This window comes from Hyla sarda, chromosome 2, assembly GCF_029499605.1.
Source record: "Hyla sarda isolate aHylSar1 chromosome 2, aHylSar1.hap1, whole genome shotgun sequence".
NCBI classification, from domain to species: Eukaryota; Metazoa; Chordata; class Amphibia; order Anura; family Hylidae; genus Hyla; species Hyla sarda.
The window spans coordinates 102,213,267-102,357,445 of NC_079190.1; the positions used below are offsets into that span (position 1 = coordinate 102,213,267).

Here is a 144,179-nt window from a genome sequence, read left to right on the forward strand (position 1 = left end):
GTATGTCTGTGTACTGCCCCCCACAGTGTTCCGGGGTCACAATCTACTGCTATGGCCTATGGACCATAGCAGCAGTCCCGGGACCAGAGGAGCGGTGATCGGAACACTGTAGATGACGCGCTGCCGGTCACTCACCAGGCCCCGGCCGCGCTCGTCCTCCTCCGGTCCTCCTGCGCCTCTATGGTTATACGCACGGGACGTCACTGACGTCCGTGCGTACAACCATAGAGCGGTGGAGAAGCGCAGAAGGACCGGAGGAAGACCGCAGGAGGACCGGAGGAGGACGCGCGGCTGGCGGGGAATGGTAAGTGACCTGCGGACATCCTTATGTCCCGAAAAGATTTTTCGGGACACGGGGATGTCCGGCATAGGAATACTTACGATTATCGTGCCGGCTCCTGTGTGCGGCTGCAGGCGGGGGCCGGCCAGAGCATGTAAAAACTAATTCATGAATACTAAAAACCAGGGTGCCTCCAGCTGTTGTGAAACTACAACTACCAGCATGCCCGGACAGCCTTTGCCGGTCCGGGCATGCTGGGAGTTGTAGTTTCACAACAGCTGGAGGCACCCTGGTTTTTAAGTATACTGTACAGTTATTAGTTTGTACATGCTCTGGCCGGCCCCCGCCTGCAGCCGCACACAGGAGCCGGCACGATAATCATAAGTATTCCTATGCCGGACCCCAATACCCGGCGTATAAGACGACCCCCGACTTTTCAGAAGAAAATTCGGGGTTAAAAAGTCGTCTTATACGCCGGGATATACGGTATGTTTTTGCCTCTTCATCTAGAAAAGCATTTGTAAGGTCAGACACTGATGCTGGACAAAAATATATGGCTTGCAATCTCCTTTCTAGTTCATCCTAAATGTGTTTGATGGGGTTGAGGTCAGAGCTCTGTGTGTACAAGCCAAGTTCTTCTACATCAAAGCCACCCATTACTAGGGCAAAGCCATGCCGAAAAAGAAGGACCGACCCCAAGTTGTTCCGTAAAATTTGGAAGTGTACAATAGTCCAAAATGTCTTAGTATGCAGAAGCATTAAGATTATACTTTACTGGAATTAAGGAGCCTAAGTCAACCTCTGAAAAAAACCCCGTAGTATTATCCCCCCGCCATCAAATGTAACAGTTAGGACAAAGCAGTCAGACAGGTAATGTTCTTCTATTATTCGCCAGACTTATCCATCAGACTACCTGAGAGAAGTACGAGTTATCACCCCACGAAACCACATTTATACCAATCCACCTGACACAGGGCATTGTGCTGGAGATGTAAGGCTAGTATGCAGCTGTTAAACCATGGAAACTAATGCCATGAATCTCCTGATGCAAAGTTTTTATTCCCAGAATGAGGTTTGGAACTCTGTAATTGTTTAGTCAGCAAAACATTGGGAAATTTTATGCATTATAGACCTCAGGATTTGGCGACCCACTGTAACTTTACATGGTCTCTTCTTCATGGCTGATGTGCTTCCTAAACACTTCCATTTTTCAGTTATACCACTAGGAGGATCTAGAAGGGAAGACATTTCATGAACAGACTTTATACAGTGGCAGCCTATTAAAGCACTATATTAGAATTCAGTGAGCTCTATAGAAAAATCCATTCTGTCACAAATGTTAGTAAAGACAGACTGTATTAGTAGATGTTTGATTTTATACACCTGAGGCAATAGGACTGAATGAGCCATCTAAGTCAATGATTAAAGGCCGGGACCCAATACCTTGGTCTGTATAGTGTATTGTGAAAGCCAGATATGCCATGGTGTTCCTGATCCTGATTAAGGGCCCTCCCAAAGAATAACACATCTCAAATACCTAAAACAGCATGAAATGATTTACCCTAGAAATGAAAAAAAAAAAAAATGGGGCAGACTAGGTTAAAAGAATAAGGATTACTAACCTCACTGAGTCTTTGTAGTTTCAACACTCACAGGGTTTCCTCTGATCACTGCATTGGCGTATGCAAGCACTGGGTACGGGTATTGTTCATGGCTGATACTTTACTACATTGTGACAATCTTTTTCCTTGCAGGTAAAGTATATTTATATATCCATGCTTATAGTACATATCTTGACATGTCTTATGCCAACTAGCCATCCATCATTATGTAAGGCATTATCTATTTACCTACCCAAGTAAACCTTTTCTTGTGGGTGTTTGGTGCCATTATCTGTATAGTCTTATAATTTTTTAACATTATGCATTTGCAATAAAGTCATATTTTCTAATATTTTGCTATATATTGGTGTCATTGTTTTGTTTGGAGGTTTATTGCCCGCATTTATTAGCAGTCCCATCTACAATGCCCCATATAGAAGCAGGCCATATGGCAAAACACCACTAACCTCTTCATCATTCCCCCATAGCTCTTTTTCCCATGGTTTCACTTCTTTCTGAGCTTCCTGTGCAGGCAGCTTCATACAAAGATGTTACCCACACAGAAAACATTCTCTAGAGTCATAGGACGAAGCTGCTGGTTTCGTCCTGTCATGACCACAGTGTGCGTTATCTCTTCATGCCCCTTAAATACGCACACACAGTTAAAAATCTGTATTTGCTTGGGGTCCCGGATGTCATCCAATGTTCACTCTAGGCCAGCGCCTTCCACGCCTATACATGACACTGGTCCTGTCTGTATCTCTCATTCGCATTGATAGTTATTGCATGTGCACTAATTAGATGCCAGAAAGGCATACTCTGCACCACCATTGTCAAAATCACCAGCCAAGTCTTTATTTAAAAAATGATTTTGGTAACTTTTTTTTTTTTTTTTTTTCTCCATGTCATTACAGCCAGAATAAGGTTCATGTTCAAATGCAATATTTTATTCTGCCCAAAAAAATACCTGCCTTTTTTTTAATGCCAAAAAACCCTAAATTATACATTATATCTGCCATTTGGTCTGTTTTTATGAAAAAAAAAAGTTGGGATCATACCATTCACAATAGGCAATAGTTACAGCTTTCCTCCCCCCCCCATCACTCTTCAATAACTTATGCACAGGTCACATATGTAACGGGTCATGGCAGGTGGTGGATCCTCTGGGCCTGTGTGGATGATGGCATGAGCCGTGCTAGGGTTCGGAGTCTAAGGTGCCACTGGTTTTCACCAGAGCCCGCCGCAAAGCGGGATGGTCTTGCTGTGGCTGGCGGCACCCTGGTCGCTACCACTGGCACGACTCGTCCACACAGGTAGCTGGGAGGTGGCATGGCACAGAAGGAAACTGGCAGGATATGGCAAGATGGCAGTAGGTCAGGGCAGGTAACACAGGTGCAGGGTAGGTAAGGTAGCAAGGAACAGATACACGGAGGTAAGGTAGCAAAGAACAAGTACAGGGTAACAGGAACACAGACTTTCACTATGGCACAAGGTAACCAAAGATCCGGCAGGGAAACAAGAGAGGAGCTGATATTTAAGGACAGGGGACAGGTGTAGACACTGTGAAAAGTGAAAGAAGAAGGGGGCACGTGTGCCAGGCTGCGAGGACACGGAGAGGCGGAAGAAGAGGGAGGTGAGTGAAGGGCATGGATTCGCATGCGGGCGCGTTCCGCGATGCGAATCCCAGCCCCGCTGACAGCGGGGACATAAGCAGAGAGCACTCACGGCCGGCGTGTCTGGCCGGAGCGCAGGTGTTACAGTACCCCCCCTTTGTTCTCCCCTCTTCGTTGGAATTCAAAGAGTTCCCCACTACAAGAGACCAGGGGGTTTCTGGAATGGTCAAAGGCTGAAAGGAACTTGCAGGCTTCTGTCGTGGAGTCTTCCATCTTCTAAGGTGACCAACTGGCAAGGAAGAATGTCCCCAATTCAAGACTTTACGTTTGAGTTTAATAGGCATAGAAGATATCACAGGGGTAACAAGACAGTGATCTTGGCAATATTGTCCCCAACAAGTGATTTCACCAGATTTCCAGTCAAGTTGTGGAGAATGACGTTGAAGCCAAGGAAGACCAAGAAGAAGCTCCGAAGTACAATGTGGTAGCACATAGAACTCAATCTTTTCCTCATGCAAATTTCCTACTTGCATGACGAGGGGTTCGGTGCAAAATTGCACCTTACAGTTCAGATTTTGTCCATTAACAGAAGAGATGTAGTAGGGCTTGGCAAGATGAGACACTGGTAGATGGTGTTTTTGGACCTGGGAGGCACTAATGAAGTTACCAGAGGAATCGGAGTCCAAAAGTGCAGAAGCGATGAAAGACGTCTTGGAAGAGGAAAATACTTGAACTGGGGTGGTCAAGCGAGGAGAGGTAATATTAACATCTAGGAAAGCCACTCCTACTTGTCCAAGTTCAGAGCGTTCTCCCGGATGCGGAGGACCTATAGAACAGTCTTTGAGAAAGTGCTCCGGACTGGCACAATATAGGCACAAATTCTAATTGCGTCGATGGGATTTTTCCTGCTGCGTTAAGTGAAAACGGTCCACTTCCATAGCCTCTTCAGCAAGAGGCAAAGTAGAGAGTAGGGGTGGATGTTGGAACACGGGGGCCAGACGAGGTAAATGCTGTGTTGGGGCAGGTTCTTTTTCCAATGGAAATTCCTCCTGCCTCTCAGCAAAACGCACATCAATTCCAGTGGCTAAATGCATAAGTTTGCTTAGGTTAGCTGGAGAGTCTCATGCAGCGAGAGCATCCTTGATTTGAGAGGAAAGTCCTTTTTTAAAGGTAGCACACAAGGCCTCGACATTCCACGAAAGTTCAGAGGCAAGAGTATGGAACTGAACGGCGTAGTCGCCAACGGAGGAGTTCCCTTGGTAGAGGTTCAGTAGAGGTTCAGTAGAGCTGTCTCGGCAGAGGAGGCTCGCGCGGGTACTTCAAATGCATTACAGAATTCTGCAAGGAAGGCTGACAGGTTCAAGGAGACCAGATCTCTACGATCCCAGAGAGGAGTAGCCCAGGCCAAAGCTTTTCCAGACAGTAGACTGAACACAAACGCCACTTTAGCACGCTCCGTTGGGAACTGATCCGCCATGAGTTCAAGATGGATAGTACACTGTGTCGCAAAGCCTCTACACAGCTTGGGATCTCCGTCATACTTTGAAGGTAAGGACAAACAAAGCTTGGTCCCGGAGGAAGCTGCAGACACAGGAGGAGGCTCAGGAACAGGTGGCTGCTGCTGTTGTTGCTGTGGAGCGACAAGGAGCTGTTGCACCATGGCTGAAAGTTGGTTCAGTTGTTGCGCCTGATGGGCTAACTGCTGCGATTGCTGAGCCACGATGGTGGGAAGATCTGAGACATTTGGCAAAGGCAATCCAGGGCGATCCATAGCGGGATCATACTGTAACAGGTCACGGCAGGTGGTGGAACCTCAGGGCCAGTGTGGATGATGGCATGAGCCGTGCTAGGGTTCGGAGTCTAAGGTGCCACTGGTTTTCACCAGAGCCCGACGCAAAGTGGGATGATCTTGCTACGGCTGGCAGCACCCAGGTCGCTACCCCTGGCACGACTCATCCACACAGGTAGCTGGGAGGTGGCATTGCACAGAAGGAGGCTGGCAAGATGTGGCAAGATGGCATAAGGTCAGGGCAGGTAACACAGGTGCAGGGGAGGTAAGGTAGCAAGGAACAGGTACACGGAGGTAAGGTAGCAAGGTACAGGTACACGGAGGTAAGGTAGCAAGGAACAGGTACAGGGTAATAGGGACACAGACTTTCCCTAAGAAACAAGGTAACCAAAGATCCGGCAGAGAAACAAGGGAGGAGCTTATATTTAAGGACAGGGGACAGGTGTAGACACTTGATTAATTGAGCACTGGTCCTTTAAGGGAAAGAGCTCCAGCGTGCGCCCTAGGAGACAGGGGCACGCACGCCGGGGCTGCGACAACACGAAAAGGTGGAAGATGAGGAAGGTGAGTGACAGGCTGGGATGCGCATGCGGGCACGTCCCACAATGCGAATCCCAGCCCTGCCGGCAGCGGGAACATAAGCAGAGAGCGCTCATGGCCGGCGTGTCCGGCCGGAGCACAGAGTATACTTAGAAAACTCTCCCATACAATTCAAGGACTCAGATATAGACTACAGGTTTGTGGACCATGTGACTGCTATAAAGTATATTTCTTAATATGGTTAAAAGCAGTTCAGAAAAGTTGGCTGTCCTCATAATCATGTACAGAATGTACCGTAGAATAAAAAAATCTGGGGGACACATTCCCCTTAGGACCTTTATGTCTCAAAAATGGGATAGAACAAGAGAGCAACTCCCCCTCAGTGTTCTACAATTACTGTATGCACACTTCAGATGTCAAATAGTCATAAGTATTAAATAAGCAAGATTCTCAGAATGTTCACAACAGAGTGAGTTTAATGTTCTGACCTTGTGAGATACAGAGACTTGTCTATTTGAGTTGTTATGATCCATGGACAAAGGCAGCACAAGACAAAAGTGGTAATGTGATAGGAGGTGATCAGGATCCATTGGAGAGCCACCGGCAGATTTACCTGCAGATTGTAACAAAGCAGATATAAAGCACAAAGAATCAGATCAATCTGTAGATACAAGTTCTGTAGATACAAGTTCTTCTATAGGCTTTCATGTCATCCCTGATTATGATGGGGTGTTAAAGGAAATAGCCTAGGATTGGGAATTGGAAATGTAAAAAAAAAAAAAGGAAAAAAATAAAGAGAAAGAGACCTCTTTTTCTAAACCATATTCTGTCCTCAGTGGAATGTAAATTTTTTCTCCCTTGTCTGAGTTATGTCACATCTGGTACAGACTGCCAGCAGCTCAGGTTAAAGACTGGCCTCACTTTTTTTTTCTCTCTGATAGACTAGAAGCCAGCATGTGAATGAGTGCCTTTGTTCAGTTACCTTCCCAAAGACTTGCCTTTTCATACCCCCACCTCCCAAGGGGGAGCCCAAAATACCCAGGCCGAGAACGAGGAAAAAGAAAACATATTGGAATATACACTCGCAGCTACTGCGGCACAGTAGGAACATAAACATGCTTTCTACTTCAGAGCATACTTTTATCATTACACTTATTAAATTAATGCATTTATAGGTCAAGAGAATGTGTTTATAAAGCCGCACAATCTTTAAGCTTACTATAAAGTACAAAAATATTAATCTTTCACATTACACTGCCTCTTATTAGTGTGTATGACAAATCCGTCCATACATCGGTGAGAGATCATCCTTTAAATATTGGACTGATTTTAGGGCGGCTTACTTTGCAGACTGACTTGTGTGGTAGTCATAACTCTATAATCACCTGTAATAGAACTTTACCTTAATAGAAGTGTCCCGCGGTTATATATATACTGCCGATGACAAGGCTAGATCCAGCCACTGATTAGAAACCCTATACTGACGCGATTAACAAAGGCACCGTTTTGTAACTGGAAAAAATCACCCAGCCAGGAATTTTAGCACATTCAGGAAATACCAATATAATTTAACAGAGTTCACAAATATTTGAGTCTAGTATTTACTGTCTTGCCATAATAAAATGCAGAACGGATCATCTGTAACTCTTGTTTTTCCAACTCCATCCAAAGGAAGTGAAAGTGTTTTAGTGCAAACAAATCTTTAGTGCGATATAAATTAATATTCAGATAAGTATGTATATGAAGTGAACTAATCATTGATGCTGTTCTAAATGTGTCAGATGTTAAATTTATCCCTTCTAAGGTTTGGAATTTCTTTAGTGCAGCACTATTATACAGAGCTAAAATTCCTCTCATGGTGCTTGGATGGCATTAGAGGGCGCTCTCTTACTTGTTGAGACGGGTGATATAATGCATCGCATTGATGTTGCAGATATCAAGAATACCCATGAGTATGCATATAAGAGAAAGCCTACATTGTACATTTCAGTTCAAGGTCACAGATGATTCTTTTCTTCTGATGATATCAGACTTTGTACAATATTTCCAAAAGGAAATAATCCAGAAACAAAATCATTTTGTGCGTATTTCCTTGCACGCCCGACTTTTCAGGAATCTCCACAACATTCCTGTACTAACACCCATATGCGGCCTCGCAGTCTTTGCATGTAAACATATGGGAGTTTATACCAGGGCTCAGGAGTGTTTTATATGGGCTTGATGACTCCATAATTCAAAGATGCTATCTATGCAAAACCAATAAAATATTCTGAGAAGATAACAAATGTTTTCTCTTTTTTGCATGCGCTTTAAAAATAAAAATAAATAATAGGATTCATAGGGCATTTTTGACTTTTGGGGAAATATTGGAGAAAAGAACATCTCACTTAATTTGCCAGTTGACGAGATTTGTCAATTGTATATTTGCTGTCTATAAAATGTTTGTCCTCAATTCCCCAAAAGAGGGGCTTAAATCTGGCAAAATTGTTTCACCCAATGCATCATAATGTATGTAGTAATAAGCTCATCTTTGCATAATAAATTCACCAGTGATACACTATTTTTATAATGATCACTAAATATGTTTCATTAGAAATATACAGGGATAACCTCAGCTGTTACGCCGAGCGCTCCGTGTTCCCGCTCCTCCCCGGAGCGCTCGCAGCGCTCTCCTGTTCGCAGCGCCCCGGTCAGACCCGCTGACCAGGAGCGCTGCGATAATGTCCTTAGCCGTGATGCGATCCGCGATGCGGGACGCGCCCGCTCGCGATTCGCATTCCGGCCCGCTTACCAGACTCGTTCCCCGTTTGTGCTGTCCCGGCGCGCGCGGCCCCGCTCCCTAGGGCGCGCGCGCGCCAGCTCTTTAAGATTTAAAGGGCCAGTGCACCAATGATTGGTGCCTGGCCCAATCAGTCTGATTAGCTTGCACCTGTTCCATGCTCATATAACCTCACTTCCCCTGCACTTCCTTGCCGGATCTTGTTGCCATTGTGCCTTGAGAAAGCTATTACTGTGTTTGCCATTTCTGTGTTCCTGACCTCTTGCCGTTGCCCCTCACTATGATCCTTGCTGCCTGCCCTGACCTTTTGCTACGTCCGACCTTGCTCTTGCCTTATCCCTTGTACCACGCCTATCTCAGCAGTCAGAGAGGTTGAGCCATTGCCGGTGGATACGATCTGGTTGCTACCGCCGCTGCAAGTCCATCCCGCTTTTCGGTGGGCTCTGGTGAAAACCAGTAGCAACTTAGAACCGGTCCGCCGACACGGTCCACGCCAATCCCTCTCTGACACAGTGGATCCACCTCCAGCCTGCTGAATCCTAACATCAGCGTTTCTGCAATAAATACACAGTGCCAGTGATCTCAATAAAGGGGTTACATGAGGACAACACCTGTTGACATCCCAGAGGGAAGCCCCTCTTTGAACTAGTTCAGACATAGGCAACCTTTGGCACTGCAGATAATTTGGACTACATTTTTCATGATGCCATTACAGCCAAAATGCTGCCAAAGCATCATGGGAGTTGTAGTTGAAAACATCTGCAGTGCTCATGGTTGCCTATGCAGGAACTTGAGGGTAGAGCCACTAATAAGCTGTGCCTTTTGATCTTACAGACTAAGATGGAGGGGGAATGGCGGGACATCACCAGGGGGCGTGGCGTGATATCATGTCTCCAGTCCTGGAAAGAAAGAGCTTTCTGAGACTGGAGACACAGCACCCGCATAGAATGCGGGTGCTGCACCGAGATCGTGGAGGTTCCATCGGCAGGCCCCCCACAATCAGACATCTTTTCACCCATCCTTTTGGATAGGGGATAAGATGTCTTTGCCCATATGACCCCTTTAACACCATGCCTTCAGCCTTGGCAGCTAGATCTGACAGAAGAAGTTCAAAACTGCCTGCTGCTGTATCCCTGCTGTACTCATGCTGTACCCGACTCAATTAAATGAGAAAAAATCAGCTAGTGTCTCTGGCTTTTGGCCAAAATGAAACCATGGTCTGCTGTATTTTTTTTTGTCCTCCCCAGAGGTCCACTAGCTGCTCTTCACTCAAAATAAAGTTCCAAACAGGAGACCCAGACCCCTTCTATGAACTCAGAATTCTATAATAGAGTATTTGAATATGGGGTTTCAAACCCAGACAGCCAATGACCATACATAGTCATCAGAAGTGTCTATTTAGACTGTCAGTGAACATAAAATAAATTACTTCTATTAAAAAATCTTAATCCTACCAGTAGTTATTAGCTGCTGAATACTAAAGAGGAAATTCTTTTCTTTTTGGAACACAGTGGTCTCTGCTGAATCACGAGCACAGTGCTCTCTGCTGACATCTCTGTCCATTTTAGGAACTGTTGAAAGCAGCATATGTTTGCTATGGGGATTTTCTCCTACTCTGGACAGTTCTTAAATTGACAGAGATGTCAGCAGAGAGCACTGTGCACGTGATGTCAGCAGAGAGCTGTGTTCCAAAAAGAAAAGAATTTCCTCTGTTGTATTCAGAAGCTAATAAGTACTGGAAGGATTAAGATATTCTAATAGAAGTAATTTACAAATCTAAAAAACAATTGAATAGTAAGCGCTGTATTATACACACAAGTTACAAACTGACCTGTAGATAGTACGGTTGCTGATAAAAATCGGTGGTTGCGGTGTAAGTGTAATGATCCCACAGCAATGCTGTTACAGCGCGATCGCTGTGAAGGAGGTACCGCTCTGCAGATACATGGGCTCCCTGAAGTGGTGTTCCAGAGGTTGCAAGTGGTTCCTACTGAATTGACTCCCAGATGTAGCGGGTTACTTCTTTTAATGTTGTTTCCCAGAGTGTTACTTCATGAAGGGTCCGGTCTCTAGGAAGGAGCGTGGATTGCAGTGGGAGCGCGCCCCGGCCGGTGGCGCCTCTACCAACTTGCACGCACGCCACGATCAGGTTAAGGTTCCGACTGAGTGTGTTGTGAGTGACGTCACTATGGTATCCTCAGCAGTCCACAAGGCTATCGCAGTACGTTTCGGAAGTCTCGACTTCCTTCGTCTGGATTGCCTTAATGGACTATTAGTTCTCTCTTATAGCTGTGCGCTCCTGGTGTTAACTCTTCCTTCCTTGTCAATGAACCTGATGTTAACTCCTTCCTCGTCAATGAACCTGATAACTCCTTCCTTGCCAGTTTTTTTCCCCCCACACATAGTTCAGATAGTTATATTCCTATAGGAATGCAAATAGTTTTAGTTCGGCATTCAAGCCGTGGGGAGTCAGGGAATTTAAATTAAAAATCCACTTAGTTTCACAGCGGGATAGTAATGGAATGTAGTTGCCTCCCCTCCAATGGGGGGCCACCATTTCTAATCTAGTGTTGAGCGGCATAGGCCATATTCGAATTCGCGAATATTCGCGAATATATGGACGAATATTCGTCATATATTCGCGAATATTCGCATATTCGTTATATCCTCGTTTTATTTTCGCATATGCGAAAATTCGCGTATACGAAAATTAACATATGTGAAAATTAGCATATACAAAATTAGCACATGCGAACATTCGCATATGTGAAAATTAGTATATGCTAATTTTCGCATATGCGAATTTTCGCACGCCAGTAGTATTACAGCCTTCTTTACACCACACAAGCTGGAAGCAGAGAGGGATGATCACTGTGATGTGTACTGTGAAGAAAAAATAAATAAATAAAACGAATATTCGTAATTACGAATATATAGCGCTATATTCGCGAAATTCGCGAATTCGCGAATGTGCGATATTCGTGAGCAACACTATTCTAATCCACAGAATGTCAAGGACTTCACAGATTGATGGTACATTGTTTTATAATGTAAGGATAGAGGATGACCCTCATATCCTCTCTGAATATTATATATATGTTCTTTAATGCGAGTACCTATTTGCCTTTTGGTGCGCCCCACATAGATCTTCTCACAGGGGCATATTATGACATAAATTACCCCTTGTGACTTACAGTGTATGTGGCTTTTTATTTTATATTCCGTTTGTTTTTACTGTCCATTATGCTCAATTTTGATTGTTTATTGTCCATAGCATTGCAAGCTTTATACCTTTTGCACGGATAGAAGCAATTTTTTTAATGTAAAAAATTATTAGCACTGTTTCCATTATTTTTATGCATGTCTGTTTTATTCTTTATGGTGGGTGCTATAATGTTCCCTATGTTTTGGGCCTTTTTGTACACAAAAGATGGTGCTCTCGGAATCATTTCTCCCAAAATATTGTCCTCCAATAAGATATCCCAGTGTTTTTTACAACTTTCAGGAATTTGAAGCTGTTTGTTATATTGGGTTATTATAGGAATTTTTATATATCCATCTGAATCTGTCCCTTCTTTTTCCTTAATTTTTTTGTCTTTGGTGGTTATTAATTTTTCTCTATCAGTGTGTAATATTTGTTGTTGGATAATGCTCAGATTTCCTTCATTATATCCTTTACTAGTAAATTTCTTCTTTAGTTCCTCCGACTCCTGGTTATATCTGGATTCCTCCGTGCAGTTCCTGCGGAGCCTTAGGAACTGGCTCCTGGGGATGTTCCTCAACCAGATGGGTAAGTGACAACTATCCATCTGTATGAATGAGTTGCTGTCAGTAGGTTTCGAATATGTATGGGTAGTTATTTGATTATCTACAATATTTATGGTGAGATCTAAAAAATGGACTGTAGTCTGACTACAAGACGCTGTAAAGGTTAAAAAGAATAGATTTTTATTAAGATCCGCTAAAAACATAGACAGACTATCAGGTCCTCCTTTCCATATAAATAAAATATCGTCAATGAACCTATGCCAGAGGATGAGATTTGCGCTCAAGCTACCCCCGGGAAAATGGCCTCCTCCTCCCATAATCCTACATATAGATTTGAATAGCTTGGCGCAAATCTCGTCCCCATAGCGGTTCCCCATTTCTGGTTAAAAAACGTGTTTTCATACTTAAAATAATTATGGTTTAATATAAAATTGATACATTCACCAATAAAATTAATTTGACTTGGTGGGTACCTCCTTCACTGCAATACACAGCGATCGCGCTGTAACAGCATTGCTGTGGGATCATTACACTTACACCGCAACCACCGATTTTTATCAGCAACCGTACTATCTACAGGTCAGTTTGTAACTTGTGTGTATAATACAGCGCTTACTATTCAATTATTTTTCAGTATATTACTTTCTACACAGTGTGCATCCATAGGGGAGCACATTTTTAGTAAAGCAGCAGTACAATCACACATCAAACCAGACCCATCCAGCGCTAGTGATCTTTTTTATTCTCTAATTTACAAATCTGTTTAACTTTCTGGCACCTGTTGATTTAAAAAGAAAAAGTTTTCCACCGGAGTACCCCTTTAAAGGGGTACTCCAGTGCTTAGACATCTTATCCCCTATCCCAAGGATAGGGGATAAGATGCCTGATCGCGGGAGTCCCGCCGCTGGGGACCCCCGGGATCTTGCACGCGGCACCCTGTTTGTAATCAGTCCCCGGATAGCTGTCACACTCCCTCCTGTAGGCTTGCATTGAGGGGCGGAGCGTGACGTCACACGCCGCCGGCTGTGTGGTCGCCGGTAATCAGACCCGGAGCGAACATGCTCCGGGGACTGATTACAAACGTGGTGCCCCGTGCAAGATCCCGGGGGGTTCCCAGCAGCGGGACTCCCACGATCAAGCATCTTATCCCCTATCCTTTGGATAGGGGATAAGATGTCTAAGCACCGGAGTACCCCTTTAAAGAAGCAAAAAGAAGGCATCAAGACCCATAAAGAACAAACTTGAGTAAACCAGGTACCAAAAACTTCTAAATAAAAATATCGGGATAACACTAAAACTTTCATTAAAAAAAATTGTTTGCAGGGCAACAAGTTGTGTGGCTAAGACTATTATTAACCATTTAGAAATTTTATTAGACTCTTGACCAAGTACTTGGATTAGAAGAACTGTAGTGCTGTTTTAAGTATACTTATAGTATTAAAAGAGATGTGGTATATTCAAATGGACTCAATGGAAGTTAGGCCCCTTTTTTGGCTATGATAAGCTCTACTGTTCTGGCCAGCTTTTATGTACAATATATTAAGTTTAAGCCCATTTTGACCCTAAGGACCAGGCCAATTTTATTTTAGCATTTTCGTTTTTTCCTCCTCGTCTTCTAAAAATTGTAACTCTTTTATATTTTCATCTACAGACTAGTATGAGGGCTTGTTTTTTGCGCGACCAGTTGTCCTACATAATGATATCACTCATTTTACCAAAAAATGTATGGTGCACTCAAAAAAATACTATTTGTGTGGGGAAATTAAAAAGAAAACCACAAATTTTGGAAGGTTTTGTTTTCAAGCTGTTCAGTTTATGGTAAAAATGAAAGGTGTTCTTTATTCTGTGGGTCAATACGATTAAAACGATACCCATGATTACATACTTTTTAACCAAATTAGGTTTAAAATCCTTCTATTTTGACGACCTATAATTTTTAAAGTTTTCCATATAAGCGGTGGTATGAGGGCTATTTTTTTGCGCTTTTAATAATTTTTTTAATACAATTTTTTAAATAAAATGTGACAAAAAAGCTGCAATTTTGCACTTTTTTTTTTTTTTTTTTTAACGTTCACACCATTCACCGTGCAGAATAAATAAAATGTTATTTTAATACTTGGGACATTTATGCAAGTGGCAACACCAAATATGTGTATTTTTTTTTACACTTTATGGGGGGGTAAAATGGGAAAAAAAGGACATTTTACATTTTAATTCGAGGAGGGGATTTTTCTAATTTTTTTTCTACTTTTTTTAAACTTTTATTTTAACACTTTAATAGTCCCCATAGGGGTCTATTTATAGCAATCCTTTGATTGCTAATACTGTTCAGTGCTATGCATAGGGCATAGCACTGATCAGTATTATTGTTCATCTTCTGCTATGGTCTGCTCGATCTCAGACCAGAGCCGAAGACCCGTGTAAGGCAGCGGAGGCAGGTGACCTCCGTGTGCCATTCTGGATGATTGGATCGCCGCGGCAGCGCTGCAGCCGATCTGATCATCCATATTTCTGACCATACTCCCGCAGATGCCGTCATCTGTATTGATCATGGCATCTGAGGGGTTAATGGCAGACATCCGCGTGATTACGGATGTCGGCCATTATCGGCGGGTCCCTGGCTGCGTTCAGTAGCCGGGACCAGCTGCGCATAATCCGAGCATCGCTCCGATACTCGCGGTCATGTATAAGATGTAAATATATGTCCTGGTGCGCTAAGTACCGCATCACCAGCATGTAAATTTACGTCCTTGGCCGTTAAGGGGTTAATACCCACTCAGCCAAAAGTGCTCTTGTGAAGTTAGGCGCTAACATTTGAAGGGAACATCTGACTCACAATCACCATAACAAATCATCCCATAGGATTGGGCTTGAGTCCAGGTCTTTGTGTAAGCTACTCGAGTTTCATGACCTATGAAGACATTGCTTTACAGGGGCAGGGTCATGCTCAAACAGGAAAAGTCCTTCTTCAAATTATAACTGATAAAATTGGGAACATTTCATTGTCTAAAGTGTCTTTCTATGTTGAAGTATTAACATTACCCTTCACCAGAAATCAGGGGATTAGTCCACATCAATTTTTCTTCTGCTATTACCCCTTGCTCCCCCGATGGTCGTCACACTGCTGTGTCCTAATGGCAGTGTGAAAGAAGCCTTACTCTTACTGGGGCACCCTGATTACAGACCCTGGCCTACAATTTATTTGATGGGCCATCATGTAATGGTAAATTTCTCCTGTAGACAACCCCTCTTTTTCTGAGACTGAACCAATAGGGATCAGCTAATTGGTTGCCAGGGAGATAAATAAAAAGGTATAGGGTTTTAGCCTCATTGGGTCCCAATCAACACATTATATATTGGTAAACATTCCTTTTGATGTGTAGGAATACAATAAAAGAAATCTTGACTTCAATGACTAGAAGTTTGCACTCAATTCTTACTCAAGTTCAGCTATTTCTTTTACTAATAGCAACTTATTTCTTGCCTTATTTCTAGTTTATTTGCAAAGATTTTATTAGAACATATTTCATTGCACACACTACAACTTTTTACTGGGAGTCACATCTATATATATGAAACTCAACGTGTGTGTGTATGCATGGGTATGTGTATGTGTGTGTGTGTATGTTCCTGCATCACTTCCAAAACGCTAAAGATTACTTATATGTCGAAAAAAATATATATAATAGTTAAATTAACCCCTAACCTGCCCCCATATGTGAAGGATGGGGTTTTTGTTTCAAGTCCCATGCAAGTATATAGGACTTCTGGTGCCTTACTCCACAAGCTCCGCTCTGCTTCTCCTGATGAATGCATCAGCCCGGCTGGTAAGCCACACCCCATCTCACAAAGACATGCCCACCTTTTAAGCCACACCTCTTTTATTTTCATCTTGCAATATCTTTATCACAACGCAGCCCCACCTGAGGACGGGATATGAGGATTAGAAATGAGGATTAGCTATGAGGACGGGATACGAGGATGGGATACGAGGTTGGGATACGAGGACGGGATATGGGGACCGGATATGGGGTCGAGATATGAGTTTGGGATATCGGGACGGATATAGGGATGGGATATGAGGATGGGATATGAGGATGGGATATGAGGACAGGATAAAGGAAAGGCATATGAGGACAGGATATGGGGACGGGATATGGGGTCGAGATATAAGAACAAAACATGAGGGCAGGATATGAGGTCAGAATATGAGGAGGGGATATGGGGTCAGGATTTATGGACGGGATATGAGGACAAAAGCTTCCTCCTTTGTTGCTTTTCCTCCCCCATAAGGATAAGGTAGGAAAAACCGGGCAGCACCGGGTACTCAGCTAGTAGACACATAAAGAAGAATTGTTCTTCATTCAAGAATTAACAGTAGTAGTAGTAGTGGAATAACTACAGGAAAATGAAAACCATGTGGGTTCTTTGCGTTGGTGCTTGTGTTTTCTTTAGAGCATACATTCATGCATACCCTGAACTTTAATTCAGAATTGAGTCTTTCTTCTCCTTGGATTCTTTATGATTATAGAACTAACATATTCCGGAAAACAGTAACATAAATCTCTGCACATCTGTATAGTGGGAACAGATGTGTGTAGACTATTGATAATAGTCTTCTCAGCTACCAGCACCCTCTAAGTAATGTATCAAGTAGGTATTGTCTTTAGGGTTCAGCTCCTCATTGAATCATATTCTTAAACCAGTATATACTGTATATGTTTTTGTTTTACTAACCTCTAAACCAAAAGGAAATACAGTGATGTGTATTAACTAAGCTATAAAAGTAACATCACTATAATATTCAAACTCAGGGTTTTCATTACAGGTTGGCACCTAATTAAGGTTGTTCTAACAAGGAAACCTGTCAGAATCTATTGATCGTTGCAGGTCTGATTTCTGAAAACCCAGTGATCAGTGGGGAGTGAAGTATTGTATGGTGACAAATTTTAATAAGTTGTCATACATAAATAAATCCCTCCGAGCAAGAGCTCTTGACTAGAGATGAGCGAATCAAAGTTGACGAACCCGAATTTGTTACGAATTTCATGAAAAATTAGATTCGCAACTAATACGAATATCGCCATCGCTATCGCCAACGGGAGCCGGGTGCAGAAGGGGCTTAATCATCATCAGGAGAAGAGAGTTGCAGGTTGCCCTTGAGTTAGCAAGGTGGTAGCACGGTTGGCAGTCAGCGTGGTGTGGCATTAGTGGAAATTCAGGAGACAAACGTGCCCGGTGGAGACCACCTGCTTCGAGGCAGCTTACCTTTCAGAGAGGTAGTGGGTTACCCGCACCTGTCGGTGAAAGATAGAGACACGCTAATCTGTTCAGTGGAGCGCTAGTGCGGCCCAGACATCTGAGGCAATAACACACCTGTTATTGCTCGATCTCGCAATTGATTGTGCAATGTAAGGGGTTATGAAAGCCTCTTGGGTACTGCTGAGGTCTACTCCTGACTGTTCCTGGGGCAATGTATGGGGTAATTAAACACTCTTGGGTGGTGTTATTTTTAAATTTACTGATAACTTTATCAGTAATAAAATTGAATTTTGCAGAATGCTAACCGTTACAAAACGGAACGCTTGTTGCGTGTGATTTTTTAATGAAAAAAAAAAAAATACGGAGAGGGATTAACTCTGCTTAATCATTTTTGGCGAAAAAACTCCTTTGGTGATCTGATCTTTTGGAGACAGATGCGCTTACACATATATGTCATAATTTTTTTATTTTTTATTTCAAACATTGTGTGGTTTATTATTTTTGAGAAGAAAGTCTTTGGGTGGTCCACCGTCCTGCATTATAGAGTCCTCTGAACAGTTGGATATGCGCTTATTTTTACACAAAGGTATACATTTTTTTTTTAATTATACAATTTTGTTGATTTTGGGGGGGGGGGGGATTGTGGAGCCCTGTGTGTACTGGTGCATCAGCCAACTCCAGGCTGTGTCCTTGAGCCAATATATGGGTTACTGATGCCCCTGTGGTGGGGCCTGGGTCTGGTAATTTCAAATTTTCTCATAGGTAGCACCCGCTATCCAAATTCTTTTTCAAAAATTTCGAAAATTGTGGTGTTTTCTGGGGAGTATTGTGAAGCCCTGGTGTGTACTCGTGCATCAAGCAACTCCAGGCTGTGTCATTCAGGCAATATATGGGTTACTGATGCCGCTGTTGGGCCTGGGTCTGGGAATTCCAAAATTTCTCATAGGTAGCACCCGCTATCCAAAATCTTCGGTTTAAATTTCTTAATTCATCTTTTAAACTTAGGGATTGTGAAGGCCTAGTGCCTACTCATGCTGCTGGCAACTCCGGGCTGTGCCATTCATCCACTATATGGTCTCCTCATGCTGCCAACACCTCCATGCTGTGTCATTCAGCCACTATATGGTCTCCTCATGCTGACAAGCTGTCCATGCTGTGTCATTCAGCCACTATATGGTGTCCATATGGTCTCCTCATGCTGCCGCCAATTCCAGGCTGTGTCATTCAGCCACTATATAGTCTCCTCATGCTGCCGTCACCTCCGCACTGTGTCATTCAGCCACTATATGGTGTCCTCATGCTGCCAACACCTCCACACTGTGCCATTCAGCCACTATATGGTCTCCTCATGCTGACAACCTGTCCATGCTGTGTCATTCAGCCACTATATGGTCTCCTCATGCTGCCAACACCTTCACACTGTGTAATTCAGCCACTATATGGTCTCCTCATACTGCCAACACATCCACGCTGTGTCAGTCAGCCACTATATGGTGTCCTCATGCTGCCAACACCTCCACGCTGTGTCATTCAGCCACTATATGGTGTCCTCATGCTTCAGCTTCATCCAAGCTGTGTCAGTCAGCCACTATATGGTGTCCTCATGCTGCCAACACCTCCACGCTGTGCCATTCAGCCAGTATATGGTGTCCTCATGCTGCCAACACCTCCACACTGTGTCATTCAGCCACTATATGGTCTCCTCATGCTGCCAACACATCCACGCTGTGTCAGTCAGCCACTATATGGTGTCCTCATGCTGCCAACACATCCACGCTGTGCCATTCAGCCACTATATGGTCTCCTCATGCTGACAACCTGTCCATGCTGTGTCATTCAGCCACTATATGGTGTCCTCATGCTGCCAACACCTCCACGCTGTGCCATTCAGCCACTATATGGTCTCCTCATGCTGCCAACACCTCCACGCTATGTCATTCAGTCACTATATGGTCTCCTGACAATGATGCCACCACCAGGCTCTGTAATTGTGCTGCTGTGCGGCAGTGATTCTAAAAGCGAGGCCGGTAATCTGCATGTTATTCTGAATAACAGTATTATTTCACTAACCCAGCACACTCCATATGCATTTTTAGAACACAGCAAAGTGTTCTATACCCCTATAGAGGCTGTATGTAGGCTAGAAATAGCCTTTTTTTAAATATAGATTCGCCGTGAAAAAATTCAAAATAAAACAAACTTTTTCGGAAAATTCGGCGAATCGGCCGAATCAAATTTTTGAAAAGTTTGCTCATCTCTATTCTTGACCTTTCTCTCCAATCAGAATAATAGAGTGGGTTCTGAGTGAGGGGTTCCCTTTCAGATGGTTTATATGCCCTAATATGGCATATGGATAAGCAGTTGTATCCTTAAGGTAACCTTTATAATGTTGGGAAGCATAACGTTTAACAAGACAAACTCTGTATTGTATCTTATGAGCGAAAATGTTCTCTTTCTCCTCTAATCAGGCTCCTTTCCTTGGACCTCCCTAATCTAAAATCACTCATGAAAAACAGCACAAATCCATCCTGAGAGGCAAAATAGATTAGCAGCTTACTGATGGATCAGTTACATGCTGCCATATAAGTGTATAGAGAGAGGGGGGTGGGGTAGTATCTAAGGAGAGCCAGAAACCGGGAGACTAATGGATTTTAGAGTAATTATTAGATCTTACCACAGTGCTTGATTCACAGCTTAGATTACTCAGTATTCTTCTTTAATGTCTTACATGCTGCTGCTTAGAGTGTTTATTGAGACTTGGGAAAACATATTACCTTATCTGTTTGTGTACAGTGTATTGGAGCCACCATTAAAAAAGCTAATCTCCACTCACTAGATCAGAGATTACTTAAAATTAGAGGTGGAGCCTAAAAGGACTGAAATAGTAAAACAACAGGTATACTTGAAGAATAAACTTATTGAAAGCTTCCTTTCAGAGTCACAACTACCCAGGTATTGTGATTTGGGCATTTTAGCATGCCGGTTTGAGAGCCTTCCAATAGATTACACCGATGCCTAGTTTTTTGAGCAGCACTGACATTGTTTTTGGGGTATCTGTTCCACTATACTATTGACAAGGAGCTCTCAGTGAGTTGGTGTTCATTTATATTACAATTTGAGTTTCAGCAACCAATGGAGAAGTGCATAAGTACATTAAGCATTCTTGTGCATACTGTGTGAGTTTAGCTTGGTAGAGATGGGCAAATGTCATAAAACACCATTCAGAGACAGTGCCACTCAGAGACAGTGCCACGGTTCACTTTAAGCGGCTCACTATAAAAGTGGCCAATTACCGGCCACTTGACAAAACAAACTTTAAAGGTGTTACCTCACACCACTGGCACTTGTAACAATTTCTGCTTTTTCATGGCTGCAGCCTTCCACAGTACAATTCCTATCTAAAGATTAGGCTCCTTTTAGCCTCACGAGCAACCTAAATTTTAGTTCATTTTAATACCCAGTAACCAGCTGAATTCAGCACCTATGTTGAGCAGGACCCGTCTAAAAACCTGACATGGCCCAGAAAGTGAAAGGAAAAACTTCACTGCCATCCTGCCTTTCAATCCATAAAAATCCAGGTCCGAAAATATTACTAACCAAAGGTCCCTAGCAAACTAAGTTTTGCAAGAGATTTAACTTTTTCTTGGATTTCCCATATATCATCCTGCTTTCCCTGGATGAGATATGTGCCTCCTGAAACCTGGTTGCTACATATGACAGGTGCCTTGGAGAAATATAGCGATCATGACCACCATTCCTGTCACTCTCACAATACATACAAATTTGTCTTAAAGGGGTTTTCCACCATAAGGTGATTTTAGTATGTACTTGGCAGACAGTAATGGACATGCTTAGGAAGGATCTGCGCTTGTCTTGGGGATAAATGGCTATGTTGTGAGATTACCATAACACTGTGCCTAGCTTTTTGTGAAGTCATAGTTCCTGTTTGACTTTTCTTTTTTTTGACTACAAATCCCACAATTCCATTTTCCTTCCTCCCACACATCAGCCACCCCACCCATTGAAACATAAATGAGCTGCAGACCTGTGGTTTTCAATAATCAGGGTGCCTACAGCTGTTGCATTAGTTGCAGATTGATCCCTCCACCCATTGAAGCAGACAGGCTCCCTGTCATCAGCTGACTAGTGAGTCAGGTCTCGGCCGCATTGCAAGCTGGGAAAAATCTGAGACAACAGTCATTTTGTATGCTGTTAAAAATAAATAGTGGCGTAAAAAGTTTTGGATTCATGTAGCAAGAGACAGATCCTAGGAGTCAGTAACCAGACTGTTACCAGTGCCTCGACTCCCCCACCCAGGTATCTACCCTCTCCTATAGCTTAGCCACAATATGTTCCACCACATTAATAGCCAAATGTCTCATTATATATGAATACATCCCACCATATTCACAAATTTTCAGTTCTAGTTTTAGATTCAGAAACGCCAAGGAATAACGCCCCATTTATACATAAGGAAACATCATATACTGTATAGATAGAATATCTGATATCTAACTTTTTATTTAATATTCATTTTCACTATTAAACATCCATACTAGCGACTATATATATAGCATATACCTATAAGACCACATGTCTATATCAACATTCAACATAACACAATGCATGATAATTTAGATACAACCTGCCTTTTCCATTCCTGATTTTCCTTTATCCACAAGAATAAAGGCGATTCATCAAATCCTTTTGAATCCATTCCTTGTTTTCTCATTCACCTAATCTCACAACCAACATCCAATCATTTGAACTTGAGTACTACAATAGGGATCAAAAGTTTGGGCACCCCAGGTAAAAATTTGTATAAATGTGCATAAAGAAGCCAAGGAAAGATGGAAAAATCTCCAAAAGGCATCAAATTACATATTAGACATTCTTATAATATGTCAACAAAAGTTAGATTTTATTTCCATCATTTTCACCACACTTTCAAAATAACAGAAAACCAAAAAAAATGGCCTCTGCAAAAGTTTGGGCACCCTGCAGAATTTATAGCATGCACTGCCCCCTTTGCAAAGCTGAGACCTGCCAGGGTCATGGATTGTTCTCAATCATCATCTGGGAAGACCAGGTGATGTCCATCTCAAAGGTTTTAAATGCCCATACTCATCTGCCCTTCCCCAACAATCAGCACCATGGGTTCTACAAAGCAGTTGTCTAGAAATCTGAAACTGAAAATAGTTGATGCTCACAAAGCTGGAGAAGGCTATAAGAAGATAGCAAAACGTTTTCAGATGTCAATATCCTCTGTTCAGAATGTAATTAAGAAATGGCAGTCATCAGGAACAGTGGAAGTTGAAGCAAGATCTGGAAGACCAAGAAAATATCAGACAGAACAGCTTGCAGGATTGTGAGAAAAACAATTCAAAACCCACGTTTGACTGCACAATCCCTCCAGAAAAATCTGTCAGACACTGGAGTTGTGGTACACTTTTCCACTATAAAGAGATACTTGTACAAATATGGTCTTCATGGAAGAGTCATCAGAAGAAAACCTCTTCTACGGCCTCACCACAAAAATCAGCATTTGAACTTTGCAAATAAACATATAGACAAGCCTGATGCATTTTGGAAACAAGTTCTGTAGACCGATGAGGTTAAAATTGAACTTTTTGGAATGAGCAAAGGTATGTTTGGAGAAGAAGGGGAACAGAATTTAATGAAAAGAACCTCTGTCCAACTGTTAAGCATGGGGGTGGATCAATCATGCTTTGGGGTTGTATTGCAGCCAGTGGCTCAGGGAACATCTCACGAGTAGAAGGTAAAATGGATTCAATAAAATTTCAGCAAATTTTGGATGCTAACTTGATGCCATCTGTGAAAAAGCTGAAGTTAAAGAGAGGATGGCTTCTACAAATGGATAATGATCCTAAACACACCTCGAAATCCAGGGGGATTACATCAAGAGGCGTAAACTGAAGGTTTTGCCATGACCTTTACAATCTCCTGACCTCAACATAATTGAAAATCTATGGATAGATCTTAAAAGAGCAGTGCGTGACAGACAGCCCAGAAATCTCAAAGAACTGAAAGACTTTTGTAAGGAAGAATGGGTGGCTACAAAAAGCGTTTACAAGCTGTGATACTTGCCAAAGGGGACAGTACAAGACATTAACTCTGCAGGGTGCCCAAACTTTTGCAGATGCCATTTTTTGGTTTTCTGTTATTTTGAAAGTGTAAATGATGGAAATAAAATCTAACTTTTGCTGACATATTATAAGAATGTCTAATCTCTAATTTGATGCCTTTTGGAGATTTTTCCATCTTTCCTTGGCTTCTTTATGCACATTAATACAAATTTTTACCTGGGGTGCCCTAACTTTTGATCCCCACTGTATATAAGATGGGTAATGATCCTTACACCCTTATAGCTATTGAAAAAGAGGCAAACACACTTTGAAATGCGTCTAGCCCACAATCTGTAATACAGCACCAGTACACAGTGGCCACAGTGTCATACAGTGCAATTCATACCCTCTTCTGCCTGCAGAATTTTCATGCGCACAGTACATGAGGAAGACGCTGAGCATCCAGCTGAGTTCAGCAACCTACAGCAAATCCTCCGGAAAGCTTTCACAGACCTCTCCCTCGCCAGTTTCGCCGTCAGCCGCACCCAGCTACGAAAGCCAGCGACCGGCTGGAGCCATAGAGGGTAAGTTGTGAGAGGGATCATCATCTGAAGCCTGTGAAAGGTGCATAGCACCACACCATTTCTCTCGCATCACGGAGCCTGGACACAGCCTGGAGTTGCCGACAGCATATAGTGGCTGAATGACACAGCCTGGAGTTTGTGGCAGCATGAGGAGAACATATAGTGGCTGAATGACACAGCCTGGAGGTGGCAGCAGCATAAGGAGACCATGTAGTGGCTGAATGATACAGCCTGGAGTTTGCGGCAGCATGAGGAGAACATATAGTGGCTGAATGACACAGCCTGGAGTTGGTGGCAGCATGAGGAGACCATATAGTGGCTGAACGACACAGCCTGGAGGTGGCAGCAACATGAGGAGACCATGTAGCGGCTGAATGATACAGCCTGGAGTTTGTGGCAGCATATAGTGGCTGAATGACACAGCCTGGAGGTGGCGGAAGCATGAGGAGACCATATAGTGGCTGAATGACACAGTGCGGAGGTGGCCGCAGCATGAGGAGACCATATAGTGGCGGAATGACACAGCCTGGAATTGGCGGCAGCATGAGGAGACCATATAGTGGCTGAATGACACAGCGTGGAGGTGCCGGCAGCATGAGAATATATAGTGGCTGAATGACACAGCCTGGAGTGGGCGCCAGCATGAGGAGACCACATAGTGGCTGAATGACACAGCCTGGAGTTGTGGCAGCATGAGGAGTCTATATAGTGGCTGAATGACACAGCCTGGAGGTGGCACATGGTGTGCAAAAAACACCATGTGGCACTTACACCACCAAGTATTGATGTAATGCAAAGACCTCTAACCAGTGGGGTTATAAACTTCCCCTGTAAGGCTCTACTCTTGCATTATTAAAGGTGTACTCCGAAGCAAACTTTTCTTATCCCATTGTAAAGCCAGCAAGAAGTTATATAAAAAACTCAATTACCTCAGTTGCCTTACCTGAACGCATCCCTGACTTTTCCAAAATCCTGAAGTACAGGCTGTCTGCGATGATAATGAATTTCGTACCCCATGCATGCTGTGGGCCGGGGCCATCTTGGTAACGAAATGTCACCATGTTCAAGATCCTCCCCACCGTATGCCGGCCTCCCAGCCACAATTAGTTCACTCCCACTATTGCACAGCCCAGCGAAAGATGGCTGTGCAAATGCCCCACAATGCCTCCGGCCTATCAGCGCAAGCCGAACGGGCCTGCGCAGTCCTCCTTTCCTGGGACTGGACATGTGATCTGTTTAGGCCAATGATATCCCTGATAGTTACGCTGCCGTAACTACCAGGGATATTCTCAAAACCACTAAGGAAGTCTGCAAAGAAGATGTAGGTACGAGCAGTGTCCTCCACTGTCAGCTGGGTACAGAAGCGGGGAAGTGAGGCTGCGAGGGGGGTTGGGGGGGCGGGTTTATTACAATTACTAGGGCGGGGAAAGGATGAGGTAGGGGAGAGGATGAGTAGATGTGAGGCATGGAGGGACAGGAAGCTGGAGCATAGCAGTAGGGGGGATGACGATTTTTCCATCTTTCCTTGGCTTCTTTATGCACATTAATACAAATTTTTGCCTGGGGTGCAAAAACTTTTGATCCCCACTGTATATAAGATGGGTAATGATCCTTACACCCTTATAGCTATTGAAAAAGAGGCAAGAACACTTTGAAATGCGTCTAGCCCACAATCTGTAATACAGCACCAGTACACAGTGGAAACACTGTCATACAGTGCAATTCATCCCCTCTTCTGCCTGCAGAATTTTCATGCGCATAGTACATGAGGAAGACGCTGAGCATCCAGCTGAGTTCAGCAACCTACAGCAAATCCTCCGGAAAGCGTCAACAGACCTCTCCCTCCCCAGTTTTGCTGTCAGCCGCACCCAGCTACGGAAGCCAGCGGCCGGCTGGAGCCATAGAGGGTAAGTTGTGAGAGCACCGAGGGATCATCATCTGAAGCCTGTGAAAGGTGCATAGCACCACACCATTTCTCTCGCATCACGGAGCCTGGACACAGCCTGGAGTTGCTGGCAGCATATAGTGGCTGAATGACACAGCCTGGAGTTTGCGGCAGCATGAGGAGAACATATAGTGGCTGAATGACACAGCCTGGAGTTGGTGGCAGCATGAGGAGACCATATAGTGGCTGAATGACACAGCCTGGAGGTGGCAGCAGCATGAGGAGACCATGTAGTGGCTGAATGATACAGCCTGGAGTTTGCGGGAGCATGAGGAAAACATATGGTGGCTGAATGACACAGCCTGGAGTTGGTGGCAGCATGAGGAGACCATATAGTGGCTGAATGACACAGCCTGGAGGTGGCAGCAACATGAGGAGACCATGTAGCGGCTGAATGATAAAGCCTGGAGTTTGTGGCAGCATATAGTGGCTGAATGACACAGCCTGGAGTTTGCGGCAGCATGAGGAGAACATATAGTGGCTGAATGACACAGGCTGGAGGTGGCGGAAGCATGAGGAGACCATATAGTGGCTGAATGACACAGTGCGGAGGTGGCGGCAGCATGAGGAGACCATATAGTGGCTGAATGACACAGCCTGGAATTGGCGGCAGCATGAGGAGACCATGTAGTGGCTGAATGACACAGCGTGGAGGTGCCGGCAGCATGAGAACATATAGTGGCTGAATGACACAGCCTGGAGTGGGCGGCAGAATGAGGAGACCACATAGTGGCTGAATGACACAGCGTGGAAGTGGCGGCAGCATGAGGAGACCATATAATGGTTGAATGACACAGCCTGGAGTTGGCGACAGCATAAGGAGACCATATAGTGGCTGAATGAAACAGCGTGGAGGTGATGGAAGCATGAGGAAACCATATAGTTGCTGAATGACACAGCATGGAGGTGGTGGCAGCATGAGGAGACCATATAGTGGCTGAATGACACAGCCTGGAGTTGTGGCAGCATGAGGAGTCTATATAGTGGCTGAATGACACAGCCTGGAGGGGGCAGCAGCATGAGGAGAGCATATAGTGGCTGAATGACACAGCCTGGAGTTGGCAGCAGCATGAGGAGACCATATAGGGGTTGAATGACACAGCCTGGAATTGGCGGAAGCATGAGGAGACCATATAGTGGCTGAATGACACAGCGTGGAGGTGGCGGAAACATAAGGAGAACATATAGTGGCTGAATGACACAGCCTGGAGTTGGCGGCAGCATGAGGAGACCACATAGTGGCTGAATGACACAGCACGGAGGTGATGGCAGCATGAGTAGACCATATAGTGGCTGAATGCACAGCCTGGAATTGGCGGCAGCATGAGGAGACCATATAGAGGCTGAATGACACAGCATGGAGGTGGCGGCAGCATGAGGAGAACATATAGTGGTTGAATGACACAGCCTGGAGTTGGCGGCAGCATGAGGAGACCATATAGTGGCTGAATGACACAGCGTGGAGGTGGTGGCAGCATGAGAAGACCATATAGTGGCTGAATGACACAGCGTGGACAAGACAGCAGCATATGGAGACCATATAGTGGCTGAATGATGCAGCCTGGAGTTGATGGCAGCATGTAGAGACCATATAGTGGCTGAATGACACAGCCTGGAGTTGGCAGCAGTATGAGGAGAACATATAGTGGCTGAATGACACAGCCTGGAGTTTGCGGCAGCATGAGGAGAACATATAGTGGCTTAATGACACAGCCTGGAGGTGGCGAAAGCATGAGGAGACCAAATTATGGCTGAATGACACAGCCTGGAATTGGCGTCAGCATGAGGAGATCATATAGTGGCTGAATGACACAGTGTGGAGGTGGCGGAAACATGAAGAGAACATATAGTGGCTGAATGACACAGCCTGGAGTTGGCGGCAGCATGAGGAGACCACACAGTGCTGAATGACACAGCGTGTAGGTGGTGGCAGCATGAGGAGACCACATAGTGGCTGAATGACACAGCGTGGAGGTGTCTGCAGCATGAGGAGACCACATAGTGGCTGAATGACACAGCCTGGAGTTGGCGGCAGATTATAGTGGCTGAATGACACAGCCTGGAGTTTGCAGCAGCATGAGGAGAACATATTGTGGCAGAATGAGACAGCCTGGAGGTGGCATCAGCATGAGGAGAACATATGGTGGCAGAATGAGACAGCCTGGAACTGGCATCAGCACGAAGAGAACATATGGTGGCAGAAGGAGACAGCCTGGAGGTAGCAGCAGCATCAGGAGTCCTGAAAGTGACCCCGTGAGAGAATGGGGGCAGTGGGTGGCAATACCAGTACCCAGCGAGGAAGTTGGGTGAAAAAAGGACAACTTGGCATTAGATGTATGGCATCAGGTGGGTGGCTGAATCAGAATAGTAGCTGAGGCAGGTAGGCAGAAGAAAACGACCTCTTTTGTAAAAGTGTTAGTGTGCTCAAGTATGTATTGAGGATATGCATTACGTAAAACTTAATTTTTAATAATATGCTTAGGTTAAAATATATAGACCCCATGTTTTTTTAAATCAAACAAAAGGAAAGGTGTGCAAAAAACACCATGTGCCACTTACACCACCAAATATTAAGGTAATGCAAAGACCTCTAACCAGTGGGGTCTAAACTTCCTCTGTAAGGCTCTACTCTTGCATTATTAAAGGCGTACTCTGAAGCAAACTTTTCTTATCCCATTGTAAAGCCAGCAAGAAGTTATATAAAAAACTCAATTACCTCAGTTGCCTTACCTGAATGCATCCCTGACTTTTCCCAAATCCGGAAGTACAGGCTGTCTGCGATGATTATGAATTTCGTACCCCATGCATGCTGTGGGCCGGGGCCATCTTGGTAACGAAATGTCACCATATTCAAGATCCTCCCCACCATATGCCGGCCTCCCAGCCACAATTAGTTCACTCCCACTATTGCACAGCCCAGTGAAAGACGGCTGTGCAAATGCCCCACAATGCCTCCGGCCTATCAGCGCAAGCCGAACGGGCCTGCGCAGTCCTCCTTTCCTGGGACTGGACATGTGATCTGTTTAGGCCAATGATATCCCTGATAGTTACGCTGCCGTAACTACCAGGGATATTCTCAAAACCACTCAGGAAGTCTGCAAAGAAGATGTAGGTACGAGCATTGTCCTCCACTGTCAGCTGGGTACAGAAGCGGGGAAGCGAGGCTGCGAGGGGGGTTGGGGGGGCGGGTTTATTACAATTACTAGGGCGGGGTAAGGATGAGGTAGGGGAGGGGGTGAGTAGATGTGAGGCACGGAGGGACAGGAAACTGGAGCATAGCAGCAGGGGGATGACGATTTTTACGTCATCCTCCACACCACCATAACCCGGAAGTATCGGGAACTTCATGGCCCTGCAGTGGGAATACGGCTAGACCGATTTTTGAAAGAAGGACATGGATAGAAAGGTACAGCCGTGGGGAACATTTTGGGCTAACAACATAGTGCGCCACAGTACTCCTTTAATACCCTTCTTGCCAAGTTTTGTTCGCCCTAAAAAGGGCCACCCCACACAGGGACCTCTTCCTATTTCCACCTCCAAACACTGCTATTTCCCAGGGTTTTTAGGTGGAAATAGGGAGAGGTTCCTGTCTGGGGCCACCCTTTTTAGGGTAAGTAACACTTGCCAAGAAGCTAATTAATAATGCAAGAGTAGGGCCTTACAGGGGAAATTTTTACCCCCACTGGTTACAATGGACCATACGTTGTTCCCTTCGACCTTTTAGAGGTTTTTGCATCACATCAATACTTGGTGGCGTAGGTGGCACATGGTATTTTTTGCACACATTTCCTTTTGTTTGATTTAAAAAAAATTTGGGTACATATATTTTATCCTAAGAAAAGTAAAGTTTTAGCTAATGCATATCCTTAATACTTACTCGTGGTCAGATGCCAAGGAATGTCTGTAACTGGGGAGCAGCACCTTAAATATATTTAGCACTATCCATATGTGTGAAGTGTTGGTGTGGCATCATGGTCAATCTACTCTGATGCATCAGTCATTGGTGGGTGGAAATCCTGGCTGATCCATGTCTGATTCATCTTCACAAAGGTCAGTCTCTCCACATTTTTTGTGGACAGACGAGTTCTCCTTGGGGTTACTATGGCCCCCGCTGCACTAAACATCCTCTCTGATGGCACCCTTCTTGACGGGCAGGACAGCTTTTCCATGGCAAACTCTGCTAGTTGCGGCCACAAATCAAGTTTGGCTGCCCAGAAGTCCAGCGGATCTTCAAGGTGTGTTGGCATGGTCATGTCACGGTATGCCACCACCTGCTGGTTCAGGTCCTGCTCCAGGTGTACCTGCTGCTGACGAAGAAAGCTACTCATCAACGACTGTTGGAGCAGCAGCCATGACAGTGGAAGGTGAGCACAGAGGGCCCGCCGATTCAGACCTGCGAGAGGATGGACAATGGCGCAGATCGGCCAACTAACTACGTAGGATGTCTCTATAGTATGTCAGTTTGTCCTCGCTCTCAGTGGGTATAAAATAGGCCCCCATTTTGTGCTCGTAGCAAAGGTCACATAAGGTGGAGAGCCAGTAATCATCCTGCTGCCGAATGGTGACAAGCAAGTGAGCATGCATCGTGCCATTTGTGCAAGTGACTTGGAGGGACTCCCTGCCTCCATCTTCACTGCATACTGCTACAGTGTGTCTGGGTCCTCTGACTCGCCATCCTCATAACCCCTTAGCTCCTCTAGCTGCTCCTGCTCCTCTCCTGTCAGATGACTAGAAAAACCACCCATCTTGCAAAAAGTAAACTGTGCTCCACTGTGCCCCTCCCCCTACTCATCCTCCTCCAGTTCAGCCCCCACAAGAATCATGTGGCGGTGAGATGTAGGCGCCACGTTTCCAGTGCCCTGACCAGCCATCGTTTCCAACACTTGTTGTAATAGATGAAGCAGTGGAATGACAATGTTCATTCCGTAATCCTGGTGACTGACTAATAATGTGGCTTCCTCAAAGGGCCTGAGCAAATGGCAGGTGTCACGTATGAGCTGCCACCGGTTGATATTGAAGTCCCCCGATCCGCTTGGATAATCAAAAAATTGGTGATGGCTTTTCTCCGTATATGGAGGGTGAATTCCAACATGTGGAAACGTTGCACATCAGACTATGTTGGGGGATGCTGTTCTGATGCTGCAGCTCAAGGAGGGTGTGCTTTGCCGTGTACGAGTGGCTGAAATTGTGCATGCAAAGTTTCCTTCCCATTGTTAGGATGTCTTGCAGATGGGGGGAACACTTCAGGAACTGCTTGACAACCAGATTGAACATGTGTCCCATGCAGGGCGCATGTCTCAGGCTTCCTTGTCGCAGCGCAGTCAAGATGTTCTTCTCATTGTCGCTCACCATGGTTCCCATTTTCAGTTTCCATGGAGTAAGCCATGATTCGATTTCTTGATGAATGACTTTAAGCAGTTCCTCCCCTGTGTGACTCTTTTCGCCAAGGCAAACCATGTGAAGAACAGCGTGACACAGTCGTGCTCTGCACACATGGTATGCTTGAGAGGCACTGAGACTTGTCAGTGCAGTGGAGGCTGAGGACACAGTGGAGGATGAGGAGGCGGAGGCGCACACTGTCACAGGACCAACGGTTTGAGAGCATGGAGGCGGAAGTAGAGTGACCTGTCCAAGTTGCTTTTGTGGCTGTGCAGGAATCACATTTACCCAGTGGGCCATAAAGGACATGTATTGTCCCTGACTGTAGTTACAGCTCCACACATCGGCGCTGCAGTGCACTTTGGTACACACCAACAGGGTCAAGGACTGGCCCACCTTCTGTTCCACAAAATTGTGCAGTGGGGGTACTTCCTTCTTTGCAAAGAAATGACGACCTAGGACTCTCCATCACCAAGCCATCAGTTCTCTGAAAGGTGCAGAGTTCACCACTTGAAAAGAGAGGGACTGCAGCACCAGCAACTTGGACAGGAGCACATTGAGCTTCTGCGCCGTTGGATGAGTGGGCGCATACTGTTGTCTCTTGGACATGGCTTCGCCATGGTGGAATGACTGACTCAAAGTAGGAGGAGCAGGACCATCTGGAGCGATAGAAGATGGGTATGACACACAGCTCCCTTCGGCTGAGGTGATGGGGCTTTGGCTGGCTGAAACAGGGAGCGGCGGCACACTGGTTGATGCAGCAGGCTGGACCACCACATCGGAGCCATTGTTCTCCCAGTCCGCTTTATGGTGATGCTGCATATGTTAACGCAGGGTCGTGGTGCCAACATTGGGACCCTGGCCACGCTTCCCCGTCTGCCGACACATCTTGCATGTGGCCAGGTTAACATTCTCCAGATGCTTTATGAAAAACTGCCAAACCACCGTGTAGATGATTTTCCCATCAAAAGTTGACTGTGACTCCAGGAACACCTGTTCCACTACTTCCCGGGAAGGTAGGCTGCCGCGAAGCAGGTGGTCTACCCGGGGCACGTTTGGCTCCAGACTAGTGTTGAGCGGCATAGGCCATATTCGAATTCGCGAATATTCGCGAATATATGGACGAATATTCGTCATATATTCGTGAATATTCGCTTTTTATTTTTGCATATGCAAATATTCGCGTGTGCGAAAATTAACATATGTGAAAACTTGCATATACAAAAACCCGCACAAGCAAAAATTCGCAAATGCGAAAATTAGCATATGCAAATATTCGCATATGCGAAAATTCGCACACCAGTCTCAAACAGTAGTATTAGAGCCTTCTTTACACTACAAAAGCTGGAAGCAGAGAGGGATGATCACTGTTATGTGTACTGTGAAAATAAATAAATAAATAAATAAATAAGAAAAAAGAATATTCATAATTACGAATATATAGTGCTATATTCGCGAATATTTGCGAATTCGCGAATATGCGATATTCGCGAATAAAATTCGTATTGCGAATATTCGCGAGCAACACTACTCCAGACTTCCACTTCTGCCACCTTGCTGACTGCCAACAATGCTACCACCTTGCTGGCTCAGCTGCGGCCTAACAGGCAACCTGCAACACTCTTCTCCTGTTGATGATGAAGCCCCTTCTGCACCCGGCTCCCAAGTGCGATCGACTTCATCATCATTGAGTTGTGTCTGCACATCACTGATGTCCTCCTCAGGTTCCTCAACAGTATCTGCTTCAGGAGCCTGAGCACTTGCAACACCACCTCCCACGCCACTCTCCTCATCACTACTTGCCCACCTAGCGGAGGAAGCGGTGGATGTCTCCTCCACTTCTTAGCTGGGCAGTAGCTGCTGACTGTCCTCTAGTAGATCGTCCTCACTAAATAGTGGAGCTGAATCCACAGCATAAGATACTTCTGTGAGAGAGGGAACAGCATAGGACAGAGGCAATGGGAGGGTAGGGACTTCTCCCGGGCCATGCCAACTGATGGTTGTGTCTGAGTAACTCACCGACTGTTGACTTGGGGTTTCAAATGTTACTTGTGATGAAGTAGAAGACCCTGTTAACCAATCCTTGACGGCAGATGGGTTGCTGGTCAAGACACGACCGCTAGCTGATACCGAGAGCTCAGGCCTCTCGCTGTGACTCCTGCTGCCACTCGCCCCTTGTCTGCTGCGACCTCTGCCTGATGAATTTAGGCCTCTGCCACTCGTCTGTGCACGTCCTGGCACTTCTCTACCTGACATACTTAGTGCACATATGAGGGGAGGACAATGCGCTCCACTACACTTAAAACAGTATTTGTCTACAACACCAGCAGGTGTGTACTTTTGGCTGGCCTATCACAGTATCTAGGCCCGTAAGACTTTAATAGGAACAAAATAGTACACCACTGAGATGTATGTACTTGGTATACACTTATGAGGGGAGGATAATGTGCTCCACTATGCTTAAAACAGTATTTGTCTACAACACCAGGAGGTGTGTTTTTTTGGCTGGCCTTTCTCAGTATCTAGTCTCTTAAGACTTTAACAGGAACAAAATAGTACACCACTTTGATGTAGGTATGTTGTATGCACTTATGAGGGGAGGACAATGCGCTCCAGTATGCTTAAAACAGTATTTGTGCACAACACCAGCAGTACACTCCAGTGCTGCAGCACACAGTCGCTGTGTACTACACCCAAAATTGCACTTTCTTTCTCAATCTCACTTCCTTCCCTATCAGTGCTTCTAGGCTGGATTTGGGCTTGAGGTGAATCTCTGCTGTAAAAAAGCTTTTCTGTGCAACACATTGCTCTCTGTGCCTTTCTGTAATCGAAAACTGATGTTACTATGTGGTTAATCGCTGCTGTAAAAATGCTTATCAGTGCAAGACACACTGCTCTCTGTCCCTCTCTCTGTGCAACAGAATGCAAATGTGACTGGGAGGTGAATCGCTGCTGGAAAAATGCTCTTCTGTGCAACACACACTGCTGTCTGTCCCTTTTTCTCTCTCTCTCTCTCTGCAATAAAAAGTGACTAGCCGCAAGATGGCTGCCGATTATATAGTTCTGTGACTTCACAGGGGTGACTGGCTGCTGATAGGCTGCATGCTGTGATTCAGGGTCATCCAGCCTACCCTTGTTTCTACCTTTCCAGGATTCCTTGCCCCATGTCCTCACATGTGGATCTGCCATTTTACATGCCCTGGAGCCTGGACCGCGGCACTAAATGGAGTTTAATAAAGTGATTCTTGCAATCAAATCGCGAATCGCAGCATTTGTTGCAAATGGAATTTTCCTGAAATTCGTAACGAATTCGGATTCGTCAGATTCGATTCACTCATCTTTAGTACTGGACACTGATACAGTTTTATCTACAATTTAATATTTAATCTTTCTGTAGTAGGCACTGGTGTAAAATGTACTGGCAGTGATTTGGGTAACAATTAGACACATACTCCAAGGGTAGTAGCTTCCTGAGCTAAGCGCTGGGGTAATAACGACCACAGATGCAGGGTTACGGAAACAACTACATTTTACTCAGAAACTTGTGAAATATACAGGAACAGTTCATTAATCAGTTTTTATTTTTCACCATAGACTCAGGGCCGGCCCAAGACATTGTGCTGCCTGGATCCTAGAGTGAAATGCTGCCCCATGCTATGTACTATGTGCTATGCACTATGCCATGGCATATTACATAGTAGACAAATAACATGATACATATAAGTAATTATGTAATTATGTGCAGGACCATATAGAGGTAGATACCAGCTGTCACAGAATCTGTATACCATATAAGTGATTACAGTGACTCACAATTCCATCTGATCGGCAGCGTACTCTTTCCTTATCTTCTCAGTCCGGATCAGACCGCCATGTCGATCTCTTAATATCTGCAGGACAAAATGCAGTTCCCTCCCCTCCTCCATACAATCTTCCCATCTGTAGGCCCCCAAACTGTAATAATACCCTCCTTGGTGTCCTGCACAAGAAAAGCGCAGATAGGTAGACAGCAAGGTAGGTAGGTAGCCAGGTATGAAGTGAGGTAGCTAGGTATGTAGGTAGGTAGCAAGGTATGTAGGTAGGTAGTTAGGCAGACGAAGATATGGTTAGCCAGGTAGGTAGGCAGACAGCCAGGTATATAGTTAGCCAGGTTGGTAGGTAGTTAGGCAGCCTGGTATATAGTTAGCCAGGTAGGTAAGTAGACAACCAGGTATATGGTTAGCCAGGGAGGTAGGTAGTTAGCAAGCCAGCCCGCATCTGCCTACCTCCACAGTGCAGGTGCTGATGAGTGACATCACCGGCGCCTGCACTGCGTACCATGTGGGGGCAGAAGTCTCGTCTCCTCTCAGTGTAGGCCACAGATGCGGCTCACACTGAGAAGAGGCTTTAAGCTGTATGAGCGTGAGCTACACATACAGCTGCAAGCAGCGTTAGCCTGTCTGGGGATCCAGGACAAGTGTCCTGGATCCCCAGTAGCAGCGGTGGGCCCTTTATCTGTCCGGGCCCTCGGACCACACCTGAATGGACTGGCTGGTCAGTCCGTCCCTGTGAAGGTGCCGCCTGGGTCCAAAGTACCCAGCGAGTCCCATTTTACAGCCAGCCCTGATCTGGCTTAGTGTTTTTAGCCAATAAAAAAATGAACACAAACAGGCCAAGAAAAATTACAAGAAAGATTGCATGTTTTTCTGGAAAATTCTGTGTCTTTATGTCAAAAACACATTTCCCCCCTTTGCAGTAGTCTTTCTTAGCTAAATATTCACTGTTATGCTTGTGCGCTTTTTATATGTTCCATAGAGTTTAAAATATTTTAACATCTTTTGACCTAAACATTATGTTTATCTCTTAAATTAAAATAAAACAGAGCTTCTGCCTCATCTTAGATGTGACTGCCCCGTCTTTAGTGCCCTCATTTCTGCTCCTCTGTATTTTGTTTTAAATCTTTTATGTTATACAACTTCTAAGAACATTATCAGATTTCAAAAGCTGTACTTCCTTTATTGTTAGGGGCCGATGTCAGCGAAAGTAATGTAGTATACATGCTGCAAGGAAGGAAATGAGAAAACTGAGGAGACATTAAAATAAATATACATTTCAAATGGGAATATATGACTGGTATTAAATGCGAACAATGATGTTCATTATAAAGCAGAGTCTAGTATAAGCTTAGGTCCACACTAGCACTTTTTTTGATTGGATACACCATAATGCACCTAGCTTTCCGTCTTCATATAACGTGCTAAAATAGCTGCTGAAAAATATGTGCAGTGCAATTGTTTTCAATGGGAATATGCAGCAGCTCCCACAGTGAATTGCAGTACATTTTTTTAATTTACTTTTGCTATTTTGAATACGCTGTAATAGATTATATATCACTTATACCAAGCAAATCACTGGGGAGTGAGTGCTGGAGATGCAAGACACAGATTAGCCCTAATGAAATGGGTCCAATCTGTATCCTATAATGTGGTAAAAAATGTCACAATACTCTGCAGCAGGGGCGGACACAGACAGCAGAGGGCCCCTGTGCAAAGAATGTGCCTGGGCCCCCCCCCCCCCAGCACTGTGCCCCCTCATGTACCTAGACCCCACCGGAGGGCCTCCACTTACCCCGTGCATGTAGTGTCGCCACTTGCCTTGTCCACCACAGGTGGATGGAACGGCTCCTGAGGTGGGCTCCGGGGGGCCCCTGTCCCTCTCAGTGTGCGGCCCAGTGAGTACTCCCCCGGGTCAGCCTGACCCGTATCTAGCTGGGAGGCAGAGGGCAGTGCTCCCCTTTACATTCACACCCCTGGACTTAGCACGACACCCCTTGGCACCCCCTGGTTCCTTGGCTTCTTATCCTTAGTGATAGAAGTGACTTACAGGCAGGGCCAGACTGGGACCAAAAATAGGCTCAGGCATTTTAAAATAAACAGCCCATTTTTATGGTGGAGGTCTGACTCATGGGACCCCCACCAATCACCTTGGTTCAAGTGGCTCTCCAGATGTTGGAAAGCTGCAACTCCCATCATGTCTGAAGTGACTACAGCTGATGGGACAGTCAGGAGACTACACAATGATATCAGTGACTACAGCTCTGATGGGGCAGTTAGGAAAATACACAATGATATCACTGACCTGAGTGACGTCTTCTCTGTTGTCTTTACTTTTCTTCATCTGGTCCAGACACCAGGATTTCTTCCATCTTCTCTGCAGAGTCTGACACCCGGACATCATTGGTTCCTTAATTTGTCAGTAGATCCTCATCCTCTGTATGATGACAATAATCATTATAATACTGTACCCCCTGAATATAATACTGCCAACCACTGTACCCCTGAATACTGCCAACCACTGTACCCCCTGAATACTGCCAACCACTGTACCCCTTGAATATAATACTGCCAAATACTGTACCCCTGAATATAATACTGCCAAATACTGTTCCCCTGAATATAATACTGCCAACCACTGTACTCTATTAATATAATACTGCCAACCACTGTACTCTATTAATATAATACTGCCAATCACTATACACCACTGAATCACCCCATACACCCCACGCACTCCATCCTCAGTCTCCTCATCACCCCATACACCCCACGCAACCCATCCTCAGTCTCCTCATCTCCCCCATACACCCCACGCACCCCATCCTCAGTCTCCTCATCTCCCCCATACACCCCACGCACCCCATCCTCAGTCTCCTCATCTCCCCCATACACCCCACGCACCCCATCCTCAGTCTCCTCATCTCCCCCATGCACCCCATCCTCAGTCTCCTCATCACCCCATACACCCCATGCACTCCATCTTCAGTCTCCTCATCACCCCATACACCCCATCCTCTTCCCCCCATGCACTGCATCCTCAGTCTCCTCATCACCCCATACACCCCATGCACTCCATCCTCAGTCTCCTCATCACCCCATACACCCCATCCTCTTCATCCCATGCACTCCATTCTCAGTCTCCTCATCACCCCATACACCCCATGCACTCCATCCTCAGTCTCCTCATCACCCCATACACCCCATACACTCCATCCTCAGTCTCCTCATCACCCCATACACTCCATCCTCAGTCTCCTCATCACCCCATACACCCCATGCACTCCATCCTCAGTCTCCTTATCACCCCATATACCTTAAGCACCTCATCAGTATTACACAGCTGACACACCCCCAGTCCTTCTCATCAACATTAAACCCCCTAATCACTACACCCCTGACCCCCCTTCTGGTCCTCCTTATCAACTCTACGCTCTCCCAGACCCCCAATCCTTCTTATCATTACACCGCCAACCTCTTCAACACCCTTCCTGTCCTCTTCATCATCATTACAATCCCCTCCCCCACCGCCCTGCACCCGACCGTCACTCTCCTCACCTCATCTGCTCAGTGATGCGGCCATGTGAGGCGGGAGGGTTTGCTGCTCCTGTCGCTTCTGCCGGGGTCAGAGGCCATGACACGTGACGTCAGGGGCTTGGAACAGACGTGCGTGCCTGCGCGGGGCACGTCTGTTCCCATCAGCCCCTGGCCTGTCCGTCTCGCCCGGCCGGTTTAAAGGTAAATTACTGCTGTCAGCGGCAGGTCAGGGACCTGTTGCTGCAGCATTTAGTATGAAGTACTGGCAGGGGGCCCTGCAGGGGCCCAAACTGTGAGGCCCAGGCTGTGACCTGGGTTACTAGGTGGGCCCCCTAACACGCAGGGCCCCTGTGCAGCTGAACCGGCTGAACAAGTGATATGTCCGCCCCTGCTCTGCAGTAAGCTGGGGCTACCCTGCAGTTTTTTCTGGTGTTGTTTGCCCCTTAGGAAAAACACTCTGTTTGAACATATCATGACTATGCCACTTTTATTTGGAAATGTGTCATCAAAAAATAACATAATGTTGAAATCCAGTTTTTATTTTAAGCATATTTTTAAGAATTGTTGGTGATGGTTTTTTCTAATTTTTAATTTAACTATTTTTAAATAATCTTGAAATCTTGCCATTTTCATTTTGGCCACTAGACCTAAAACTAAACTGAGACTTCCTGCTCTGTGATGATAAGGAGGAGGCTGCTGGAAAGTGATCTGTACAGCATTATAGGTGACACCAGTAGATAGAGAAGACAGTATTTTTACAATAGATGAAGCTCAAAATTCAGCTTCCAGTCTGTGGAATGACCAGGGCTGGATTTAGAAATTGTAGGCCCCTGGGCTTTTGGATACTGTGAGGCCCCCTCTGGCCTGTGAGTGTAGTAAGGATTGCAACATGCAGGATTGTTTCCACTAGAATAATCTATTATACCAATTGCCAAGTAAGGGGAAAAGTGTTAGAAAAGTTTTTACTATGTGAAACTATACCTCCTAGTATGACCCAAGCAGTGGTAAGGGGATGTTGTTTACCCATCAATAATACTGAACTGACTCACAGGTGACGTCTTCTCTGTAGTTTTTACTTTTTCCTCTTCATCTGGTCCACACTGTTATGACTTCTTCCAGCTACATGTTCTCTCTGCAAAGTTTGAATCCCGAACATCCTATGCTCCTCACTTTGTCACAGATCCTTGGTATGAAGACAATAATTATTATAATCTTACCACATACTGCACCCCTGAATATAACCCTGCCACACAATGGGCCTGAAAATAATACTGTCACACATATTTTGTTGTCAGTTTGGCTGAATGCCACCCCTGTACTCTTCTTCTCCGGACCCCTCTGCCCCTCTGTGCTCCTTCAGACCCTTCTGCCTCTTCTGTCCTCCTTCAGACCCCTGTGTCCTCTCTGTCCTTCTTCAGACCTCACTATCTCTTTTGTCCTTCTTTAGACTCTATTGTTCCATTCTGTTCTTCTTTAGACCCCACAGTCCCCTCTGTCCTCCTCCCGACCCCTCTGTCCTCCTTCAGACTTCACTGTCCACTCTGTCCTCTTTCTGAAATATTTGTCCCATCTGTTCTCCTCCAGACCCCTTTGTCCCCTCTTTTTTTTCTCCATACCCCTTTGTCCCTTCTGTTTTTTCCAGAACCCTCTGTTTTTCTCCAGACCCCTTTGCCCCTATTGGTATAGCATGGACACGCTTGGTTACAGATGTCAATAACCAATGTGTTGCTGAACATATGCTGAACATATTCTACATCTGCATGTGTGGCAGACACTCGAAAATGCTGTTTCAAAAATATGGTTTACCGGCGGTGGTTCACTGTACACAGTATGGTTCTTCTCCTGTTCAGTATTTTACCATTAAAAACTTATTCTGTGTTTGTTGAACACTTTTTCTAGTTTTATATAGATGATGTAAGTAGCACTTTAACACCAAAAAGTTTAATTTTGTGTACAATAACCAATATCTATGGAAGGGTAAAGTAGCTTACCAAGATAAAACTGCTTCAACTAGTCTATTCATTCCAGGGAGATGATGATAGTTTGCTTCTGCTAAAAAGGAATATGTACAAAGTTTGCTGATCAAATTTTAAATATTTGAAGCAAATACCACATGAGTCTTTTTCACCCAAGTCTTCATCTGTCACTTATTCTTTCAAAATAAATAAAATATCTACTTAAGTATAACATGTATTTTGGCTAGAAGTATAAGAGCTGAGCCACTATTTTGCCACTAGGACTTTTCTGTTAGAATAGAATAAGGCAACACGAGCGTTGGACTGGTGCTATGGGTTTATGCAGCAATGGTTTGAAGCACCCTGTTATTTAGAATATAATTTAAGCTTTGGCAAAAGAAAATGGCTGGGGGTGCAGTTATGGTCACCTGTAACTACCATGTAGGAATCTGGTCTTTCTGGTTTTATGGTGCTTAATTTGGTTGATTGATAAAAACAAACCCTATCCATGTGCCCTATAGGGACATCATAGAAAGAGTATCTTATTAAAGACCACTAAAACTTTAGGATTCAGCTACTCTGGTTGACTCATGTAGCCCATGGTTTACATACACAACAATTAATCTGAATGAATGGCACACACTTATACAATAAGCGATTACTGCATTAACAACAGCAGGTGCCGACATCTTGTCAGAAGATTAAACAATGGCAGACCACGGTTGAGGTGAAGTTGATCCGCTGTACCTGTGTGGATGATGAAGTGGGCCATACCAGTGAGCAGAGTCTAAGGTGCCGCATGTTTTGACCAGAGCCTGCCCCAAAGCAGGATGGACTTGGTGCGGCAGGTGGCACCCAGGTCGCTACCCCTGTTACGACTCATCCACACAGGTGGCCGAGGGGAAATGTGGTACTGGAAGGATAAGGCAGGACAGGCAGGAGGTCAGGGCAGGCAGCACAGTAGCAAGGTCAGGTCACCTAGCAAGAGTTCAGAGGGCAGGCGGCACGGGAGCAAGGTTAGGATACATAGCAATAGGGTCAGATACTCAGCAAGGCAAGACACAAACTGAACGCTTTCTCTGAGGCTGATAAGGCACAAAGATCCGGCAAGGGTAAAAAGGAAGTGCTTGTACTTATAGGGTTATGGGACAGCCAGAACCAATTAATTACGTACTGTCCCTTTAAATTTTACAGAGCTGGCGCACACGTGCCCTAGGCGGTGGGGACGCGCACAACGGCAAGCAGGAAGCACATGGGGTCGAAGAGGAAGGTGAGGAGTGGATGGCTGAATGCGAGTATCTCCCAAACTTCAAACACATCAGAGGCCCCGGTAACAGGGGTAGGAGAGATATTATTCTGGGAGAAGTGGTTAAGGACCAACGGCTTGAGGAGGGACATATAGAAGGAGTTCGGGATGCGCAGAGAAAGAGGGAGATGTAACTTGTATGTAACTGGATTGATGCGGCGTAGGACTTTAAAAGGATCCAAGAACCGTGGACCCAATTTGTAACTAGGTTGCTTCAAACAGACATACTTCGCAGAGAGGGTAAAGGCTGTAAGAGACCAGCCGGTTTGCTACGAGGCGTCTTGTCTTGAGCACAAATTGCACAGGAAAGTCAGCAACATAGCGCTCCAGGTTCGGCCACCAGTAATGAGGGGTAAGGAGCAAAGGAGACTTCCGAATTCCTGGGTGACCAGCCAATAAGGAAGAATATCCCAAGTAAAACACCTTATTCCTAAGGCGAGTTGCTGAAGATTAAACGGTGCTGCTGAAACCAAATGATCTGGAGGCACAATATGGCTAGGTAAAGGTTCCTGTCCCACCACATCGGAAGCTCGAGAAAGGGTATAGGCTCTGACGTTCTTGTGTGCAGGCTGAAAATAAATTAGGAAATTAAACCGGGAGAAGGAAAGTGACCACCTGGCCTGCCGGGGGTTCAGACTTTGAGAGGACTGTAGGTAAAGAAGATTTTAATGGTCTGTATAGATATTGATAGGATGAGATGCTCCCTTTAACAAGTAACACCATTCCTCCAGAGCAAGCTTAATGGCCAAGAGTTCCCAATCACCAATGGTGTAATTCCTCTCAGCAGGAGAAGATGTTTTAGAGAAGAAGCCGCAAGTCACTGTTTTACCCTTGGAGGATTTCAAGACTGCTCTGGCTCCTACAGAAGAGGCATCCCCTTCAAGATAGAACAGCTTATCCAGGTCTCATCAGAACAGGCACTGAGGCAAAAGCCGACTTCAAAAGAGAAAAAGCTTCTTCCACTGTAGGTGGCCAGGACTTGGGATTGGCGATTTCTTAGTAAGAGCCACAATCGGAGCTACCAGGGTGAAGAAATGCGTAATGAACTGCGATAATATTTGGCAAAGCCTAGGAAGCGTTGAATAGCCCGCAGACCAGTAGGTCGCAGCCAAGTTAAGACCGAAGACAGCTTCTCAGGATCCATTCAAAGGCCTTGGTTAGAGACAATGTAGCCGAGGAATGGCAGAAACAACTTCTCGAAGAGACATTTCTCGAGCTTGGCATAGAGGCCGTTGCTCCGTAGAATTCTCAGGACCAGACGCACATGAGTGCGATAAGCTTCCAAGTTGGGCGAGAAGATCAAGATGTCGTCCAGATACACCACAACACAAGTGTAAAGGAGATCTCGGAAAAGCATGAAGCACACGGGGAAGAAGAGGAAGGTGAGGAGTGGAGGGCTGAATGCAATGGATTTGCGTGATGTGCAATGCAGCAGGGGCAATATGGCCAGTGCCAGGCAGTGGAGGAGGAGTGCGTCCGCGGCCAGCATGTCTGAGTGCATGTCGTGTGCCTTAAAACAGTTGGTCATCATACCACAACCCTTCAATGGTGAACACTGTAGCGATTGTGTTAACTGACCATCTGCAGCCATATCTTTAGGAGGTCTTCCGTGACAACAGTATCATATTTAAACAGCTACATGACATGGGGCTTAAATCACTAGGAAGTGGTTGGAGGAACACGACAATGAATTTGTCACACTGCCTTGGCCTCCAATGTCACCAGACTGTAACGCTCTTGCACATGTTTAAAATATGCTGGAATAGGCTGCGAAATCTTCCACTTCTCCAAAAATGTAAATCATCTGATGGGACTGCTGCAGTAGGCATGGGTCATTTTGAGTATGGGGGATGTTCACCACCTTGAGTAATGTGTTCCCTGATGCCTGCAAGCCAGTATAGTCAGGATGGGTTCCGTGGCCCCGTCCTGACTATACTGGCTGATTACCTCTATTTCTCCTTCCATCCATTCCGGACAGGTGACTATTACTGTTGCACTTTAACTATGTGTATATATGAGGAATCAATTGCATGTAGTCTAGACTGGATGGGATAGGTTTGTTATTATTATTGTTGTATATCCATTTCAGGATGGGAGCTTATCTAGTGGAGGGGGTCCATGGCCCCTCACTAGGGCTGAGTTTGTGCTCTAAATGAGCTGTTTTAATGGTTTTTAAACCTTTATTCTCCCTAAGTCCATATGTTGTGTACACTATGTGTGTTTTTTTGTAATAAAATTAATTTACATTACTCTTTGCATGATTTGGTGTGCTCTATTTTCAGTGTACCACTTGCTTTCTCTTTTTTCTTGATTCATTGTTGATTTGTACACTGTAGTAGCACCCAAATACTATCTATTATAACTTTTCTATTGGTGGATTGAGCCCCCCATTGTGTTGTTGGTGGACTGCAAGCTGTGATTGTCCATAATGGTGGACCATCCCATTAGTGAGAAGGTGTTCCTAATATAGTGATCATTTAGTGTATATTTGTCTGAATGTGAAATATCATATCACAGAAGGTGTTCCCCACTAATCACTTGTTTGTAAATGTATCTGCCCATGGGTCAAGTCCTGGCAAAAAAAAAGTGTGGGAACTCACCCAAGATTACCGCTCAAGGGCTGGTCCTGCAGGACTCCTGCTAATGGGAACAGTGTTCCTGCTGGCTGAGGCATGTATTAACATTCAACTGCACTGCCTCCATGTTTGTGGCATCTATTTCACTTAATCCTATTCTGTGTAAAGATGTGATATTGGGAACAGTATTATTTATGCACTTGAGAGAAGGTGGAGTATTTGTGAGATATTGCACAGTTGTAGTGATCAAACTTTGGAAAATGGGTAATTTGTCATTATAGTGATGAAATGCCTTTTTTTCTTTTTAGGCTATAATGTTTTACTGTTCATTTTAATATGATTATACAATAAAGCTAATTAGTACATTTGTAAATCAGTGGGCCTCTTGGGCTTTCTGATCCAACAGATTGGTGGCCTATCCTCAGGACTGGCACCCGAGCCAATCAGATACAAACTTATGCAATGTGGCCAGTGAATTAAGAGAACAGGATAGGGTAATGAACCCTCCCTGGTCCCAGGTAAGGGAAAGCCTAACTTCATCTTTGGCCTTATTTTGTGCACATTTCCACTCCAAATTATATTTGAATATCTTAACAAACAGTTGTATCTCAATTGGTTAAAATTATTATTGTTTTTTTTAATATACTTTAACCTGTTAAGGAAGAAGGGTGTACAGGTATGCCCTTGCGTCCTGGTACTTAAGGACCAAGGGCGTACCTGTACACCCTGAATCCTTAAGTGGTTTTGAAGCGAGCGCAGGAGCTGTGCTCACTTCAAGGCGGTGAGTGTCGGCTACTATCAGTAGCCTCACACTCACTGCTTATGCTGGGCAGCGGCGATCCGACCGCTGCCGGGCATTTAACCCTTTAGATCAGTGGTTCTTAACCTTGTTGGAGGTACTGAACCCCACCAGTTTCATATGCGCATTCACCGAACCCCTCTTAATTGGAAAAATTAAAATATGATTTTTTCAAATTCAAAACATAGGAGGTATATATTTAAGTATATATTTATACATAGGTGCACACAATGAACAAAACCATTAAAGGGGTTATCCAGGAAAACACTTTTTAATATATATATCAACTGGCTCCAGAAAGTTAAACAGATTTGTAAATTACTTCTATTAAAAAGTACTTATGAGCTTCTGAAGTTAAGGTTGTTCTTTTCTGTCTAAGTACTCTCTGATGACACGTGTCTCGGGAACCGCCCAGTTTAGAAGAGGTTTGCTATGGGGATTTGTTTCCCCATAGGCAGGCAGTTTCCCCCCCCCCTCACATTAGGCAGACAGTGTTGCCCCACATTAGGCAGAGTTCCCCCACATTAGGCAGACAGAGTTCCCCCACATTAGGCAGGCAGTGTTCCCCCATATTAGGCAGGCAGTGTTCCCCCACATTATGTAGGCCATCGGTCTTCAACCTGCGGACCTCCAGATGTTGCAAAACTACGACTCCCAGCATGCCAGGACAGCCAACAGCTGTCCGGGCATGCTGGGAGTTGTAGTTTTGCAACATCTGGAGGTCCACAGGTTGAAGACCAATGATGTAGGCAGTGTTCCCCCACAGACATACAGCCTCCAGCCATATACAGTGTATGGCTGGAGGCTGTATGCCTGTGTACTGCCCACTTCAGTGTTCCGACCACCACTCCGGCTATAGCAGTAGGTCTCGGGACCGGTGGTCGGAGCACCAAAGATGACGTGCCGCTGGTCACTTACCAAGCTAGACAGCGCATGTCTTTCTCCTTCTCTATCCTCCGGTCCTCGGTGCCTTCGTTTCCAAGGGCACACGCATGAGACGTCAGTGATGTCCCGGCGTGCGCTATGTCCCTGCAGCCCTGCATTTTTAAACTTAACGCGGGGACGCAGGAAGTTAATAGTGATGGGGGGAATTGCCCCGTCGCTACAGGACGGGCAAACACCGTCTGCTCGGGGGGCTCCGGGCCAGCTCGGGGCCCCAAGCAATGGCTTGGTTTGCCTGTCCTGTTTGCGACCTCCCCCGCCGAACCCCCGGGACTGACTCACCGAACCCCTGGGGTTCGATCGAACCCAGGCTAAGAACCACTGCTTTAGAGGCCATGATGAATGCCGAAAGTAAAAGTCAAAGATGTCCGCAGCTCAGTAGAGCTCACAGAACGGGTTCCGTGAGCCAAAATGGGAGAGGAGGGTCCCCTTATATGCCTCCTGCTGCCCGATCGCCGATTCAATGCTGTAGTCAGCTATATCAGTGGATTGCCGATCTTATGTGAACTACTATTCAGTAAATGCAATCTAATGATTGCATATAAAAGTGTACAGTAAAAAATTTAAAAAAAGTTTCTAAAATTATATAAAACCCCCTCCCCTAATAAAAAATCATACCCCCTTATTTTCCCATTTTACAAAAAAAAAAAAAAAAAGGAAATTACATATTTGGTATCGCCGCATGCGTAAATTTCCAAACTATTAAAATATAATGTTTCTGATCCTGTACGGTAAACGGTGTAAATGTAAAAAAACACCAAACACCAAAAATACAGATTTTTAACCACATCATACATTAGAAAAAAAAAATCTAATATAAAAAAGCATTTTTATATTAGACACATCATATATTAGAAGGGTTTTCTGGTTTCATATATTAATGGCCTATCCTTAGGACTTGCACCCAAGACAATCATGTTCTGCAGCAGATGAAAAACATAACAACCCCCCCCAATCTTTTCTTCTTCTGGTAGTTAGGGTGTTAAGGTTAATAATGCCTGTATTCTTCACTGGTAGATATCTAGAAGCTTTGTAAAGAAGGGTACGTTATAGCAGAGAATAAACTACTGCATAGTATATAGCAGATACTGTGTCGTTTTTTTTGTCTAATCCCAATAGCCAAACACTTTAGAACAAGGAAATGTTCTGTTCTGGTCAAATGTTACTCTCCTCCAAAATGCAGATGAAAGAAGCCTGTATATTTCTACACTGGTTACATGGCTGAAGTAGCAGGAAATATATGCTGGAAATGGAATCTCCAGACTTACAGTAATTATGGAAAAAGCCTTGACTTGGTACGCAAACCATTTGGTTAAAATCTGCCAGTAGTTTGTTTGTCCACAAAGGATAGAAGAGACATGATGATGTGATTATAGTTGGTGTGTCATCAAGGTGAAAAATGATTGGTCAAATATTACACTTCTCATCGGAAGCTGTGAAACTGGACCAAGAGTAAACATTACTAGGTCACTTTCCCTTGTACTGACAGTGTGCATTAACAAAGCAGGCCGCTTGTTCTTTGTTAGTGAAAAAAGGCAATTTGCCTTTTAGTTGCTTAGGTCATTGCTCATGCTCTCCTGCACAGCATGTGCTCTGATGCTGTACCTAGTGTTAAGAATTTACACTATATCAAAGTATCTATATTTTTGCTTAATTAATTCTTATTAGGTTTTATACAATCTATATATATATATATATAAAACTCAATGTGTGTATGTGTGTATGTATGTATGTATGTATATATGTGTGTATGTGTGTATGTATGTATGTATGTGTGTATGTATGTGTGTATGTGTGTATGTATGTATGTGTGTATGTATGTGTGTATGTATGTGTGTATGTATGCTCCACAAAAACGTCCAAACGGCTAAAGATATTAACATGAAACTTGGCACACATGTTACTTCTATGTCAACAACAATCATAGGATAGGTGATTTAACCCTTACTCGCCCCCATTTGCCAGGGGCGGGGTTTATGTTTAAAGTCCCATACAAGTCAATGGGAAATATATGTTACTGTGTAACTTCCAAACGGCTGGAGATATTTCGATAATACTTGGTCACATGTTACTTATATGTCCACTTAAAATATAGGATAGTTAATTTAACCCTTAACTACCCCCATTTGTGAGGGTCGGGGTTTTTGTTTAAAGTCCCATGCAAATCAATGGGAAATGTATGTTCCCACATAACTTCAGTACGGCTGGAGATATTTCAATATCTGGTCACATATTACGGGTTGGGATATGAGGACGGGATGGGAGGTCGGGATATGAGGACGGGATGGGAGGTCGGGATAGGAGGTCGAGATAGGAGGTCAGGATATGAGGACGGGATATGAGGACGAGATATTAGGTTTGGATAGGAGGTCAGGATAGGAGGTCGTGATAGGAGGTCGGGATAGGAGGGCGGGATAGGAGGTCAAGATATGAGGACGGGAAAGGAGGACGGGATAGGAGGTCGGCATAGGAGGACAGGATAGGAGGTCGGGATAGGAGAACGGGAAAGGAGGACGGGATAGGAGGTCGGGATAGGAGGACGGGATAGGAGGACAGGATAGGAGGTCAGGATAGGAGGTCGAGATAGGAGGATGGGAAAGGAGGACGGGATAGGAGGTCGGGATAGGAGGTCGGGATGGGAGGTCGAGATTGGAGGACGGGAAAGGAGGTCGGGATAGGAGGTCTGGATAGGAGGATGGGATAGGAGGACGGGATAGGAGGTGGGGATAGGAGGTCGGGATAGGAGGTCGGTGTAGGAGGTCCTCCGGAGCACTCGCGGCGTTACACTTCTGCTTGCAGCGCCCCAGTCAGACTCGCTGACCGGGAGCGCTGCTCTGTGTCTCTTGGCGGAGATGCGATCCCCGCGGCGGGACGTGCCCACCCGCGGGTCGCATCCCGTGTCACTCACCGGCCCCGTCCTTCTGCTCAGTCTAGGGTGCGCGTGCGCCGGGTCTCTCAGATTTAAAGGGCCAGTGCACCACTAATTGGTGCCTGGTCCAATTAGTTCCAAGCACTCCCCACACCATAAAAACCCACTTCCCCTTCCTGTCCCTGCCAGATCTTGTTGCCTTGTGCCCTGAGAAAGCGTTTCTGTGTGTTCCATTACCTGTGTATCCAGACCCTTGCCGTTGCCCCTGACTACGAACCGTTGCTGCCTGCCCAGACCTTCTGCTACGTCCGACCTTGCTCTTGCCTTGTCCTTGTGTACCGCGCCTGTCTCAGCTGTCAGTGAGGTTGAGTCGCTATCGGGTGGAACAACGTGGGGGTTACCTGCCGCTGCAAGTCCATCCCGCTTTGCGGGGGGCTCTGGTGAAAACCAGTAACCCCTTAGATTCCGTTCCCCTGGTACGGCCCACACCATCACCTCACTGACACAGAGGATCCACCACCCGTGTCCTCCCCGCATACCAGTCCGGATCCTGACAGGAGGGACAGGAGGTCGGGACAGGAGGACGGGATAGGAGGTCGGGATATGGGGTTGGGATATGACAACAATATATGAGGACAGGATATGAAGTCAAAAGCTTCCTCCTTTGTTTATTTTCCTCCCCAACAAGGATCAGAAAGGAAAAACCGGGTAACGCCGGGTACTCAGCTAGTTTATGATAAAAAGAACTTAAAAAATGTGCACAGCGAAACCAGGGTTTCCTTGATGTCCACAATGGGCATTATTTACTAATGTGTTTCTCATGTTTTTTTTTGTAGGGGTTTTGCGGCTGAATTTAGGCACCCAAAAAAACCTTCAAGCCCAACCATTTCTCCAATTTCTCCGGAAAAAAACTTAAAAGGGGTGTGGTCACCGGAAAAGGGGCCGTGTCCCCAACAAAAATACTGTGGAAGGATACCTGAAAACTACACTCCACTCTTAGTGAATTGGCCCCAATATGTACATTTTTAAGGTAGTGGAAGTTTCCAATCTAACAAGATTAATAACACATACAATGCTTTTTTTTGTTATCCTTTCTTGAGTACATTGAGAAAACATCAACCGTGCAGGGAGAAAAAGTAGGTGAATCCTAGAAATGAAAAAAATGTAGAACCTGCTTCAGCCTGAATAAACTGTACCAAAACATTTCCTATAACTGCAAATACAATTTGCACAACTTTAAAGGGGTACTCTGGTGAAAAATTATTTTTTTTAATCAACTGGTGCCAAAACGTTAAACAGATTTGTAAATGACTTCTATTGAAACATCTTAATCCTTCCAGTACTTATCAGCTGCTGTATGCTCCACACAAAGTTCTTTTCTTTTTAAATTTATTTTCTGTCTGACCACAGTGCTCTCTGCTGACACCCCTGTACGTCTCAGGAACTGTCAAGAGCAGGATAGGTTTGCTATGGGGATTTTCTCCTGCTCTTGACAGTTCCTGAGACAGACAGAGGTGTCAGCAGAGAGCATTGTGGTCAGACAGAAACAAAATTTAAAAAGAAAAGAATTTCCTGTGGATCATACAGTAGTTGATAAGTACAGAAAGGATTAAGACTTTTAAATAGAAATAATTTACAAATCTGTTTAACTTTCTGGTACCAGATGATATAAAAAAAATTGTACCCCTTTAACCTCTTCAGGACATAGGGCGTATGGATACGCCCTGCATCCCGAGTCCTTAAGGACCGAGGGCGTATCCATACGCCCGTGGGAATTCCGGCCCCCACCGCTAGCCGGTTGGGGACCGGAGCCGGATGCCTGCTGAAATCGTTCAGCAGGCATCCCGGCATATTGCACAGGGGGTTACAATTCAGTCCAGCGATCTGCGGCGATTCCGGGTCAATCGGGTCTCCAGTGACCCGATGACCCGGAATTACTGACTGTTCGGGGCCGTCTCTGACGGCCCCGAACAGCCAGAGCCTGCAGGGGTGAGGTGGCACTGGTGCCACCTCACGATCGCCCTGATTCGTCGGCCGGATTACCGGCCGACCAATCAGGGCGCCTGCTGCGGGTGTCACTCCCGCACCCGCTCCGCCCCTCTTCTGGAGGACGTGAGCGGGTGCGGGACGTGCACCCCGGGTGCTGGGGACCCCGATCCCCGACGTTAATGTTGGGATCGGGGCCCCAGGATCTGGATCGTTGGAGGTGAGTGACAGCCTCCTGCTGTTGCTTAGCAACAGCTCCCAGCATGGGCATGCTGGGACCTGTAGTTATGCAACAGCAGGAGGCAGACCACCACAACTCCCAGCATTCCCTTATGGGCATGCTGGGACTTATGGTTTTGCAACAGCTGGAGGCACATTCTTTCTATGGAAAAGTGTACCTTCAGCTGTTGTATAACTACAACTCCCAGCTTGCACAAACAGCTAAAGTGCATGCTGGGAGTTGTAGTGGTGCATCTGCTGGTTGCATAACTACAACTCCCAGCATGCCTGTTGGCTGTCGGTGACTGCTGAGAGTTGTAGTTTTGCAACAGCTGAAGGCACACTGGTTGTGAAACTCAGAGTTTTTTTTTACCTAACTCAGTGTTTCACGACCGGTGTGCCTCCAGCTGTTGCAAACTACAACTCTCAGCAGTCACCGTACACCATGCACCGTACATGCTGGGAGTTGTAGTTTTGCAACAGCTGGAGGCACACTGGTTGTGAAACACTGAGTTAGGTCACAAACTCAGTAATACATAACCAGTGTGCCTACAGTTGATGCAAAACTAAAACTCTCAGCAGTCACCGACAGCCAACGGGCATGCTGGGAGTTGTAGTTATGCAACAGCTGGATGTCCCCCCCAATGTGAACGTACAGGGTACACTCACATGGGCGGAGGATTACAGTAAGTATCTGGCTGCAAATTTGAGCTGCCGCAAACTTTCTGCTGCAGCTCAAATTGCCAGCGAGAAACTACTGTGAACCCCGTGCGACTGTACCCTAAAAACACTACACTACACTACACTAACACAAAAAATAAAATAAAAAGTAAAAAACACTACGTATACACATACCCCTATACAACCCCCCTCCCCTCCCCAATAAAAATGAAAAACGTCTGGTACGCCACGGTTTCCAGAACGGAGCCTCCAGCTGTTGCAAAACAACTCCCAGTATTGTCGGACAGCCGTTGACTGTCCAGGCATGCTGGGAGTTTTGCAACAGCTGGAGGCACCCTGTTTGGGAATCAATGGCGTAGAATATCCCTATGTCCACCCCTATGCAAGTCCCTAATTTAGGCCTCAAATGCGCATGGCGCTCTCACTTTGGAGCCCTATCGTATTTCAAGGCAACAGTTTAGGGTCACATATGGGGTATCGCCGTACTCGGGAGAAATTGTGTTACAAATTTTGGGGGTATTTTCTGCTTTTACCCTTTTTAAAAATGTGAAATTTTTGGGAAAACAAGCATTTTAGGTAAAATTTTTTTTTTTTTACCATATGCAAAAGTCGTGAAACACCTGTGGGGTATAAAGGTTCACTTAACCCCTTGTTACGTTCCCCGAGGGGTCTAGTTTCCAAAATGGTATGCCATGTGTTTTTTTTTTGCTGTTCTGGCACCATAGGGGCTTCCTAAATGCGGCATGCCCCAAGAGCAAAATTTGCGTTCAAAAAGCCAAATGTGACTCCTTCTCTTCCGAGACCTGTAGTGCACCAGCAGAGCACTTTTTCACCCCCATATGGGGTGTTTTCTGAATCGGGAGAAATTGGGCTTAAAATTTTTAGGGGTATTTTCTGCTATTACCCTTTTTAAAAATAAATTTTTTTGGGGAAAACAAGCATTTTAGGTAAAATTTTTTTTTTTTTTTTTTTTTACATTTGCAAAAGTCGTGAAACACCTGTGGGGTATTAAGGTTCACTTTATCCCATGTTACATTCCCCGAGGGGTCTAGTTTCCAAAATGGTATGCCATGTGTTTTTTTTTGCTGTTCTGGCACCATAAGGGCTTCCTAAAGGTAACATGCCCCCCAAAAACCATTTCAGAAAAACGTACTCTCCAAAATCCCCTTGTCGCTCCTTCCCTTCTGAGCCCTCTACTGCGCCCGCCGAACACTTTACATAGACATATGAGGTATGTGCTTACTCAAGAGAAATTGGGCTACAAATACAAGTAAACATTTTGTCCTTTTACCCCTTGTAAAAATTCAAAAATTGGGTCTACAAGAACATGTAAGTGTAAAAAATGAAGATTGTGAATTTTCTCCTTCACTTTGCTGCTATTCGTGTGAAACACCTAAAGGGTTAAAACGCTGACTGAATGTCATTTTGAATACTTTGGGGGGTGTAGTTTTATAATGGGGTCATTTATGGGGTATTTCTAATATGAAGACCCTTCAAATCCACTTCAAACCTGAACTGGTCCCTGAAAAATACTGAGTTTGAAAATTTTGTGAAAAATCGGAAAATTGCTGCTGAACGTTGAAGCCCTCTGGTGTCTTCCAAAAGTAAAAACACGTCAATTTTATGATGCAAACATAAAGTAGACATATTGTATATGTGAACCAAAAAAAAAATTTATTCGTAATATCCATTTTCCTTACAAGCAGAGAGCTTCAAAGTTAGAAAAATGCAAAATTTTCAAATTTTTCATCAAATTTACGGATTTTTCACCAAGAAATGATGCAAGTATCGACAAAAATTTACCACTATGTTAAAGTAGAATATGTCACGAAAAAACTATCTCGGAATCAGAATGATAACTAAAAGCATTCCAGAGTTATTAATGTTTAAAGTGACAGTGGTCAGATGTGCAAAAAACTCTCCGGTCCTTAAGGCCAAAATGGGCTCCGTCCTGAAGGGGTTAAAGTACCCCTTTAAAGTACCCCTTTAAAGTTGTACAAATTGTATTTGCAGCTATATGAAATGTTTTGGTGCAGGTGATTCATGCTGAAGCAGGTTCTACAGGTTTTTCAGTTCTAGGATTCACCTACTTTTTCTCCCTGCACGGTTGATGTTTTCTCAATGTGCTCAAGAAAGGATATAAACAATATCATTGTGTGTGATACTTTAAATGTGCCACTCTCTCTGATTCAAGTCGCAGAATTTTGGTCAGGACTATTACTTGGTCATTCAAAAACACAAACCTTCTTTTGCAACCATTCCTTAGTTGAAGCATCATGGTTTGGAGCTGATTTGCTTCATCAGGGCCTGGGCAGCTCGGGATCATAGTAGAGCCTTGCTCTTTTTCCTCTATAGCATTGTGCATTTGTGCTTAAAAGTTCCAATTTTGCATTATCTTTTCACTGAACATTTTTCTAGGAGTAACGAAGAACAACCAGATGGGCCAAAATTATTTTTTGGACAGCAGCTTTTTTTCATGGTGCTTTTCTAATTGTGGACACATCAACATAGTGTTTTGTAGCCTGTAGAATCTTCTGTAGCGCTTTGACTATTTCATTTGTGTTCTTTCTCAGGATTATCCCTAGTGCTTTTTGGAGTTATCTTAAATGATGCTCATTCTGAGGGAAAATGGCAACAGTCCTGAATTTTCTACATTTATAAACAATTGTGGATTAATTTCCATCCATGTCTTTAGCAATGCTTTTGTAGGCTTTTTCAGTTTCATGCATTTCTATAAGACATTTTGTGAGGTCTTCTGACAGTTTGATGACTGACAATAACCAATATTTCTTGAGAAGAACAGATTTGCAAGTAACCAGTCTTTGTGTGACTTTAAGGGTGGTTACATGTTCTGGATTTTAATTGTAACAATTGAATTCAAGGACAGGAACAGATCATAAATGGAGAATACCTGTAAAGGAAGGACTTAGACTTCTCATATTTTTACATCCATTTCTTTGCATTCAATATTTGCATTTAAGAACCTGAGTGTGTGAACATACCCTAATGGGCAAAGTACCTGTGAGCCCAGACTTACAATCCCATCCCTTTTTCCAAATCACCTTTTGCAAATGCAGCCAATCCCCAATGATTTGAGGGCCAATGTAGTAGGAATTCATTACTACAGAGGTTTTCTTAGGTCTACTTACTCTTATTCTCTGCACTCTGGATGTTTACTCTATGCACTCTAACTAATGTGTTAATAGTAAGCGTGTTTGTCTACAATTGTAGCATAGATACCAATTAGATCAAATTTTATTAGTTATTAATGAAGAAATCCAAAAAATTCCAGGGCTTCATTTATCATGCAACTGTCCATATACTATAGCATCTATAAGGAAGTTTACAAAAATGTAAAAGCTATGCCAATCTAGGGCAAATGTTCAGTACTGTGTCAACATGAATCACTCAATCTGGATGTTTTAGTATGGATACATGTACTGGACACTTGTCAGTAAATTGCAATATTTTACTTATTATTTTTTCTGTAATTAAAGAGGTTATCCAGTAATAGAAAAACAGAGCTGATTTCTTTCAAAAACAGCATCACACCTGTCCTCAAGTTGTGTGTATTATTATAACTTGGCTGCTATCACTTTAATAGAACTGGGCTTCAATACCACACACAACCTAAGGACAGGGGTGGTGCTGTATTTGGAAGAAATCAGCTCTGTTTTTCAAATACTGGATAACCCCTTTACAGTGTTAATAAAAATGGAATAAAGTTGATTAAACAACTATGAAAGCAGCGATGGATAGACCTATAGGCACTGTAGGCTTGAGGCTATAGGCAGACCGGGGGGAAGAGCACTTACATGTGAACACCCTAAACAGTGGGGCATTTACTCCCACAAAGTGAGTGTAGCATAGTACGAGGCCTGATCTGCTTTGCCTCAGTGGTTCTGTTTAAACCGATCCCTGTTTCTTTTTATAACAGCAAAAACTATTTGTAATATTGCAAACGAGGTTTATACCTTCTCTCAGACACACATTTTTCCATTTCATCCTTTTTCTTAAAACGTCCCTTCTTAACATATACCTTTAATCAGCATTTCCATTATGTTATTGAAAATGACAGAATTGAAGGAGGTATTTGAAAATTAGGGATTTAATTAGTCTGGAAGCAGCAAACTGCAGGTGGCTAAGAAAAGATTTGGAGGTTTCTTCACGGTAAAATGAAGCTTGTTCTTCAATTAGCCTCAGATATGTACTAAGTTGATGTCTTATTAAAATATAGCTTTTATTTTTAAATATTTCTATGCTACATAGTATGTAAAGAACACCCTTACACATTGAAAATGATGATGAATCTATAAAAGCAAAGATCAGAATTGCCTGGCTATGGTACTTGGATAAGAATTGCCTGGCTATGGATAAGAAAGCTAAACAGTAAATAAATATAGCACTTATTGTAGCACAACTCAGGTAAAAGTGTTTCAGTCTTTATAGGCAGCACTAAGAAATTACTCGTAATACACCAGTATGGGCTATTAAAGTCAATGGGCCAACCTCTTGTTTTCTTATATAAAAGTGGTAAGCAGTTTTGGTCAATCACAGCAAAAATAGTACACAGTGCATAAAAAAAATACAGTAGGTATGCAATGTATGGACAGCCTGAAGACTTTGAAGACTCCCCAGAACATCTAAATGTGGTGATTATAGGGCATTCACAATGGGTTAAGCTTCTGGTTGGTGGAGTAATCCAATGATTGTTTGTGCAGCCTGGCCTGCATGATGACTGAGTCATGTAAAGGCTTATTAATAGAGCGCCAATCCAGAAGGTCAGCACTTCTCATCAGGACCTGTTCAGCCAGTGTAAAAGGCTGGGTCATCTGAGATGTAACTACAGTCTGTTGTGACCTAGATACTCTGCATTATAACTATTATAACTGAATTATAACAATTTTTGAGGAAATTTTATTTTGGTTCTTAACCACTTGCTTGGCCCCGAATCATGTACAGTCTTGTGTAAAGCCGTGCTACAACACAGCACAAATCACACATGACAGTTACACAGGGTAGGTACAGTAGCATAACATAGGTCTGATTGCAGTACCCGCATGCCTAGCAAACTTCATGATGTGGATATGGCATTGGGCGAGGTGGGGGGCATGTAACATGATGCTGCATTATAAAGGATAGGGGAGTTACAGTGGTGCACTATAAAAACTTTGGGCTCAGGAGGATGTGCACTATAATTAATGATCATGGGGAATGTTATCCTCTATCCTTTATGGGGAATCACATCCTCACCACCACATCACCAATCAATTATAGTGCACCCCCAGGGATGTTGGAACCAATTAAACACATTTACAAAGGTACCACTGTACTTTTCTACATTTGAGGGTTGCATATTACATTTAGGATCTCCTGCCTTTTTTATTCAGAAAAAATATTTAATGATATTTCTTGAAACATCAGGAACATCATCCATAAATGTATATGTCATACAACAGTTTGTTTGTTAAATCCAATAAAATGAGGCATTGTTGACAGAATGAAAGTTATAATGTGACTACCAACAGATGTAACATATACAAGAGCTAAAAGGGCCCTTTACACATAAAGATTATTGGCTGAAGAAGCCAGTTATTGCCCCAGTGAGCAGCAATGAATGGGCAATTTCTTGTTTACTGGCTCATCCCTGAGATTGTTTGTTAAGATGAATATACCTTATGGGAATAAAAGGGTCAGGAATAAAAGAAATCCAATATGGATGAATAACAATGTTAACCTCTTCAGGACCCATGACGTATGCATACGTCATCACACCCTGGGTCTTAAGGACCCATGACGTATGCATACGTCATGTCTTTTCCTGGTCTCCGCCGCTCACCCGGCGGAGATCGGAAGCGGATCCCTGCTGAAATCCTTCAGCAGGGATCCAGGGCAAACGCCGAGGGGGGAATCGCCCTTGCGATCTGCGGCGATACCGGGCTGATTGGGTCTCTGGGACCCGACCGCCCGGTAATTTCGCATGATCCCGGCTGTCACAGACAGCCAGGACCATGCTGAAGACTAGGAGCGAGGTGGCAAACCTCCTCCTATTCCCTGCGATCTGTCGGTTAGTTAACCGACCAATCACAGGAGGGGGGGCGGTTACTTCCTCCCGTCCTGCCCGGCCCCTTGAAGTCCGGAGAGGACGGGAGGAAGACCGGAGGATGTGGCGGGGGACGGGAGAGTGCTGGGGACCGGCCCCGGTACTTACCTCATCCCTGAAGACCTGGATCCCGGTGAGGAAGATGGCGGCGGCGGCGACAGGTGAGTAGATCTTCAGCCGCGGTCGGGCCCTTTACAGCAATGCACGTCGCCGTAAAGCGACATGCATTGCTGTATTGGGACCCTATATACTACAACTCCCAGTATGCCCAGACAGCCCTTGGCGTCTGGGCATGCTGGGAGTTGCAGTTTTGCAACATCTGGAGGTCCACAGTTTGGAGACCACTGTGCCCTTCCAGATGTTGCAAAACTACACATTCTCAGCATGCCCTTACTGTCCAGGCATGCTGGGAGTTGTAGTTCTGTAACATCTGGCCCTTCAGATGTTGCAGAACTACAACTCCCAGCATGCCTGGACAGTTTTGGCATACTGGGAGTTGTAGTTTTGCAACATCTGGAAGGGCACAGATTGGGAACCACTGTATTAGTGGTCTGCAAACTGTAGTCCTCCAGATGTTGCAAACTACAACTCCAAGCATGCTGGGAGTTGTAGTTCGGCAACATCTGGCTCTAAAGATGTTGCCGAACTACTACTCCCAGCATCCCTTAGAATGTTTGGGAGTTGTGGTTTTGCAACAGCTGGAGGCACACTGGTTGGGAAACATTGTCTGTTTCCTAACTCAGTGTTTCCCAACCCGTGTGCCTCCAGCTGTTGCAAAACTATAACTACCAGCATGCACTGATAGACTGTGCATGCTGGGAGTTGTAGTTTTGCAACAGCTGGAGGTCCCCTCCTTGTGAATGTACAGGGTACATTCACATGGGCAGGGGGCTTACAGTGAGTATCAGGCTGCAAGTTTGCGATGCAGCAAATTTTGCGCGGCAGCTCAAACTCGCAGCGGGAAAATCGCTGTAACCCCCCCTGCCCGTGTGACTGTACCCTAAAAACACTACACTACACTAACACAAAATAAAATAAAAAGTAAAAAACACTACATATACACATACCCCTACACAGCCCCCCTCGCCTCCCCAATAAAAATGAAAAACGTCTGGTACGCCACTGTTTTCAAAATGGAGCCTCCAGCTGTTGCAAAACAACAACTCCCAGTATTGCCGGACAGCAGTTGACTGTCCAAGCATGCTGGGAGTTTTGCAACAGCTGGAGGCACCCTGTTTGGGAATCACTGGCGTAGAATACCCCTATGTCCACCCCAATGCAAATCCCTAATTCAGGCCTCAAATGCGCATGGCGCTCTCACTTCGGAGCCCTGTCGTATTTCAAGGCAACAGTTTAGGGTCACATATGGGGTATCGCCGTACTCGGGAGAAATTGCCTTACAAATTTTGGGGGGCTTTTTATCCTTTCACCCCTTATGAAAAGGTGAAATTGAGGTCTACACCAGCATGTTAGTGTAAAAAAATAAATTTTTTACACTAACATGCTTGTGTTGCCCTATACTTTTCATTTTGACAAGAGGTAAAAGGGAAAAAAGCCCCCCACAATTTGTAATGCAACTTCTCCCGACTACAGAGATACCCCATATGTGGGCGCAAAGTGCTCTGGGGGCGCACAACAAGGCTCAGAAGGAAGAGTGCACCATGTACATTTGAGGTGATTTGCACAGGGGTGGCTGATTGTTACAGCGGTTTTGACAAACGCAAAAAAAAAAAAAAAACCCACATGTGACCCCATTTCGGAAACTACACCCCTCACGGAATGTAATGAGCGGTGCAGTGAGAATTTACACCCCACTGGTGTCTGACAGATCTTTGGAACAGTGGGCTGCGCAAATTAAAAATTTTGTACAGCCCACTGTTCCAAAGATCTGACAGACACCAGTGGGGGTTAAATGCTCACTGTACCCCTTGTTACGTTCCTCAAGGGGTCTAGTTTCCAAAATGGGATGCCATGTGGGGGTTATTTTGCTGTTCTGGCATGATTGGGGCTTCCTAAATGCGACAAGCCCCCCGAGCAAAATTTGTTCTCAAAAAGCCAAATATGACTCCTTCTCTTCTGAGCATTGTAGTTCGCCCGTAGTGCGCTTCAGGTCAACTTATGGGGTACCTCCATACTCGGAAGAGATGGGGTTACAAATTTTGGGGGGTATTTTCTGCTATTAACCCTTGCAAAAATGTAAAATTTTGGGGGGAAACACACATTTTAGTGACATTTTTTTTTTTTTTACGTATGCAAAAGTCGTGAAACCCCTGTGGGGTATTAAGGCTCACTTTATTCCTTGTTACGTTCCTCAAGGGGTCTAGTTTCCAAAATGGTATGGCATGTGGGTATTTTTTGTTGTCCTGGCACCATAGGGGCTTCCTAAATGCGACATGCCCCCGAGCAAAATTTGCTCTCAAAAAGCCAAATATGACTCCTTCTCTTCTGAGCATTGTAGTTCGCCCATAGTGCACTTCATGTCAACTTATGGGGTACCTCCATACTCAGAAGAGATGGGGTTACAAATTTTGGGGGCTATTTTCTGCTATTAACCCTTGCAAAAATGTGAAATTTGGAGGGAAGCACACATTTTATTGAAATTTTTTTAAATTTTTTTTTACATATGCAAAAGTCGTGAAACACCTGTGGGGTATTAAGGCTCACTTTATTCCTTGTTACGTTCCTCAAGGGGTCTAGTTTCCAAAATGGTATGCCATGTGTTTTTTTTCCTGTTCTGGCACCATAGGGGCTTCCTAAATGCAACATGCCCCCCAAAAACCATTTCAGAAAAACGTACGCTCCAAAATCCCCTTGTCGCTCCTTCCCTTCTGAGCCCTCTACTGTGCCCACCGAACACTTTACATAGACATATGAGGTATGTGCTTAGTCGAGAGAAATTGGGCTACAAATAAAAGTATACATATTGGGCTACAAATAGAAGTATATGCGGCTCACTTTATTCCTTGTTACGTTCCTCAAGGGGTCTAGTTTCCAAAATGGTATGCCATGTGTTTTTTTTTTTCCTGTTCTGGCACCATAGGGGCTTCCTAAATGCAACATGCCCCCCAAAAACCATTTCAGAAAAACGTACGCTCCAAAATCCCCTTGTCGCTCCTTCCCTTCTGAGCCCTCTACTGTGCCCGCCGAACACTTTACATAGACATATGAGGTATGTGCTTAGTCGAGAGAAATTGGGCTACAAATAGAAGTATACATTTTCTCCTTTTACCCCTTGTAAAAATTCAAAATTGGGTCTACAAGAACATGCGAGTGTAAAAAATGGAAATTGTGAATTTTCTCCTTCACTTTGCTGCTATTCCTTTGAAACACCTAAAGGGTTTAAAGGCTGACTGAATGTCATTTTGAATATTTTGGGGGGTGCAGTTTTTATAATGGGGTCATTTGTGGGGTATTTCTAAGATGAAGACCCTTCAAATCCACTTCAAACCTGAACTGGTCCCTGAAAAATTGTGATTTTGGAAATTTTGTGAAAAATTGGAAAATTGCTGCTGAACTTTGAAGCCCTCTGATGTCTTCCAAAAGTAAAAACTCGTCAATTTTATGATGCAAATATAAAGTAGACATATTGTATATGTGAATAAAATAAAATAATATTTGGAATATCCATTTTCATTACAAGCAGAGAGCTTCAAAGTTAGAAAAATGCAAAATTTTCAAATTTTTCATAAAATTTTGGGATTTTTCACCAAGAAAGGATGCAAGTTACCAAAAAATTTTACCACTAAGTTAAAGTAGAATATGTCACGAAAAAACAATCTCGGAATCAGAATGATAACTAAAAGCATTCCAGAGTTATTAATGTTTAAAGTGACAGTGGTCAGATGTGCAAAAAATGGCCGGGTCCTAAGGTGTAAAATGGCTGGGTCCTTAAGGGGTTAAGGGGGCAATAAATGACCAAAATAAAGCATTTAAACTACTTAAACAGGAAGGCAGTGAAGAAGCATTAAAAAGCTATAGAGCGAAATGTAAAATAGGTTAAAAAAAAGCTGATAAAAGCCGCAAAAATAGAGATTGAAAGACTCATTGCCAAAGAGAGTATAACTAACCCTAAAATGTTCTTTAACTATATAAATAGCAAAAGGGTCAAAAATGAAAGTGTAGGCTCTTGAAGAAATGATGAGAAAGAAATTATAGACAGGGATCAGGAAAAAGCAAATATACTAAACAAATTCTTCTCCACTGTATTCACCAAGGAAAATGAAATGCCAGGTGAAATACAGCGAGATAAGGTAAACTCCCCAGTACAGGTCACCTGTCTAACCCAGGAAGAAGTACAGTGCCGCCTACAAAAAATCAAAATAGACAAATCATCAGGTCCATATGGCATTCACCCCCGTGTTCTAAAGGAAGTAAGTAATGTAATAGACAGACCCCTATTTAATATTCAGGACCCTATAGTGACAGGGACTGTTCCCCAGGACTGGCGCATGGCAATTGTGGTGCCATCATTTAAAAAGAGGTCAAAAGGTGATCCCGGGAATTATACACCTGTTAGTTTAACCTCTGTTGTATGTAAATTGTTTGAAGGTTTTCTAAGAGATGCTATTATGGAGTATCTTGATAAAAATTACCGTATATCCCGGCGTATAAGACGACTTTTTAACCCCGAATTTTCTTCTGAAAAGTCGGGGGTCGTCTTATACGCCGGGTATTGAGGTCCGGGATAGGAAAACTTCTGATTATCTGCCCGGGCCGGCTCCTGTGTGTGGCTGCAGGCGGGGGCCGGCCAGAGCAAGTAAAAACTTATACTGTATACTTAAACCAGGGTGCCTCCAGCTGTTGTGAAACTACAACTCCCAGCACGGCAAAGTTGGGGGTCGTCTTATACGCCAAGTCGTCTTATACGCTGGCATATACGGTAATGTATGACCCCATATAAGCATGGATTTATGAAGGATCGGTCCTGTCAAACTAACCTGATCAGTTTTTATGAGGAGGTGAGCTCCAGACTGGACCAAGGGGAATCGCTGGATGTCGTATATCTGGAATTTTCCAAAGCATTTCATACGGTGCCACATAAATGAATGGTGCATAAAATTAGAAGGATGGGGCTGGGGGAGAATGTGTGTAAGTGGGTAAGTAACTGGCTCTGTGATAGGAAACAGAGGGTGGTTATTAACGGTACTTATTCTGATTGGGTGACTGTTACTAGTGGGATACCACAGGGGTCAGTCTTGGGTCCTATTCTATTATATTTATTAACCACCTTTTAGAGGGGTTGAATAGTAAAGTAGCAATCTTTGCAGATGATACTAAACTCTCTAAAGCGGTAAACAAAATAGAAGGCAGTGAACTGTTACAAATGGATCAGGGTAGGTTGGAGGTTTGGGCTGGGAAGTGGCAGATGAGGTTGAACACTGATAAATGTAAGGTAACGCACATGGGGAAGAAAAATCCGTGCTGAGATTATGTTTTAAATGGGAGCACACTTGGGACGATTGATGTAGAGAAGGACTTGGGAGTCTTAGTTATTAGTAAATTTAGCTGTAGTGACCAGTGTCGGGCAGCTGCTGCAAAGGCAAATAAAGTCATGGGGTGCATCAGTAGGGGCATAGATGCCCACGACAAGGAAGTAATTCTACTGCTGTACAAATCACTAGTCAGACCACATATAGAATACTGTGTACAGTGCTGGGCGCCAGTGTACAAGAAAGATATAGTGGGGCTGGAGAGGGTTCAAAGACGGGCAACCAGAGTAATACGGGGAATGGGAGGACTACAGTACACAGAAAGATTATCAGAATTAGGGTTATTTAGTTTAGAAAAAAGAAGGCTTAGGGGAGACCTAATAACTATGTATAAATATATCAGGGGACCGTACAGAGATCTCTCCCATGATCTATTTATACCCAGGACTGTATCTATAACAAGGGGGCATCTTCTATGTTTAGGGGAAAGAAGGTTTCTACACCAGCACAGATGGGGGTGCTTTACTGTAAGAGCAGTGAGACTGTGGAATTCTCTTCCGGAGGAGGTGATCATGGGGAACTCTGTAAAAGAGTTCAAAAGGGGTCTGGATGCATTTTTGGAGAATAATAACATCACCGGTTATGTATACTAGATTTATAGGGATAGAATGTTCATCCAGGGATTTATTCTGATGCCATATTTGGAGTCGGGAAGGAATTTTTACCTCTAGTATGAGGGTTTTTTGCCTTCCTCTGGATCAACTCAGTAGGGACTCTTTAGGGATATAGGGATATCTTTTTTCAACCTAATGTACTATGTAACTATGTAAGTCATTGGGGATCGGCTGAATATTTCCTTGTGAAAACAGGGGATGTACGGCTGACAATGATGCAAGTTAAGGGCCGAATGAACAATCCAAGGATCTTTTGTGCAGTCCTGGCTGCACAAACATTGATCCACATATAAGGTTCATTAAACAAGTGCCAATCTGTTAGACCATATCTGGCTGTGTAAAAGGACCATAAGAAGAGATAGACCTCCCAGATTGCATTGGGAGTGTTACATTCATTTGTATTAACATAAAAACATAGTTTAACAAAGGTAAAGTTGTTGGGTACCAAGCATACAAAGGTGTGCCAGGCTTTTGCATGGCATTTCAGTAATTATAGCCAAAAGGTTATGAAAGTTGTGTGACAACACATGAGGATTTAAGCCAGGGGGACCAAATTTCCTTCCTCCCATTTTTAACTGTACAAGATACAGGTACAGTATCTTGAGCATGAACCATTTCTTATGTTTGCTGATGGTGATGGTGGTGTATATGTATGTGACCACCTGTGTGCTACAGTATAAGGAAACCAAGAGTTCTACTGATCCAACATTTATTTATTTTTGCATAACCTATGTGAGGGCATAACCTATGTGGGGGAATTTTTACCTAACTGGAGCATTTCCTATTTGGGGGCATTATAACCGAACTGGGGGCATTAACTATGTGGGGGCATTATTACCTAACTAGGGGCATTACCTATATGGGGGCATTATTACCTAACTGGGGGCATTGTTACCTAACTGCGGGCATTTTTACCTAACTGGGGGCATTATTACCTAACTGGGGGAATGACCTATGTGGGGGCATAGTTACCTAACAGGGGGCATTATTACGTAACTGAGGGCACTGCCTATGTGGGGGGCAGTTTTATCTAACGGGGGGCATTATTACTTAATTGAAGGCATAACCTATATGGGGGCATTATTACCTAACTGTGGTAATTATTACCCAACTAGGGGCATTATTACCTAAATAGGGATATTATTACCTAACTGTGGGCATTATTACCTAATTGGGGGCATTATTACTCAACTGGAGGCATTACCCACTTGGGGAACACTGCCTACCTGAGGACACTACTTGCCTGGGGACACTACCTACCTGGGGGTATGTCCTACATGGGGGAACTATCTACTGGGGTCACTATATAGTGGGGGCATTACCTACATGAGGGCACAACCTACCAGGGACCACTACCTACTGGGTTCACTATCTGCTGGGGGCACTACTCAGCTGGGGGGACACTACCTACTGGAGGCACTACCTGCTACCTACCTATCAGGGGTGCTATCTACTGGGGGCATTACCCACTATCTATCTACAGGGGCACTACCTACTGGGGGCATTACCTACCACCTACCAGGGCATAACCTACTACCTACCTAATGGGGGGCATTAACTTATAGTGGAAGAAAATTACCTACCCACCACCACCCAATCCCCCTACCCTTTCCCCCAAAACACTAACCTACTCCCTGGGACACCAAGGGGAGCATTATCGGGGGCACTGAGAGTAGGACGTTCGGGGGGGGGGGTGGATGGGGGAGCAGGCCTAAAGCTGTGTAAGGGGCCTCAAAATCTTCTGATGGCAGCCCTTGACTGATTCAGGATTTACCTTCTGTTTTGTTCCATGCTTGCTTCAATGCCTGGTTCTCTAGCCTGTTTTTCTCCTATTTCTTGATATAAACCTATAAAGTGTCTTTCTTTTTTTTTTTTTATGACTCTGTTCTTCAGTCCAGTGAATGTCTAAAAACCCCTGCCGCTAGCTTATTTCAATTTGAAACAGCGATAACTTCAAAGCCAGCCAACTGCTGATCTGCAGAGGAATCCAAACCTTCAGATCAGTTCATGCCCTTCAAGATGATTGTTAACTCATTTGGGGCCAACTATGACACAGCAATTATTCCAACTATAACTAGGGAGAAGAAACCTTGGCGCTATGAAGGACTTTTGTTTCTAAAATATAACATACATTCTTCTTGATAAGACTACACTAGTGTTATAAAGAATTCATTAAAGGCCAGGGTTAACTGAGGCTTTGTCTAAGATACTATGAGCAGTCAATGGGTCTTGTTTTTTTTTACCAAGAAGGAAGATGGTTGGTAAACATAGCTAAACTCCCTTCTAAATTGCAGGTCCCAGGCACGTACAAATACTTAATACTTGTTATTGTCTTTTTTGCTTGAGCGTGAAAAGGTAATGAATGCTATAAATCTAGTAGGGCATTGGGGTAAACACAGTCTGAGAGAAGCAAATAAAGAGTGCATGTTGAGAAACCATGAGTGATTATAGCCATAAATAGTTGTAGATGAATAGGTGATAAACATTACTTGCATCCTTCTGTCGATGGCTCCCAAATGATGTTCAAGTTATTTCTTTCACAAGGGTCATTTGTATTCCTATTGAGTTCCCTAGGAAACTGAGCACAGCAACTCAGCAACTGTTATGTAACTGGGGCCGGCTCCCAGGTTTCAACATGTTTAAGTATTGAATTAAAAAATATATAAAAAAAAAATTTCAATTAGAATTTTACATAAGAAAATTCAATATACAAAGTCAGGTGACTACCACACAGCGCTATATTGTAACTTAAAACGTCCATCATACTCTTTTGGGTTCACAATTTTTTTTATTAAATCATATAGTCCCATTTATGTGAATAACATAACTTGAACTGTCTTGACCTAGGCACGTGTCTATATTGACTATAGGTTTAGTAGCAAATCTAGATCTATTGACCTACTAATATTACTTATTTTGTATGTTTTGGTACTTACTTCATAGTAAATATAGATTATTTTAATAGGACTAAGGTCAATACAATAAACCTTTTTTTTTTTATTTATTTTTTATTTTGCTTTTTATTTTACCAGATTTAGAGTTCATATATTTTATTTAATGGTGCATTCGCACTGTGTTATTGCTGTTCATTAACTGTATGCATTTTATAGGAAAAAACGTATAAATTAACAGATGCTAAAAAGGATGCTGCTGTGTGTCATATAGCATAATCTGTTTCCCATTGATTTACAATATAAAAAAAACAGATTGTAACAGTTTTTTTTTGGCGTGCACAATAGCTTAATTGACTATGTTTTTGCATATATCAAAATTAAATGGTACGGTGATGAAAACCCAGTGAAACCGAGACAAAAACACAGTGTGAGCCCACCCTAAAAAGCATTTATATTGAGTTGCCTATATGAACAAAATAAGTACAGTGGTCCCTCAACATATGATGGTAATTTGTTCCAAATTTACCATCGTTTGTTGAAACCATCGTATGTTGAGGGATCCGAGCAATGTTAAATATAGGAACTTATACTCACCTGTCCCTGCCGCTCCGGACCATCACCGCTGCCCTGGATATCACCGTCCATCACTCTCGCTGCGTCCCCGTGGTGTCCCCGCCGCTCCAGACCGTCTCCGCTGCCCGGGATCATTGTTCCTTATCGCCGTCATCACGACGCTATGCACGCCGCTCCTATTGGATGACGGGACGTGATGATGCGCGGTGACGCGATGATGACGAAGGAGAGCGGCGGCAATGCAGGGGATCCCGTAGAGGACAGTCTGGAGTACTGGGGACATGTAAGTGATCGTCACCGGACCACACGGGGCACCTTAAATGACTATCCGGCGGCAGCTGAAGCAGTCTGTGCTGCCGGATAGCCGTTTATGCGATGGTCCCAACATACAAAAGCATTGTATGTTGATGCTGCCTTCAACATGTGATGGTCTCTGAGAGGCCATCGTATGTTGAAATTATCATATGTCGGGGCCATCGTAGGTCGGGGGGGTCACTGTATAGCCTTAAACTGTATACTACTTATAGAAGCCTGGAATAGAAGTCATGGTTCCTGCTGGTATTTTGCTGCCTGACTCATAACCACTGTATCCATTGTGAATGAATTGCTGACAACCTTCATGGAACATGTCCATGTGGTCAGACATTAGTAGACTGGAGATGGCCATAGATATACAGATTTATACAGTTCTTCTAGAATGTTTATTGTTTTTTTTTTTTTTTTTTAGATATATTTGTATTTATTTTTCCATCACAAACATACATACTAATGTAGAAATAGACATAATGTAGAAAAAGACATAATGTAGAAATAGACAAAAACAAAAAATAAAGTATACAAATAATTATAGTTTACATTTTTGTATCAATATCTAAAAAATGCATTTGTATTTCACAAGCAAAAAAAAAAAAAGTTTAGAAAAAATACCCAGATCCCTCACTCCAAGGATTAGTTAGGTGTTGTATTGAATTTATAGTGGAGTGGTTGATGTGTTACAATATGACATATTCATTTCCAAGTATACATGATATTTCTATTTACATAGGGTCAGGTTTGGTGATAAGGGCTATTTATCCATATTCTCCAATGATTTACAAATTTTGGATAGTTATGGAACTGGGAGGCAAGCATATTTTCACTTTCATTCATAGCACTGACCAAATTAATAATTTCTGATATATGGTAGTGATAGTAAAAATTTTTTTTTTTACAAAGCATTCAATGGCAACCTGTAAGTTTTATCTTATTATCCAATATTGTCTTATAAGTAGATGATCTAACATGGTATGTTTTTTTAAAAATAGTTTTTCCTGATTATTAAAACTTGCAAACTTTGACATATTGTTCTTAAATTGTGTAATCCTATTAGACACTGAGAGTAGGATGCAATCTTGACCATCAATTACATTTTTTTTTTTTTGCTTTAGCAAATAGTGTATTGGGCACTATATAGAAATGGGGTCAAATAGGTTTGCAAAAAATGGTCTTTCATCTGTGGCCTTTGCTTGTGCCCAGCCTATAGGGACATGGAGGTGCTTCCTAAATAGGGGTAGGGTCTGGGAATTAAGTTTTTATGGCCAACGCAGGAATCACACATTGTTAGTACGGTTTTCAGTGCAGTTTCTGGTGTGGTTTTCAGAGCCAAACACAAAAGTGGACCCTGTGCCTGGAAAGCTATTGGGGTATACAATTAACATATCCATAGGTCCACATTACCTGATAGAGGGTACAATATTGTCTTTTTTTATTCTACATCCGGATGGTATATGTCAAGTTTTAATTTATTGTCAGTATACAGGAGTGTAGCAGAATGCACTATTCTATACAAAGGCATTCTGGAGGAAAAAAAATGGAGCCTATGGGGGAGATTTATCAAAACCTGTCCAAGAGGAAAAGTTGCTGAGTTGCCCATAGCAACATATCAGGTCGTTTCTTTCATTTTGCAGAGGCCTTGTTAATAATTAAAGAAGAAATCTGATTGGTTGCTATGGGCTACTCAGCAACTTTTCCACTGGACAGGTTTTGATAAATCTGCCCCTATAAATGAGCATTGGATGTGACTTTTCCTGGAAAATGTGTTTAATGGAAGCTATTGTGTAAAGGGCCTAGATATGTCACTTAGACTGTTCCTCCCATTTGGAGTTTTGGCTCCAAAATCTGAAATCGAAAAGTACATGTTTGATTCATATATTAAGTAAATTCTGTTCAATTTTGAACTTAGAAAACATTATGTGAGTAAGTACCTTTGGAAATTTTTTACTTGCTGTTTTTGTTCTTTAGCACTGATTGCTTTTCTGCTTTTAGGGTACGTTCCCACACGGCGTATTTTGCTGCTTATTTGTTGCGTATTTGGTCCTGCGTATTTTCCTACCCATTGACTTCAACAGAGAAAATAAAATACGCAGCAGCAAATACGCAGCAAATACGCCGTGTGGGAATGTACCCTTAAGCTATATTGCTCAAAAAAATAAAGGGAGCACTAAGATAACACATCCTAGATCTGAATGAATGAACTAATTGTATGAAATTCTTTCGTCTTTACATAGTTGAATGTGCTGACAAAAAAAATCACACAAACATTATCAATGGAAATCAAATGTAACAACCCATGGAGGTCTAGATATGGAGTCACACTCGAAATCAAAGTGGAAAACACCACTACAGGCTGATCTAACTTTGCTGTAATGTCCTTAAAACAAGTCAAAATGAGGCTCAGTAGTGTGTGTGGCCTCCACGTGCCCGTATGACCTCCCTACAACGCATGTGCATGCTCCTGATGTGGAGGCGGCTCCTGGACAGCCTGTGGTGGATGGAGCGAGACATGATGTCCCAGATGTGCTCAATCGGATTCAGGTCTGGGGATCGGGCGGGCCAGTCCATAGCATCAATGTCTTCCTCTTGCAGGAACTGCTGACACACCACAGCCACATGAGGACTAGCATTGTCTTGCATTAGGAGGAACCCAGGGCGAACCGCACCAGCATATGGTCTCACAAGGGGTCTGAGGATCTAATTTCGGTACCTAATGGCATTAAGACTACCTCTGGCAAGCATATGGAGGGCTGTGTGGTCCCCCAAAGAAATGCCACCCCACACCATTACTGACCCACTGCCAAACCGGTCATGCTAGAACTGGTCATGCTAGAACGGTCTCCACGGCATCTCCAGATTTTGTCACATCTGTCACAGGAGATCAGTGTGAACCTGCTTTCATCTGTGAAGAGCACAGGGCGCCGGTGGCAAATTTGTCAATCTTGGTGTTCTCTGGCAAATGCCAAACATCCTGCATGGTGTTGGACTGTGAGCACAACCCCCACCTATGGATGTTGGGAACTCATACTGCCCTCATGAAGTCTGTTTTTGACCGTTTTAGTGGACACATGAACATTTGTGGCCTGCTGGAGGTCATTTTGCAGGGCTCTAGCAGTGCTCCTCCTGCTCCTCCTTGCACAAAGGCGAAGATAGCGGTCCTACTGCTGGGTTGTTGCCCTCCTACGGCCTCCTCCACATCTCCTGATGTACTGGCCTCTCTCCTGGTAGCAGCTCCATGCTCGGGACACTACGCTGACAGACACAGCAAACCTTCTTGCCACAGCTCGCATTGATGTGCCATCCTGGATGAGCTGCACTACCTGAGCTACTTGTGTGGGTTGTAGACTTCGTCTCATGCTACCACTAGAGTGAAAGCCCCACCAGCATTCAAAAGTGACCAAAACATCAGCCATTAAGCATAGGAACTGAGAAGTGGTCTGTAGTCACCACCTGCAGAACCACTCCTTTATTGGGGTGTCTTGCTAATTGCCACCTGATGTCTGTTCCATTTGCACAACAGCATGTGAAATTGATTGTCAATCAGTGTTGCTTCCTGAGTGGACAGTGTGATTTCACAGAAGTGTGATTGACTTGGAGTTACATTGTGTTGTTTAAGTGTTCCCATTATTTTTTCAAACAGTGTATATTCCATGAGGAAAGAGCAGTGACAAGCTTAGCTTTGTTCTTGTTCAGAATGGCTATACTCTAGCACAAGCTATCCAGGATGCATGGTGCATGGGGAGCTGATTTCCATTACAGCAATGACAGAATGATTATAAACAACAAGCCACCAATTCTGTACAGCAAATCTTCTTTCAGCATTTTTGGCCACTATTATCTTACACCTCTGTCCATGTCCGGGGTCACCCAGAGCAGGATTGGTTTGCTATGAGGATTTGCTTCTACTCTGGACAGTTCCTGACATTTACAGAGATGTCAGCAGAGAGCACTGTGGACAAACAAAAAATACATGAAAAAAGAAAAGAACTTTTTTTTATAGAAGTAATTTACAAATCTGTATAACTTTCTGGCACCAGTTGATTTAAAATAAATTGTTTTCTACCGGAGTACCCCTTTAAGTATTATTTAATGGTATAGTAGAAAACACGAACACTGAGGATCTTACATTGTATTAGGCTACATTGACATATGGAAGCCATGCGGATGTGCTGGATTTGTCACATAATAGATCCATAGAATGACTGCTGCTTCCATTGCTTTGATAGGATTAAGAATTCTGCATTCTGTACTAAAGAAGCACAAATGACTTAAAACTAGTACAAGGTAGAACTTATACTGCATCAGTTTTCTCATTGAAGTCAACTCTGTTCCATCCTTGGTATCTGCCCTCGCACCTGCTATGTCTGCTGTCCCTCCATTTGCCTGATACTACTGTGTCTTCACCTCTAGCAGCTCCCTGGAGTTCCAGCATACAACTCCCAATGCCTTTTAGTTATGACAGAGTTATTCCAAAACCTGCAGTGGCTTCCGAAAACAAGTGAACCATTAATTTCAAGATACAGATGAATCAGTTATCTATAGAGAAAGCAAAGGTCGTTGCAGTATTCCAGTACACTTGGCTGAGTGAAAGGGCGGAATGTCAGAACCACACCTTGGTCTAATGTGAATAATCGCTTTATGCGACCTGTGTTATTTGTGGAATGATTAAGAGGATTGTACTTATTACTGTATTCTTGTATTGCTGTTGGACACAAAAATTGAGTTTAGGTTGTAGTTCCCCCACATTAGGTTAGCAGCATAGCTCCCCCTACATTAGGTTGGCAGTATAGTTCTCCCACATTCAGTTGGCTGTATAGTTCCCCCACATTAGGATGGCAGTATAGTTCTCCCCACATTAGGTTGTAGTTCCCCCACATTAGGTTGGCAGCATAGTTCCCCCACTTTAGGTTGGCAGTATAGTTCCCCCACATTAGGTTGTAGTTCCCCCACATTAGGTTGGCAGCATAGTTCCCCCTACATTAGGTTGGCAGTATAGTTCTCCCACATTAGGTTGGCTGTATAGTTTCCCCACATTAGTATGGCAGTATAGTTCCCCCACATTAGGTTGTAGTTCCCCCAAATTAGGTTGGCAGTATGGTTCCCCCACATTAGGTTGTAGATCCCCCCACATTAGGTTTGCAGTATAGTTCCCCCACATTAGGTTGTAGTTCCCCCACATTAGGTTGGCAGTATAGTTCCCCCCAAATTAGGTTGGCAGTATAGTTCCCCCCAAATTAGGTTGGCAGTATAGTTCCCCCACATTAGGTTGTAGATCCCCCACATTAGGTTGGCAGTATAGTTTCCCCACATTAGGTTGTCAGTATAGTTCCCCCACATTAGGTTGGCAGAACAGTTCCCCCACATTGGTTGTCGTTCCCCCACATTTAGTTGTCAGTATAGTTCCACCCACATTAGGTTGTAGTTCCCCCACACTAGGTTGGCAGTATAGTTTCCCCACATTAGGCTGTAGTTCCCCCACATTAGGCTGACAGCACAGTTCCCCCCACATTAAGTTGTGGTTCCCCCACATTAGGTAGGCTGTGGCCCCCCCACAGACATACAGCCTTCAGCCATACACAGTGTATGGCTGGAGGCTGTATGTCTGTGTACTGCCTCCCCTCAGTGCTCTGACCACCGCTCCTATAGGCCATAGCAGTAGGTCCTGGGACCGGAGGAGCGGTGGTTGGAGCACCGAAGATGACGTGCCGCTGGTAACTTACCATGCGCGCGTCCTCGCTGCTCCACTCCACTCTGCTCTGACATTTCTATGGGCGCACGCACGGGACATCAGTGACGTCTCTGCGTGCGATAGCTCCCGGCAGCCCCTGCATTTTTAAAGTTAACGTGGGGACGCAGAAGGGTAACTGGGACATCCCTGCATGCTGAAAAGATCTTTTGGGACACAGGAATGTCCCGAATGTGATGGGGGAAATTAATCTCAGACGGAACACCTGGGGTATGGATAATCCATACCCTGGGCGTCCCCGCCGACTGCAGCACCCGGCGTATAAGATGACCCCTGACTTTTGAGAACATTTTACAAATTTCTTTGTCTTTTCAAATGCATCATGATTCATAAGAGGATTTGAGTAGTGTTATGATCTGTCCAGTCACTTTGTCTGCTATTAATATCTAGGGAATAAAGCCATACATCCTAGCCTTTATACTGCAAGTTAGAAGAGGAAAGTAAAAATACGGGGTACCACCTCGTGCAGTATCTTAGAGTAAAAGTAGCAAATAACCCACCACCTCACCCATAGTAACGTACTGACCTTTTGCAGTTGTGCAAAAAGGTGGGCACAACTCTACCATGGGTTTTGGGGTTAAGCGGGGTATGGAACAGTCTGCAGGAATAAGGAAGACTGGGTAGAAATAGGCACAAAATAAATTTTTTTTTTCAATACACCATACACAGGACTTTTTATTCTGGTTGTTTGGTAAAAGGACAACGTGTTTCAGCGCGCACTCGCACCTACCTCAGGTGCACAATAAATAAATTATGATGTCCTGTTAAGCTTTCCTGTGTGGCGGCTGCAGCCGACACCACCACACAAGGAGACTCATCAGGACATCGTAATTGGCAGTAAATAAGCTCCTTCCCTAATAAAAGTTTGAATTGTCCCCCTTTTCCTATTTTTCAAATAAAATAGTGTAAACAAAAAATAAACCTGACCCCTTAAGGGTACGTTCACACACGCGGATTTTTAGCGTATTTTACGCTGCAGATCCGCTGGTGAAGGCCCGCTCTATGCTGGCTTTACATGTGCTTGCTTGTAGCGGCAATACGCCGCTACCAGCAGGCACACTGCGATGTGCGAGTCGCAGTATACTCGCACATCGAGGGAGCTCTCTGCCTAGCTCAGAGCAGGGAGAGCGGCTGCGATGTACAAGTACGCCGCGCACATGGCTGCAGTGTGTCTGCTCTTTGCGGCGTATTGCCGCTACAAGCAGGCACATGTAAAGACAGCATAGAGCGGGCCTACATCAGCGGATCCGCAGCTAAATACACTGTGAAATTCAGCGCATGTGAACGTACCCCAAGGCAGTTTTTTCCAACCAGGGTGCCTCCAGATGTTGCAAAATTACAATTCTCAGCCTGGCTGGACAGCCTTTGGCTGTCCAGGCGTGCTGGGAGTTGTAGTTTTGCAACACCTGGAGGCAACCTGGTTGGGAAACACTGCCTTAAGGACCAGGCCAATTTTATTTTTGCATCTTTGTTTTTACCACCTCACCTTTTAAAAATCATATCTCTTTTATATTTTCATCCACTGACCCATATGAGGGCTTGTTTTGTTGCGTGATCAATCTTACTTTGTAACAACATCACTCATTTTACCATAAAGTGTACGACACAACCCAAAAAATATTTATGTGGGGAAATTGCAAATAAATCCGCAAATTAGCAAATTTTGGAAGGTATTGTTTTCACGCTGTACACTTTATGGTACAAATAACATATTTTCTTTATTCTCTGGGTCAATACGATTAAAATGATCCCTATGTTACATGCTTTTCTATAATTGTACTATTTTGACCACCTCTAACTTTCTAAATTTTCAGTATATGGGGCAGTATGAGGGCTCATTTTTTGCGCTGTGATCTGTATTTTTTATCAGTACCACTTCTGCTTATATTTAACTTTCTAATCACTTTAAATTAATTTTTTTTAATGAAATGTGACAAAAAAGCTGTATTTTTTTTTTTTATGTTTATGCCATTCACCATAGGGGATAATTAAAATTGTATTTAAACACCAGTGCTCGCATCATGTACATGACGTAAATGTATGTCATGGTGCGTTAAGTCCCACCGCATCATGACGTACATTTATGTTGATTGTCATTAAGGAGCTAAACATGTGGTATTGCTACATAAGGAAATGTCTGAACTATTAAAATATAATGTCATGAAACCGCATGGTCAATGGCGTAAATAAAAATTGCTCAGTATTGCTGATTTTTGGTTACTTAATATGTGAGAAAACAAATTAATAAAAAGCAATCAAAAAGTTCTGTCTAAACAAAAATGGTAGCAATAAAATCTACAGATCACTGCACAAAAAAAGAGCCTGTGTACATCCCTGTATACAGAAAAGAGTAAAAGGGGCCAGAAAAAGACAAGCATATTAATTTTCTTACAGAAAGTAGTAAAATAAAACAAAGCCTATATAAATTAGGTATCAATGTAATCGTATAGACCTACAGAAGTATAGATAGACATGTCATTTGTACCAAAAAGTGCATTATGTAGAAGCAGAAAAACCCCAAATTTGCTAAATTGTGTTTTTTTTTTTTACCTCACAAATGATGTATTTATATATTGGGGAACACGGGGCATATATATATATATATATATATATATATATATATATATGTATATATATATATATATATATATATATATATATATATATATGGGGGCACAGAGTGGCCTACAAATATATAGATGGGCACTATTACTGTGGGGCAATACAAATGGGGGGTTTGTATAGAGGTGAGCATTGTGCTGGAGAAAAGAACCTAAAATATTTGTCTGGCAGGTTCTGTGGAGACGATTCATTATGATGGTCTAGGTCGGAAAGAGAATATAAAGGAAAAGTGACTCCTCTGAACAGAGAAGACATCACCTGTGATTGACTCAGAGAAGACGCCCCCTGTGACTGATTCCGAAGACTCCCCCTGTGATTGACTCAGAGAAGATGCCCCTGGGGATTGACTCAGAGAAGACATCCCCTGTGACTGACTCAGAGAAGATGCCCCCTGTGATTGACTCAGAGAAGACACCCCGTGACTGATTCTGAAGTCTCCCCCTGTGATTGACTCAGAGAAGACGCCCCCTGTGAGTCTATAATGTCATGCTGTATTCTACCTTATTGTGTCCCATCAGCGCTAAAGTTACTTGTAAATTCTGCAGTTATGTTTAGTGAAACAACTAATCCCAGCATTCCCTCACCACTGCTTATATCATACAGGGAGCTGTAGTTTCACATGGTTCAAACATCTTTAGCGCTTTTCCCTTACTTGGCAATTGGTTTATTTTATTATTATAGTTGAAGTAATTTTCCACAATGCTCTACAGCACAAGCATCCATTACGCCAAGTAGGGAACCTGTAAAAATGTGAAGCCCCTGTTACTGCCCCTGTCACTTGAGCCCCACCTCAGCTTAGAACATAGAGTGGTCTCACCTAATATATCTGTGCTACGGCTGTAATGCTCCTTATTTGCGCTTGTGTTTCCTGGCCTGAAGTAGCATCAGCTGATAAGACTAACCCCTCCCTCTAACCCCAATATGTGGAGAACATTTTGTATAGTCATGCAGCATTAAATGGTCCCACCCCTTGGCCCCTCCTTTTTGTGGCTCCACCCCCAGCCCCTACCATGGCCCATGACTCAGATCTTTTGGAGACCTAGCAATGCCGCTGGTGCAGTATTAGAAAGAGAAGCAGTTTACATTAAGTAGCAAAAAGTTGTTTTATGTAAACTGGTTTGTGTAATAACTGATGTTAAGACTGTCCTTCCGGCTGATCATTACTTGCCATGAGCTATGTAGAGAATGACATACTTTAACAATTTAGTGTGGAAAACAACATTAAGTGCATGAGTTCACTCATCTATTACAGGCCCGGACTTCTATTCAAGGAAAAGGCAAACATGAAAACTCCGCTGAACCATTTACGGGAGCCGAGAAACAATCATTACTGTTGCCAATAATGCCTGTTATGTGTCCAAAGTAAATGGCCTTCATCCTGTGTCTAAATTATTTATGCTGTAAAAGTTTCACTTAAAGATATTATCACCTAAAACAGCCAATGCAGCCTAGCAAATAACACATTATTTCTGTCATTCAAAATAATTGCTAGAGTAGAGAAAGCGGCCATAGCTTGTTCTCTATTCTTTAAAGGGGTTATACCAGAACCTGCCATTTATTCCCCAGATTTAAAGGGCTTATCTGCCATTTTTTTTCCCCCATTCATTGTCTCTGGTCATGGTCCTGCCATGCAGCCAGTTGCTTGAAAGAAACTGTATTTTTCACAGGCAGCGTGTGTCTGCTCAGTCTGCTCCCAATGTGATTGAATGATGGGAAATGTCTACTGGCAACCAGGTATAAACAATCAGATAAGTTTGCATCCACATTTAGGATTTGTCAATCCAACAGCTGGTAACAGCGGAAGAATTCCAAAACCACCTCTTGCAGTCTTGATGCTGGATCCACAGGGTACCTCATTCTTTTCAATAAGCTGCCCGGAGTCAGGAAGTGTCACCAGTTGCCTTATTCTATGACCGTATCCATTCGTTTAAAATAAATATTTCTGGCTGTGATAGAAAGGTGCCAGGACACAGCCTGCTGCAGAGTACCCATGCTGACCCTTGCCCACTGATGAAACTGTCTGAAATGGACATGTGAACATCAGAACTGGGCCATAGAGCAATGCAAAAAGGTGACAAGTCACTTACCTGCAGAAGAGACAACACCAGTTTGCACTATGGGAAGAAAATACACCAGTAGAGGCAGAGTAATGTTCTCATAGTATTGTTCTTATGGTCGCCATCAGGGGGTTACAACTCATACTCTTTTAAGGGGCTTGGAGCTCCAGGGGGGCCCAGCCGGCGCGGTCCTTTTTTTTTGCTGGCGCACATACCTCCGGGGCCATCAGACGCTGCCTCTTTAAATCTGCAGTGGCCGGCAGGAGGTACTACTTCATTGCACAGGCAAGGCCGCTGCACATTGATACAGCACTCCAACCCTGCCCCTCACACACAGTAGTGCTGTGGCAGAGATGGGGAGAGTCGCTCTGCTGCTGTGCGGCACCGCTGGCTGCCAAAGAGGTGAGTAGGGGCAGCAGCAAACGAGCCTGACGTGGAGACTGGACTTATATATATGTATATATTATGACTCGGGGCTGAGGGCCTGGGACAGAACCATGGGGGCCATGTGAGAGGGTATAACTATGTATGGGGGCAATGTGAGGGGGCATTACTAGATATGAGGGCAATGTACGCGGACATTATAATGTATGGGGCAATGTACGGGGGCATTATATTATATGGGGGCAATGTGAGGGGGCATTATAATGTATGGGGGTAATGCGAGGGGGCATTATAATGTATGGGAGCAATGCAAAGGGGGCATTACAATGTATGGGGGCAATGCAAGGGGGCATTATAATGTATGAGGGCAATGTACGCGGACATTATAATGTATGGGGCAATGTACGGGGGAATTATATTATATGGGGGCAATGTGAGGGGGCATTATAATGTATGGGGGCAATGCAAGGGGGCATTATAATATATGGAGGCAATGTGAGGGGGCATTATAATGTATCAGAGAAATGTATGGGGGCAATGTACGGGGGCATTATAATGTATGAGAACAATGTTGGGGGCAGACTGCAAGCTGTATAAGGGGCCTCAATGTTTCTGACCCAGAAAAAATGGAGCTAGGAAGCTGTAACTGGCACACTATTCTACATACTCCTCCAGAAAGTCAATGCATTTGCCACATCTGTCCTGTAGCTTCTTTAGTTGTCTCTGTAACACTCCCAAATTACTGACCCTTAAGGTGTTTTTGAGATTGGGGAACAGATGATAATCAGAAGGAGCCAGGTTGGGCGAATAGAGTGGATGAGGCATCACTTGAAAGCCTAAGGAGGTCAGTTTTGCCATTGTTTCACCTTAAGTGTGTGACAACAAGGCATTGTCCTTTTTTTGTTCAGTTTTTAAAGTTTTGGGATCCACTCAAGCTTTCTCATATCCAAGTCATTGTGGATAATGGCACCAACTCTCTCACGTGATATTCCCAGATATGTAGCTTTTGCCTGGTATTCTGCGATCCTTCGTGATCCTGTCATGAATAGCTTTTACATTTGCAGGCACAGAGATATAAGCAGGCCCTCCACTGGCTTTCTCACTTTCAACACCAAAATGGCTAGTTTTCAAATTGACAACCCAACGTTTAACTGTTTCATATAAAGCGCCATTGTCACCAAAAGTTTGTGACATTTCATTATGGATCTGCTTCGCACCTCTACCTTGGAGAAACAGGAACTTGGTAATGGTCCTTTACATGGTAATGGTCCTTTATATGGTAATGGTCCTTTATATGGTAATGGTCCTACTCATTTTGAAGATGCTGCCATGATCACTTTGGGTCGAGCCAGACTAAACAGTTTTTATTTTGGCTCCTGCCCTCCAGACAGTTGAGTGTCATGTGACCAATGTTCCACTCATCTTTTACAAAGTTATCCACAGCAAAAGTGCAAACATTAACCCTTATACATCTATAATAGCTCAGTGTATGCTGAAATGGCAATGTAACAAACAAAACGGCGGTTAGACATTTTAACTCACATTACCCCACACACAGATTTTGGCTTTAAAAAAAGAGATTCCTTAGTCACTTATTTAACAATCTGTAGCTGAGATATTTGTCTGAATACACTGCAATACAAGCTCACAATCAGTATTTTTCCAGGCAACTTTTTGCAGCCCATGTGCATTAATGGCAAAAAATAAATCCATATGGGGAGATTTAGCAAAACCTGTGTAGAGAACAGTGATGAAGTTGTCCTTAACAACCACTTACATTGGTTCTTGACTTAAAAAAAATGAAAGAATCAATATAATTGGTTGCTATGGGTAACTTTACCACTCTTTCTCTAAACATATTTTGATAAATCTCTCCAATAGGGCTGGTTGCCCATAAACCAAATAGACTTATTTCTTGGGGTCGAAACATATATACGGTAATTCATTTCAGGGTGTATATTTCTGTCTGTCTATACATCTACCTATAATCTATTATTAAATATACTCATTTATTATGTTCAGGTTAACAATTGTTTCTGCTCTTGGGAGTAGAATGTTATGCTTACAGATTCCTCACACTCATTAAGCATTTTTTCCCCCTAAAAACGCTACATTCCAGATTCCAAGAGCACCGAAACATGAAAGAAAGAAGATATGAACGTCACTTGAGACAGGCAAACATTTGGGAAGATTGTGCTTACTTATAAGCCTTTGTGCATATTGGTGACATCAATCTAACTTGGTCGTGATCGGGTAATGGCAATATAAATGATCGGGTAATGACAATATAAATGATAGGGTAATGACAATATAAATGATCGGGTAATGACAATATAAATGATCGGGTAATGACAATATAAATGATCGGATAATGACAATATAAATGATCTGGTAATGACAATATAAATGATCGGATAATGACAATATAAATGATCGGATAATGACAATATAAATGATCTGGTAATGACAATATAAATGATCGGATAATGACAATATAAATGATCGGGTAATGACAATATAAATGATCGGGTAATGACAATATAAATGATCGGGTAATGACAATATAAATGATAGGGTAATGACAATATAAATGATCGGGTAATGACAATATAAATGATCGGATAATGACAATATAAATGATCGGATAATGACAATATAAATGATCGGATAATGACAATATAAATGATCGGATAATGACAATATAAATGATCGGATAATGACAATATAAATGATCTGGTAATGACAATATAAATGATCGGGTAATGACAATATAAATGATCGGGTAATGACAATATAAATGATCGGATAATGACAATATAAATGATCTGGTAATGACAATATAAATGATCGGATAATGACAATATAAATGATCGGATAATGACAATATAAATGATCTGGTAATGACAATATAAATGATCGGATAATGACAATATAAATGATCGGATAATGACAATATAAATGATAGGGTAATGACAATATAAATGATCGGGTAATGACAATATAAATGATCGGGTAATGACAATATAAATGATCGGGTAATGACAATATAAATGATCGGATAATGACAATATAAATGATCGGATAATGACAATATAAATGATCGGATAATGACAATATAAATGATCTGGTAATGACAATATAAATGATCGGGTAATGACAATATAAATGATCGGGTAATGACAATATAAATGATCGGGTAATGACAGTATAAATAATAGTTTTTTTTTTAGCAATGAAGGCTTCAGTCTTTTATTTCAAAGATGTAAAAAATTTGAAAATTATTTTTTCATAATTTACAACATTCCACTATTCAAGGTGTAAACTGTTAAATAACTTTGTAAATTGTTTATTTTTCTTATTTTGCACTAATTATCAGTTACACAGGAGGATTTCTTAAGCCTTGAGCAAAGGAACAGAATAAATAGAATAGAAACAGGATAAATCTCCCCCCAAAATGTTTAATGGTTATTTCACATAAAAAGGTTCATTCAGAATTCTGCATTGTCAGGGCTCTATATGAAGTAGAAAAAGGTTAGAAACTCACCGCTTTAGACATATAGAGCAGCGATCAGGAGAGCCGGGGAAGCATGCAGAATCACATCACATGATGATCACATGATTTTTGAGGCCTGAAGAAGCACATGACAGCATGCGAAACTGCTGGCTGTTGCCCCTGAGCACCCCACAGTGTGTCTGCATGCCTCCCCGTCCCTCCGGATCGCTGCTATAGATGTCTGAAGCGGTGAGTATGCTTACCTTTTTTTTACTTGATAAAGTGATTTAGTTTTCCATTTCTTTTGTCTGGTTGAGCACCCCGTGGACATGAATTATGAGATGGTAAGCGCTGAGTCCCTCGGCTATACTCTGGACTTTTGTGAGATCTATGAGCCTGTTATGTGGTGCCCTCCCTGACTTCTCTTTTCTCTTAGATGATTGTGAGAGCTCTGTTTATAGTAAAGCCTTATGTACCATATTGTCCAGAGGTGTAACAGAGCACAATAAGACATGTATTGAGTAGTGTTGAGTGGCATAGGCCATATTCAAATTCGCGAATATTCGCGAATATATGGACGAATATTCATCATATTCGCGAATATTCGCAAATTCGTAATAATCTTGTTTTATTTTCGCATATGCGAATATTCACGCGTGCGAAAATTAACATATGCAAAAATTTGCATATACAAAAATTTACACAAGCGAAAATTCACATATGCAAATTTTCGTATATGCGAAAATTCGCACACCAGTCTCACACAGTAGTATTAGAGCCTTCTTACACCACATAAGCTGGAAGCAGAGAGGGATGATCACTGTGATGTGTACTGTGAAAAAAAAACAAAAAAAAAAAACGAATATTCGTAATTTCGAATATATAGCGCTATATTCGCGAATATTCGCGAATTTGCGAATATGCGATATTCACGAATAAAATTCGAATTGCGAATATTCGCGAGCAACACTAGTATTGAGCTGTAAAAAGACTACAGTATTTAAATGGACACTGTCAGAATAAAACACTTTTTATATGTTGTACATCTTGGCAAAACATTAAAGGAGAACTACGGGATTGAAAATTTTATCCCCTATCCTAAGGATAGGGGGTAAGTTTCAGATCATGGGGGGTCAGACCGCTGGGGCCCCCCACGATCTCCCGTATGGGGCCGCGGCTCTCTGCATAGAGAGCGCGTGTCGACCACTGCACGAGGCGGCCGCTGACAAGCGCCCTCCATTTACTGCTATGGGAGAGCCGAAGCGCTGCCTTCGGCAATTTCCGGCTCTCCCATAGCAGTGTATGGAGGGGGCATGTCAGCCGCTGCTTCGTGCGGTGGTCAACACGCCCTCTCTAACCAGAGAGCCGGGGCCCCGTACGGAAGATCGCGGGGGGCCCCAGCGGTCGGACCCCCCCGCGATCTGAAACTTATCCCCTATCCTTAGGATAGGTGATACATTTTTCAAACCCATAGTTCTCCTTTAACCTTTCTAATATACTTCTCCTTTTTATATAGATTATTAGGAGTCCCCATAACATCCAGAACCTAATCATGCAGCATCATCTTTGTCTGAGCTGAAGCCCAGGCTGGGACAAAGTTCAGGAAGTGAGGACTAGCAGTCCTCTTTGTTCATTCCTGTCCTATCAGACTCCAGAATAAAACAGAGAGGATGGGGCTGCAGAACAGCCTGCAGTGATTGAAGAAGAGACCCAGCACAGCACAGAGGAAGTGAATGCATGGTGAGGGAGGGACAAAAGAGATTTGTTTTGCCAAATACAGAAGCTAGACACATAAAAAAGACATATAAAGAAACTGCATGACATAGCTAGTAACATACATAAGCATTATTATTTTTTTCTACATTCATATGACCCCCTCACGCACTGATTCTGATTATCAGCTCACTAAGGGATCCATTACACACTGCCCCCAGAAGTCTATGGAGTCTAGAAGGAGAGGAAAATGGAGAAAGCACAGGGAGACAAGAACACAGAAAGAGATGCTGCGGCACTTGTAATCTGTTTGATTGTCTTAAAGTAGTGTTGAATTCACAGCAACAGTTCTAACTACATTTATAATGTTCTTCATGCTGCTTTTGCTTCTGAGGGTAAACAGAGTCTAATGCTACTATACCATTGTCCTTTAACCCCTTAACGACCACGGACGTAAATGGACGTCCTGGTTTGGCAGTACTTCAAGCACCAGGACGTGCATCAGAGCGGTGCTCGCGTCATACATGGCAGGTTCTGCCTGTAATGGCCGACATCGGCGATCGTGCGAATGTCCGCCATTAACCCCTCAGATGCCGTGATCTGTACAGATCACGGCATCTTCGGCAATGCACATGCTGCGGCGATCCGATCATCTGTAATGGCGGCCGTCCGTCTCCTGGTGTCTCCTGCTCTGGTCTGAGATCGAGTAGACCAGAGCAGGAGATGGCCGATAATACTGATCAGTGCTATGTCCTATGCATAGCGCTGAACAGTATTAGCAATAAAATGATTGTCCCCTATAGGGACATAAAAAAAATGTAAAAAAAAAGTTGAAAACTGTAAAAATAAAAAGCAAAAAAAAAGTGAAAAATCCCCTCCCCCACTAAAAATGAAAATTGTCAGTTTTTCCCATTATACTCCCAAAAAGCTAAATTTTTTAATAAACATATTTGGTATCGCTGTATGTGTAAATGCCCGAATCATCAAAATATAATGTTAATGATCCCGTACAGGGAACAGCGTTAACGTTAAAAAAAAAAAAAAAAAGTCCCCAATTTTTTTTATAAAAAATTATATAAAAGTTTTATATATGCAAATGTGGTATCGATAAAAAGTACAGATGACGGCGCAAAAAATGAGCCCTCATACCGTCCTATTTATGGAAAAAGGAAAAAGTTATAGGTGGTCAAAATAGGGCGATTTTAGATTAATGATTTTGTACTAAAAGTTTTAGATTTTTTTATGCGGTACAAAAATGTAAAAGTATCTAGCCATGGGTATCATTTTAATTGTATTGACCCACAGAATAAAGAACACATGTCATTTTTACAGTAAATTGTACAGTATGAAAATAAAACCCTCCAAAATGTGCACAATTTTGTTTTTCATTAAAATTTCCTCCCTAAAAAAATTTTTGGGGGGTTCGCCGTACATTTTGTAGTAAAATGAGACATTTCATTACAAAGTACAATTGGTCACACAAAAAACAAGCCCTTATATGGGTCTGTAGATGGAAATATAAAAGAGTTGTGGATTTTAGAAGGCGAGGAGGAAAAAATGAAAATGCAAAAAAAATTGGCATGGTCCTTAAGGTGAAAATGGGTTTGGTCCTTAAGGGATTAATAGGGGCAAAATTGAAAAGTGGGCATGCCTGCAAATTTAAATATGTAAGTTACAAGAAAGCTGATCAGGCTGCTACTGTTCAGTGTCTCTGGATAGAGCTTGTTGCTGACATTAAATTCAATCATCAAGAGATATTTGCAGGCCTTCTAGTATTTTTCATATGCTAGAACTGTAATAGAAAGTAGCAAGTGTTGGGATAAAAGGGGTTGTCCAAGTGATTAGAACTGAGATTAAATAAGAAGCTATACTTACCCATTTAATCCTATTTGCATCTTGTACTACCACCCAGGTGCTTCCTGCTGACTTTGCTTACATTGCTGCAGGAATGACGTGCATCTAAACCCCATGTCACTGCTGCGGCCAGTCACTGGCCTCAGTGGTATATGGTATGAGAACACTGTGGCAAGTGATTGCTTATAGTGGTAAAGTTGGTATATGGGCACATATACAGCCGGAAGTCATCTAAACAATGCTAGAGGGGTAAGCTGGAGCAGTGATGTAGGATGTGGAGAGCTTTAAATGTGTAAGTATAGCTTACTTTATTTGATCAGAATCTCAAGCAATGGGAATTTTTCTTAATAATCTATTTAAGAGAGGTTGACATGAAAAATCACCTATAGGGTATAAATTATATGAAGGATGAGTTATCAATGAAAAGCGAAAATTGTTATTATGAAGATTATTAACCTGCACAATTTTACCACATAATTCGAGGGAGCAGAAATAGTGAAAATGATCACACAGGAATACGTCAGTGGCTTGTAGCCAACATACACCCCACCCAAACATTCCGAGACACATTTCTTTCAAACTCCTAGGAAAGCCTGACAGACTTTACAGACATTTAAACAGGCAGCTAAATTGAACCTACTTTAAAACAGAGTATCCATTCTAGGCAGGTATTTTAATATAGTTATCTAATACCAAAGAGCAGGAATTACTCATTGCTGTCTTTACATAGTCATTTATGTTCCAAGAAAAGTTTTCTGAGGAAGTTTGGCTAACCATAAACACAGAGTGGCGGTAAACTCAACAGTCAACTTATGACTAGCTTTTTATATTTGCCATAATACAGTATTTCAGCTCAAGGAACAATTTCTTTGTGAATGCTATTTTTTTTTTTTTACAAATCCATATATATTCTGTAGTTCAGTCTAATGGCCTAAAATGAAGAGTACTAAAAAACAGGCCAGCCTATTGATGGTGGCTGTGACAATTGTGTAACATAATCCTGCACTCCTAAAAAGGAGGTGAACAGATTTAAGAAAAGAGTTGTTTGCATTCTCATTAGTCTGGAGTTCTTGGATGTTGTTGCATTGCAAGAGGTCACTTACCATCGGAGCCGTTCTGGATAGTGATCCCAGTCAAACAGACCAGTTTTTCGGCAGCTAAACCTCCACTGGTGCACTGGGGGCTAGGATCTAGGATGGCATCAACCATTGCTTCTTCCCTATCATGCCCCAGCATAAGAAGTCTCATCTTCCTTTTTGCAGGATGACACCCACTTACTGATGTCAGAACTGTTCTTGGTGATATTTACCAGCCTGACAAAACCTTCTACAGAGCAACCAAATTGGAAAGTGTTGGTCACTGCAACTGCTTCCCCTGCTGCTCTATCTCCACATGTGGGGGTGTTCTTAGTGTCATTTTGGTCTTCTTACCCTTTGAGAAATTACTCAGAATAGACTAGAGATGTAGATTTTACATCAGGGGTACTCAACTATTTTTAGTGAGGGTCTGCTCATCCAAGTCTGTCACTGGTAAAGGTCTGAGCTAAGCGCTAAGGCCTGGTTCACATCTGAACTCTGGAGGATGTAAATGTACTGTTTCCTGTATTTTTTAAATACTGCCGCATACTGTACCCATAAAAATAATACCGCTGCCTACTGTATCCCTGAAAATAATACTGCGCATACTTTACTCCTAAAAATAACACTTCTGCCTACCGTACCCCTGGAAATAATACTGCCTTATACTGTATCCCTAAAAATAATACAGTTGCCTAGTGTACCCCTGAAAACAATAATGCTGCATACTGTACCCCTATAAATAATATCACTACCTACTGTACCCCTGAAAATAATACTGCCGCATACTGTACCCCTAAAAATAATACTGCTGCCTATTGTACCCCTGAAAATAATAATGCTGCATACTGTACCCCTATAAATAATATTGCTACCTACTGTAGCCCTGAAAATAATACTGCCGCATACTGTACCCCTCAAAATAATACTACTGCATACTGTACCCCTGAAAACGAAACTGCCACAGACTGTATCTCTGAAAATAATACTACCGCATACTGTACCCATGAAAATAATACTGCCACAGACAATAAAATACTGCCCCTGAATGTCATACTGCCGCACTGTACCCCTAAATACTGCTGCATTGTGTACCCCTTAATACAAAACTGTTGCACGCTGTACCCATGAAAATACTGCCACATGTTGTACCCCTGAATACTGTACTCCTGAAAATAATACTGCCACATGCTGTACCCGTGAATATAATACTGCCACATACTGTACCCCTAAATTTATTACTGCCACACACTGTACCCCTAAATATATTACTGCCACACACTGTGCCCCCTGAATATAATACTGCCATATACTATACCCCTGCATTTATTACTGCCGCACGCTGTGCCCCTGGTATATTACTGCCACACGCTATGCCCCTGTATATATTACTGCCTGCACTCTGTGCCCGTGGATATATTACTGCCTGCACACTGTGCCCCTGGATATATTTCTGCCTGCACACTTTGCCCCTGGTATAGTGCTGCCACACGCTATGCCTCTGGATACATTAGTGCCTCACACTGTGCCCTGGTGTATTATCTGCACACGCTATGCCCCTGGTATAGTGCTGCCACATGCTATACCCCTAATATATTACTGCCACATGCTGTATCCCTGGTAGATTTCTACCGCACAGTATTCCCCTGGTATACTACTGCCACTTAGTATGCACCTGGTATGGTGGTGCCAAACGCAATATCCCTGTTATATTACTGCCACTTGCTATCTCCCCAAATGTAATTGTACCGACTTATTGTACCATAAAACAATGAATGATGCCACTGTGCCCTCTCAATAAATGATGCCCCTGTTCCCCCACAATGAACGATGCCACTTTGCCCCCACAGTGAATGATGCTGCTGTGCCCCCACAATGAATGATGCCGCTGTGCCCCCACAATGAATGATGCCGCTGTACCCCCACAATGAATAATGTCGCTGTGCCCCCACAATGAATGATGCCGCTGTGCCCACACAATGAATGATGCCCCTGTGCCCCCACAATGAACGATGCCGCTTCCCCCCCACAATGAACGATGCCGCTGTGCCCCCACAATGAATGATGCTGCTGTGCCCCCACAATGAATGATGCTGTTTTGGCCCCACAATGAATGATGCCCATGTACCCCACAATGAATGATGCCGCTGTGCTCCCACAATGAATGATGCCGCTTTGCCCCCATAAAGAATGATGCCGCTGTGCCCCCACAATAAATGATACCGCTGTGCCCCCACAATGAATGATGCCACTTTGCCCCCACAATGAATGATGCCGCTTTGCCGCCACAATGAATGATGCTGCTGTGCCCCTACAATGAATGATGTTGCTGTGCCCCCACAATGAATGATGTTGCTGTGCCCCCACAATGAATAATGCCGCTGTGCCCCCACAATAAATTATGCCAGTGTGCCCCCACAATGAAAGATGCCTCTGTGCCCCCACAATGAATGATGCTGCTGTGCCCCCACAATGAATGATGCTGTTTTGGCCCCACAATGAATGATGCCCGGGTACCCCCACAATGAATGATGCCCGTGTACCCCCACAATGAATGATGCCCGTGTACCCCCACAATGAATGATGCCGCTCTGCCCCCACAATGAATGATGCCGCTCTGCCCCCACAATGAATGATGCCGCTCTGCCCCCACAATGAATGATGCCGCTCTGTCCCCACAATGAATTATGCTGCTGTGCCCCCACAATGAATTATGCTGCTGTGCCCCCACAATGAATTATACTGTTTTGGCCCCACAATGAATGACGCCCGTGTACCCCCACAATGAATGATACCGCTATGCCCCCACAATGAATGATGCCGCTGTGCCCCCACGATGAATGATGCTGCTTTGCCCCCACAATGAATGATGCCTCTGTGCCCCCACAATTAATGTTGTTGCTGTGTCCCCACTATGAATGATGCCTATGTGCCCCCACAATAAATGATGCCGCTGTGCCCCCACAATGAATGATGCCGCTGTTCCCCCACCATGAATGATGCCACTGTGCCCCCACAATGAATGATGCCATTTTGCCACCACAATGAATGATGCCACTGTGCCCCCACAATAAATTATGCCACTGTTCCCCCCACAATGAATGATGCCACTGTGCCCCCACAATGAATGATGCCCATGTGCCCACACAATGAATGATGCCGCTGTGTCCCCACAATGAATGATGCCACTGTGTCCCCACAATTAATGATGCTCCTGTGCCCCCACAATGAATGTTTTTGCTATGTCCCCACAATGAATGATGCCGCTGTACCCCCACAATGAATGATGCCGCTGTGCCCCAACAATGAATGATGCCACTGTGCCCCCACAATGAATGATGCCGCTGTGCCCACACAATGAAGAATGCCCCTGTGCCCCCACAATGAATGATGCTGCTTTTCCCCCAAAATGAACGATGCCACTGTGCCCCCACAATGAATGATGCTGCTGTGCCCCCACAATGAATGATGCTGTTTTGGCCCCACAATGAATGATGCCCATGTACCCCACAATGAATGATGCCGCTGTGCCCCCACAATGAATGATGCCGCTTTGCCCCCATAAAGAATGATGCCGCTGTGCCCCCACAGTAAATGATACCACTGTGCCCCCACAATGAATGATGCCGCTTTGCCCCCACAATGAATGATGCCGCTTTGCCGCCACAATGAATGATGCCCATGTGCCTGCACAATGAATGCTGCTGCTGTGCCCCCCACAATGAATGATGTTGCTGTGCCCCCACAATGAATGAGGTCGCTGTGCCCCCCACAATGAATGATGTCGCTGTGCCCCCACAATGAATGATGTCGCTGTGCCCCCACAATGAAAGATGCCGCTGTGCCCCCACAATGAATGATGCTGCTGTGCCCCCACAATGAATGATGCCTGTGTACCCCCACAATGAATGATGCCCTTGTACCCCCACAATGAATGATGCTGCGCTGCCCCCACAATGAATGATGCCGCTGTGCCCCCACAATGAATGATGCCGCTCTGTCCCCACAATGAATGATGCCGCTCTGTCCCCACAATGAATGATGCTGCTGTGCCCCCACAATGAATTATGCTGCTGTGCCCCCACAATGAATTATGCTGTTTTGGCCCCACAATGAATGATGCCCGTGTACCCCCACAATGAAGGATGCCGCTGTGCCCCCACAATGAATGATGCCGCTTTGCCCCCATAAAGAATGATGCCGCTGTGCCCCCACAGTAAATGATACCACTGTGCCCCCACAATGAATGATGCCGCTTTGCCCCCACAATGAATGATGCCGCTTTGCCGCCACAATGAATGATGCCCATGTGCCTGCACAATGAATGCTGCTGCTGTGCCCCCCACAATGAATGATGTTGCTGTGCCCCCACAATGAATGAGGTCGCTGTGCCCCCACAATGAATGATGTCGCTGTGCCCCCACAATGAATGATGTCGCTGTGCCCCCACAATGAAAGATGCTGCTGTGCCCCCACAATGAATGATGCTGCTGTGCCCCCACAATGAATGATGCCCGTGTACCCCCACAATGAATGATGCCCTTGTACCCCCACAATGAATGATGCTGCGCTGCCCCCACAATGAATGATGCCGCTGTGCCCCCACAATGAATGATGCCGCTCTGTCCCCACAATGAATGATGCCGCTCTGTCCCCACAATGAATGATGCTGCTGTGCCCCCACAATGAATTATGCTGCTGTGCCCCCACAATGAATTATGCTGTTTTGGCCCCACAATGAATGATGCCCGTGTACCCCCACAATGAAGGATGCCGCTGTGCCCCCACAATGAATGATGCCGCTGTGCCCCCACAATGAATGATGCTGCTCTGCCCCCACAATGAATGATGCTGCTCTGCCCCCACAATGAATGATGCAACTGTGCCCCCACAATGAATGATGCCGCTGTGCCCCCACAATGAATGATGCCGCTCTGTCCCCACAATGAATGATGCCGCTCTGTCCCCACAATGAATGATGCTGCTGTGCCCCCACAATGAATTATGCTGCTGTGCCCCCACAATGAATTATGCTGTTTTGGCCCCACAATGAATGATGCCCGTGTACCCCCACAAGGAAGGATGCCGCTGTGCCCCCACAATGAATGATGCCGCTGTGCCCCCACAATGAATGATGCTGCTGTGCCCCCACAATGAATGATGCAACTGTGCCCCCCCAATGAATGATGCCGCTGTGCCCCCACAATTAATGATGCCTCTGTGCTGAATATTTTGAGGAATTAAGAAGGGATTGATTTACAGTTGAGAGAATTTTGGGAAATTGACAAATCCTCTGCCTCTCCCCAGATATTATGGGACTCTTTGAAGGCCTTCCTACAGGCCTCCTTTTCAGAGAGGTTATCCATATCAAGATGGAATTCCGGGAAAGGTAATCTGCGGTAGAGGCAGAGGCGATGAGGTTAGAGACGGAATTTGCTAACTCTCCCTCGCAAGATAATTTTGAACGAATGAAGCATGGTCAGGATCAACTTTCTAAATTTATGATGGATAAGGTACAACATAAAATCTTCTTTTCAGGACAGAAGCATTTTTCAGAGGGGAGTAGACCTGGGAGACTGCTGGATAATCTGTTGAATGCTCAGAAGGGATCCAATGAAATTGGAAATATAACCAAGCCAGATGGTAGGGGCACATCACATAGTATAGAGATTCATCAGTGTCTCTACGATTTTTTTCGGCTCTCTATAGAACAGAAAATAACTTTTCAATACATAAATTTTGCTCTTTTATGGAGAAAGCTGATCTACCAAAACTGGCGACTCTCAAAAGAACTATTTGGATAGGCCAATATCTATGGAGGAAGTAAAGTTGGCCCTGGCCTCATACTCTGGTCCATCTGCCCCGGGGCCAGATGGCACTCCTTGGGAAGTATATAGAGTGTGGGAGAGTTTCTTTTACCTAATTTGCTAAAAAAAAATTATGAATCCTTTGAGAAAGCCCCCCCCCCCCCCTCAATGAAGGAGGCAGAAATAACACTAATTTAACCCCTGCCGCATTTAGACCGATATAGTTACTAAATGTGGATGTAAAGTTGATATCAAAAGTCTTAGCTTCTAGGTTGATTAAAAGGATCCAGGAATTGATCTGTCAAGATCAATCTGGTTTTATTCCTGGAAAATAGATCCAGAACAACCTATCCAGAGTGATGGCAACACTTCAAATGAAAGGCCACCCTGACCGCTCAATCCTGTCGCTGTATGCCGAAAAAGCATTTGACAGGGTGGAGTGGGAGCTTCTCTGGAGGGTTCTGGACCGGTTCAATTTTGGTACAAAAATGATGGGTTGGATTAAGCTCCTATATAACCCCCCAATGGCTAGTTTAGTGGTCAATGGTAGATTAACATTCTCCTTCCCTTTATTTCGGAGAACGCGACAGGGCTGTCCGCTTTCCCCGCTTTTATTCCTCCTTTATATGGAACCCTTAGCAAGTGAGGTGAGGAATTAATCTGAAATATGGGGGTTCAGAGTTGGGGGAAGGAATAATACAATTTCTTCATATGCTGATGACCTTCTTCTTTTTTTGGATCAGCCAGAAGTAATGCTTCCAAAGGTGGCGTCAATAATTAAAGATAGAGATGAGCGAACTTACAGTAAATTCAATTCGTCACGAACTTCTCAGCTCAGCAGTTGATGACTTATCCTGCATAAATTAGTTCAGCTTTAAGGTGCTCCCATGGGCTGGAAAAGGTGGATACAGTCCTAGGAGACTCTTTCCTAGGACTGTATCCACCTTTTCCAGCCCACCGGAGCACCTGAAAGCTTAATTTATGCAGGATAAAACATCAACTGCCGAGCCGAGAAGTTCATGACGAATCAAATTTACTGTAAGTTCACTCATCTCTATTTAAAGAGTATGGGGAAATATCTGGTATAAGAATAAATTGGTCCAAATCTTTTTTGCTCCCATTGGTTGAAGGTACAAGATTGGAGGTCGAGGGAGTGTCTGTGTTGGGACACAATGAGTCTTTTAAATATTTGGGCATCAAAATTGGTCAAGATAAAGAAAAAAATTCTGAAATCAAATTTGAACCCACTGTTATAAAAAATTTAAATAAAGTTGAGGTATGGAGGAAGCTCCCTCTCTCCCAGGCGGACAGGGTAGCAGCTGTGAAGATGGTATTTCTTTCCTAAATTTTATACGTGATAAGAATTTCACCAATATGGATTCTGGCAGGTTGGTTCAAAGGTTTGGATGCCGCTCTGAATAAACTTATCTGGGGCCATGGTAGAGTGAGAATCAAATATAGTCATCTAACTCAACCGGAGGGGAAAGGTGGTTGGGGGTTACCCCACTTTAAATTTTATTTTTTGGTAGCAATAGCTCAAGACATTAAAAAAGGTAGGAACAATGTAGCAATAGCTCATATAGTAAACAAATGTAATGGGAATTTTACGGAAATTGTAGAAGTATTAGAAGCTTGCTCACAGGATTCTGATTTAAAACACTTTTCATATTTTAATTTATTTTATAAAGTTTGGCAGGAAATAAAAGGAATTTGTAAAATGAACACAAGTATGGAATGGTCGCCACTTTGGGGGAATAGTAATATACCCGAATTTAATAAGGAGATTGAAGAAGATTGACTGTTTGTTGTGGAAACATCAGGGTATAAAGTATATTGCACAAATTCTTTGTCACAGGGAATTAATCCACTTTCTAACACTTAGGGAAACATATGGGTTGACTTCAGAATTTTTTTTTTGGGTACCATCAGTTCACGCTAATTGTTGCACTATGAATATGGAGAAATTAAATATTAGTACTCACAATCTTCTTAACTTTATAATTTCACCTATTAGAACTGTTAAGCCATTGAGATTTATATCTAAAAACTTGATTAAAGAATATCCTCTCGATTACAAGGTAAGGATTAAAGATAAGTGAGGAAAGGATTCGGAGAGTTGGATTAGTCAGCTTGGGACAGAATAATTAAAAACACAGCTACAGTATCCTCAAATAAAAAATTTCAATTTATTCAGCTAAAAAACATTTATCGCTTATATTATTCTCTAGCTATGTTGTGGAAAATTAATTGTAGATCTGATTCGTCGTGCCCCAAGTGCAGATATCCTGAAGCTAACTTTCTTCATCTAATTTGGCTTGTCCTAGAATAGGACAGTTCTGGGGAAAAATCTTTGAACATATTGAAAGAATAGTGGGGCTACAGCTGATAAAGTCAATTAAAGGGGCACTACAGCGCTAAGACATCTTATCCCATATCCAAAGGATAGGGGATAAGATGCCTGATCGCGGGGGTCCCCCCGCTGGGGACCCCCGTGATCTTGCATGCAGCACCCCGTTACAATCAGTCCCTGGAGCACGTTTGCTCCGGGTCTGATTACTGGTGATCACAGGGGCCAAAGCATTGTGATGTCACGGCCCTGCCCGGTGTGACGTCATGCTCTGCCCCCTCAATGCAGGCCTATGGAAGGGGGCATGACAATTTGAATACAAAAAAAACGCCATTTTGTATCTTTTGGGGGGCTTTCAATTCCACTCAGTGCACTTTTCGGTAAAAATGACACCTTATATTTATTCTGTAGGTCCATAAGATTAAAATAAAATAAACCTTATATAGGTTTTTATTTTGTTTTACTTCTTTTAAAAAATTATAACTTTTTGTATGAAAATAAGCATGTTTATAAATGTCCTCTTCTGACCCTTATAAACTTTTTTTTATTTTTCTGTATACAGGAATGTGTGATGGCTAATTTTTTCTGCCTTGATCTTTAGTTTTTATTGGCACCCTTTTAGTTTTTATTGGACTTTCTGATCAATTTTATAAATTTTTTTAGGGTATACAAAGTGACCAAAAATGTGCAATTCTGGACTTTGGTATTTTGTTACGTATACGCCATTGACCGTGCGGTTAAAGTAATATTCCATTTTTATGGTTCAGACATTTACGCATGCAGCAATAACACATATGTGTATCTTTAATTAGCCATGGGTCCTGGCAGCGACCACCCCATTATGACATGTGCTAAGCTCCTGAGCGTGTGTCATAGCGTTTCTTTTGCATATATTCCGGGCAATTAATTCCTCATAAGTAGTACAAACATATCATTTCACCCAATCTGCGGTCTATGTGCAGATCGTTCGCAATTCCAGTCGACTTCACTACCGTTAAGAAAAATCAATTCCTTAAGTTCTCCTCTGAAGGAGCTGGTAGGCAAAACAACTGAACATTGCAACGTTTTGGAGGCAATGCCCCCTTTTTTAACCATAATAAAGAAATGCTAAGAACCAATGATTTATATTGTCAATTAGTTAAGAATACAGTAAAGAAGTGTTGGGGGATTCTAAGAGCTGATCCTAAGGTTGAGAGCTTGTTACAAAAAACACCACGTTTTGTCTATAAAAAAAGGAAAGTCAGTAGCGAACCAAGCTGACATATGTACAACAAGAAAGTTTCTAAACAAGGATTTTTTCAGGCACAAAAAATCAGGCATATTTGCATGCTTGTCATGCCAAAACTGCAATGGGAAAAGAAAAGGTGACACAGTGACGCGTCCACTGAAGAGCACTTTGTTCCCTATCAAAGGAAAGTTATGTAAAAGCTAACAAATGATATACCCTCTCAAATGCTCATTTTATACAGGGCAAACTATAACAATTGTGAAAGTATGCAGAAAACCATTATGTTAGCAGATGGTAATATATTGGTTAACAGACATTTCAGGCATTGATGCCAATGGCTAATGCACTGCCCAAAAAAAAAAAAAGGAACACTAAGATAACACATCCTAGATCTGAATGAATTAATGTATTGTATGAAATACTTTTGTCTTTACATAGTTGAATGTGCTGACAACAAAGTCACACAAAAATTATCAATGGAGATCAAATTTATCAACCCATGGAAGTCTGGATATGGAGTCACACTCAAAATCAAAGTGGAAAACCACACTACAGGCTGATCCAACTTTGATGTAATGTCCTTAAAACAAGTCAAAATGAGGGTCAGTAGTGTGTGTGGCCTCCACGTGCCAGTACGACCTCCCTACAATGCCTGGGCATGCTCCTGATGAGGTGGCAGATGTTCTCCTGAGGGATGTCCTCCCAGACCTGGACTAAGGCATCTGCCAACTCCTGGACAGTCTGTGGTGTTGGTGGATGGAGCCAGACATGATGTCCCAGATGTGCTCAATCGGATTCAGGTCTGGCGAACGGGCAGGCCAGTCCATAGCATCAATGCCTTTCTCTTGCAGGAACTGCTGACACACTCCAGCCACATGAGGTCTAGCATTGTCTTGCATTAGGAGAAACCCAGGGACAACCGCACAAGCATATAGTCTCACAAGGAGTCTGAAGATCTCATCTCAGTTCCTAATGGCAGTCAGGCTACCTCTGGCAAGCACATGGAGGGCTGTGCAGCCCACAAAGAAATGCCACCCCACACCATTACTGACCCACCGCAAAACCGGTCATGCTGGAGGATGTTACAGGCAGCAGACCGTTCTCCACATTGTCTCCAGACTCTGTCACATGTGCTCAGTGTTAACCTGCTTTCATCTGTGAAGAGCACAGGGCGCCAATGGCGAATTTGCCAATGTTGGTGTTCGCTGGCAAATGCAAAACATCCTGCACGGTGTTGGGCTGTAAGCACAACCCCCACCTGTGGACGTTGGGCCCACATACCACCCTCATGGAGTCTGTTTCTGAACATTTGAGTGGACACATTTGTGGCCTGCTGGAGGTCATTTTGCAGGGCTCTGGCAGTGCTCCTCCTGCTCCCCCTTGCACAAAGGCAGAGGTAGTGGTCCTGCTACTGGGTTGTTGCCCTCCTATGGCATCCTCTACATCTCCTGATGTTCTGGCCTGTCTCCTGATAGCGCCTCCATGCTCTGGACACTACGCTGACAGACACAGCAAACCTTCTTGCCACAGCTCACATTGATGTGCCATCCTGGATGAGCTGCACTACCTGAGCCATTTGTGTGGGTTGTAGACTCCGTCTCATGCTACCACTTGAGTGAAAGCACCGCCAGCATTCAAAAGGGACCAAAACATCAGCCAGGAAGCATAGGAACTAAGAAGTGGTCTGTGGTCACCACCTGAAGAACCACTCCTTTATAGGGGTTGTCTTGCTAATTGCCTATAATTTCCACCTGTTGTCTGTTCCATTTGCACACCAGCATGTGAAATTAATTGTCAATCAGTGTTGCTTCCTGAGTGGACAGTGTCATTTCACAAAAGTGTGATTGACTTGGAGTTGTATTGTGTTGAGCAGTGTATTTATAGTCTGGTTTCTTACATTTATCACATTCTAAATAGTCACTTGGGATAAATGACTGCTTAGAAATATTCCCCTACTTGTGCCTTGCCCCAGCCTGCATCGCAGCTACACCCGGTCAGTCCTGTTCAGTTGTCCATTGTTTTTATGTATCATTTAGCACATATGGAAAAGAAGGACATTTTAAACTTAAGCATTTTCTAATTTATTCTACAAGGTATTTATTAACAGTATTTAGTGCCAGGGAATAAGTTTACGTCCAGTTTGGCACATAAAATAAGTTTACGTCCAGTTTGGTTACCAAAGTTGACTTGTTGCCTTTTGCAGCCCTAAGATTTACAAGCTGCACTCTTTTTCACTTGATTATATGGAAACGTGAGGCCTATGGTGGCAACAAAGGTAAGCAAGACTAGAGGATTTGCCTGGAGCACCTGGGCTGATTCTGTATTGCTTCATAGGATATTTGGAAAATTGGAGGCTTTGGATTCGTCCTCACCTCATCTGCACTAATTTTAATAATTGCCTCAACTTTTCCTTTGAAAATTAATGCTGAAATTTTGAAATTTGAAAATTGGGAACAACATAATAGCCTTCTTTTATGCTATCCACCTGCTATCAGGTGTATTCCTGTTGAGTGGATAGTGAATCTGCCCTTAACCTCTTAAGGACCCAGGGCGTATGGATACGCCCTCACACCCTGGGCCTTAAGGACCCAGGGCGTACTAGTACGCCCTGGCGTTTTCCGGTCTCTGCCGCGCGCCGGGCAGAGATCGGAACCGGATGCCTGCTGAAATCCTTCAGCAGGCATCCAGGGCAAACGCCGATCTGCGGCAATACCGGGCTGATCGGGTCTCTGGGACCCGACCGCCCGGTAATTTCGCATGATCCCGGCTGTCACAGACAGCCAGGACCATGTTAAAGAATAGGAGCGAGGTGGCAAACCGGCCACCTCCTCCTATACCCTGCGATCTGTCGGTTAGTTAACCGACCAATCGCAGGGGGGGGTTACTTCCTCCCGTCCTGCCCAGTCCCTGAAAGTCCGGAGAGGACGGGAGGAAGACCGGAGGACGCTGTGGGGGACGGGGGAGTGCTGGGGACCGGCCCCGGTACTTACCTCGTCCCTGAAGACCCGGATCCCGGCGAGGAAGATGGCGGCGGCAGCGACAGGTGAGTAGATCTTCAGCCGCGGTCGGGCCCTCTACAGCAATGCACGTCGCCGTAAAGCGACATGCATTGCTGTATTGGGACCCTGTAAACTACAACTCCCAGCATGCCCAGACAGCCCTTGGCGTCTGGGCATGCTGGGAGTTGCAGTTTTGCAACATCTGGAGGTCCACAGTTTGGAGACCACTGTGCCCTTCCAGATGTTGTAAAACTACAGATCCTCAGCATGCCCTTACTGTCCAGGCATGCTGGGAGTTGTAGTTCTGTAACATCTGGCCCTTCAGATGTTGCAGAACTACAACTCCCAGCATGCCTGGACAGTAAGGGCATACTGGGAGTTGTAGTTTTGCAACATCTGGAAGGGCACAGATTGAGAACCACTGTATTAGTGGTCTGCAAACTGTAGTCCTCCAGATGTTGCAAAACTACAACTCCAAGCATGCTGGGAGTTGTAGTTCGGCAACATCTGGCTCTAAAGATGTTGCTGAACTACTACTCCCAGCATGTTTGAGAATGCTGAGAGTTGTGGTTTTGCAACAACTGGTGGCACACTGGTTGGGAAACATTGTCTGTTTCCTAACTCAGTGTTTCCCAACCCGTGTTCCTCCAGCTGTTGCAAAACTATAACTACCAGCATGCACTGATAGACTGTGCATGCTGGGACTTGTAGTTTTGCAACAGCTGGAGGTCCCCCCCTGTGAATGTACAGGGTACTTTCACATGGGCAGGGGCTTACAGTGAGTATCAGGCTGCAAGTTTGCGATGCAGCAAATTTTGCACGGCAGCTCAAACTCGCTGTAACCCCCCGCCCATGTGACTTTACCCTAAAAACACTACACTACACTACCATAAAATAAAAAGTAAAAAACACTACATATACACATACCCCTACACAGCCCCCCTCCCCAATAAAAATGGAAAAACGTCTGGCACGCCAGCTGTTGCAAAACAACAACTCCCAGTATTGCTGGACAGCCGTTGACTATCCAAGCATGCTGGGAGTTTAGCAACAGCTGGAGGCACCCTGTTTGGGAATCACTGGCGTAGAATACCCCTATGTCCCCCCCTATGCAAATCCCTAATTTAGGCCTCAAATGCGCATGGCGCGCTCACTTTGGAGCCCTGTCGTATTTCAAGGCAACAGTATAGGGTCACATATGGGGTATCGCCGTACTCGGGAGAAATTGCCTAACAAATTTTGGGGGGCTTTTTCTCCTTTCACCCCTTATGAAAATGTGAAGTTGGGGTCTACACCAGCATGTTAGTGTAAAAAAAAAATTTTTTTACACTAACATGCTGGTGTTGCCCTATACTTTTCATTTTGACAAGAGGTAAAAGGGAAAAAAGCCCCCAAAATTTGTAATGCAATTTCTCCCGACTACGGAGATACCCCATATGTGGGCGCAAAGTGCTCTGGGGGCGCACAACAAGGCCCAGAAGGGAGAGTGCGCCATGTACATTTGAGGTGAATTGCACAGGGGTGGCTGATTGTTACAGCGGTTTTGACAAACGCCAAAAAAACTAAACCCCACACGTGACCCCATTTCGGAAACTACACCCCTCACGGAATGTAATGAGGGGTCCAGTGAGAATTTACCCCCCACTGGTGTCTGACAGATCTTTGGAACAGTGGGCTGTGCAAATTAAAAATGTTGTACAGACCACTGTTCCAAAGATCTGACAGACACCAGTGGGGGTAAATGCTCACTGTACCCCTTGTTACGTTCCTCAAGGGGTATAGTTTCCAAAATGGTATGCCATGTGGGGGTTATTTTGCTGTCCTGGCACCATAGGGGCTTCCTAAATGCGAAGTGCCCCCCGAGCAAAATTTGTTCTCAAAAAGCCAAATAGGACTCCTTCTCTTCTGAGCATTGTAGTTCGCTCGTAGTGCACTTCAGGTCAACTTATGGGTGTTACCTCCATACTCAGAAGAGATGGGGTTTCAAATTTTGGGGGGTATTTTTTGCTGTTAACCCTTGCAAAAATGTTAAATTTGGGGGGAAACACCCATTTTAATGAAATTTTTTTTTTTTTTTACGTATGCAAAAGTCGTGAAACCCGTGTGGGGTATTAAGGCTCACTTTATTCCTTGTTACGTTCCTCAAGGGGTCTAGTTTCCAAAATGATATGCCATGTGGGTATTTTTTGCTGTCCTGGCACCATAGGGGCTTCCTATATGGGACATGCCCCCGAGCAAAATTTGCTCTCAAAAAGCCAAATATGACTCCTTCTCTTCTGAGCATTGTAGTTTGCTCGTAGTGCACTTCAGGTCAACTTATGGGGTACCTCCATACTCAGAAGAGATGGGGTTACAAATTTTGGGGGGTATTTTCTGCTATTAACCCTTGCAAAAATGTGAAATTTGAAGGAAATCACACATTTTAGTGACATTTTATTTTATTTTTTTACATATGCAAAAGTCGTGAAACACATGTGGGGTATTAAGGCTTACTTTATTCCTTGTTACGTTCCTCAAGGGTCTTGTTTCCAAAATGGTATGGCATGTGTTTTTTTTTTTTGCTGTTCTGGCACCATAGGGGCTTCCTAAATGCAACATGCCCCCCAAAAACCATTTCAGAAAAACGTACTCTCCAAATCCCCTTGTCACTCCTTCAGTTCTGAGCCCTCTACTGCGCCCACCGAACACTTTACATAGACATATGAGGTATGTGCTTACTCGAGAGAAATTGGGCTACAAATATAAGTATACATTTTCTCCTTTTACCCCTCGTAAAAATTCAAAAATTGGGTCTACAAGAACATGCGAGTGTAAAAAATGAAGATTGTGAATTTTCTCCTTCACTTTCCTGCTATTCCTGTGAAACACCTAAAGGGTTAAAAGGCTGACCGAATATCATTTTGTATACTTTGGGGGGTGCAGTTTTTATGATGGGGTAATTTGTGGGGTATTTCTAAGATGAAGACCCTTCAAATCCACTTCAAACCTGAACTGGTCCCTGAAAAATAGTGAGTTTGGAAATTTTGTGAAAAATTGGAAAATTGCTGCTGAACTTTGAAGCCCTCTGGTGTCTTCCAAAAGTAAAAACTTGTCAATTTTATGATGCAAACATAAAGTAGACATATTGTATATGTGAATTTTTTTTTTAATATTTTGAATATCCATTTTCCTTACAAACAGAGAGCTTCAAAGTTAGAAAAATGCAACATTTTCAAATTTTTCATAAAATTTTCAAATTTTTCACCAAGAAAGGATACAAGTTACAAATTTTTTTACCACTATGTTAAAGTAGAATATGTCATGAAAAAACAATCTCGGAATCAGATTGATAACTAAAAGCATTCCAGAGTTATTCATGTTTAAAGTGACAGTGGTCAGATGTTCAAAAAATGGCCGGGTCCTAAGGTGTAAAATGGCTGGGTCCTTAAGAGGTTAAAGGGGTTATCCAGGAAAAAACTTTTTTTATATATCAACTGGCTCCAGAAAGTTAAACAGATTTGTAAATCACTTCTATTAAAAAATCTCAATCCTTTCAGTACTTATGAGCTGCTGAAGTTGAGTTGTTCTTTTCTGTCTAAGTGCTCTCTGACGACACGTGTCTCGGGAACCGCCCAGTTTAGAAGCAAATCCCCATAACAAACCTCTTCTATTCTGTGCAGTTCCCGAGACAAGCAGAGATGTCAGTAGAGAGCACTGTTGTCAGACAGAAAACAACAACTCTACTTCAGCAGCTGATAATTATTGAAAGGATTAAGATTTTTTTATAGAAGTAATTTACAAATCGGTTTAACTTTCTGGAGCCAGTTGATAATATGCTATTATTGTGCATAGTTGCATTTTAATTTTTCATTTATCTAACTTTCTATACATAGTGTGCATTGGTGTGTTACTACAATTTTTTTGTTTGTTTTACCATTACATGGCTGTATGAGGGCAGTTGGTTTACAAAGAGAATTGTAAACTGTTTGTGGGTTCCTTGTATGGATCCCTAAAATACCTCATGTAAATACGTTTGTCATGTTGTAATAAGTAGATGGACGCCACTGGATGGTTGCCAAGTTATGCCTTTCACTTTTCAAAGTCTGCATTATTAATTTTTTTTAGTAATTTTAGATTTACAGCTAGAATTTTGAATGCCAAAGTTCTATTTATGAGAAAAGAAATCTTACATTTTAGCAAGTACAACTTTTTCACTGGATTTTGTTTATGCTTTTCAATATGTTCTTGCAGAGTAAATGCATTTGCATTTTGTTACAAAAAAATAAAGATTGTTATTAGAAATTACATTCAGAAATATAAAGCAGATACTACTATTACTGCAGAATTAAGTCAAAAACATGACAAAACAGGTGTAGCCAAACATTTTGCAGAATTTTAATTTTGCCACCATCACTCGCAACTAATAGTCAGCCAACAAATAAGCATTTGCTTGTTTTTTTGGGTGATAGCTAGCACTATTACACAGGGTGATATTGGCCTGTTCGGCCAATAACCACCCCGCTGTAATAGGGTCTTTACACTAGTTCTTTGCAAGACTTGTACAAAAAGGCTCTCTCACCTATCATAAATGTTAAAGTATTGCTGTCATTTAAATATAACTGTTGACATATTATGCAGACACGTCAAAAGTTTTGATCAGTTGGGTCTCAGCCCCTCCATGGTCTCTACATTTTGACAGGTGCATGGCAGTGTACTTTACTCTCTGACATGGCACTGTCTATCTAATTGCAGGAGATGGGCTCATTATAAGTGAATGGAGCCCGACTTCTGCAATGAGAGGGACTGAGTGCCGAGCTAGGGAGTAAAGCACACAGCCAAGTACTTTTCCTAGCTATATATTGAGATTGGTGGAGGTCTCAGCACTGAGACACTGATCAAAATTTTAAAGGACAGTATTGCTTTAATACATGTGCATCACAAGCCAAAGGTTCTGGAAAAAAGGATGTTGTCACGATGCCGGCTGGCAGGAGGTGGATCCTCTGTGCCAGAGAGGGATTGGCGTGGACCGTGCTAGTGGACCGGTTCTAAGTCACTACTGGTGTTCACCAGAGCCCGCCGCAAAGCGGGATGGTCTTGCTGCGGCGGTAGTGACCAGGTCGTATCCACTAGCAACGGCTCAACCTCTCTGACTGCTGAAGATAGGCCCGGTACAAGGGAGTAGACAGAAGCAAGGTCGGACGTAGCAGAAGGTCGGGGCAGGCAGCAAGGATCGTAGTCAGGGGCAACGGCAGGAGGTCTGGAACACAGGCTAGGAACACACAGGGAAACGCTTTCACTGGCACAATGGCAACAAGATCCGGCGAGGGAGTGCAGGGGAAGTGAGGTATACATAGGGAGTGCACAGGTGAACACACTGATTAGAACCACTGCGCCAATCAGCGGCGCAGTGGCCCTTTAAATCGCAGAGACCCGGCGCGCGCGCGCCCTAGGGAGCGGGGCCGCGCGCGCCGGGACAGGACCGACGGAGAGCGAGTCAGGTACGGGAGCCGGGGTGCGCATCGCGAGCGGGCGCCACCCGCATCGCGAATCGCATCCCGGCTGGAGGCGGTATCGCAGCGCACCGGGTCAGTGGATCTGACCGGGGCGCTGCAGTAGCGAGAGTGTAGCGAGCGCTCCGGGGAGGAGCGGGGACCCGGAGCGCTCGGCGTAACAGATGTTATATAGTATCTATCTATCTATCTAAAAATAGAAACAATGGAGCAGCACAACCAAAATGTGCGACAAAAACAGAAATGCTGCAGCACTCAAAAAATACGGTGACCTGACATCAGAAGCGACGTTTCAGCTGCCCGATTGCAGCCTTTCTCAAGCTTGTCTATCTATCTATCTATCTATCTATCTATCTATCAGTACATATGTGTTAGGTTGTGCTTCCATGTTAGTTTGAGTATTCTGCAGATATCCAAGTTATTACAGTGGCTGCATACATCCATAACTAAAGGGAATATTTACATGCAATTGCTTTCATATGATACAAAGAGTTCCATTGCTATATTAATTTGACAATGCTGAATATAAGAGTGATGTTATGCTGATGTCCTAATATAACTCTGTTCACACACAGGGAGGGGGCTTAAAGGGGTACTCTGGCGCTAAGACACCTTTGTATATGGGATAAGATGACTGATAGTGGGGGTCCCACGGCTGGGGACCCCAGTGATCTTGCACGCAGCACCCCGTTATAATCAGTCCCTGGAGCATGTTCGGTCCGGGTCTGATTACTGGCGATCACGGGGCCGGAGCATTGTGACATCACTGCCCCGCCCCATGTGGCATCACGCTCCACCCCCTCAATGCAAGCTTATGGGAGGGGGCGTGGCAGCTGAAGTCACATGGGGGCGGGGCCGTGAAGTCACAATGCTCAGGCCCCGTGATTGCCAGTAATCAGACCCGGAGCGAACATGCTCCGGGGACTGATTGTAATGGGGTGCTGCGTTCAAGATCACGGGGGTCCCCAGCGGCGGGACCCCCGTGATTAGGCATCGGATAGGGGATAAGATCTCTTAGCGCCGGAGTACCCCTTTAATTATGTCAGATTAATTCCAATATCAAGCTTTGTACAAGGTTGCAAGAAAACCCTAAATATAGTCATTACTATTTATTTGCACTGTCAATAATAACATTGCTCAGAGGGCTCTATTTCTGCGTCCACACCATATGAAATAGATACAGCAAAGTAACATACATATCTCCCCATAGTTTTCATGCTTTTTTGAATGTGTAATCTTTTCAGTCCTAGCATTCTCCATTACGATGGCAGTCACACATTCCTGACATTCCTTACCTGTGCCACAAAGTAACTACTGGTTCTTATACTAGTGCAAGCAACAAAATAAGGCTGGGTGAAAATTACAAAAGTGCTATATGTCTGTGGAATAAATCAGCAGTGGCAAAAAGGTATGGCAATGTATACCACGATGTACCTGCACAACAAAGACATACAGCACTTTTCCAGTTGGAAAAGCCTTAATAAATACTATGTATTTCATTGTCTACTTTAACATTGTGTGCAGAATGTATGGCAGTATAGACAGCATACAATTCATGTGTATTCTGCTAATATTACTCAGGTCCCAAACTGTCATCTTTGGATAAAAGCAACGTGCAACTAGTGAGCAAAAACTCCTTCAAAATATCAGCCAGGGTCAGGAGAAGTTGACCCTGTCTGTTTTTGTGGAGGAGTAAAGGAAGTATTATGTGACCCTTCTTGGCTCAACGTAGGGCTCACATTGCCTGTTTCTTTAGGGAACATTGTATTTACAATTAGCTATTCACCTGGCTAACCATCAAAAGCTGGTCACATGGAGAAAAGGGCACTCAGTTGTTCCTGAGCTAGCTGTGGAGACTAGCCTCTATGATGCCTCCCATACACTGCAGAAACATAGAAGCGGGGTCATTATCTTCCATCTCTTTATCAAATTCCCTTAGAATCAGCATATGGATGACATTATAGAGCAGTACTGAGAGAGCAGTAAGCTGTATCAAGCAATGGGGTGAGATCTAAGGCTCCTTTCACACTGCCGTTGCTCCCTGTCGAGAACGGCCGCTAAAGTCTCTTTTTTTCTGTATGACTTTAACGGTCGTTCTCGTGACAAGGAGCAACGGGCAACAATGGGTCCCAGCGGCTCACATTTACTATTATGGGGTTGCCAGGCATTGTTTTTTTTTTACGGGAATAGCGTGAGAAAAGCAAGGCACAAGCAGTGCACAAGCAGGGCCATCCTCCGACGGCCATCACACTGCTGTGTGCTAATGGCAGTGTGAAAGAAGCCTAAGGGTGCATTCACACTGCGGAATCTCCGCTCGCAGAATTCCGCGGGCGGAGATTCCGCCTGGCGGCCCCCGCCGTTCTTCCTCCGCCGCTAGGGCCGTGGGGCACTGAGCCATCACCATTGACGGCTATGCAGTGCTTGCGGAATCCGCGCAAAGAATGAACATGTTCTTTCTTTGCACGGAACAATTTAAGCTGCGGAATTGTTCGCCGCGGAAATTCCGCAGTGTGAACGGGTCTCGCGGAGACCCATTCACACTAATGGGAAGTTCACACCGCGGAATTCCGCTGGCGGAGTTCCGCTCGTGGAATTCCGTGGGAATTCCGTAGTGTGAACACACCCTAAGTCTAACAATAAACTTGCGTGCTTTCTTTGCAATCTGTTTGTTTCTGGTTTTCTCCAATTACTCGGCCTCTCAACTTCCTCCTTGGCAATTCCCTCTTCATTTATCTGTATAAGCAGCATGTAAACTGACCCCTCAGTGAGTTTGAGTGTGTCTTGAAAACACAAGATGAAATTCAGCTGTTTATCAGAGTAAATGGCTGGCCAGGAAATTAATCTCTTAAAAGGGAGAAAGGAGCATTTTCTCTGATAAGATATCAAATACAGTTTCTTACTTATGCTTGTATTATTGAATTATGTAGTGTGGAATCTTATAGATACAGTATATATTAGTCACCCTTTGTGTCTACAGATAGGAGGTTGAAGAAATTCCATTTGGCAATCTCTGGTTGTACAGGCTTGCTTTGCATTTATGTTACATTTCTTAGTGGTGCTTTGTAATAATCTGAATCACATCTATTCTTGTTTTCCCTAATAAATATTATTGCTTTTCTACAGTATAAATGTGTAAAAGAGCAGTGCTACTGTTGAGATTGCTGGCCAGAAAGAAATACCTTTGTGTCATGTCTGAGGCAAGGTTAGTTCAGCTGTTACGGTTATAAAGTACAACTATTGTTAGGCTGGAAGACCTTATTGAGGAAGCCATAGAAACCATGCTGTTTGTTATTTTTTTTAGCCATCCCAACTTGGAAAGTCATGATGCACATCCTGCAATAAAATATGGTGCTCATTACCCAAGAATGCATTTGTGTTCTATCAGTGGTGTTCTCTAGCATGCTCATTCATCTGCAACTTAATAATATATTTAGCATGGATCATAATCCGTAACACAAAAGAAACATTATTATACTGCTTTGAAGGCCTATAGTTATCAATGCCACCATCTCTATTGCTGATGATGAACATTCATCTAGAATAGGACCTTTTCTGATCACCTGTGATCCCCTTGGATCCAGATCTTCTTCTATGAAATACCAGACTGAACAGTGTAACAGCTTTCCTTATCTATAGGCATCAATATAGACAACTATTACTGGTGATAAATTATAGGGAAATTAATAACATAGATTTCTCTATAATACATTATTATTATTATTTATTTATATAGCCCTCTTGGTTCCAAGGCACTTTACAGATGATAAAGGTAACAGTACATAACATGGGAGAGGGTCCTGCCTGCAAGGGCTCACAATCTACAAGGAGAGGGGAAGGAAACAGTAGATGAGGGAGACAGCAAGTAATCTGTGAGCAGTTGGTAAAGTAGCCATTAGTGGTGTAGTGGCACCAGTATTATTGAAGGTTGTAGGCTTGCTTCAATAGATTGGTCTTCAGGTTGCTTTTGAAGGTCTTGATGGTGGGTGAGAGCCGGATGTGCTGTGGAAGTTAGTTCCAGTGTATGGAAGAAGCTTGGGAGAAGTCTTGGAGACGGTCATGTGAAGTGTGGACCAGGGGGAGCATAAGCGGACGTCTTGAGATGATCAGAGATTACATGCGGGGCGGTATAGGGAGATCAGGTCAGAGATGTATGGAGGGGACAGGTTGTAGATGGCCTTATATCTCAGGGGGAACAGTATAAATTGAATTGGTGAAGCAACAGGTAGCCATTGAAGGGATTGGCACAGGGGAAAGGCAGAGGAGAAGCAAGGTGAGAGGGGGATTATTCGAACAGCAGAGTTGAAGATGGATTGAAGGGGAGCAAATGTTTTCAATGGAAGGCCACAGAAGAAGATATTGCAGTAGTTCAAGCAGGAGATGATTAGGGCATATACCAATTGTTTAGTTGAGTAAAAGTTGAGGAATGAGCGGATTTGAGGGATGTTTTTGAGCTGAAGGTGACAGGCAGGGTTAAGGGTCTGGATGCTTGGTTTGAATAATGAGTCAAAGGTGATCCCCAAGGCCGCAGACTTGGGTTGCTGGGGAGAGGGTAGAAGCATTGACTGTGATTGATAGACCAGGGGGGGGGGGTTGGAGCAGGATTGGGGAAAATGATGTATTCAGTTTTCTCTATGTTGAGTTTGAGAAAGTGGGAGGCGAAAAAAGTACCTTAATCTGGTGAGGCGCTACTAGACAATTAGTGAACTCATTTCTGTAATACAGGGGTTTAAATACAGTGAAATGCCTATTCCAATTGGTTGGATGCTCCAGCCACTTGGATGTGCTACAGATCTGGACTGTGTGCAGCATTGTATGTTAAGTATGGTCTCAGGTTACAAAGGCCCAGGAAAGAGCATTGTATGTTGAAAATAATGTAACCTGAGGGCAATGCATCCTGAGGTTTTCACTGTACATAAGTTTTAGATTTCAGTTTAAAGAGTACCTCTCATGATCTTGTAAAATGTTATAATCCTCCCAGTTCCCTGCCCCCATCATGATAAACCACCCACTGCCTTTATTTTTATTATTTCTACCTTGATATTGCTCTGTATTTTCTGGTCAGTCTCACAGACTTCCCAGCAGCTGTGACATCATCTGAAGCCATACAGGGGAGAACTTCCTCCCTCACTCTGCTACACACAGCCCAGAGCAGTTCAATGTGAGATGAGCTATGATTGGCTAAGGCTGCACACACCCCTTCCCCCCCCTCAGCACTCCAGACTGCATTTTCTGATTTTGGATTTCTGCCAGGCCAGCAGGAGTCCAAATCGGGGCAAGAGATAGGGGGAGACACCTAGTAGGGAGACACCTAGTGGCAGCTTTTTTAAACAAAAATAAAAAAACATAGAAAACTTCATTTTTTTTAAACAAAGTACACTAGAAAGATGTTTTATTTACCATAAGTGCAATAGCAAAAATTAGTATTAATGACAGGAATGTTTTGCCAGATGAACCTGACTAGTAATAGAATTTATGGCCCTGTGTCCCATTTAGATAACATTCTGTATCTATATTACTGGTATACATTGGGATACTGATCTGTTCAGAAGTATACATTGACTTAAATGAACCAAAAGCAGTCTAATAGTGACTATGTTAAGTCTATTTCCTGAATATATATAATTTTTCTTTGCAGGACTCAAAATTGTGGTAGATTACGTCTTAAAAAAGAATAAGTTTAGGAAAATAGATCAACTGTTATAACTGGTAGATTACTTTTGGTGTATTAAAGTCAATAAACTCTGCAAACATGATAAGAATAGGTCCTTAGTATGGAGCAAAAATTCCCCTTTTCACATATGTAATAAAAAAAGAAAAGATCAATGGGGCAAACTTCCACATGCCTCCATACAAAATCTTATATTGAGGTACAGTAGAGGCCTAAAAAATAGGAAGTGATCCAGCAGAGTCTTGCGATTCTGGTTTATTAAATATAAAATCAATACATCAAGTAAGTGGTGGAGAAATACTGGATGCGTTTCGGAAGGAGATCCGTCCTTTGTCACAGCTAGCATACAAAAGCACAAGACAATGCAAGTAGCAAACAAGGGGTATGCACAGGTGAAATAAAACCAATCAATTAAGACCATGTGAACAATGTGGGTGGTACAAGTATTGAATATCAAAAAAACCTCAACACTCGGTGTGAGCGAGATACTGCTGATACCATGAGCTAATGTTTCACACAAAATATATGCACTTGTTCACACTGGGTTTCAGGTTCACACAGAAAATGTACTACAGTAAATCAAAGAGACTGAATAATTATACCAACGCTGAAAGCATCATAAATGCAGATGAGTTGTGAAAGAAATTGTAAATGTATTCACAGCACTGGAAAATCATAATAAATCCTAACACAGATGTTTTAATAATATAAAAATAATTCCTTGCGGATATACAAACCAAAAGGTTCTGCCGTGTTGAGGGTGAATTGCCAGAAGTCCTCTTGGTTGAGAAGCCGTCTGTGTAGATCTCCTCCTCGGGAATGCTGGTGTACTTTTTCAATGGCGTGGGCTCTAAACGCACAATCTGAACCTGCATGTATGTTTTTGAAGTGGGAAGATGCAGCAGTTATCGTGCGTCTAGCAGTGTTGTCTATGTCATTGAGGTGCTCCAAAATTCTAGTTTTGAATTTTCATTTGGTGCAACCCACATATTTAAATTTGCATTCTATGCACTCAATGATATATACAACATTGGTAGAGCAACAATTGATATAAAATTCCCTATCATGGGATGAATTAGAAAACGTCTTGACATTTCTAATATATTTACATATGCGGCATGGATGTCAACTGCAACCATAAAAACCCTGACATTTTAGCCAATTCTTTTGTCCGGGTGAATTGTTACCTGTATTGGTAAAAGATATGTGATCACCCAGTGATTTGGCTTTTTTTGAGACAATCATGCAGCCTTCAGATAATAAGTGTGCCAAAATCAGATCCTGTTTAAGTACATGTAAATGTCTCAAAACAATGCCGCGGGCTTTATTAAATTGGGGAGAAAAGGTTAAGGTTAGAACGGGTTTAGTTGCAGATTTGGGGAAACATTTGTGGAGCAAAAGATCATTTGTGTTGTTTGTCTACAATTTTCTCGCCTGTTTCCAATTGTTTGTGGGAATATCCACGGTTTTGTAATCTACTCATGAGTTCTGCCTTCTGAGTCTCGTATGATTCTTTAGTAGAATTATTTATTTTTAGACATGTCATTTTCCCTATAGGGATGGCCCTGGTGGTATGTCTGGGGTGATTGCTGTCGGCTCTTAACAGAATATTTCCCAAAATGGGCTTACGGTAAGACGTGGACTGCGCGACACCCCCAGGAATCCCCACCAGGGTCAAATCCAGGAAAGACATGGAATTTTAATACGTTTCAGAGGTAAAACTGAGATTGAAGTGGTTGTTATTGATATAACTGACAAAGTCTGGTACGGAAGACACACCGGAGTTTCGTTCACGTTGCGCACCTGGTCCGGGCGGATCCGATTAGATTGTTGGGGGAGGTGAGCTGACTCACACTTGTGCGCAGTAGAGGCCTCCAGTACCTCTACGACAGCCCTATTACAGTACAAAACACAACCATAATTTGGCCATGTTCATGATCCCCAAGGGATCCAAGGACAATATAGAGTTTATCTTGCATTAATCATAAACCTTACACAATGAATATTCCTCTATCATTTTTTTCCCAATAGTCTGTGATATAATTAACCAAAAGTTATTGCTAGAAAACTAACACAAAAGTAACACATGGTAGAAGATTTCACTTTTCTCTTTCACTCTTCCCTGTGTGGTAAACCCATTAGTCTGTGCGTTGTCACACATGTTCAGTTTAGAGTATTTAAAGCTTAACAGGGGCAGTAAATGCTAACTCCTTAACTATGGAGAGTTTGTAGGTCATATGTAAACACACCTGTCTTTCAGTCACTTGTTTTGTGTCATTAATGGTGTCATTTGCCCTGAATAGATGTAAAGGATGACTTAGGCAGCCATTCTATCTCCACTAGTAGGATTTAGCTGGGACAATATATTTTAAACTTAAAACAGATGTCCTGTGGATGTCAGGCATTTGCAAAAGAAAACTTACTATAACCTGGGTGTCCTCCAATACTGTTTATAGAGAGGTTTAGGAATACAAAAATAATATAATATAACCTGACATTTTATGGATATTGTTTCCAAGCGTGTTTTACTCTTGCTGAATTCCTAAGAGACGTCATGCAGTAAGACAAATGTAGGCAAAACTAAGGCAACCAATGGAGAATCATAAAAATTTAGTGGGTGGGTGTTCTCTAAAATAGGCAACTGCATCATTTTACAGTGTGACTTCCTTCTACACCTATGCTATCACATATGTGGATGTTACATTAGTTAATGGTATTTTCTGCACTGTCATACCTGCCATACATAAAAAGTTATCAAACCATTTACTGATAATTTATAAAATCAACAAAAGAAGTAATGCTCACCTTATCAATCCCTGGTGTCCCCATGCCATACCATTGTTCCTGTGTGGCAGTAAAGCAAAAGTTGTCTTATTGATTCCTGTTGCGACACCCCCTGTCAGTGGTTCAGAAAAGGTATACTGTGCTACCTTCAACCCATGCCTCTGGGAAAACCTTCCTGTTGCAAGCACCTCATTGGATCACATCTTGAAGACCTTATATAAATTCTGTAAAGCTCATTCCATTGCATGCATTCCACTGTAAAACTTCAGCCAAATAGTATTTAGAAGAAAGTATAAAGTATGACACAATCAGTGACAGTCCTAGGATTGGTACATTGCAAGGCCGGTCTGGCATCTGAAAGTAATCCTGCAAGGATGAGGTCATAGGAGTGGAGATCAGGGCATAGAGCATACATTGTGGCTAAGAATGTTATTTGGCATAATGCTGAATGCTGCTAAAATATGTGATAGTAATGACTTTGACTGTAATACAGTGTTTGGAGCTCTGTACACACATCAAACCAGCAGTAGGTCTACAAAATCAAACCATAAATCGCCCTACAATATGCTATTGATGGATCCACTACAAAGACATCTCATTGGAAATATATAAATCCCAAAAAGTAGAAAATATATCAATACTCAACAGGTTGCTGAAGATAAAATCTAAAACATGTATTCAATCCATTAAAATAGTTTAACCCCTTAAGGACATGTGCTGTAAATGTATGGCACTGCAGCAAGTAACTTCACGCACAGCGCCATACAATTACGGCACAGCTATGAAGCGAGCGGAAGAGTTGTAGACAAATACTGTTTTAAGTGTAGTGGATCATATTGTCCTCCCCTCATGCACACTAAGTATGTCAGGCAGAGAAGTGCCAGGTAATGCACAGAGAAGTGTCAAAAGCCTAAATTCATCAGGTAGAGGTAGCAGCAGACTAGGGACAAGTGGCAGCAGGAGTCGCAGCGAGAGGCCTGAGCTCCCGATATCAGCTAGCGGTCGTGTCTCGACCAGCAACCCATTTGCCGTCATCGATTGGAGGACAATGCGTACTGGAGAGCATTGTCCTCCCCTTATAAGTGCATACCACATACATACATCTAAGTGGTGTACTACTTTGTTCCTGTTAAGGTCTTAAGAGCCTAAATACTGTGAAAGGCCAGCCAAAAGTACACACCTGCTGGTGTTGAAGACAAATACTGTTTTAAGCGTTGGGGATCCTATTGTACTCCCCTCATATACGCACTAAGTATGTCAGGCAGAGAAATGCCAGAACATGCAGAGAGAAGTGGCAGAGGCCTAATTTCATCAGGCAGAGGTCGCAGCAGACTAGGGGTGAGTGGCAGCCGGAGTCGCAGCGAGAGGCCGGAGCTTCCGCCTCAGCTAGCGGTCGTGTCTTAGCCAGCAACCCATCTGCCGTCATTGATTGGTTAACACTGTCATCCACAAGTGACATCTGACACCCCCAGTAAACAGTTGGTGGGTTCCTCAGACATCACCCTCAGTTGGCATGGCCTAGGAGCAGTCCCTGTCCTCCCATTGCCTCTGTCCTATTCTGTTCCCTTCCCCACAGAAGTATCTTATGCTCTGGGTTCAGCTCCCCTATTTAGTGAAGACGATCTACTAGAGGACAGTCAGCAGCTACTGCCCAGCCAAGAAGTGGAGGAGACATCTGCCGCTTCCTCCGCTAGGCGGGCAAGTAGTGATGAGGAGAGTGGCATGGGAGGTGGTGTTGCGAGCTGGGTGCAGAAAGGGCTTCATCATCATCAGGAGAAGAGGGTTGCAGGTAGCCTGCGAGGCAGCAGCTGAGCCAGCAAGGTGGTAGCATGGTTGGCAGTCAGCATGGTGGAAGAAGTGAAAAGTCTGGAGCCAAACGTGCCCGTGGTAGACCACCTGCTTCGTGGCAGCCTACCATCTCGGGAGGTAGTGGAACAGGGATCCCTGGAATCGGTGGCGTTATCAGTCAATCTGTGCTGACTGCTGGTGGGATGACAGTGGTATGACAGTTTTTCATCAAGCATCCGGAGGATATTAACATAGCCACATGCAAGATGTGTCGGCAGAAGGTGAAGCGTGGCCAGGGTCCCAATTTTGGCACCATGGCCCTTCGTCAACATATGCAGCGTCCCCATAAAGCGGCCTGGGAGATCCATGGTTCAGATGTGGTGGTCCAGTCTGCTGCATCCTCCCAGTGGCACGCCGCTCCCTGTTTCAGCCAACCAAAGCTCCACCACCTCAGCCGAAGTGAGCTGTTTGTCATACCCATCTTCTGTCGCTCCAGATGTTCCTGTTCCTCCAAGTTCGAATCAGTCTTTTCGCCAGCAATCCATCGGCGAAGCCATGTCCAAGCGACAACAGTATGCAACCACTCATCCAACGGCGCAGAAGCTGAATGTGCTGAATGTCCAAGTTGCTGGTGCTGCAGTCCCTCCCTTTTCAAGTGGTGGACTCTGCACCTTTCAGAGAACTGATTGTTCCGAGCCGAGGTGCAGAGTCCCAAGCTGTCATTTCTTTGCGAAGAATAGCAGTACCAGCCCTGCCCAATTTTGTGGAACAGAAGGTGGGTCAGTCCTTGAGCCTGTCGGTGTGTACCAAAGTGCACATCACCGCCGACGTGTGGAGCTGTAACTATGGTCAGGGACAATACGTGTCCGTTATGGCCCACTGGGTGAAAGTGGTTCCTGCAAAGCCACAACAGCAACTTGGACAGATCACGCCGCTTTCGCCTCCGCGCTCTCAGGCCGTTGGTCCTGCTGCAGTGTGCGACTCCACCTCCTCATCCTCCACCGTGTCCTCAGCCTCCACTGCACAGATAAGTCTCTGTGCCCCTCCAGCATACCATGTGTGCAGGGCACGGCGGTGTCACGCTGTTCTTCACATGGTTTGCCTGGGTGAACGGAGTCACACAGGGTAGGAACTGCTAAAAGTAATTAATCAAGAAATCGAATCATGGCTTACTCCATTAAAACTGGAAATAGGAATCATGGTGACCGACAACGAGAAGAACATCTTGTCTGCGCTGCGACAAGGAAGCCTGAGACATGCGCCCTGCATGGCACACGTGTTCAATTTCGTTGTCAAGTGGTTCCTGAAGTGTTCCTCCCATCTGCTAGACATCCTAACAATGGGAAGGAAACTTTGCATGCACTTCAGCCACTCGTACACCGTAGAGCACACCATCCTTGAGCTGCAGCATCAGAACAGCATCCCCCAACATAGTCTGATTTGCAACGTTTCCACACATTGGAATTCCACGCTCCATATGTTGGACTGACTATACGTACAGAGAAAAGTCATTACCGATTTCTTGATGATCCATGCGGATAGGGGGACTCCCCTGTGTAACTTCAATGTCAACGAGTGGCAAGCTCATACGTGACACCTGCCATTTGCTCAGGCCCTTTGAGGAAGCCACATTATTAGTCAGTCGCCAGGATTACAGGATGAACAACATCATTCCACTGCTTAATCTACTACGTGTTGGAAACAATGGCTGGTCAGGGCACTGGAAATGTGGCACCTATACCTCACGGCCACATTAGCCCTGTGGGGGCTGAATTGGAGGGGTGGGGCATAGTGGAGCACAGTTAAGGTTTCACAAGATGGGCAGATTTTCTAGTCATCTGACAGGAGAGGAGGAACAGGAGCACCTAGAGGAGCTAGACGGTTCTGAGGAAGGCGAGATAGAGGACCTAGACACACCGTGGCAGTATGAAGTGGAGATGGAGGCAGAGAGTCCCTCTGAGTCACTTGCACAAATGGCACGATGCATGCTAACTTGCTTGCGTAGTGACCGCCGAAATGCCGCCATTGGGCAGCGGGATGACTTCTGGCTCTCCACCTTATTGGTCCCTCGCTACCGGCACAAAATGGGGGGCCTTTTTTACACCCACTGAGAGGGTAAAAACTTCCCCTGTAAGGCCCTACTGTAAGGAACCTCTCCCTATTTCCCCCTACAAACACTGCTATTTCCCAAAGTTTTTAGGTGGAAATAGAGAGTTTCCTGTGTGGGGCCGCACATTTTAGGGTGAGTAACAATTGCCGAGGAGGGAATTAATTGGGCGAGAGTAGGGCCTTACAGGGGAAGTTTTTACCCCCACCTGCTACAATGGACAATATGTTGTTCCCTTCCACCTTTTTGAGGAAATTGCTTCGTGAGGTTCACACTACGGAATTTCTGGGCAGAATTTCTGCTGGGGAATTAGCGAGCAGCACTACGACCGCACGGACTGCATTGCCATCCCCATAGACTGCAATGCATTTCTGGGTGGATCTTTTGCGATCAGAAATGTATTGACATCTATGGGGACGGCAAAGCAGTCCACACAGTCCTAGTGCTGCCGGCTTGATCTCCGGCAGAAATTCTGCCCAGAAATTCCACAGTGTGAACCCAGCCTTACTCATCTTAAAAATGGCGGTCCCACACAGGAACCAATTCCTATTTCCACCTAAAAACCCTGGGAAATGGCAATGTTTGTACGTGGAAATAGGGAGAAGTTCCTATGTGGGGCTGCCCTTTTTAGGGCAAGTAACACTTGCCAAAAAGGGAATTAATAATGCGAGAGTAGGGCCTTACAGGGGAAGTTTTTACCCCCACCGGTTAAAATGAACCATAAGTTGTTCCCTTCCACCTTTTAGTGGTCTTTCCTTCACATCAATACTTGGTGGTGTAGGTGGCACATGGTGTTTTTTGCTCACCTTTCCTTTTGTTTGATTTAAAAAAAAAAAAAAATGTATGTTATCCTAAGCATATTGTTAAAAGTTAAGTTGTACATAATGCATATCCTCAATACCTACTTGTGCACACCAACACTTTAACAAAAGAGACCTTTTCTTCTGCCTACCGGCCTCAGCTACTATTTTGATCCTGCAACCCGCCATATGCTGATGCCAGCTCCAAGCTGTCTCATTCTGATACCACCTCCACGTTGTGTCATTCAGCCACTATATGGTCTCCTCATGTTGATGCCACCTCCATGCTGTGTCATTCAGCCACTATATGGTCTCCTCATGCTGCCGCCACCCCAAGCTCTGTCATTGTGCCGCTCTGCAACAGTGTTTTTAACCCCTTAAGGACTCAGGGTTTTTCCGTTTTTGCACTTTCGTTTTTTCCTCCTAACCTTTTAAAAATCATAACCCTCTCAACTTTCCAGAGCGGCGAAACGGAAAAAAAAAATCATTGTGCGACAAAATCGAAGAAAAAACGCCATTTTGTAACTTTTGGGGGCTTCTGTTTCTACACAGTGCATATTTCGGTAAAAATGACACCTTATCATTATTCTGTAGGTCCATACGGTTAAAATGATATCCTACTTATATAGGTTTGATTTTGTCGTACTTCTGGAAAAAATCATAACTACATGCAGGAAAATTTATACGTTTTATACGTTTAAAAATGTCATCTTCTGACCCCTATAACTTTTTATTTTTCCACGTACAGGGCGGTATGAGGGCAAATTTTTTGCGCCGTGATATGAAGTTTTTAGCGGTTTGATTTTTGTTTTGATCGGACTTTTTGATCACTTTTTATTCATTTTTTAATGGTATAAAAAGTGACCAAAATATGCTTTTTTGGACTTTGGAATTTTTTTGCACGTACGCCATTGACCGTGCGGTTTAATTAATTATATATTTTTATAGTTCGGACATTTACGCACGCGGCGATACCACATATGTTTTTTTTTTTTTTTTTTTTTTTTTTTTTTACACTGTTGTATTTTTTTTATGGGAAAAGGGGGGAGATTCAAACTTTTATTAGGGAAGGGGTTAAATGACCTTTATTAACACTTTTTTTTTTACTTTTTTTTTTGCAATGTTATAGGTCCCATAGGGACCTATAACACTGCACACACTGATCTCCTATGCTGATCACTGGCGTGTATTAACTCGCCTGTGATCAGTGTTATCAGTGATTGACTGCTCCTGCCTGGATCTCAGGCACGGAGCAGTCATTCGTCGATCGGACACCGAGGAGGTAGGTAAGGGCCCTCCCGGTGACCTGTAAGCTGTTCTGGACGCTGCGATTTCATCGCGGCGGTCCCGAACAGCCCGACTGACTAGCCGGGATACTTTCACTTTCGCTTTAGAAGCGGCGGTCAGCTTTGACCGCCGCTTCTAAAGGGTTAATACCGCACATTGCCGCGATCGGCGATGTGTGGTATTAGCCGTGGGTCCCGGCCGTTGATGAGCGCCGGGACCGACACCATGTGTAAATTTTGTGGTGAAGTGATTCATGTCATTATAATGTACAATTGGTGGCGCAAATAAATAAGCCCTCATATGGGTTTGTAGGTGCAAAATTGAAAGCGTTATGATTTTTGAGAAAACGAAAGTGCAAAAACGGAAAAACCCTGCGTCCTTAATGGGTTAAATAGATGTAATTTACAAATATGCATACATTTCTGGTAAACATTTTTTTCCTCCAGAGTACCCCTTTAGGGGACAGAACAGAATACATTCTATAGGTACTAGTGCCATTGTGGTGCTCCTGTGAAAACATTGTTCATTGTTGCACAAGTATTAATCCAACCTCTAACTGTGGGAACAATCCTCCGCCACCTTCTCTCTCTAGCTGTAAGAGCCCAATGTTTTCATTCATGGCACAATGAACTTTTATACTTTAGACATTAACTTCAAACTAAGTCAGACAGCGGTTTCTGAATAGATTTATGAATTCTGAAAAGATTATTATCCAGAAATAATTATGTCAGGGCAGTATTCATAGTTAAAGTATGGAACTGGTATGTTTTCTCTGCAAACATAGTTTTTTTTTTGAGACATTTAATGAAACAACTGGAGCCATGCTGGGAAGTTTCGAGCACTGGGAATGGGGTTGTTTTTAATAAATTATGAAGAAAACAGATGATAGGTCTTAGGATCTTACTCTTCACTTACTGTATAGGCTGGTTCACACAGAGTAAGATGTGGTGCATCCTTTACCAGAGCAGCAGATGCCCACTCTGAGAGACTCTCTGTCCTGACACATAGACAATGGGTTCCAAGCAAGAGACCCCCTATATGATGTTCATATAGCATATTTATCTGCATCATACATAGTAATTTTCTGCCTTAAAACACCTGTTGGGCTCATTTAGATGGACCTATGCAGTTTTCAGCCTTACAAACTATATGTTATTATAAATGTAACATTTCTAAGTAAACGATAATTTAGGAGGTGTTAGCGCAATAGAGACACGGATATAATAACCTCCAATTGTGGAAAAAATGGCCAGTATAGTATTCCAATGATGGTTGCCACGGTCTGAATTATAGTTACTTAACCCCTTGCCGCAAAACGTTGTGTTTATACGGCGCTGCGGCACTGGAGGGTTATGAAGCGAGCTCAGGAGCTGAGCTCGCATCATACCCGCATGGTCCCAGCTGCTATCAGCAGCCAGGACCCATGGCTAATGCCAGACATCGCCGTTCCGGCAGATGTCCAGCATTAACTCTTTAGATGCGGCAATCAAAGTTGATCGCCGCGTCTAAAGTGAAAGTGAAAGCTTCCCGGCTGCTCAGTCGGGCTGATTGGGACCATCGCGGGAAAATCGTGATGTCCCAATCAGCTAGAACGCAACAGGAGGGTGCCTTACCTGCCTCCTGCGTGTCCGATCGGCGATTGATTGCTCCAATCCTGAAATCCAGGCTTGAGCATTCAACCGCCGGCAACACTGATCAATGCGTTGCAATGCAAAGGCATTAATCAGTGTATTGAATCAATGTACTGCAGCCAGGACCCATGTGAGCTATAACATTGCAAAAAAAAAGTGAAAAAAAAATAGTTAAGATGATTTAACCCCTTCCCTAATAAAAGTTTGAATCACCCCCCTTTTCCCATAAAAAAAACTGTGTAAATAAAAATAAACATATGTGGTATCGCCACGTGCGTATATGTCTAAACTATAAAAACTATATTGTTAATTTAACCAACACGGTCAATGGCGTACGAGCAAAAAAATTCCAAAGACCCAAATAGCGTATTTTTGGTCACTTTTTCTACCATGAAAAAATGAATAAAAACCAATCATAAAGTCTGATCAAAACAAAAAGGGTACCAATAAAAACTTCAGATCACGGCGCAAAAAATTTGTCCTCGTATGATGATCTCCTGTCTGCCTGCTACGGAACCCTGTGAGATCCAGCCACAGGCTGGATCGCATAGGCTGTAGTATCTGCAGCAGATCAGGTTATACTGTGCTGCAGTACAAATGTATTGCAGCATAGTATACCCTGTAAAAAGTAAAAAATGTAATGATAAAAGGTTGTTAAATAAAGGTGTAAAAAATATATATATATTAAAAAAAGCCCCTTTCCTAATAAAACCCTGTATTGTCATCAAAAAAGATCAAAACACAAATCATATACCTATATACTCGAGTATAAGCCGTCCCGAATATAAGCCTAGGCCCCTAATTTCACCCCAAAAACCCAGGAAAACTTATTGACTCTAGTATAAGCCTAGGGTGGGAAAAACATCATCCCCCCCCTGTCATCATCCCCCCTCCCCTGTCATCATCCATCATCCTCCAACCCCTGTAATCATCCAGACCCCCCTGTCCATATGACTCCCTGTTCATATAACCCCCTGTCAATATGCCCCCTGTCATCATCCAGACCCCCCTGTCAATATCCCCCCTGTCCATATGACCCCCTGTCATCATCCAGACCCCCCTGTCAATATCCCCCCCTGTTCATATGACCCCCTGTCATCATCCAGACCCCCCTGTTAATATCCCCACCCTGTCCATATGACCCCCTGTCATCATCCAGACCCCCCTTTTGTTTTCTTCTCATCTCTCCAGTTGTTGCTCCTGTAGCTGCAGGGACTGTCCAGGGAGGGTGAACCGGGCCATCCATCTTCACTACAGGGACCGTCCGCATTCCGGTGGGAGGGTGAGCCGGTACAGGCCATCCTTCTTCACCGGGAGGCCCTCTTCTGTGCTCTGGGCCATCCTCGGACTAGCGACGCTGCATTGACGCCACCACGCAGGGACGTCCGTGCGCAGCAGAAGTCTGTGCGCAGGGACGCCCCTGACGTCATATGTCTTCCCAGAACGGATATCCTTGCGCGGCAGCGTCACTGCAGCATCACTAGTCTGGGGACGGCCCGAAGCGGAGAAGAGGGCCTCCTGGTGAAGATGGACGGCCCGGACCAGCTCACCCTCCCCATCGGAATGCGGACGGTCACTGCAGTGAAGATGGACGGCCTGGCCCGCCCCCCCCCCCCCACTGGTATGCCTAAAGTGATATATATATATTTTTTTTTGTTTCACTCGAGTATAAGCCAAGGAGGTGTTTTCAGTACAAAAAATCATGCTGAAAAACTCGGCTTATACTCGAGTATATACGGTAATAGGTATTGCCACTTCTGTAATGATGTCTACTATAAAACTATAATGTAAATTATCCCGCACGTTGAACGCCGTAAAAAAAAAAAAAAAAAAAAAAGCAAAAAATTCTTCAATTCTGGTACAAATAGCGGAATAAAAAAGATCAAAAGGTAGCACGTATTGCAAAAATGATACCAATAAAAAGTACAGCTCATCCCACAACTAAAAAGCCCTCACTCAATGGTATCAAATGAAAAATAAAAAAGTTACGGCTGTTGGAAAATGAATGGCAGAAAAAGAATTTTGCTCAGAAAAGGAAAAAGAACATAGAAAGCTATATAAAATGGGTATAGCCCTAATCTTACTGATCCAAAGAATAAATATAACATTACTTTTACCGGGCAGTGTACACCATAAAATTATACTTATATTAATTTAAAAAAACACCAGAAATTTTCCAGTTTTTCCCAATATTTTGGAGTTTTTCAAAATAAATGCTGCATGTGTCAACAAAAATGCACCACCGCTCAGAAAAAGCGTTCTAAAGTTATTACCATTTAAAGAGACCCAGTCAAATAAAAAAAGAGCCTGGTCATTAAGTTAAAAAATGGGTCTGTCCTTAAGGGGTTAAACACTGCTTGATGGTTCTCCACATAATGTTTAGAGAGGGGATTTCCCAGGAATTTTCTTTCTATATTGTATACATGTTCTCTAATTTGCTCCTTTAGCATTCTTTTTGTTTGTCCAAAATATAATTTTCCACATGGACATTCAATGCAGTAGACTACTCCTTTTAGTAGCAGGGGAGGCACAGTGGTCGGCACAAAGCCCCAGGAAAGACTAGACTACACACCTGCGAGGTAATTCGCAGAACACGATGTGCATACCGTTCCTTTTGGAAACTGCCAGAAAACACTGTTATACCGGGTGGTGTACCAAACTAGAGAGGACAGTCAATGCATCAATTCCATGAAAGAAGAAGATGGCAGCACTCACCGAAACATTTGAAGGATATTCTTCTTTTATTTTAAAGTGCAGAAGTGAACATCAAGTGCGGCCGGACATGGACGCCAAACCTCCAAGGTTTGGCGTCTGTGTCCGGCCGCACTTGATGATCCCTTCTGCACTTTAAAATAAAAGAAGAATATCCTTCAACTGTTTCGGTGAGTGCTGCAATCTTCTTCTTTCATGGAATTGAGACTACTCCTTTTGTTTTACAATTTATGTGTGTTTTAATTTTTTTCTTACACCCATTATTGACCTACTATGGTGAATATAGGAGTTTAAATTTCTATTTAAATCGTCATCATCATTTAAAACAACCTCCTTTCATGTGATAGTCTATGTGATCAATTTGTAAATAACTTAAATGACTAAAAATCACTTCTTACCCCAGAAAAAACACCTCATAAGTTCTTGGCCACTACATTTCTCATTTCTCTATAATCTGTTGTCACTGTCTGTTATTAGAGGAAATCAATCTCTAGTAATCAGACAGACCAGGAAAGATCACAGAACATGAGGGTGGAGTTTAGCTTGTGCTATGTGTGAGAGAGAGGAAGAGCAAGCCTGGACTGAGTACCTGCAATCTATGAGCCTGGAGGGCCTACACTGTCCCTGAATGGTACATCAAGGTTTTCCATTTCAGCAATAGCGCAGTGCTCTGTGTAATGCCTTTCTTCCCTTGGTGCTGCTGCTGTTTCTTTAATTTCTGCTCACATAGCACCTTACAAAGCAAATGCAGTAATGCACTGTAATGTAATGTATAGTAATGTACTGTAAATCATCCCCAAGCATGGTGTAAGCCTGCTCATCCCAGTGCACATTAATCAACACAATTTCATGGCATATCAGTAAGAAGTAGGTTCTATGCTATGATTTGATTGACAAGTAAGGGGAAGGAAGTCTACGTGCAAGTGCAGCCCAAGCCCCTCCCCCTGAAAAGGAAAAAATGAGTATCATAATATGTGTATAATTATAAATGTGTATTATGAAGGGGACTCTCAGGAGTCCAATAGCAGCTGTGAGAGCACTAACATTGCATTGTCACCTCCCTGAAGGGTTAAGAATGCTAGATTTTTAAAAATACTCAAAAGAACCTTTAATAATCTTGGTTGCATTTGGGTTCATGACATGTCTTTAACTTTCATATGTCATTGGATTTGGTTTAGATTCAAACTATGTGCAGATGGGTGAAAGTAAAGAATTACAGCCAAGGCATCTAGAGTGGCAATACTTTCCTGAATAATGGCTGTAGAGGTTTCTCTCACAATGTCACCTACTGTATTACATATGGTATTTCTAAATGAATGCTAGAAAACAAAGCACTGTTTCTGGAAAGTGAAATTCTGTTTTGTTAAAAAAGCTGAACACAAACAAGTCAACTATGAAGGTTTAATGCACTGTTGGCATTTGTCTCTTTGGCAAAATTAGAACTCCCTAATTGTTCTGTTTCTGTAATTCTAATGAGTTTTGGCTTCAGTTGATTTTGCTGAATCACCTTCCCCAGGCAACGTTCCTGCCCACAGGAATGGTGAGGATATGAAGTTACAAAGCGTCCCCTGCCATTCCCGTAAGTAGTCTCCTGGGTGGGGAGCTATACTTTGCCTCAGCGTGATTGACAGCCCGTGTCAGCGCATGGTTCCCTAAGCAGACAGGGCATAGCGAAGATGCTGGCGGTGCTCGGGCTGTCAATCACACTGAGGGGGTATGATTACTGCTGGAGAAGACGGGACTAGGTGAGCATAGCTCTCTGCTCAGGGTACCTCTTACCGGGCAATGCTGGGTATTCAGCTAGTAACATATATAACATGTTGCTATGCCATATATATATATACAGGAGTCAAGTCCTGGGGAAAAAAGTCTGGGAACTCACCCTAGATTTCCACTTAAAGGGGTACTATCCAAAAGGTTAGGGGATAAGGTGTCTGATCCCGGGGCTCCCGCCAGAGGCTCATGACGTCACGCCCCCTCAATGCAAGTCTATGGGAGGGGGCCTGACGGCCGTCATGCCCCCTTCCATAGACTTGCATTGAGGGGGCTCTGCCCTGCATCACCAGTCATCCGGCACAGAGCGAAGTTTGCCCCATGCACCGGATGTCCTGGGTGCTGCAGCCGAGATCGCGGGGGTCCCCAGTAGCGGACATCTTATCCCCTAGGATAGGGGCGGAGTAACCCCTTAAGGGCTGGTCCTGCAGGACTTCTGCTAAAGGGAACTGCGTTCCTGCTGTGGAAAAAGTGCAGGAACTCCGTTCCCATGAGTTCCTGCAGGACTTGATCCCTGTATATGGTAAAATCTGATGACAGGTTCCCTTTAAATATCTTGGTACACCATACAGCATCTTGACATCATCTCTTAGCGTGAACAAGAATGGGACATGTCATGGAGTTGGCTGCAGGAATTATACAAATGGCAGATCTGTGTGCAGGAGGTGGCATGGTGACACACAATATTCAAGTGCAAAGGCTTATTGAGGTAATAAACATTTAAAAATAATTTGTGCTGTTCATTTCTATGAACATTGTGCAAATGTATTTGTATATTTTGATTTGTCATTAGGCTATGTTTTACCTGTAACAGACTTCCTGTTCTTGCTGTATACTTTAGCTGGAAATGTAGCCAACTCTATAAGCCCTCTCACTATAAGAGAGGATTACGTGAGTTTAGTAGGCAGGGCTATAGTCAAGAAGGTGTAGTGGGAGCACAATATTAAGTGTCATCAACATAAAGAAAGTCTACAGCTCTATAATACAAATGTAGTACAGAGCTGTAGGCTCTCTTTATTTAGAAATGAACAGAAGTATTGTTTATTTAATGTTAATTTTACCCCGCGTCCAGATGTTAGCTCCAAGTCAATAGTAAACTGCAAAATGCCAGATTCACTTGGTGTTTTTCAGTTTGGCATTTTTTTTAATCCTTTTGGCGTTTTTCAGCAATTTCGGGCTCAGAGGCTGGATTTTCAAAATGCCCGACAAAACCTAGTTTAGCGTTTTTTGCCCTGAAATCGTGGCGTTTTCCTCCCATAGAAGCTGATGGGAGAGCAAAAACACCAAGAAAAATGCCATGTTGGTTTTAAATTTTGTGTTTTTGCAGGCGGTTTTTATTCTTTTTTTGGAAAAAATTGTACCTAACGAAATGTATCTTTTTTATTACGAAATGTTTATTAATTTTTAAACAGGGATCATAGCCGACTATAATAAAAATGTAATGTGTGTGTGTGTTTTTCACTTTTTTTTAAACATTTTTTAGGTAGTACTACTACTCCCAGCATGGAACACACTGTTCCATGATGGGAGTAGTAGTACCTGTACTAATAGACAGATCCCCCATTGCGATCCTCCTGTATAATATCCTGACATATATATATACACCTATTCATATTTCCCGCAGAGAGCTGTGATTGGCCAGATGGTTCCAGCCAATCACAGCTCTCTGTGTGAAATAGGAACATGTGTATGTATACGGCAGTGCAGGGGACCATAGAAGAGCGACCGCATCTATACATTATACAGAAGGATCACGAATACTTAACTACAAGTACTACTACTCCCAACATGGAGCACACTCTGCTCCATGCTGGGAGCTGTAGTACCTGCATTAATAGATCGCATCATGTGTCAGAAATTACCGTATTTATCGGGGTATACCACGCACCGGCCTATAACACGCACCCTCATTTTACCAAGGATATTTGGGTAAAAAAAGTTTTTTACCCAAATATCCATGGTAAAATGAGGGTGCGTGTGTACGCGTGTATACCCCGATATACCCCCAGGAAAGGCAGGGGGAGAGAGGCCGTCGCTGCCCGCTTCTCTCCCCCTGCCTTTCCTGGGGTCTAGAGCGCTGCTGCCGGCCCTTCTCTCCCCCTAGCTATCGGCGCCGCTGCCCGTTCTGTCCCCCTGACTATCGGTGCCGGCGCCCCATTGCCGGCGCCGATAGCCAGGGGGAGAGAAGGGGCAGCGGCACCGATTGCCGCCGCCGCTGCCCAGTTGCCTCCCCCCTCCCCGGTGGCATAATTACCCCTCCTCCGGCGTGCGTCCCCGGCGTCGTTGCTATGCGCTGCACGGCGCGGCGCATGATGTCAGTGCGCCGCGCCGTGCATAGCAACGACGCAGGGGACGCACGCCGGAGGCCTGCAGCAGCGCGGATCCGACCCAGGTAATTATGCCACCGGGGATGGGGGGAGGCAACGGGGCAGCGGCGCCGGCAATGGGTGCCGCTGCCCCTTCTCTCCCACTGGCTGTCGGCGCCGCTTCTCTCCCCCTGGCTATCGGTGCCGGCAATGGGGCGCCGGTACCGTTAGTCAGGGGGACAGAACGGGCAGCGGCGTCGATAGCTAGGGGGAGAGAAGGCTCGGCAGCAGGGCTCTAGACCCCAGGGAAGGCAGGGGGAGAGAAGCGGGCAGCGACGGCCTCTCTCCCCCTGCCTTTCCTGGGTGTGTATCGGAGTATAACACGCACATAGACTTTAGGCTAAAAATTTTAGCCTAAAAAGTGCGTGTTATACGCCGATAAATACGGTACATTCTCTGCGATATGTCTATTAATGCAGTTACTACAGCTCCCAGCATGAAGTAGAGTGTGCTCCATGTTGGGAGTAGTAGTACTTGCAGGTAAGAACAGATCACAGCGGATATCACTACTGACACCCGCTGTGATCGTCCTGTCTATAGCAGAGATGGAACGGCTGTATACATCGCTCGCATCCCTGCTCTGTACTCCACTCATTCATATTTTCCTCAGAGCTGTGATTGGCTGCAATCATCCGGCCAATCACAGCTCTGGGCGGAAAATATGAATGAGTGATGTTCTATTGCCGGAGTATAGTGCAGAGATGTGAGCGCTGTATAGAGCCACTCCGCATCTCTGCTATATAATGGATGATCGCATCGGGTGTCAGACTGACACCCGGTTGATATATCTATAGTACAGTTACTACTACTCCCATCATGGAACAGTGTGTTCCATGCTGGGAGTAGTAGTCCTACATAAAAAATTTATAAAAAAAAAAAAAAAAAAGAGAAAAAAAAGTTAAACACACACACACTTTATAAAAAAAATTATAAAAATGTTGTTATAAAAAAATAAACATTTAGTTAAATACATTTTTACATCCCTACTGCATCCTTTTTTTTTTTTGGTACCACACTATTTTTGTAAAAAAAAAAACGCCAAAGGGGCCAAAAAAGGCAAATTCCACACAAAAGGTAAAAACACAAGAAAAAATGTCAGAAAAAACGCCAAAAGGCAGGGAAAAACTGTGGCAGTTTTTCTGGTGTTTTTTCTGGTGTTTTTAAGCCAAAATAAAAACCGCAGGGGAAAAACCTCAGTGGAATTTTAGCCTCTATTGCACATGTTTTATTTAATTTTGATAATAATTATCAAATGTAAAATTCCTTATGCTGGAAACACACACACACACACACACACACACACAGTTTTCATGTAATTTTCCTTTTGTTAGAAAAAAAAACAGGAATGGATTAAAAAGATGTAGGAAATGTAAAGGACCGATTTATACTCAAAAAGGCTTTAGCTAAAAAATCAGCATCAAAAGCTGCGCATGTGTTTCCATCCTTATAAGACCTTGTCAAACTATCATCTGTGCCAGAATTGACAGGAGAGAACATTGAGCAGGTTGAGACTAATTCTAACAATATTGCCAAGGTGAATTTAGCCTCTGTAAGGGTACGTTCACACGAGCGGATCCCTAGCGCGTATTACGCTGCGGATCCGCCACTGAAGGACCTCTTTATGCTGCCTTTACAGGTGCCTGCTCGGCGCGGCAATCTGCCGCTACAAGCAGTAACACTGTGATGTGCAAGTTGCCGTGCGCATGAGCAGTATATTCGCACATCGTGGCAGCTTTCGGACTAGCTCATAGAGCAGTTGGAGCAGCCATGATGTGTGCAAGTACACAGTATTTTAGCCAAAAACAGGGGTAGGTTCAAAACAGAAGAGATGCAGAAAAAGGTACAAATGTTTCGATTATACAGTAGTTTTATACTGTGTCAGATATACTACTGGTTTTGGCTAGAAATTCTGAGCAAAATGAGGAGCAAATGCTGATCAAAAAACTACGTGTGAGTCCAATCTCAAAGAAAAATGGTAATTCTGTTCACCCACACTAAACCCAATACACTGGGTTATAGTGTGGGTGAACAGGAGACCGATGAGCGGTCACTGACTACTATATGTACCTGTACTCCAGAGGTCTGTGCCTCCGAAGATCTTCCATGAATTGCGCGCAGGAGGCAGGCCGCTGGCTCTATTTGAATATTTATTGTTGCAGGTCACGTGAGTACTGCACCGTTTACTTTTAAAAGCATTGGGGTATTATTTCCATGAAGCTTCGCTTCTATGGGAAAATATATCAATATTATGGAGCACTATCACTACGCACTACGTGCATTCTTGTTTCTGCTCTGTGAATGAGAACATGGGCTACAGTTAAAGGAGTACTGTAGTGAAATACAACTTATACAACTTGTATAAGGGATACGTTATAGATCGGTGGGGGTGGGGTCCAACCTCTGGGACCCCCGCAAACTCCTGCACAGCACCCTGGCAGTCCCCAGGGAGGGGCTGTGCCGACTCCTGCTCGAAGTGGGGCCGACACGCCCCCTCCATATATCCAATAGAGATACATGGAGGGGGCACATCGGCTGCGGCTTCCTGTGGGGGTTGGCATGCCCACTCCCTGTGGACTGCTGGGGTACCATGCAGGAGATCGCAGGGGGTGCCAGTGGTCAGACTCCTACAATCTATATCTTATCCCCTATCTATCGGATAGGGGATACGTTGTATTTCACTGGAGTACTCCTTTAAAGAGTAGCTCCCACCATCCTATTTTTTTTTTTTTTGCTAGCCCGTTCCCCCCCCCCCCCGCTACAGCACTAGCCCGTTCCCTCTTCCCCCCCGCCCCGCATACCCCGTTCCCTCATTACACTTGCAGTTACTGCAGAGTCCGGCAGCGGGCTTGCAGGGACAGCGGCGGCAACGAGGCGGCGGCGGAGATGTGCGGGAGAAGTGGCCTCCCAGCCAGTGGCCGGGGAGCCAATGCGCTCGCTCCCTCCTGTCTGATTGACAGGCAGGGAGAGAGTGCAGCCTAACTGAAAAAGGACTGATTGCCACTCCAAAATCAGTCCTTTTTCAGTGGCCGGTTTTTAAATGTAAATTAAACCTTTTTAATGAAAAAAAATATATAAAAGTATATTAGAGATATGTTGTAGTACATAAGTACTACAACATATCAAAAAATAAAGTTGGTGACAGTGCCCATTTAAGTGTTAAAAGGGTATTCCCTTCTCCATAACCTGTTTATAAATTGATGGGTATGCAAAGCTGTACACGTTTAGAAATATATATAATTTCCTAACTTCCTTTTCATGTTACATGCTGGCATCACACACTCTGTCTCCATAGAGCAGGGGAATGACATGATCTGCCGGAACCCTTATCTTTATGTTAACATAACCACAAACACACAAGCTCTTCTGCTTGTGTGCAAGCTGTGTCAGTGACTCATGCAAAGTGCTAGTAGCTTGCACACAACCAGTTGTTTGAAGTGTCAATCACAGAGCAAGAGCCCTCCCTGCTGAAAGCAGTAAGTGAGAGGAGGCTCTGCTCGGCTCTGTGCAGGCCTGCAAAGGACAATTGTGAATATCCCCTTCACATTGGTGTCGAGCTCCATTCAAGGAACTCCTTTTGCTGGGCCTTTTCAGATGAGTTGAGTGGGAAAAGAAAACTCCACAGGTCCAGTTTTTTTTCTCTGCTTGAGAACACTGGAACAGACTCTGCAATGGAGCACCCAAATGGAGTTCCAATGCGAATGTGAACTTAGCCTTAACTGGACTATTGCAAAGGTGGTATTATTTTGTTCTACAGATTTAGCCACAGTAAATTTGCCACAAATTCAAAATGTTACATGTGAATTTTGATGTGGGTTCTGCCTGAACAGATTTTGCAGTGGATTTGTTGTGGTGAAATGTGTAGCATAAAAGTATGCCATTTGTGAATCCTCCCATAGGGTAAACTTTAGACTTTTCAATGTCAAGCTAAGGATACTATCAATGCATCATGTTACTAATGTTGCTCTTTGGCTTTAAAATTCCTCCAGACATGGTTGTTAGTTTTACCAGAATCTACTGGAGCAATACTACATAGGCTGATGTCATGAGGTATTAATTCTATGGAGATACACTGACGTTGACTCGTGGTTCTACAACTAAAAGGTCTTTTTCTCAAAAAAATTACTCTTTTTCTCACTGTGCAGACATAAAGTAATTTTGAAAGGAAGGGGATGTATGCATCATATTCTTAGGTTTATAGGGTGTTTCCCCCCCCCCCAAAAAAAACTATAATTAGTGTTGATTAAGGATTGGAGAAAGAGCGTTCCTCCCATGAAATCAGGAAATCGGCCAGTGCTCCGAGCATTTGTTATTTCAGAAAAACCACAATGCAGTAACAGTAACGCTACTGTTCACGATTCGCCTTTTGATTCATAAAAGAGTTTTCAGTATTTGGCAGGAAAATGAATCATTTACTGTAGCTTCATTCTGGACATCATTTCTTTTGGCAGGACTGAAAGGCCTCATTTTCTCTTGAGCAGAAGAGACTCTGGACGTCTCCGTAGACACTGACACAGTATGTGCTGCAGCAAGAAAAAAAAGCAAGAACCTAGCAAGGTAGAAATTGGTTTTAGTCATTCAGAGCAACGCACAGGAAACTGACTTTACCTAATATATCAGATTGCCATGTTCAAATAATGCGTTACAAATCACTTCTCTTTATTTTGTAGTTCATCTTACACAATAGACATTACAGTATACCAGAGCCCATTATTTGTAAATATTTTCACTTTTTTTGCATACATTTACATAATCCTAAAATTACTGAATAGAAAGTGGCTTTTCAAAATATCTGGATTCAAATAGAGAAAAAAAAGCCTGCTAGCCACCACGGGCACGTCACAGCCACAAGTAGCGGGTCCCTAACATCCTTAGAATAAAATGGCACTGCACTGAACTGCGACCACCACCGCCGCAACACCAGTGCCCACAGGGGGAAGGACCCACTGACAGAACAGCCCCAGTGCCACCCAACCAGACCCTGGGCCGCGCCCCCCTCCAGAGACACTGCACCGTTGCAGCAATGGACGCCGCACATCTCAGCATCAATGTGAACAGGTGACAAAGCTCACTTACCATGTACTCCCAGTCAAGGACTGGGAGACTGCAGAAAGAATAGGGCCCTTTGCAGTTTCCTGTCAATTTATATAGGCCTAGGCTAAGGGGGGAGGGGCAGAGTGCTGAGTACCGAGTAAAAACAAAAAAGAGGGGGATAGAAAACACAATGGGGAAGATTTATCAAAACCTGTGTAGAGGAAGAGTTGGGCAGTTGCCCATAGCAACCAATCAGATCGCTTCTTTAATTTTTCATAGGCCTCTTTAAATGTTTTCATAATGTTTTGATAATTCTCCCCCAATAAATTCAAATAAAGAAAAAAACAGACATGGTCACACATCTACAATATGCATAGTGATCTAAGGCTTATCAGCAAACTTTATTAAGCTAACAGGCTTTTCAAAATATGCATTCATTCTTCATTCATTTGACATCTGAAGTCTCACTAGAACATTGTTTCCTGTCTTTACTTGGTTTTCTTAAGATATTGTTTTTCTGGCCTAACAAAAAGTCTATAAAACTATACTTTTTTTTGCTTTTCATAAAGCAATTTTTGTGTAAATATTTTCCTCCAAAATAATCAGCATTAGTGTATGCATTTTTTTTTTACTTTTCTTTTTTTTATTGCAAGTCATGCAATTCTGTGATCATGTGATTCAAGGATTTCTATTGAAGAATGTGGGATAAAAAAACGCACGCACGCACGCACGCACGCACGCACACACACACACATACACACACACACACACACATTTTCACCTGCATTTTTTTAAAGCACGTTTTTCAACCTGAAAAGGTCTGCAGGAGGAAAAATGTCATAGCCATAGTATGCTGCATTTTGGAAAAATTGCCACTGACCCAAAAACGCTATAATATCACCTCACCATTAGGACTTATCACTGAAGAGCCTTTGCACTATAACCTTGCGGCTTGTCCTTTTTGATTTTGCAATTTTAATGTTGAAAAGGGAACATCATACCAGTAGTGCGGCCATTTCTCCAAAGTGTCCCAGGAGACAGTTTTCAACATGACAACACCAGGCTTCATGTTGCTTGTGCTAATATGAGCAGCCTGCGTGGTCTAAACATGCAACCATGACCTGAAGCATCTGGGACACCATTGGTTGGCAATTGCACCGGGAGCTTTCAGCAGCGGATCTTGATGATTTACATGCTCAAGTGCACTTAGTGGGGTAAAACCTTCTCAGGGAACCATTAATAACCTCATTGATAGTATAGCCAAGGTGTGTAAATGTGTGTATTTTGCACAAAGTTCGATACAGCATAAATCAAGATATTTTGCAATATTTTTTAGCATTTTCCCATCATTTACATATTAATAATATCAATCCTGTGATTTCCATAATTCTAGGACTTTTGCTTCTTGGTGTTCTGATTTCAAAGTTGAGAAGTATATAATAACAGAGAGCAAATAAATACATTAACAATGGAAAAAAAACATTTACTCTAGTTTCCAGCATTTGGAGCTATAATAAACATTTTAAATGGGACACAACTACAGTACCTAAACTAGCTGCTACTAAATTAACAGCATTCTGGTGTATAAAGTAATGTAAATAATGAAGAAGCCACATCACTTGCCTATGCTTTGTGGTCCTTTCAAACAGATGATTGGCCATCAAGAACAGTGCAGGCCATTAATACTGTAATCCTGGAAAACCCATTAATTACAAGAAACTCTTCAAGTGACTGAAAATGTACTAAGCACTATCCAGGACTAAGGGCCCTATTAAATGGGATGATACTTAGCTTTGCAGGTCACATATGTGTAATCAGGATGTGCGAAAGACAAAGATGGCAGTAAAGGACTGCACAAACAATCCAACAATCATTCTTTCAGCCCTGCAAGCACAATATTTGAGCCATGTAATAGGCTTCTTAAACAAGCGCCAGTGTACTATATAATTGTTTATATCATGCATTGGTTTGCCACCCTTGTTTTTAGGAACTGGCCAATTCTTGTTTCTCTCCACCCCCCCTCCCCCACACACACAGACTTCAATCCCCAGGATCCATTGTTTCAAGGTGGGAGGTGACTTATTTCCCTCCCACACATCGGTCGCCCCACCCATTGCTGCACCTGACCCACAAGGTATTGATCTGTGTGAGGATGAATGCAAGCATGTATGCGCTGATAACATCATCAGGGGGCTGGCTTCACAGACAAAGCAGCCAAGACCCCTTTTAGCACAGACTTGTGATGTATAGTCTCAGGCCGCACAGCAAGCTGGGAAAGGCCCGAGACAACACTCATTTTGTAGGCTGCAGAAAATGAACTTCTGGGGAAAGAAAGACAAAGAAATTTGATACCAGCTACAAACACAGGAAAGTGAAGTATATTAGTAACTAGAATAATTTTGTTGCCCCTGTCTTACATCCAAAAAACTAAAGTCCCAGAATACCCTTTAAAGAGTAGCTCCCACCATCCTTTTTTCTTCCTTTCTTTCCGGTCCCTGCCTATTGCCCATCTATCCCTAACCCCCTCCCTGCCTTTAATTTTTTTTTTACCATAACAAAAATGGCTTTTTGTCTGCCTGGTAGTGTGCTCACTTACCAGGCAGACTTCCCCAGCAGGCATGACGTCACTGATGCCTGCTGGGGGGGGGGGGGGGGGGCGACTTCCGCCCTTAGTTCATCTGTACAAGGTGCCTCCAGCTGTTTCACCACTACAACTCCCAGCCTGCCCTGATATCTATTGGCTGTCAGGGCATGCTGGGAGTTGTAGTGGTGAAACAACTGGATGCACCCTGTGTTGAAGACAACATATCTTTGTTACGGCCGCAACCCGCTCTATAAATGAACAACTCCCCCCCAGCTGCCGCTGCTGCGCAACCCGCTCTATGGCAGGGTGCTGCATGAAAGATTGCAGGAGTCTCCAGTGGCGGGACCCCTGCGATCAGGCATCTTATCCCCTATCCTTTGGATAGGGGATAAGATGTCTTAGGGCCTGAGTACCCCTTTAAACATATCTGTAATTTACTTTTATTTAAAAATCTTAGTCCTTCCAGTACTTATCAGCTGCTGTATTCTACAGAGAAAGTTATATAGTTCTTTTCTGTCTGACCACAGTGTTCTCTGTTGCCACCTCTGTCTATGTCAGGAACTGTCCAGAGCAGGATAGGTTTACTACGGGAATTTGCTCATACTCGGGACAGTTCCTGACATGGACAGAGGTGTCAGCAGAGAGCACTGTGGTCAGACACAAAAGAATTACACTACTTCCTTTTTAGTATACAGAAGCTGATAAGTACTGGAAGGATTAAGGTTTTTAAATAAAAGTAATTTACAGATATGTTTAAAGGGGTACTCAGGCCCTAAGACATCTTATCCCCTATCGCGTATGTGATCTTTGCTCTGCATGTTCATTTTTAACAGCACACGAAATGACTCCTGTATTCCCAGGATGCAGTGCGGCCGAGACACGTCCTCACTAGTCAGGTGATGACAGGGAGCCTGTTCTTCTTCAATGGCTGGAGGGATCACAGGGAATTTGCAACAGCTGGAGGCACCCTAATTAGAAAGCACTGGTCTTTTGCATGGAATTCAGCTTGTTTGTGGTTCCATGGGTGGGGTGGCTGATGTGTGGGAGGGAGAAAAGTGGAATTATGGGGAAAACTGCTACCACCTATATCTACTGTGAGGGAACTGCTGCCTACCAAATGTGGGGGACTTCTGCTACCTAGCCAATGTAGTGGACTATCTACTATGTTCCTGCCTAGCTAATATGGGGACATGGGGATTTTCATAACAGGAACAGCTATCTGGGGGATGTACCTACAGGGGGCATGACTACCTACCTAGGAGACATTAACTACCTGGGGCATGACTTACTAGGGGCCACTACCTCCTGGCGACACTACCTACCTGGGGGCATTACCTACCTGTAACTTCCGTAAGCAACAGCTTATTTTCTGTCCACTAACACAAAATTCTCTGATAGTGTCCCTCCCGAGACTAGACTCTGTATCCGTCACTGTGTGGAGAGGGGTGCTGGCTACTTACATGACTTACTACCTGGCCACCTAATTTTATACTCACTTACATACCTGGCTGCCTAACTACCTACCTACATATCTTGCTACCTACCTACATACCTGGCTACCTAACTATGTACATACCTGGCCTTCATAAATGGCTACCTAACTACCTAGCTAGTCACCTACCTACATATCTGGCTATTGGATCTACCTACCTAGTTACCTACCTACTTGGCTACCTACCTACTTTTATTGTAGTTAGCCTTTTACTGCGCAGGACACCAAGGAAAAATGCATTCTAACATGTTTGTCCTGCAGATGTGAAGAGATTGACATGGTGGTCTGATCCGGAGAAGAAAAGGAAGGAGGACACTGCTTATCAGAAAAGACACGTGATTGTGAGTGCCTAGATGTACATGTACTCACTTCTATGGTATACAGATCCTGTGTACAGCTGATATCTACCGTCATGTGGTCCTGTATATAATCACTTATATTGTATACAGATCTCTGTTCAGCTGGTATCTACCGCTATATGGACACTGTATATAATCCCTTTTATAGTATACAGATCCTGTATAGTATACAGGTCTGTGTATAGTGGTTTTATTCAGTACAGTATGGTGGTATTATCCAGTTATTGTGTGGTGGTATATATTTCCTCCTTGTATACCAGTTTTATTGGTCATGGAAAAATATTTTACCTATTTTACCTATATATAAATTTGAGTTTATTTTGTGTATTGGATTCGGGTGGAATAGGGGTGTGGCGGAAGTGTGACCAGCGGCAGAGCTTTGTAGGGGGCCCTTGCCTTTTTTTTTTTGGTCCAGAGGCCCTGAGTGTTGTCCACCCCTGCCCATGCACGTGCAGAATTCACCTTGGGAGCTAAGTATTGTGGAGCAGATTTATTATAAGTACAATAAAATATTCATAAAAAATGCATTTTGAGGTCACAAACCCCCTTTTTATTAGATCAAGCAAAGTGGTTCAGTGGTGATCTGCTACATAATAACTAGCTCCCAAGGTGAACTCTGCAAGGGCATGGGGTAGAGCACGTACAGGCAACCTTTGGCACTGCAGATGTTTTGGACTACATCTCCATTGATGCTCTTTCAGCCAAAATGCTGCCAAAGCATCATGAGAGATGTAGTCCAAAACATCTGTAGTGCCGAAGGTTACCTATACCTAGGGTAGAGCATTATCTTGGCCTTTTTTTTTTTTTACCACAAAACGACTCTACTAAGCTGAGAGACTATAACTCATCATATTACTTTAAATACTGGCACCTTAATTTCTTACTTCCTGTATGTACGTGTTACCATGGGCACAGACTGGGTTGGGCTATATCAGGCTAGGCATGGACACCCACATGCAAAAAAAGATCTCGAAAAATAGAAATGTTAAAATTCTAACAAATAAAATACAATCAGCACCATGTGCAGTAGAGCAGATAGACTGTGAATTTGTTACAAAGAGCTCCAGGAATCACATGTGGCTCCAATTTGTTCAAAGCTTCTGTCCTAATTATTTTTCCAGAAAAGTTTCTTTCATTCTCACCAGCTGCTGCTTTGTAGCTCTTTCAGGTCCTGTCCCTATTGGCCTGATATGGGGCTCATTTGGGGTTCAATTGTTTCCAAACCATGTTTTTATGGAAACATTTGAGAAAATTGGCATTATTAGTTTGGAGTAAACTGTCTATGCTTTTCTAAGCTGACACAGTAGTTTGAATTTGGATGACAGAAATTCTCAGAATCGTCAAAAGGAAGACTAGCCCTATTAATAATACTGTAAATGTATGTGATAAGGTGATAAGTGATAACATGGAGGAATGTAGGGCTGCAACGATTATTCGATAAAATCGATGAAATTCGATAACTGGATTCGTTGTCGACGAATCCCTTTATCGAATAATCGTCCAATTCGTTGTCTGAGCGCTGGCGTTCATAAGGCTGCTGCAGGTGCTAGGCCACACCGCCGCAGCCTCTGTTCGTCAAGTCCCTGCCCAAACTTCTGGTGACCCACTGCTTACCAATCACGTGTGCTGCTGCTTCTCTGCTCTCCTCCCCTCCTCCCTTTACATTGTGCCACAGCCTGCCCTGGAGGACCTCACCCGTACTACTGTCACTGGTAGGCCAGTTTCCTGCTGTTTAATGAACCCTGCCACCGTTACTGCTGCATTGCATATTGACACACACATGGGGGTATCTGCAGAGCATTGCACCCTAGTGTCATCTACAGAGACTAGGGTGCAATGCTCTACACATACCCCCCATGTGTATAGCATTATATATATATATATATATATATATATATATATATATATATATATACACACACATACACACACACTGCTCTACCCATGGGGGCATGTGCAGAGCATTGCACCCTTGTGTCTGTACTATAGATACAGGGGTGCAAAGCTCTGCACACACTGCTATACATATAGGGGTATATGCAAAGCATTACACCCTTGTGTCTGTAGTACAGACACTAGAATGCAATGCTCTGCACATACTACCATGTATATATAGCAGTGTGTTTGTAGTACACACACACTACTATACACATGGGGGTATGTGCAGAGCATTAGCTCCCCTTTTTCCTATTGCTATACAAAAGAAGTAAAAAAGAATGTTTTTTTTTTTTTTTTTACATATCTGATACTGCCACACAGCTAATTAGCTAATTGTCTGAACTTTTAAAATTGAATGTTAGTAAATCATTAACATTTTATTTTAATAGTTCAGATAGTTACCCATGCGGCAATATCAAACTTAGGCTGTTTTCTGTACAGGATCATTAATAATGATCCTGTACAGCAACCGCCATAAACGTAAAATAAAAATAAATAAAAGTCCAAAATTGCTGCTGTTTGGTCACATCACATGCTAGAAACTTTTAATATGGCCATTGTACATGACTTTTCAAGTAGAATCAGCTGAACCCCTTTTTTGGGCATTTTGACGTTTTTTTATTTCCGATTAATCGATGAAATAATCGACAACTAATCAATTATTAAAATAATCGTTAGCTGCAGCCCTAGAGGAATGAGTATTGATGGCCTCATGATATTGCCTCATGAAATCAAGAGTAGGAGCAAATCCCTAAAGCAAACCTCTCCTTCTCTGGACAGTTCCTGACATAGAAAGAGGTCTCAGCAGAGAGCACTGTGGTCAGACAGAAAAGAACAACTGAACTTCCTCTGGAGCATACATGAGCTGACAAGTACTGGAAGGATTAAGAATTTTTATTAGAAGTAATTTACAAATCTGAATTCAGGTAGAGAAAACACACATGGTAGCACATCTACATTTTGTATTTTGATCTACTTGCTTTTCAGCTTAAATTCAAAAACTAACAGGATGTTAGTATACATTTTGATCAAAAGGTACAAGCCCACTCGCCACGTCAAGGCTACCTATTTAGAGTGGGTCCCTAACGTCCCTAGCATAAAAGGACGTAACACTGGTCGGCAACCACCACCGCCGCAACACCAGTGCCTACAGGGGGAACGACCCACTGGCAGTGCCATTTTATCCTAGAGACATTAGGGACCCACTCTAATTAGGTGGCCTTGATGTGGCGAGTGGGCTTGTACCTTTTGATCAAAATGTATACTAACAACCTGTTAGTTTTTGAATTTATGCTGAGAAGCAATGAGATCAAAATGTAGATGTGCAACCATGCCTGTTTTCTCTACTTGAATTCACATTGTGTTTTCTATCCCCTCCTGTTTTTGTTGCTTTCACTTGGTCTGCACTCTGCCCCACCCCCTCAGCCCAACCCTATATAAAGTAGCAGGGAGCTACACAGCGCCCTTTCATTTCTGGCAGCCTCCCAGTCTGACTGGGAGCACATGGTAAGTGAGCTTTTACACCTTGTTCACACACGTGTGGTGCTGTATGGCATCCATTGCTGCTGTTACATGGTGTCTGTTGGGGAGGTGCAGCCCAGGGACTGGTTTAAGTGGCATTGGGGCCTCTCTGCCAGTGGGTCGTTCCCCCTGTGGGCACTGGTGTTGCAGAGGTGGTGGTCGCCGCCCAGTGCGACACCATTTTATGCTAGGGATGTTACTCTAAATAGGTGACCTTGACGTGGCAAGTGGGCTTGTACCTTTTGATCAAAATGTGTAGTTTTTGAATTTATGCCGAGAAGCAATTAGATCAAAATACAAAATGTAGATGTGCGACCATGTTTGTTTTCTCTACTTTAATTTACAAATCTGTTTAACTTTCTGGCACCAGTTGATTTGAAAAAAATAAAAAAGGAGATTTTGTTGTGCTCATCATAAAATCTCTTTCTCCTAGCCTTCGTTGGGGGACACCTATATTGATGGGTATAAAAAGTTGGCTTCTACCTGGCAAGATATACCCGCCCACTGGAAGTGAGGTAAACAGTTTTTTTTAGCAAAGCAGCAGGAGAAGCCAACAAAGAAACATGTCCAAAGGACCATAGAAAAGAGTCCTGGAGAAAAACCCAAGAACAGGAAAAGAGTATTGGGACAAAAAATGGGTGTGTGCGGTGACCCTCAATGAAGGCTACGAGAAAGATTTTATGGTGAGCACAAAAAAATCTCCTTTTTTCAGTCGCTCTTCTTTTTGGACACCTATACTGATGGGACGTACCAAGGCAGTCCCCTAGGGTGGGAAGAACAACCACTAGAGAAAGGGAATCAGTGCAGAGACTGAACCCACTTGACCGTAAGGCCTGCTGATGCGATCCCAGGCAGAGACAACCGAGGCCTGCAAACTGAGCTCCCGGAAGAACCCTCAGCCATGGAGATGGACTAGGACGCCAAAGGACGAGACTGTCCTATGAAGAGACTCTACACCCACAGACCAAGTAGAGAGACAAGAAAAGGTTGACTAGGAAGCCAGATGAGCCGGAACCATCTTGGGAGGAGGTAGGAAATCAACTCCAAGGAACACAGAACCAGACAGAGGGCTAGTCCGGCTGGGAACAAGAATGGAAAAAGGAACAGCAAGATAAACCCATCCAGAGTCAGCCAATTCAACAGAACATGGCGGAAGAAACGCCAGGGAGAACAGCGTACACCTGAACAGAAGGCGCGCACCGGAGGTGGAGACCAGAAAGCCACCGGAACAAAAAAGAAAGAAAGATGGAAACTGACTCTTGAGAGGCCTGGTGCAGTAAATCAATGACCTGAACAGCTGCAGACCCAAAATGCCCATCCCAGGGGCCTGCGGCGAGTACCTGGGAGGCTAAATAAGTTCGACGACTAGCGCGATCCGGTGGACCGGAACGCCCTCCATCTTAGAAGCACCTGGACCCCGAAGAAGGAGACGGCAGTAAAAACAGCCAAAAAAAGGAACGGAAGGCCCTGAAAAGGGGCATCCCGGAACACCGGAGCGACCGACATGGGAATTGGAAGCTCCCGGGTCACCTGGAAGATGTACACATAAGAATAAATGGCTAAAAGGTGCCGGAGTGGCCGACATGGGAAATGAAGGTTTCCTAGCCACCTTAAGATGGACACCTGAAGAGTCGGTAAATCTGTCGAAAAGTCGAAACGCTCCAGGTGACAAAGTTCTACGTCAAGACAAGAAGTGCTGTACAGAAAGACCGCCCCACAAAAGGGATCGCGGAGGAGACCAGGCAGGGGAGCTAACCTGCCTGAGACCACAATCATCACTAAGGCCCAAGGAACCAGGAGGGCCGACCCATAAAAGAAGGCACGCATCATCATACTAGGATAGTATCCAAGACAAGGCGATTAGCTGGACATGGACCCCAGTAGTCCAAGCGGACCAAGCACTCTGAAGCAACATCCCTTCAGGATAGTAAGGAGGGGAAAAGTAAAGGGTACTCCAGAAGATCAGTGTAAGTGTAGTGCAACAGACACTGACAAGGGGAAGAATAAAAAAAAACTCCCCTCCAGGGAGATTGTACCAAGGGAGGAGGAGAGCAATGGCAGCACCCAAACAACAGATGGTGCCAGACCGCCTGTCGCCGAGCCAGACAAGATTTCATAAACTCCTCCAATAGAGGAGAATGCCAAGTCTGCCAGAGCAGCAGTAGAGAACCAAGAAACAGTAAGGGAGCCATGCTGCAAGTGCGCAGCTCTGCTGATTGCTCTCAGCAAAAAGAACAAGGGCCCAACCAGGTACCCCACATATATAGTGGAGGGGAAAACAAAGGGTGGACACAAGAGACTCAGGCATCGATCATGCCAAGCTCCCTGATCTCCATCCCCCCCTGTGGGAGGGGGATTGTCAAAGTGAGCCAGGCACTATAGGAGCAGGGAAAGGCCACCTCCTCAGGCCTTGCCCCCTCAGGCCCCATGCCAGAACAGAGGTGCTCAACCGCTGAAGACCTGTGGAAACAAGATCACCGGAAGGCCAGAGGCACACCCCACCGAAAAGAAGGGAAAGTGGGCTCTACATGTGCACAGTGGCCTTGCATACGCAGGGACACAGACATGGTTTCCATAAAATAGCATGGGGTACCAAGGCTGCAGACGCAAAAGAAGCTGCAGACATCCAAAAGTCCAGCAGTATGGAAGACAGGCTCAACACCCAACGGTGTGTCCAAACCATGCCCCTAGCAGACCAATGGGGCACCCTTAGAAGGGGAAACAGAGTGCAGCTGTTGGTGTGAAAGAGCATGGAACCAGCAGAAAATGCCCACTCCCCATCTCCTAATGGTGCCACCACCAGGACTGCTGTTGCAGATACAAGAGATGAAGTAGGTATGTGGGAAGGAAACATGCAGACACAGTCTGACAGAGAGGCATAAAAGGTCCCATGAACCCACCGAGACACTGTTTGGAACTTCACATGGAAAACGAGTCACTAGACAGCATCTGCGGGAGTGGCAAGAATGGGGGAGGTCACCTCGCGGATTAGAAAACCATGCAGACACAAACTGGCTATCTAGCATAGGGAACATGACCACCCCGGTTCTCGCATTCAGAACCACACACTGAAAAAGTGTTACTAGCCTGCAGCCGAGAGAGCAGCAGGCAGGTAGAGAGGGAACTGGTAAAGGAGTAAACCCCACGACCCAGTATGGGGTGCATTGTATCACTCCGAGCTTCACCCTGGTAGGGAATTAACGTAACTTCCGTCCACGGTGTGGGAAGTA

General features: G+C 43.8%; 1 long non-coding RNA gene across 1 annotated transcript; it reads right to left on the bottom strand.

Annotated features, from left to right (window-relative positions):
- Positions 1-1,405: 1,405 nt before the first annotated feature.
- Positions 1,406-113,818, bottom strand: LOC130357675 (uncharacterized). The gene is made up of 3 exons (XR_008889218.1): positions 113,582-113,818; positions 6,312-6,436; positions 1,406-1,512 (listed from the first exon to the last, which is right to left on the bottom strand). It is a non-coding gene; the product is annotated as an uncharacterized LOC130357675 (long non-coding RNA).
- Between the last annotated feature and the right edge of the window lie 30,361 nt (positions 113,819-144,179).